Here is a 129,006-nt window from a genome sequence, read left to right as displayed (position 1 = left end):
AAACCAGCCAGTCACTATTATGTGTTATTCATTTTAATTACATTTGTAAGTCCTTGATGATGCTATAAAGTGGTGGGATGTGACTAAGTAACCAATTACTGTAGAAAAATTCCCCAAAAAACAACTTTTTTTGGGCAAATATAATTAGTACAAACAAATCTGTTATCTGGGTCAAATAACAAATCCCCCCCAGCAATGTAATAATATGTAAACTATTACCTACTACTACTAACTAAACTAACTGGCGTAGCTAACTGCTAAGAGTCAACTACTGTCGCTAGGTAAGCTAATTGTCCTAGCCAGCGTTTGCAGTGTTTGTAATGTTAGCCGACTGTAACTGACTATATTGTTTTAGCAGACAAGGCTGATTCAGTTCTAATACTAAAATGTAGCTTAATTGAGCTTTAAAACCACTGGAGTGTATCTATGTTCCCTTAGATTAATAATAACATAAAGACTTTGCTCACCCTAACCCCTAACCCTAAATATATTTCTACTACTACACTGTGTGGTGGGAATGTAGAGTTGTGGGAACATAGAGCCTAATTTTGATTGGAGGAAAATGTAATAGAAATAAGGGAACACATAGATGACCCCAAAACCACAAACAAATGATATGGGGCTCTAATATCTGACATTTTGACACAGGAAAACAGGTGTAATTAACAATAGCGTCATTACATTTAGGTGTGTCTGAAGCTAGCTCTACAGTTAAGCTAGTTTGCACAATAGACCTTTCCATGGGAGACATTTTGCCTTCTTAAACGCAGGTGTAACCAATAACAATCGTCATGAATAGCAATGTATTTCATGTATGTGTCCCAGGACTAGGGCCTTATGTGTTACTGGCACATCTAAATTCAGCAGTCATCATTCAAATGATTTGTTACACCTGTACTTTTACTGAAATGATGAAGTAAAATGGCTGTTGTTGAAAAATGGTCAATTACTGGATAATCTTATGGATAAATGGAATGAAGTCATTCAAATATTTTCTTAACGTCAAATTTATACCTTAGCACTTTATAATACACAGTAAAGCTGTTGTTTTTTTGGTTTGCACTTAATAGCAATTCTTTACTTAATCTAGCGTTTGAAGCACTAATGAGTTATGTGATAGTAAAATCTGATAAAATAGCGGATCAATAATGTTATGAGCAAATGCTTCACAAGCACAGCTGAACTATTTCACTAAAAGGTTTTGACTGAACTCCACCGCCCTCTCGATGCTCCCAGCATGCTTTTCTGCAGCGTACCTGGGGTCTGTTAGCTTGCCTTGGGGGACTGTGTTGGATCATTTGTTAGAGCTTGACAGAGTAAAAGAAGACGCATGCAGCACAGAACAAGCAGCTCTGGCTGGAGGTGAGTGCTATATGACTCTTGAGACTTGAGCTATGTTGTAACCTCTTCACCAAACTCCCTTAGTGGTCAAAGGTCAAACAGGACAGCTGCACGCCCTATCCTTTATTAATCAGTGTCTGACAGAGACTTAATGGATTTACTGGCAAAAAAACAGAACTGATTACACAATTAAACACCACCACTGTGTCCCATTAAAATACCTCTAAGACAGTCCAGTGCCATAAATTGTGGTACAGATATTCAGAAGAAGAATAATGCCTTTGGGGATGAGTCTGACTTTTCTCCTGTGCCACTGTGAGGCAAACACACATTCATGTATCTGGATTAGTTGGAGTCGTTTGCTGATCCATTGACTTCTCAACTAGCAACAACATTTAATTTCTCCAATACTTTTGTTTAAGACTAATGACACTCCCACCAGCATCAGCTGTACTTTGTATGTAGTTCTAATTAGCAAATGTTTGTACTAATTTGCATTTTAATACATTGATTGTGCTTGGGTCTCTTTTTCCAAATCCTGGGGACAAATATTCTGGTGTGAGTAATGGAGGGGTGTATCTCAGGGACAACAATGAAATAAGCACACTGAAACATTCCCCCCAAAAGGGTGTTGTATATGATAATAGTGATTATAAATAGTTGAACTGATGAATTTTTCCTATCTTCCAGGCATCCTGGTTACAAGTCATGGCTGTGTGGTATGAGCACCAACTTGCAGAAACATGTAACCTGCCTGACATACAGTAGGTGATCCATTAGAGTAAATACCCTGTCACTTTTACTTTTTGTCAAAAATCTATTTGGTGCATTTGAGTGCTTCTGGGACTCCTGAGTCAAGATGCAAACAACTTTTAAAAATGAACTCTGCACTTAAAGTGTTTTCTTTTTCTTGAAATACAAGTTACATTAGGTTCTGTGTTTGAGCCTATTCTGCAGCACATCTTAGGCCTGAACAAATAATAGTGTAGTTGAAGGTTAATACATACTGACTCAGAGTTTGTAGTCCACTCTTTCATAGGCACTGTCAGAAAACTAACATTGTTCTAACATTATGCATTTATTGCATTTTGCAATACCATAACATGACTATACTTTCTTTTTTTTACAGTGACACAATGACTCTGTATTGCAGGTAAACACATTTCCAAGTGGAAGCATCTTAGAACAACCCAGTATAATGTATTTGGGTACGTGTATGAACACATTTGTCTGAACTAGTGCTTTTGATCTCTTATTAGTCCGAACAGAATCTTTCACAAGAGTCTTTGTAGCTTCAGAGCCCAAGAGCTGTGTGGTGAAAATGACTGATCAGTATCTAGGAGACAGTATAGGCTTGAACAGAAAATATGACTGTAGGGATAACGTACATTTACATTAATGACCTTGCAACTGTTTCTTCCACGATGCTACCAATACTTTTTGCTGATGATACTAATCTGATTTTGACTCACAGTCACTTTGATTCTTTAATTAGTGAAGCCAATTCTGGCATTATTAAATTTTCTGAATGGTTCCAGATAAATAAGTTGACATTAAATGTAAAAAAAACTAATTTTATTATATTTACGGGAAAAAATAAAAAATATTGTAAATCCAGCGCTAAGATCACTATTGGGGATAATGATATAATTCAGGTTTCCTCCACCAAATTTTTAGGGGTATTAATTGATGAGAGGTTGTCATGGTCCGAACATATTAAACTTGTTAATAATAAAGTGTTGAAATCCATTGGTATCATCAGAAAAATTCGTGATTTCATATCTCAGAAAGTTTTAAATATACTGTATTATAGCTTAATTCATCCACATCTCAGTTACGGTAATATTGTTTGGGCCAGCACTTATCCTTCTAATTTACAGAAATTATTAATCGCGCAAAAGAAATTTGTTAGATTAGCCACCTTCTCTAATTATTTGTCTCCATCTGCCCCTCTGTTTAAGAATCTTCAGATAATGTCAGTCTACTATATTAATATACTTCAATCATGTGTATTTATTTATAAATATATCCATCTGTCCCACTTGCTGCCCAAATCCTTTCATGAATTCTTTACAGTTAACTCTCAGGTCCATTCTTATAACACAAGACAGACTGATAAACTTCATCCCCCTTTTTGCCGCACTACTCATACTCAGTTTTCTTTTGCTTACAGAGGCTCCATACTTTGGAATTCCCATCTTCATGTTGTTAAATTATCTTCATCCCTCAATACTTTTAAGTTAAGACTGAAAGCTTACCTGTTAAATCAAAGTTCCTAATAGTTTCTTTTCCAGTATATTTGTCATTGGATCATTATCTCTTTACATGCTCATACACTCAGTTAAATACAATTATTTTATATTTATACATACCCATGTTTTTATTTCTGACTTCTTTGAGTGTGTGCTATAAAATGGCACTTGTATTGCTTCCTTTTTTGTTTTTTGTTGTTGCTTTCTCCTATTGTTGTTGTTGATTTATCCTCTGAATGTGTATATTTCTTGGGGAGGTGCTTCTTATAAGCCCATGTAGGGTTTTTTTAACCTCTCCTGCACTTACTATTCTTCTTTCATTTCTGTTTTTTGTAATTGTCGTTTTTTATGGTGCAAATAAAAAAGTAAAAGTAAAGTAAAGTAAGGTAGGAAGACGGACCTTAATGAGATAATGAAAGAAGCTTGGTAGCGCTAATGTGTTCCTTACAATCACAAGTCACTGGAAACGGCAGTAACCGACTTGCATCACAACTCCACCACATCAAATGCCTACAGTAGCACACACACACAGCATGTCATTTTGTAATGTGAATAGACATGCAGAATACCTCCTACAGTGCTTCACTTAGCCAGTCTTGAACCCTGTCCTATGGGCTTCCATTTAGAGGCCAGAGTATTTCAGTGCCGCCCCTGTGGGTGCACACTGCATGCTGTTAGAGGGCAGTTCTCAAAAACTCGGTTCCAGGGTGGGAGGGAGACACCGAGACACATGAAAAGGAGCTCTGTGAATGAGGTTTGACTTCCCCTGCCCACAGAGCAAACCAGGAAATGTGTGAGAGAAGATTTTAGTCAGTGCCGGCTAAGAAGAGCAACCCTCTGATCTATATTGGCAATAAAGTTAGCATTATGAGTGTCTTATAGTTGCATTATAACCGGATTTTGTGTATTAAAAAAATTGCTCATCATAGGTTGCATGTCTATTCATGGCCTTGGTAGGATGGCTCACTACATTCAACTGGATGGTCATTTTAGGGGATTGTGCTTTGTACTTCTGAACTGTATTGCATTACACATAAAGGCATTTCTGTTATTCAGACTCATCTCTATAAACGGGGTGGATGAAAGAATACGACCACCTGAGTTTAACACACCACAAACCACTTCCAAAATGACCATACGGTTGAATCAACACCTCTAGTTTCAACAGAAGCTGAACATTATAACCTTCATAAAATTCAGTTTTATTACAATTGTTTTAGCAGTGTACCTTATAAACTGGCAACTGACTGTACATCTATATACATAATGTAATGTTATATCATGTCCTTACTACTAAATACAACAGCATCACAACTGCTAATCCAGTTAACTGTCACATTATCTTGTCTATGATTTCAATTTACACACATTCCAAGTTTTAATATTTTTTGGCCAATGCTGTTTAACGTTTAATGATTGCAGTGGATTTGATTTTCACCCTGCTCTCTTCACATCAACACACCATCTGGCCACCTCAGCTCATTTTGCCATGACCTTTACTAAATTTCTCTGCTGCACCAGACTATACCAAATCAATTTCCGATTATATTCACAGTGTGGACCTCTGTTTAACTTTCACCTTGCCACCTGTAAGGAGGATGGCCCGAGAGAGAGTCAATGGTATATTTGCTGCAGAATAGGACTGCCGTCTGTTTTTTAACGGCTGCAGCCTCACATCAGCCTCACATACCAAGGTCATGCAACTCTCCTAACTTTACATTTTCGTCCTAAGGGCTCAGTGGAGATCCGCCCCGACCAGGTGGTGCAGACATACAGCTCTACCTTCAGCTTCATGATTGGCTGAAAGCAGAGCTACGCTGTAGGTGATGAATTGTTCCATTTAGGGAGGGAAATTGGTGTAGCACTCAAACTGTCCATGAAGCTATCACACTCTGTGGTTCACAGCAATTTTGCAAACTTTCAAAAGCCCCATCAACTTTACGTGAACTTTATTTTTATGTCATGGGTGAAAATTGCCACGTAAGAAATCTTTTACTGTGACCGACTGAGGTTTATGAGCACAAATTGGAGAGTAATTCTTGAAACAAGATTGAAGGTCAAAAAAGTATTAAATCAAAATGCATTAAAAAAATTTAGATTGATTTTTATCTTTTTTGTAGTTTTTTCTAAGACAAGCTACCTTAGATCTTATGCCAACTATTTGTATTCCAACGTGTGGTAAACAGCATGTATAAACCAATAATTATCAAGTCATATAGGAAAAGCATGCAGCCCTGAAATTATACTTTTATCAGCTGAGGCTTTGAATGCCTCTCAGCTACTATGTGCTCAGATTGCGGCTTCCTTTCTCTCATGTGCTGTAGTATCCAACTGCTTCCCATTAAGGACATGTGTAGCCCAGGCCACACTTCTGTTCAAAATATAGTTTTTCCTCTCAGCATGGTTCAGGCAGATCTGCTCGGTGTAGCTATGTGTTAGAGAAAACACAAAATATGCAAATGTAACTGGCTCTGTATCTGGTTGTGTATGACCACGAAGAGTAATTTCAATGGCACGAATCTCCAAAACAACCATACCCTTTTCCTACAACCCTTCAAACAAGTGAAGCCTTGGCTTTCCACAGATAAGCTCAAATTACCAAAAATCTTGTTGGGTTTCTTATAGAAGACTTTCAGTCTCAAGGTGACTAAATTTACCAATTGATTCAACATTCTAAAGTGTATTTATTCTTATGAAATACTGTGGTAGCCAAAAATAATGTTAGTGAAGTGAGGGAACTTTTTCTTGCTTGTGTGAGACGGAGGACGAGAGTGAGTGTGGAGAAAGAGCTCTTTATACTCTCCTCGTGCAGTGTGTAAACAGTGACAGACAGTGCCGGGTGGTTGGCTGGAGTGTGCCTGTGAAAAGTGCTTGTGTTTCAGTACTATGTCAGGTAAAAGTCATGGCAAGTGAAATAACTATACTCATTAAACATGTCTAACAGGAAGTATTTTAAATCAATATCAGATTTTGAATCAACTCCAATATATTTTGTGGCACAAAGGTCCGTGTCCTTTTTCTAAACATGTCACTGGCCTCCATATCATGTTTGGTGGCTCGACAAAATACTTGCATAATTGCCATCTGGATCCTGTGATTTGCATTTTTTCCTACTTTAGTGAATGACCGAACAGCGTTGAATGGTTGATCGGTTGTTTTACGGGTATCTACTGCTAAATAAATGCTCGTGACATTGAGTCCTCCTCTTGTAATTCAATAACACGAAACACTCCTTATATCACAATTGTTCTTGTCCAGTTGAATATATATTACGTTATCTGACCCATTCATTTATTTAACCTCATATGAGGTCCATCTTGGTGGATTAGATGTCTACATACAGTATTCAGTATATTGAACAGTGGAGCATTGTATGGCTGCTCCGGGGCACTTTATTTTTATTTTGGTGGTCATTCCTGACCCAACCAGTGTGTTGGTAACTTTCCATCGCCAGTCAAAAGTTGGCTTCTTTATAACCATTGGCCAGTGGTTTATTATTATTTATATCATGAGGAATGTCACCTTAACAAAGTAGTAAATCAAACTCAACCCACAATGTTTTTCTAACCTTCTTATTTCAACCCAAACTGTGGTCTTGTGTAACCAAGTTGGTTTGTGCTTTAACCTAACCAAACCTAACCATTGCGGTGTAAGATCAGAATTATTTAGATCGGTTTTATTTAAAAAAAATAACCTTATAACTAATATAATTCTGTTGATTGTGACTGCAGATCAGAAAACACTCATACAGTATGATCTACCATTTTAAAGGGCATGCACCAACACTGGATTTTGCCATTTAATTAGAATCTTACATAGTTTGAAAATTGACTTTCTGATTTACAACAAGAATGAACTGTGCCAGTTATGACATATTCCACCCATCCAATCTTTGAAAAGGCTTCATCATTTGTGGCAAACAAACAAACATAGCAGCCCTTTTGTTCAACTTCTTCCTGGATGGTCCTCCAGTGCCCTTTGTAAGCCCCAAACAGGTCTCAGTTGCATCAGTCAGGCCCAGAATACTGTCAGAGCAAGGCAACCATCGGGAATAAGCTGTCACGTGAGTGTCTCAAACTAATCTCAACTAGCTCTAGGTAGCACAATGCTTCTTGAACAAAGGACAATACAGTTGTAATTGCAAAAAATTGTGTTGATAATAACAAGTCCTAACAACCTACACATCATGATTATCTCTCAAAACAGGGCACCCCCATTACAAGTGACTCAGCTGAAATGAACTGATTCACAACTGAAAATTAAAATAGCGCCGTTGTCGTAGACGCCAATGGTCTATAGCAAAAGCTGTCAATTACTTTAGGAGCTTATAATAAAGAGAGTGAAACTAGATGGGTGGATATAGATGTATACTGTATTGTTGTTGCCATGAGGAAATTTGACTTTCCATCAACAAATACACACAACATGAGAAAACAGAAGAAATTAACAATACACAAAAATACAAAACAGGTAATTCAAAAATAAGCATAGCCATCCATACACATAAATATGTTTGTGTGTGTACCCCAATACAGCCTAATGTACCCTGCACTTATTTTAGACTACTGTATACAAGTCCAGCTGGCACAAAGGGGTTCTTCAGTTTGCATCACTGAGCTCAGTATCATCTGCCTGATGGGAGCAGTTCACACTGAGAGTGCAGATATTGGGAGGCTTTACTTTGCCTGTTGTGTGCACAGTACACTGGTCAAAGAGAGACTGAAGATAGATATGGCCGATGATTTTCACTATTTTAAACACGTGTATAAAGACAGTAATAGCATCATCCGTACTCTGTCCCTCTCTCTTATAATATAAAACACCAAACGCGTCTCAAAGCATTTCATCACAACTGATGTGAAGTCCCGCAATACCAAGCTCATTCTTGAATTGGAATAACTTCCATGTAAAGAGATTTTACTTGGGACCGCCACCAGAGCCCATGAAGCACACTGGAGCCCGATGATGGCTGCCCCTGTTCTCTGAACCATGAGAAGACGGGATGTAACATGAAAAAACATCTTTCCGCCCGGACACCAATTCCTCCCAGAGAGATGGCCCTGCTTTTTGCCACTGGCCATCCAGGAGGATCATCTGATACTGTTTGGCAGGAAACAGGCTGAGTCTGGCTGGCTGGGAAGGATGAGCTGGCTGACAGACAGAGTCTGGTCAGGGTCCATGCCTTCACTGGACTGAGCCCAGAGATACAAGGAGCTAACTGTCTTCTGGACTGACCCCTGTTTCTAAAAGGCCATTAGATGAGGAACCCTGGAATCCCTCTGCCCGCTGCAATCACTCTTTAATAGGGTTGTCCAAAAGTGTGTTTCAGTCAACTTTCCTTATTGGGTCTTGTTTCAGGATATTCATTTCAGAGTTTTGCACAGAATTATTGAAACAGGGGGAAACCACTGGGAACAAGTGGAGCTATTTCATACTGTTGGCAGGTGATTGCATTTGTTCTCAGAGCAGGAAGTGACCCTGCAGACTGATCAGGAAACACTGATATATTGATTTGGCATTTGAGTGAGAAATGCATTCGTAACAAGTTTTATGAAAAGTGCATTCAGGGAGGAACAGTAATTGCACGTTATTAATATCGATGTAATCATTTAGCCTTTCAATTAAATTAGCTGAAAACTGATATTAAGCTTTTTTTCACAAGAAGGAAGTGTTGTGTGTTGTGTGCTAAAAAGTCGTATTCTTTTTCACTTAAGACATTCTTCCAAAATATAGTCCCTGAATTGGTGTTTGGTGGTGAAAAGTTATATTGTGTGTTGGTCCAAAATCTACCATTCAACTTGGTTGAGATCTGGGAAATATATTTATGGAACTCAGTGCAAGTGTACAAGCCTAATTTCCATTCCCACAGTTTGCCAAAATTACAAACACCCTTAAACAACGCATATCGATATTGAGAAGACCAGCAAAGAATAAGCAGTTTCACAGATTGTGTTGCACAATTTGCATATATATATTTCCATAATACAACAGCATCACAACTGCTGTTACTGACCATTACACATGGCTGTGGCTATTTATATCATCACCATGGTATTACACAATACCTGAATCATCACTCAGGTGTTTCCTTTTCATTTCTCACCCAGACCCTGCATCATCAAATGTCTCCTGTCCCTGTCCTTTCTCATTCCGATACAATGTATATATTTATAGCATATAACATATGTATATAACATTAGCATTAGTGTTTGGAAAAGTGACAGATAAATAACTGATACTAATTCCCAACCACATGGATTCTAGCTGATCAGGTTCTGCACAGTGATTTTACCGGTTCTGTTAAATGAATAAATATTTTACTGTCAAGAAGGCGGATGCGCTACTTTGATAACATGCTATTTATAAGTATTGAATTGATCTGAAACAGTGGATGCCTAGTAATCATATAATGATATGTACTTTTGTATTTATATATATATATATATTTACTGACTGTACTCTTCATAACTTCATAAGTGGGTTATAACAGTTCCTTGTTTACTCACTAAATACTGTATTTATGCTGACAATGACAGCAGTTATGTGCTCCAGCTCATGTGATATTAATGGCTGATAAATATACATAATATACTGATAATATCTATAGGTAGCTTATTATAGCAACAATCTGCATGCACAGTTCTGTAATTTCATCATTCCTAGATCGTTACCAATTTTGTCACGGTTTTATTTTTCTTTCCTTTCCTCCGAACACTCGAGAGAGACTTGGGGGCGCATTACAAAGCTAATGGGTGGACCCTAAGGAGAATTTCCAGCCCCGTGATTTGCTAATCGGGGGCTGGCTCCCTTGTCATTTCCCTGTAATCGTGGCTCCGGTTTGTGGAGCTTGCCCAGCCCTCCTGTCCGTGGACGCACCAAGTGTACCGACTGCACTCTGTGCGTTTTGGTTAAAGCCCGACTACCTTCACTGTGAAGGCTGGGCACTGGGAAGGAGGATCGGGGGCCTGAGAGAAGAGGCTGAACTTCTCACTTATGGCTTTTTTGTAGGACATTTTCCATCATCATTTGGGATTGTGGAAGGGACGTCATTTAAATTTACCTGAAGTCGCTCAAAAGTTGTATTCAGTTTTGGACCATGGAGATGCAAAGGTGGTCCACAAGGTGGAAAACGAAAAGGTGGTTTATGGATTCCACTGTAACTGCATTCATCACTTTAACCCTGGTTCTACAGGCTACCAATGTCCGAGCAGGTAAGACTAATGAACTGTATCTGGCCTAAAGGGGACGGGACCGAAAACTCGGTAACTCATGATGGAGATGAGAAGATTTACCTGGGCACATGCGTCGTCGCGTTAGCTTCGTAGTCCGTTGTAACGTACCTGTGTGATTGAGCGCTAATTGGAAGCCACCAACAAACAACAAACACCAAATAAAAGCAGTAAAACGGCGGCGCGCTCATTGAGGGGACGGTTAAACAAGGAGAGGACACTTATAGAGTACAGTAGGGGGGGTTGCTTGAGGTGCACATATTTTGTTGGTCAAAAACACTATTCATTAGCACACAGTTTACCGCAGGGCTACTTTTACGCATGAATGGGAAGCGTCCGCTCACAAGATGAAACACCTTGCCCAATTAAATCCATCCTAAGCCGCTGGTATGTACTTACAGAGATCAGGAACACAGAGCGTCGTCTCTTGCTTTTTAAGATTCACTGCGACTGAAAGGAAGCTCTTTGTTTGGACGGGGGTCCGCTAGGTGGATGTGGACACGGTTAGCAGGGTGGATTTACTCAGCCAGGCGACGCTGGACAGACGCTGGACTTTGATAACACGCTTCTTACAGATGTTGACTTGAACTGAAACAGTGATGCCTCATAATGATCATGCACTATTTAAATTCAGCATGATGGGATATTGACTGTGATAGTGTGGAGTGCTGCGAATCTGTTGGACTGACTCTTTATAAATGAATTCAGGGAATGTAAGATTCGACCATCCAGGATAGGTGGCTGATTGAAGGGTATCAGGGCACACTTTTTCTCCAGAACTAATGATGTTCTGTGGAGAACATGTTCACAATGTGGATCTCCTGTCAGTGCAGCGTGCAGAGCCCCTCTGGGTCTGCAGGTGACAAAGTGGTCAGGCAGGTTCACCCTATCTCCACACTGCCCTGGTCCACACTCAAGCCCAAAAGCTGGCTTGTGACCCCCCTCCCCCCCAATGCCCACTTCTTCCCCACAACTTTGCACTTAGATGTTTTGTCGGATGCAGTACAAGGCTGTGTTGTGTCAGCGGTGGGAATGCTTCCCGTTTAAGTACTGAGCAGTTATTTGATGATGGTCCTTGTTGCACTTCCCTATGATTTCAAAGCCTTCAAAGAGCAGGCCTTCATATGGGCCTAGCCTGCAGCCATAATGGCCACAAGTCACAGGGTTCAGGATTACATAGGCCTCACACCTTGACCTATGGACAACTCTGTGAGGATCTATTGTTGCATGCAGATACAGGTAGAGGCTTGGGATACATTTTTGTTTATCTCCAGAATGACAATTTTCCAGAATGGGAAATCAGCCTTGCTTTTTAATACCTTATTTTGAAATGTTTCATAAACACATGGGTGGTGATGTCTCAAAAGTTTAACCAATAATAAAATAACTTATTTCAGGTAATGTCATTGATTTGATTTATACTGTCCAAATCAATGGATGCTGCTTTTTTATTAATTTACCAATGGGAATTACAACCTGCTAGTTCAGAAGATACTGGAGGGTAATTTTACCTCAGATTGAAAGTCTGATCTTTCCGAACACATCAACTCCTGCCTCTTAAAAAAAGAAAAAGAAAAAAAAAAAGAAATCTCAAGCATTCAGCTGTCGGCTCTGTTTTCCGGGGTCTCAGTCAGATAAAGCCGTTTCTGCAGGGTGCCCTCTTCATCTAGCAGTGTACAGACACGTTTTCTCAGCCCCCGGGGCGCAGGCATGTGCATTCCAGCAGACAAAGCTAGCATTTTCAGAGACCTCTCCCTAATGTGCTCAACCGGGAGCGTCAGCTAATCAGCTCTTTGCTGGACCTTTGTCATGTGTAGCTGTCACATATTTATAGTCATTGCTGGATCATTTGGGGACACACTTTTCTTCCTCCACAGAAAAACCACAGCTTGAAATTGTGCTATAACTGTAACTTCCTACTCAAATTCTGAAATGGGGATAATCACAAGGGACTTTCTATAACATGACCTGTTCTGATTAAGAAAAATACTGTGATGAGATGTGTTAATATTCATGTGGAGGCATACAGTGAAAGGAGTTAATGAGAGGAAAAGCAAGGGAGGGTGGATCCTTTGAAAAACTGGGCAGGTCTCGGTGAAGTTTCTTTGGTATGACACCAGCATAAAGCTGTCTTGTTTTAGCCAGCAGCATGGTGGAAGTTAGAGGAAGGAGAGAGGGGGAGTGGGAGAGAGAGGGAGGGGGGGACATATAGAGAGACATTCTGGCTGAAGATATTATTAGAGTCTCAGGGAGCTACGGGTGAAAAGGTCCTCCTCCATTTATTAGCCAAATTCACCTTTGTGTTAAGACGTGAGGGCTGGAAATGACATGACAGGAGGTGAATTTATCATATTAAATTGCTCAAGTGTTACATACTTTGTGATAAAGGATGAGATGAGACAGACGTTTTTGGCCTCTGTCCTAAGACAGGTGCTATGTTATCTCTTGGAACACGTTGTTAGCATCGGTATACACCTGTGGACAAGATTATATGAAATGAGTTGATTTATGTCCTGTAGCTAATGGGTCCTACTGCTCCGCCTTCCTGTGCTTTCCTCTGCAGTTTGCATGATGATGTTCAGATGAATCCCTGAGCAATAGAGGCCTGGCTGAATTTGGGTTAGCTAGATTTTTCTCTCTTACCTCCAGATTTAAGGAGGTCCATGCCTTCATGCCACCTGAGCTCTGCTGGTAGCTGCATGGTGTGTTTGCTCAGCCCCGATGGCAAACTCACACCAGCTCATCACATGCACTCTTTTAAAACCTGTGCACACTCATTTGGCCACCTTAATGGATTGGCCCGTATTGACGTTTTCTCAGCACCTCTGTGTGAGGGTCGTAGCCTGGCCACATCTGGAACATATGAGTCTTGGAGTTTGAACTGAAAGCAACTCTGCAGGAACTCACAATGAGGTCCTCAGTTCACTCTCCAAAGTAAGTAGCTGGTTCATCCTCAAAAGCTACAAAAGGCCAAGTTGTGCTTAGTAATAGCATTCCTGGGGAGTAACAGTTTGCTGATTTTGCTCTCAACTTCACATGTTATCTGATGTCTTTACATAATTTGCTAATCTTTGTTCCTCTGTCCTCTGAGCTCAGCAAGAGGAGCATCCTCTGTATCAACTCCAACTCACTCCAATTTCATCAATAATTCCACACACATTTCCCTTATATTAGGGATATTACATTTCTGTCTTCAGGTTCAGATTGCTTTTGATACTATATAAGAGGATGATATGTCTGAAATGGCTTGCTTTTATTGTTCTGCCCATTTCCTATTTGTTCCGTTCAGAGTGTTTGCTGTATTGGACTGTTTATAGTTTAGCTTTACGTTACCATGGATTTAAGCAGACCAGCTCTCGTTGCCTTCATCGCGATGTGCATCTGGTCCCCTGCAGGTGTTGTATAAGGTGCTAGAATATAAGGATACCAGATGTAGGCTAGGCCTTTTTTGTGAAAATACCTTTAGCATGATAAACTTAACATATTTATGAAGGCCCGTCCATAGAAATAAAATCCTTGAGAATTTACGAGCAATGCTTGTGCCACCTTCACGCTTTTCTGAACAGAATGAAACAGTCTGTTTATTTGCTTTTTCCTTGCCACTGATGGAATGTTGACCAGAGATTGTTGACATTTTCTTAAGATCCCTCTTGTATCAAGAAGTTACGGAACCTTTCAGAGTTTCTTGCCTACTTGCCAACCACAACAATGGCTTTAGAGCCGTCAGAAAAGGTGCTTGCTGATGCTTTCAGACACCTTGGCATGCTAATTTAGCCCACAAAAACAGCTTAGTCTATTTAACAGTCACCTATTGTGTTGACCGGTTTAGTCGGATATCGCAATGGTCTGAGTGAAGTGAGAGCCTACTTTTATTTTTAAATATTAGTTTTAAGCTTTTGGATGGTGCTTTATTCATAGTGCCCACAAACCATGTGTCCATTGAGCCTCTAAATCTGTCCTACAACAAGTAACACTGTGTTTATGGTCTCATTCTGCATACATTTCTCTATTGGACCTTGCTTAGTAAAACACCTCCCAGGTACAATGGCTATCTAACATCTAACAAAATATATTGCTGCGCTTTGGTTTCTTTCATCATGTTCACCAAGCCAAGACACTCTTATATAAAAAGTGCATCAGATTGAAGAGAATGGAAAACCCTGAGAGCCTTTGGTGATCACTTAGTGACTTGGTGACTTATCAAGGTAAAGAGCAACAGGAAAAGATATCAAGGATACGTTAATCATAGAGAGGGTTTTCATAATACTGTCACTAATGTGTCATAGTGCCATTTTGATGACAGAGGTACTGGAATGCGATTGCTTTTGATTGGGGGATATATCTTACAAAAACGTGTGCTGTGACCTAACTGATGTTTTATCTGCTCCCAGCAGAACCAGTGGACCTGCTTAAAGTATTAGAATTTCAAAATTACCCCGAAGGAGTGACGAAAACATCAGGACTTTGCAAAAACCGAAGAGCATCAATGCCGGACTCAGCTTACAGAGTTGCCAAGCAGGTCCAGATCAGTGCCCCCACCACGCAGTTATTCCCTGGTAAGACCAATTTTTCAATCTCTAATCTCTTTCCAAGACCATGTGTAAACTGGTAAAGACGTTAGTGTGTTTAAAAGGAGTCTTTTGACAGTGGATTTTTCGATTGTTATTATTAAATTAGAGTCAAGGGTGAGCAACACTTTTCTTTTTCAGTCTTCCCAAAACCTTTTTGACAAATAGCTAGAAAAACATGCAAAGGAGGAGTTCTGTATGTGACTCATTTCTGTACACTCATCATTTAGATGCTTAATACTTGTGCCTCACACAACAGCAAAACAGACACACACACACATACAAAGCAATTCATACACTGATGGCAGAGGAGCCGCCTGTACATCAGGATCTATCAAAATGATTGCTTAAGATGAGAACACTGAAGCTGAGACCTTGTTGCTCTGAACTGAATGGGTCATAAATAGATAATTATATAATAGATAGTATATATTTTCAGTTAGGTTGGAAGTTTCCTCTGTCACAATAACTCTAACCCATTCACCTGTCTTTTCCAACACTCCTTTGGCCGTGCAGGAGGTGTTTTTCCTGAGGACTTCTCCATCCTGACCACAGTGCGACCCAAGTCAGGCCTCCAGTCCTTCCTGCTGTCAATTTACAACAAGCAGGGAGTCCAGCAGCTGGGCGTGGAAGTGGGACGCTCACCTGTCTTCCTGTATGAGGATCAGACTGGCAGGCCAGCACCGGAGGACTACCCTCTCTTCCGTTCTCTCAACCTTGCTGACGGAAAGTACGTCAAATATCAAACATCCACTCACTGATTACCACACTCAAACACAGCCACACACTCTCAGACTCGAGGTTAAAGATGATGCAGAAGGAATGGGTGTTGCAGCATGAAGGGTGCGCAGAACAGTTGTTGTAGGTCACTGAGGTGTCTCGATCAATAATGCTTGATGGTGCAAGGGAACATACCAAATGTAATCCAACTGACGAAGTAACCGCAAGATCGATTTGCTAGAAAATGCCTTATCAATGGCCCATCATTGGATATATTATTGTGTGGTTGATCAATACATTGGTTGTCTGTGGAAAAACAAAATCTTAAAATGAGTTATATTACCAAAGCAACCAAAAGGTGAAAAGGTTTTTCTGGTTTTCACTTGTTCTTCTTGATAAAAGCAAGAAAACAACCCAGATCTTCCCATTTTTGCACCACAGGTGCTCATGACCGGATTATCCATCCCATCGGGTGTCCATGGGCACAGAGACAGGTCAGAGACAGGGAGACACTGGATTATTGGGGCACAGCAGGGACTGCTATGGGCAACCTGACCTCATCCATGAACTCACTGCCTCTGTTATTTTAGAGAGGGGGGGCAGGAAGGAGGAAAGGGGCAGTCTTAAACTTGCTTTTTACCCCCTTGGATTACCTCATCCAACCAGAAACAGCGCTCTAACCTTTTAGCATTAAACCTGATTATCTTCTTCCAGGTTCAGAAATCCCAGAACTTTCACCCAGAGCTGTGGTTTAGCTGAAATGAGCCCATGTTCAGAGGCAACGGGGAATACATAAACAAATATTGGGGAAAATGCATCTATGATATAGTATTCTTAAGTTTGTTTTCACTCACCAAGCATGCTCTGTGAGGATAGTTTGTTTTTTGAGCTTTTGAGGGAAGTCATAACTCAGTAACAATATTTGTGTGACCCAAATTGGCTTTAAATGAGTTCTAACAATGGTAGAAGGAAGTTTGTTTTTACAAAAAATCCGCAATTTGCATATCGCAACAAAGAGATGGAGTTAAAACTCCCAGCCAGCTTTGTGTTGGTTATGAAGGGCTGTTTTGTCCCGTGTGTAGTTTTTGTGACCCAGCGTCTAAGGAGCAGTGTTTTCTGTAGAGGATTTTTACCACTTCTAACACACTTAGTGTGAAACACACTTGCTGTGAATGCATTCCAGCCCGAAACCTTGACTAAATCTTCATTGACTACAGCTCAGGCTGTGTACAGTATGAAATCCCCGTCCACGTATTCATTGTTACTAAGAAGCATATGCCAAGCTTGAAGAGAGAGGCACAATGATGATATTGCTTTGGTGAAAAAGAGCATTACCCTTTCTCAAAAGGGAAGGGGAGGTGAAAAGGAGGATTTACAGCGAGCTGTTGCACTGTATACCATTAGATTGATCTTGTTTAAGCTCTTTAAACATGTGTTTCATTAGATTGCATTTCAATTTGCATTTTCAAATATAATGTCACTCTTCAAAAGTTTGAGAATCAGTTTAAACCTATCAAAGTCAACATTTGCTTTTCTGCCATATAAGGTGACAAGTAATCCTTCCTGCTGTACTGCTAAGCCCGGAGAGTGTTGCACGTTTATTTTCCTCTGAGCTCTGTTGCCTTCCCCGGAATGTCTCTCGATGATCTAGCTGGGTTCATGTTAATTGGACATTTTTCCTCTTCTCATGACAAGATTTACCATACAGATGTATTCATATGATATCAAATGTATTATATACATCTGTACTTGTGATAAATGCTTCTCATATCGCCATCTTGAGCTACAGTGGTGCCAGGGCTCATCTTCCACCTCGGAACAATGTTTTGACTGTGTGTCTCCTGCTCTGGCAAGGCAGGCCTTCCTGAATCCTGACACGCACTTTCCACAATGTTCACCATGTCTGTCATGCCGAGTAACCCAGAAGGAGGATTAAGTTTTGAGTTTAATGAGTGTAATCCTGTGTTAAACAGGGCCAGAGTGTGGGGGCAAGAATGTGGTGCACTGCTGCCTGGTATGCAATAGCCCTTAAGTGCAGTGGCAAATGGTCCAGAGGTGAGGGAGGTGTCAGACTCACGTGTGACCTCTGTTAACCCTTTGCATCTATGGGTGTTGTTGAACGAAATGTATCGTACACTTCTGAGGTGTATCAGCATCACAGCATCCTGAGTTTCTCTCTCCTTGAGGTGCATTGTTATATATAAAAGGTGGCTTATGGTCCTAATATGAGTGTTGATAAGATTTCCTTAGAATATAATCAACCGGATGTCATGTTATTGACTAAACACTTGCCCCCCAAATAATAATTTTTTTATATATTTCATCATCCTGCATTTTCAGTAATTATCGTACTCTCATAATTTTCACTTACAAAGTTGACTGACGTGAGAAACTGTAGCTTAAGTAACAGCAATCAGTGACTCTTGTACTATTGACCTCTCCTTGTTATGTCCTTGACCAGGTGGCATCGTGTGGCCATCAGTGTGGAGAAGAAGACGGTCACCATCATTGTAGACTGTAAGAAGAAGATCATCAAGCCTCTCCTCAGGAGTGACGATGGTTCCATCAGCACCGATGGCATTACCGTCTTCGGCACCAGGATCCTGGATGAGGAGGTTTTCCAGGTACAGTTTTCAGTGTGACGGACTGTGCAAACATGTCCGTTATGTTGTGGTTGATTCACTTCTGCTGCATGTTGCCGCCATTATGTTATTTATTACATCCAGAATGATGTAACACCGAACTACCACTAAAAATGGCCTCAAAACAGTAGTGATATTTACTGTACTGTGTGTACTAAAGCGCTTCGCTTAAGGAGGTTGAGGCAACCCTGGGCCTCTTTGATGTAAGGGATGGATGTGGAGATGATACACCTGGTTGTGTTCAATTATTTAGAGTGTATTACATCAATATCATGTATACTGTGTATCTGAAGCCTTTTATCAAGGCACCGTGTGCTGTAGTATACTTTGATAATCGTGCAGAAGAGTTCTAGCAGAAGTTTACAGATTTTCTTGTTTTTTACCTACTGATGATCACATGAGGAACCTGATCAATGTGCTGTTCTACCTACTATTCCTGAGTGCGAGAAGCTCAGGTTATATGTAGTGCTTAATATTGTACAATAGTTTCTGCTGTTTGGGCAGCCTTTTGAAATTATAATCAACAGATTGTAGGCAAACACTAAAGAATCAAAACAATAAGGGGGATTACATTGTATTTCTGGAAGCTAAGACAAATGGAAATGCTAATATTGTGATATGGATGACTGATACTCCTCTTCTGGCCATCTACCCCGTACATGGGGATAAAATGGCTTCTAACCACAAACATAACTGACCTTGTTGAAATTGACAGTGCAGTATTCCATTACCCACTTTTGACAAAAAAACAAAACAACTGCCAAGTGTTAAATACAATAGCAGTTCTGCTGTTAAGATTTGTTTAAATAAATAAAGATATTGGTTTGAATGATGAATTATATATATACTTGGCTCTAGAGAAGAAAGACTGCTGGTTTTTAAGAAATCAGTTGTAAGGTTCTAGGGTGGCATTGATTGATGAGGATAAACAATTTGTTATTGTGATCATTTTCACTGATATAACGATTGCAGTATTCTTTGGAATATTAGAGTGAATCATCATTTTTGCATCAGTATAGTAACTTTCATTGAAAAACATAAAAATGATCACACAAAGATGTTTTGATGAAGTCTGTAGAATATAATGTGTAGGACTGAATGTCTCTGCAACACGACAATATTTAATTTAAAGTGGTAGTTTGACACACATTTCACTTTGACAAATATTGTGCTTCCTGCGTTTTAAAAAATGCTGTAGGCCATATTGCAAAAATATTTTTTGCATGTATAACACTTTTTGGAAACATGGTGCATGCTTTGATCTTTTTAAACAAAATGTAAATGTGGACAACTTCCTGGGATTTGAGTATGCTATCATCTCCATAGTCAGTGATTTGATGCTTGAGTTTACACTTTGAGGCACAGTTCATCCAGAGGTGGGAAGGATGTAAACAGTGACAGACAATGGCTGAACTGTCATGACACTCATGGTCGTCTCTCATGGGATGTAAACATTACTGAAAGGCTGTGTGGGGGGCTGTGTTTGCTCGGGAGAGAGTGCTGGTTTGTTTATGGGCAGTAGGAATGACTATTCATTATTCTGATGCCAGCTGGAATGATTGATGCTTTTACTCTGGTTTTAAAGCAATATTTTGTGGCATACCTTGTCTTCGCCACGGGGACAGAAGGCCATGCATATTCAAAGCCATTTTGTGTCACATTTTTCTTATAATCTCTGTGTTGTTCTTCATCTTACTTTGAATTTTTTCTTGCATTATTTGTTCTGTCGGACCGAAAGTACCTACAGGTTACAGTTTGATAGTAGAAGTAAAAAAAAATGCTGCTGTTCTAAAAAAAATAGGTATTTACATTAAGCCTCTCTCAGTAGTAGACTGATGTCGGTGTTTATTCTTCATTGCAAAATATAAAATCAGTTTACAGTGTGCTGATATCCAGTAGTAGACTGACTGGGATTACTGTGTAATGTTACTCAACAAAGAGCCAGAGACAGTTTTTCTTCATGGTGCAAAGTTTTATAAGATTTGCTTTCACACCTCCTGTCAGTTTTGATTAGATTTATGATTTATGAAAGGGCACTGAAACCAGCATGTGTATGAAACAGTGTGGCCTGTCAGAGGTAGGCCAGTGGAAGGGCTGAAAATAGGAGCCATAAGCCAGTTAACAGGGTCTTCTCTGTGTGGTTTTTGGAACAGGTCGCCTGTCTGTTCTCTGTCCCCGCTCTCCTCAGAGATCCACAGGGCCCGATGCATGCTGGGATATACAAGGGAAGGAAATACCTTGGCCTTCTGCATCCAAGCCAGTGGTTATAATGAGAAAATAAATTAAAAGTATTTTTTGCTGAAAGGTTTTGCACCAGAGCAGATTCTCTTCCTCAACTATTTTTGTACTACTTTTGTAGAAAATTCAAGGAATGTAAGAAATACACAACTAGCGGACAGCAGTGACTTTTTATTTTCGGTTTCTTCCGAAGTTAAGTTATTACCCCCCTTTATGTCTGATGTAGTAGATTTGATGATTAATTCAGTAATAATAAAACACTTGCTCCCTTATTCAAACTTTGCTGACCCACATTTTTCATAAACGTCTATTCATGCCATACCTGCCACAGGTTGGAGGCGACCACGATCGCAAAGGGATCTGGTTTACATGAATGGGAGTCTTTCATTGCCCTGTTAGCCCTTCCTCAGTTCCTCCCCCCCTGTTGTTTCTCCCCCGCTCACCACCCCCTCCTCCCTCCCCACCCTCCCTACCTTGAGGCCTCCCTACCGTGCCAAAGCCATGAGACTGTCTATTCATGCCTCACTGACATAACCTGTCTGAATCGAGCACACTTTTTATGCATACCTGCCTATTCCCTCGATTTTTGAGAAGCAAATACCCATGAGTGCTCAATGGGTCTTACCTTTAGGACTAGATGGGGCTTAGGTGGTCATTGTCTTGATGTCACACCACTTGTATTGATGCATCTTGTCTCAAAATAACATTGGTTTGTGTCGGATATGTTTTTAGCAGGTTTACAATTACTAGGACAGCATTCTGACTGTGTTTTGCTCCCTAATAAGTGTATTTATAACTGCCAATTGATTATAACAAGGAGTAAATAACATAATAACCTAGCTATGTTGTGGACGTCTATCTTTTGATATCTTTTTGAGAGTTGATCCACCAACGGTCTGGTGTGCCTTTTCTTGGTCTCTCAGAGAAACCGTTCTGTCTAGGCTTTGGGGAAGTGACTAATTGGTGTATGGGGTTGTCTAATTACAGTTAGCTATGGTTGGACTAAAGGTATGTTGCCCAAGGCAAAGGTATGTCAAAGGACCAATGCTGATGACTACTTTTGATTTGGCCAGTGATGCCCTGAACTCGCCCTGTAATTACAACATGCGGTTGGATTTTAGTAGAGAAATGACAAAAGAGCGATCTATGACAATACTGACTGCTCAAAACATGGAGGTGGTCTTCATGCAGGTCCTCTGGGGACATAGCAGCATTCCAGATCAAAATTGCAGGAAAATCACGGTGGCTTGCATACTACAACAAAATACGATGCACTAGAACAACTATACATACTACATACTATACACACTACAACTTTTTCTGGCATACTAAATATTATATTGGTATGTACGGGAAACTGGAACCCACAGATTGTTACTATGCACTGTAACCTTTGACCTCCTCTTTTGATCCCATGGTGCCTTGTGGCTAGGATGAGGTCAGGGTGGATAATACTTTATATTATCCACTAATATAAAAAGAAAAGAAAATATAAGGATTTAGAGTTTAGAGTGTCTTTCTTCACCTTTGTTGTATGCTATATTTTATCACATTATCAGTGCATTTATCCTCTGATAGTAAGAATTATCAAGCACTTCAATGATTTTCAAATGTTAATGGTGCATTTAAATACATCGTACGATCCACTCAAAGGTGAACACTGCCAATACATAACAGAACAGAGGACATAACAGGTATGGAGTCGTACATTTCCACAAGTATCACCTATTGATCTTGACCTCACTTCTCTCTTTCAGGCTCTTTTTTTGTCCTCGTTGACCTATGACACCCCACTCATTAACACAGCCTTGTGGGCCTGTTTCTTTGCTGTACTATACGGTGCTTTAGCATATTTGAAGCTCTGGCTTTGCTCCAAGTTGCCAGGGGCTTTTATCTCAGCAGTCCACAATGGAAGACAGGCGCAGAGCCTCAGCATATCTCTCCCCAGGTGTTTCCCAACACAAAACATCTTTTACCATCCCAGCTGCTCCCTCTAAATCCCTGCCTGTCTGTCTGTGGATCCCTCTTGATGTTCCCTTCCTGGGTTGACATCGGTTTCTCACTTTCCTTGTATTGGCTTTGTGAGTTGGTGCTTGTTTGTTGTTTTCAACTACAAAGTGAATGACAATGATTATTAGATTAGTAAATTGCGTTGGCAAGTATAAGATGATAATCTGATCAATTAGGTGTTCTTCAACATTTGTCCTTCTTGTTGAATATTGAGTGTGTCTGTCATGTTGCTGATGTCCTCTAACGAAACACTCCAAAGTGTCCTCGTTGTTCTGATCTGGTCCAGAGGTTGAACACCATGTCTCCACAGCCTATTTGTGTGCAGACGGGTGGCTCTCAGACATGGACTAATTAGAGCTGACTCTAGGCAGGGTTCAAGCATTCACTGTTGGTCTTACGGTGACACATGAGGTAATACATGCCAACTTGACTCAGGGCAAGGCTTGATCTCTCTTTCTCTGTCAAGCCTTCCCAAACACACATACACAGTGACACACACTCAGCAGACACCTTGCCAAACTTGGCACCTAGGTCCACTGCTGTCCCATGCCCACTTGGCTGGTCAGTTATGTATTTGCATGGTCAGTAGTAAAAGTTAGTTTGCAGTGTCTGACACAGGTGATATATTTTTCAGGTCACCTGCTTGCACATATATTCACAGCCTGAAATATGATTTTTTTTTTTTTAAACACCCAAAATGTAAAAGGATAAGATACTACATAAATGGTATCACTGAGAAGGCTGAAACCACTCTTACACCTGTGATGCCGGAGCCATTAATGCATATTCTATAAGCCAGAGTAATGCACGTTTGAGGTATTGGTGGGTGGATTTTGTTACCTTGTGCCAGGCTATGTTTCCAAGCTAACAGCTGCTGGTTGTAGCTTCATATTTGCCACACAGAAATGAGAGTGCTCAATGACAACAATTTATTAGGAAAATCATCCTTTTTAGTCTTTACATGACAAGAACATTTTAGGCAATCCTAAAGTGTGTTAATATTGTGCATTTAAGCAGAAAATGTATTTCAGCTGATGTTTCAGACCACAGAAGTGGGATGATGCTCTGGTTACACTGCACTATCAAGGATTGTGGCCATCAAAAATGTATTACCTCCAGTGTGATAACTAGTTATGAGCAGAAGCACTGCGGTTGGCCCATTAAATCAGAAGGTTGTAATGAGGCATAAAAGAAAGATAAGATCAGATATTTGGCAATCTGATGAATGGGACGATAAACCCTTCAATAGAAAGGGTTGTCTCTTATTATTTAAGTATAGTTTGTATGTTGTGTCGATGCACTGTGTTATACTTTTTATAATTGTCTGGATATATATGCTTTAATTGTTCAAATGCGAGAGAAACCAAGTTGAAGTAGCATTCCACCCACACGGAGGCAATCTCTGCACTGTCAACCTGAAGCTATGCAATGAGACATCCATGGATGGTTATGCAGAGAAAGTTTCCAAGGAAGAGCAACGCTTGTTTTCCCATGGGACAAGCCTTAACACATGAAGGTTTATACGGAGGTGCATGTTAAGTATCCATAGATGTGGTTTAACACGGGGAGAATACTCACACATTCTCTTGACAAGTCGCAGCCTGCTTCATTTCTCTCGTGTGTATTCTGCTCTTCAACATATAGTGTCCCTGCTCACACAAGTGCATCAGTATTTTACCTCTGGGCTCAGGCATCTCTGTCTGGTTGCCTGCCAAACATCCGAACCAAAGACTTGCCCCTTCTTCCACCTCCCAAGAACCCCCTCAGCTGTCTTTGCGATGTGTGTAAAGGCTCAAAAACCCGCCTCCAGGAACTCCAGTTCAAGCAATTACAGACTCCAGAGAAAAATCCAGATGCTTTCACCAATAACGTTTGCTGATATGTCATGCATATCGTGTGCTTTGGCTGAAGCACCGATAACAAAGGGAGACAGCGCTGCGCTGGAATGGTGTGAAGCATTGTGTGATATCCAGTCCAATCATAGAGGACACTGTGGTCAGAGCAACTTTCCCAAACCATGTCTAGGGTTTCACTCTTTCCTGTATGTTATTTAATAGTTTTCAGACAAAGGCATTGCTATTTTTTGCTGATGAGACATTTCTTAATTTTAACACAGTCTCCTTTGACACTCAGTGCACCAGACACGATCAGTAACCATTTGGATTTGCAAGCTAAGCCTTCAATTTAAAAGCTGTTGACACTTTGGAGCTGGATTTATTTGTGTATGAAAGAAAATAACTAAATTGGGATTATTAGATAAGTTTTTGGCAAGGATTTAAAAATGTGTTTGTCAAAGTTAGGAGGTTTGGCAGAATAGTTTTCTATTGAACTTAAACTTGAACATAACTAGTACTGCAACAGTAAATATAACCACAAATGCTGAAGAGTAAACATCTTACTTCTGACTGTAGCAGACATGCAATGCCAGGTGTTGCTTGTGTCTTGATGATACATGTTTATTTGATATCCGAGGTAAACCGTGGCGCTGATGATAATAATAGAGTCTGAACTTAGTTTCCTCCCTGCACCATGTGAGTGTGGACTCTGTGGGGTGTGTCAAGCTGTTTAATCGTACCAGGGGGGATTTACTCTGCCAGACTCTATAAGTGTATGGGACCAGAGATCACATCTGCAATTTAAGATTTACATTTATGCCACTTCTCCTAGTATGTGTGAGTGTGTGAGCAAGATGAGACATGACTGTGTGTGGGCAGACTTGTCTATGCGTTCACCAACTTGTGTGAATAGATGGAATTCAAAATAGTGATATGTAAAATGAACTATATATTTAAACTGTCATGGAGATCATGTGTGAGTGTAATTTGTCCCTGCATACATAACGGTGAAGTAACACATGTTTCTTTTTCTGTTTTCTGCAGGGAGACATCCAGCAATTTCTGATTGTGGCTGATCCCAAAGCTGCATACGACTACTGTGAACATTACAGCCCAGACTGTGACATTCCCCACGGTGATTCTCTGCAGGCCCAGGAGCCAGAGGAAGAGGTCAGCCAACCAGGGAGGGTGGGGGGAGATTCCACATAGAACCAGTCGAGGGCCCTGATTCAGTTGTCTTTTCTAACAGGAGATATTGAAGAGCTTCCCTTTAACATTTCTATTGCTTATTGTTCATATCCATCTACTGATGTACTTGACATGCAAAGAAACCACAGCTGTCAGGTTTTTAACTCGCAAATGATAAGTGTAATATGAATAGGAATTTATTACTTCGATCCCATTATGAACTTTCATCCTAAATGTAATAGAAATCTCAACACAACCTGGACAAATAACAGCATATCACTATTTTCACATATTGATATAATGTATATTGCACCATTGGGACGTGCCCTTGAAGGTTGAATATACACTAAATCAACACTTTATTATTATATGTAATTATTTTACATGGTGATGAACACCCCAATCAGTTAAGTTTCCATCGTAAGCTGTCAAAGATACAATTGAAGGTGTGACCAGATGTTCACCTTGTTTGAAAAAAGAAAGCAGCTGATAGGGCTTCCCATTCTGTTTCTCTGATCTTATTCTGCAATTCCTAAAAGCCTATTAACCACAATTGTTTACTTATAATTCATATTTCTGTGAATAACGTTTGGTAACAAGAACAAGAAGCGGCCAAAGACACTTTGAAATATGTGTATTTTTCATTTTGAATATTAACACACTTAAGACTCCATCAGTCTTAAGTGCAACACGTTAACCCCTCTTTTATATTTGCCCATTAATCATTAAGATGATTATAAGGGGCAGGGTGAAACAATCAAGAACACTGACCAGCTATAACATAACAATGTGGAGCCTGAATAATTCTCTTAATTTGATAATTGGAAATACACACTGCCACATAACATATCCCATATGTTTTATTCAGTTCATGAATAAATATCATGTGTAGTGTATATCATGTTTAGACATCATGTGATAAACCTTAACGGCTAGATAATAGAACTACATAAATCAGACCCTTTAATCACGCTGAGTCAGAAGTTCTGAAGTGTACAATTGACATGCTTGCGGGGAGAAAGGTCCAATACGTTATCCCTGAAACGCAGCTGGTACTTTCGTCTTTGAGGTTTCACTGTTGTTTTCCTGTGTTTTACGAGCTTTTAAACATCCCATCTGCTTACATGTTTGTTGGCTAACATTTTAGTTTCATGCAGAATTACTAGTTTCAACATTTTAACATGTAAACAACACACATTAACATATTAAGACACTTATCCAATTGAGTAACACTTGGCTTTGATTGATCTTAATTTATGTTTTAAAGATACAAAGCATATCATTACACTTTAGCTTTAATTGCTTGAACGTGCAGCATGCCTGGGATGATCTGTACCATATGTATCATCTTCAATAAGCACTAATGCTAACACTAAAACTTCTCTTCATTCCACTCTCTCTCCCCCATCTCTCTCCCTCTCTCTCTCTCTCTCTCTCTCTCTCTCTCTCTCTCTCTCTCTCTCTCTCTCTCTCTCTCTCGCTCTCTGTCTCTCTCTCTCCCAACCTATCTAGTACACTACTGATGATTTAGATTACTCTCAGTTCTATGATTATTCTGAGGGAGCCACAGACATCATCCCAACCGATGAGTATTCTGAACCACAGGTAAATGAAAAAAGGAAAAGAAAAGACAATGTTTCTTGTGATGTCTCTTTTCATTAGTCATCCATCCCATCCCTCAGTTCGTCTTGTGTTGTCTGTGTCTCTCAATGTTATGTTTACCTGCACACCAATACTCCATCAACTAGGAGTAATCAGCTTAATTATATGAATTTGATTAGAATCTTTCAGCCAACAGGTTTGATTTCCTGCATTACATTAAAAGATTTAACAGGTTACACCTACTCTGATTATGACCTGAGTGTGTGCATGTAAACATACTTTTGTCAGTTCGTCTTATATCTGTTTTATGAGGCTGCTGCCTTCTCTCACTGAGAAAATGCCACCTGCTTTGACTGTTTGTTTTTGTTTTTTTGCATTCCAGCATGTCTTTAAAACTATTATATACATATTATTTATAGATATAGATATAGATTGATACTGGCAATGCTTTTTTTTTACATTTTGGAAATTGCAACAAAAGCCCTTTGGCTGTTTTATTACTGCAATAGCTCTAAAGAGTTGCTGAAAGGCAAATCCTGTGTTTTGTTTTTGCATTTGTCTCAGATAGATACTTTTATGTGCCTGAAAATTCTCCTGTGTGTCACATGAAAGGCCCTGTCCTCGATTGTTGTGTAGCATCCTTTCTACCCAACTGTTACATAACCTAAAGGCAACATTAACATGGCCAGAATTCTGATTGCAGCCCTTGTAGTTGATGTACATGGTCAACATTTTAAATACCATCATGCAGGCCAACTACTGTACATGGGCTGACAATGGAACGTACATGGGGTCTGACAGTTGGGTTGGAAAAGACTGTACAACAGTTGCAGATTGTGCCTTTAAATCATTTCCACTTCTAAATGTTCCATGTTTGTCTTGGTGTTCTTTGTCGCCGCCACCTCTTCCAGAGAAAGAAACGTAGTGTCTCCATGAAAAAGAAGAGGACCAGAAAGTCCCTCAGTAAAACTAAGGCCAAGCCCTTAAACTTCTTTGCTGCCAAAAAATCACCTGCTAAAAAGTTTGCAGCTAAGAAGAAGCGACAGATGCCTGGCTACCAGGCCACAGCGCCAGCACGACCCAGAGGCAATTTTAGGGTAAACCTCCAAGTAAAGACGAGACCAAATCTCATCAAGATCTTCCTGCTTTGAAAGGAAAATCTATGATGACAGACTTAGAGCTCCCTAACCTCTTTTGTGTAGAAGTAGCAGAGTCTGTAGCTAGCTTGAACAGATCCCCGAGCAACCTCTGGTTTGAGCCCTTGTGTTAACCTTCGCTTTATATTTCTTTCCTTTTTTCAACATGACTCAGCCAAACAATGTAGGAGATTACAATACAGACTTTGACTACGGAACTGTAGATGGTACTCAGACTCAGTCCCCCTTTGCCACGAGTGGACCCGACGAGGTAATTTTCCTTTTCATTGTCATCTACTTCTAAAAACCAGTGTTAGGTGTTTTGGGAAATGCGAGCCGGGACGATTTTGCCCAAGGAAGTATCTGGTATGAAAAAACAAAGACACAACCACTCTAATGAATCGATGTGTCTTTTGACTTAATACGATTTTGGTGTGTGGCAGAACTGATGGACAGGGGAGGATCATTGTCATGCTTTTTTAAAAGCTACAAACCAGGTGTTCCACTGCATATGCAATGTGGATTCTATGCATCGCATAGAAAGTCACGAGGTTGGCACTCTGGAAGTTATTTGGAGCTTTATGTCACGTCATACATTTTTGGCTAAGGCTGCACATGTTGTTGGTCGAGAGCAAGTGAACATACGCTGCACATGAATCTAATTGTTTACAAATGGGTGGTTTATGGAAGTGATTGTGTTGTAGAAATGAGAAATGAACAACAAATGCCATACTTACCATTATGATTAGAAAAGGATATTTGCTCTGGAAACTTGTGGCCCTTCTAATATAAAACATCTTTAGTGAAGTAACATGTGCACCCTTACTAAAGCCATATGCCAGTATGTCCTCTGATATTTATAGAGAGCTGAGTTGACAAGATGTGCAGCCTTATCCAGGATTAAAAGAAGTTGATCCTCTGCCAATGCAACTTCCAGTAAATTATAGATATATTATATTTTAAACAATATATGCCCTGTCCATCACATGTTAAGCTTGGGTTTGATCACTAGTTCTGCTCATTACCTCTGAAAGAACTATGATCACCGAGGCTGAAATCTCCTCACAGCCAGCTATGAAGAGCTTTGTCTATCGCAGTGTTTGACCAAGTGGATGTGATTCCAAATGCAGTTTTACAAACATCATTTGGCAACATGCAGTACTGCCAATCATATTACATCAATTTTGTTGCTTTCCAAAGCTAAAACTAAACAGTGATCCGTTTGGATTGGATGATGATTGTGGTTACAGTACTTTGCCAAATACAGAGTGTATCAGGATAAACTCACAGGCAAATCATATTCTAGCAAATGTTAATTTCAGCTCTATGTATCTTGATGCACTCTGTATACCTACACAGCTGCTACAATCTGATGATTCATGATTTGTCCATGCAAACTGCTGCTTGTGTCATTACAGACAGATCATTTTCAGCCTCTCTTTACTGTCTGTATCAGCAGTTTGAAGAGAAAGAAAAGAAGGCTAAGATCAAGTCTGTCTTGACATGTATGGTTAACAAACTTTTGATCATCAGAGTTGATAAGTTTTTTATTCAGTCATTACGGTAACACTTTATTTATTCCTTTCTTATACCATGCCTTTATACTGAACTAAAGTCTGTGTCATGAATGTGTGGTTTAACAGAGCATAGTGTATTTGTATCGTATCTCCTTCATCCAAGATAACTCAAGATTGTTACTGTTGATCAAATAGATAAAGTGTTACCGTTGCTACATTACATTTTTCTGCATATCATGCTGAATATATTTATAGTTTAAATTTGCTTTAATAACATCTAAAAGTAGACTTTTTGCCTCACTTGCTTAACTAACATCCTTATTTCCCTGGTTGCTCACCATTCTTCACCTGGGTAACACCTGGAAGGCTGTGGAGGAGGAGGAGGAGGATGTTGTTGGTGCATTTATCACCGAGGCCACTCCCATTGCTCCGGAGCCTATTGTCCCAGAAACGGTGGACAGCTTGGACACTGGTGCAGACCCATATGACTTTAAGGAATATGACCTAAAGGAGTATGACTTGGGCGAGGTTGACAACAGGTTGTATGATTACGGGGCGTATGATGAGTATGGCGGGGCCCAGCCTAAACCCACGGAAACCTTCGATGATGAGGTGGGGCCTGGGGTTGCTGCTGAAACTGACGTTTCGGAGAGCACCGTAAGTACCACACCCTGACCTGGCGACTGACGGGTGTGAGCATGAAGGCGCATGCGTTACAGGGACTCTGTTAGTGTTATGGACTCACTCTTTCTTCCAGTGCACGCCTTCCTAGTCGATTGCTTGGCAATGTGTCATTGACATGTTGAGTGTGGAGTCTTGCTGCTGTCTCACTGGTGTGTCACTTAGTGATCTCATGATTGACAACTAGGATAGGGACAATGCATGTGTTTAGAAATGGTGGAACTGATTACTCTATTTTGTAGATTTTAGTGTAGGCAGAGGCGTTATTCACATTCACACATTTGTTCTTCATTCAACTTCATCTCTCTCCATGCACAGCATTTAGTCAGTGTATGTTGCCCAACGACATACCACCTATACATACCCACCCACACTGAGAAATGATCCCTCCCTCTCCTCCTGTGCCTTTTTAACAATCAGCCTGTCTGATATATCCCTCCCTCTATGCACAGCAATTAGCCCATATCTCATATTCAGCTGTCTGCACAGTGCACACATCAGTCCCTCAACAGTCTCAGCTCTTACATTTTGCCATCTAGTTAGTATAAATATTTAACATTCATCCTTCTTTCCACTTTGTCTTTATTTTTAAATATACCCACTATCAGAACATCATAAAACACACTTTTGTGTCTGTGTACCTGTGTAAGTCAGGGCCTCATTGGCCTTGTATGCCCATATAGTACGGCCCTACCATGCCCAATTCTTCTAACCCTCACCCATCTTCTCCACGTCAAAACACACGTACACACAATGCAGCTGAATTCATTCACTACCACAAATACAGTTGTGTTCAGTTATGTTTTAGTTGTTTGCAGTGTTACACAAAAAAACAGATAAGAAGACGCTTAACTTCACTTACATGTGAAACTCTACATTGTCTTTAAGGACAATGTCTCTTATCGTCTTTCTCACTCTCTCTTTCTATATATGTACATACGTGTATGGATTTGGGGTATGTTGTGAGGTTTGCATGACAGCACAATGGCAAAGGAATGACAGCATTGCTCCATTTCAAGCACATAGAGGTCTCTGACAACTAACGATTTCCTGTTTGGTTCCATAATGTCAACTCACATTGTGTTATTCTTGATTCACTCTCTGTCTGTGAGATAACTACAGTAGTATGTGATATTGACCGATCGTTCAAGCACTAACACATATTCCTTTCACTTGCTGAACGGCCTCATCCTGGCTCACCATTGCTATTCATTCACCTGTGGACGAGAGCTGCCGTGTGAAGAATGTCGCCTCTGTGCTTGCTTTGTAACTACAGGTTGCTGGTGTTGGAGGAGCCTTCGGCCAGAAGGGAGAAAAGGGTGAGCCGGCTGTCATTGAGCCCGTAAGTCATATCATCATAACTTTAGTTCAATATAATCCATTTACTTCATGAGCAGTCAAATATTTATCTCACTTTTATGATCTAAAACCAAGTGAAGTTCTGAACCGCAGTTTTACATTTTTGCATATCTTTTTAAAGCATCGGTCAAACGCCCAAAACATGCAGCAGAATTTAAGGTGTGAAACAATGAGTTTGTTTTTTAAAGGGTATGCTGATTGAAGGACCTCCAGGACCTCACGGCCCATCTGTGAGTATATTGTTAAATATAAACAAGTTTGTGTTTTGAGTACGGTTATAACCCATTGTCAGAATTTAATGAGGTTGCCTGCTAGTGGTGTGCTGACTCAGCTTTGTCTTTTTAGGGTCTTCCAGGTCCCTCGGGGTTGCAAGGACCCCCAGGCCCTTCCGGAGATCCTGGTGACAGGGTGAGTTGTCATTTATGTCCCGAAGCCAGGCACATATGTTTCTATATATGTGTTCTTATGATCAGCTGTCTTAAAATGTAGACACCAAATTACAACTGGAAGATCATTGACTTGGCTATGCCATGCAAGGCCTCTTATGTCGAATTATATTTGCGTAAATTAAATGTAAATGTTCACATAAAAGTTCAAATATTATCCAATGGCAATAATGAATGAACTCTATACTGTTTATATTTATTCTTCACTTAACAACTAAGGTGTCCTGTAATCGTTATAACAAAAACATTAGTATTATGGTGCTATGCTACATGCAATTATATTTTTTTGCTGTATAGAACTCTTTATACCATAACCACATATGTTCCTGATTGGCAGGTGACAAATTGTTCAACTATCATTAGAAATCCACGAGGACATTATACTTCAGAGCAGTAACCTTAGTAATAACATTTATGAACTAACTTTGGCTTTAAACGTTTACAAACAAACTCCTATGTCAATGTTTAACCCAACCAATCTGTGAGAGGCTCCCTTAAGCACAATAAGCATGTAAGAACAGAATGGAGTCGGAGGAGGGAACCTTGATTTGGCTGCCTGAGCTCTACCTCGTCCATTATTTGTTGAAGATTAAATGATGAGGAATGATATTTGACCTGGATTTCCTTTGGCAGGAGGTATCCATATTTTAAGCTTTGCTCTTTAGGCTGTCTGTTCCACAAACATGTAACACACACTCACACACACAAACATGTGCACCAGAATGAATGAAAAAAGGATGTTGGTTTTGGACGGTGGGCAGTAGCGTGGTTTACAGATGGACAGTGTGTGAGTCTATGTGTGCTAGAGGAGGAGGAGGAGGAGCACATGTTAGTCCAGCTAACAAACAACACACCTCCAGCATTTACTTCTCCATCTGTGTGGTGTGTTTGTGTACATGTGAAGGTCTGTGGCTGCGCTTGTGTATCCTTTCATATTGAAACACAACAGCGTATTTAACGTCTCAATTTAACTAAAATTCTCTTTAATAAATCCCACAGGAATTAGGGAATCCAAATCTCCATCACGTTGTCCTTTTCAAATGTTCTTTTTTCTCCTACATGTTGCAGTTCATTTTTTTTGTTCACTTTATAAATCTGGTGGTGTCTCTTCTTCATTGCAGGGTCCTCCTGGTCGTGCTGGTCTGCCTGGTGCTGATGGTTTGGCAGGACCCCCTGGTACCATGCTGATGCTGCCAGTAAGTCTTCACAATAATGACATGTAGTAAATGCAAGCCACCTTTATCCTATGAGTCCATGGGTTTGCTAAAGGTGTTGAATCATGCAGACAAACAGAATTAACTTTTTTTCACGTTTGTTTTCCAGTTCCGCTTTGGTGGGGATGGTGAGAAGGGTCCAGTGGTGTCGGCCCAGGAAGCCCAAGCCCAGGCTATCCTGTCCCAGGCCAGAGTAAGTAGAAAAGCCCCACGGGGAGGCACAATTCTGTGGCCAAACCCCCACCCCCGCCGTACTCCCTACACACAGCTGTAGGGGAAAAGGAGGGGAAGGATGAAGGAGACAGTATTTTGGCGGGGAGGGTAGGGGGTGGGGGGGCATTTTGTTGGCCTTGCTAGCCTTGCAAGGCTAAAAGAAGACATGCCAAGCAGGCTGAAGAGCAACAACGTAAAAAAGGCCACTCCGAACAGATGGACAGACAGGAGAGACTGTTAAAAATACTTTAGGGGCTTTCAAACCTGTGGGTGGGCTAAACCAACAGGTGTAGAACATATCTTTGTGTATATGCTGGAGAGGACATGGGCAGTTAGACAGGAGAAAATATGGATTTTGTATTTAGGAGATCTGCACAATTTCCCACATTAATCACTGAGTTTGCTGTACCAGAGATACAGATAGCAGCATAAAGAAGTAAGAGAATGATGCAAACTGATGGGAATTGAACCGAAGGAATTGTATACATTAAATAAATGTGGTGAAATTATGAAATTATTCCTAATACAATATATGAGTGTATATACTGTGCATAGACATCTAAGTAAAAATGTAATCAATAAATATAAAATTTTATTATGAAGTAATAAAATAAATATATAGCACATAAGAGAAGTATGGCGTTACGTGTGATATTGAAGCAGGACATCGGATGAAAAGTGTGAAGAACAAACATATAAATAATTGATTCTAAATATACAGAATGCAGATTTGTTTCCTCTGAAACAGATATACAGAACATTATTTGAATGGATTTTTCTGAAGTGAAATTTCACCTTATTCCTGCCTGTGTTTGTGCCCTGCAGCTGGCTATGAGGGGACCCTCAGGGCCAATGGGTCTGACAGGACGATCGGGCCCAGTGGTGAGTCTGCACTTTCTGTTTGTTTTCTGTGATTGTTCATAGGAATTTGGAAATGTAACTTTTTTTGATTTACAGGAGTTATTATTCATCCTATTGTATGTGCATATGATAATACAAGTTGTCATATGCACATGTGATATCCATTTTCATCAATACTATGACTCTATTACTATAATTAACTATAACTCCAGGCTTGCTGGGATATGCTTTTCACCAATATTTCAGAAATAGCTTTGGAATTCAACGCTGTTGGCAGTTCTAGTAATTTTCGGACCAGTGTATTGAAATTGACTAAAAACCAGGTTGCTGGTTCAGAAATGTTGTTGCATCAGTGGTTGGTGGCTCAGTGGCCACACTGCCTGACTGTTAGGTGCTACCAGCTGCCAAGATGGTTGTATTATGTTGTTGGTCCTCCCCCTCCTCCTTTCTGTTGGGCTTGTTGATACACGATCCACTATTTATCTGCAGGAAAAAAGCCCTACAAAAGACATAAAGAATTACCCTCTGTTAAATCTGCTCTTCTCAGGCTAAACGCCAAGCATAATGATCTGAACTGATAAAGGAACAGAACAGAACAGTTGATGAGATAACGAATGTGTAGCTTTTATGTGTTATTGATTGATTGCATGTTTTAAACCCAGTTTCAGGCATTCAGGCTATTTCAGGATCATCAGATGTCTGTTTGTAATGACCAAATCAGAACCAATTTCAGAATTTAATACAGGACACCCAGATTAATATTAATGTGCTTGCATCTATTGTTAACGTCATCAGGAAAAGTTTACAGATTGTAATTATGGATTAAGCGTAAATCAAACCTTCACCCTCCAAATTAACAGCAATGGTTGTGCCAGCTGCACATAATCCATTATTATAAGATCAATTTCCTTAGAGAGTCATAGTATTATTTATAAGAATTGAAAGAACCTTCTAGTCCTTTCCAGGTAGTTTCCAGGCATCTGTAGTAACAGGAATGTGTGGATTCTTTTTCTTTAGAAGAACACACAAAAAGAACGTACACATTGAGCTAAATATCGCCATCTGCTGTTTACTTTACACTATTTTTTTACTCCCCTGTCCTGTAGTAAGCTGCATGTGTCACAGTTAGAATGTGAAAAGTATTAATGTTTGGTTATCTGTTGTCTCTTTAGGGTCTACCTGGTACTCTTGGACTAAAAGGTGAATCTGGAGACCATGGACCTCAGGTGTGTATTAAGTGATGATCCTAATAAAGCCGATAAAATATCCCTCACCGAGGACTCAAGAACACCTTTAAAGTTGGTATTCCTTTGTCACTAAGTGGTCCTCATATGTCTGTACAGGGTCCCCGTGGCATCCAAGGGCCTTTGGGACAAACTGGCAAACCTGGCAAGAGGGTGAGTGAACTCAATGACCTGGTCCACTCTGACTGTGCAGTGTGATCACATGTCTGCGTTTGTTGTTGTGTGGTTATTTGGACTTGGCGGTTGCTACTCAAATGCTGAGAGGCTTATTCCAGACCAACAAACAATTGCTTGATATGTGCTTAAAGGCCTGCGCAGCCTCCAATCCTCGGATCAATGGCCAGGCAGTAAAGCTGTCTGAAAATGCCAAAAAGGGAACACTTGCTATGGATCTGGGATGCAGTCAGTGTCACGGTGCAGTCACTCTGCAGGGCCACAAGTCTTCACCCAATTGATTAGTAATGAAAATAAACCAGTCATAATCCTGCTCATCTACTGCTGTTGGACACAGGTTTCTCTCCTCCCTGTTTTCACTTCAAACTGCTCTAATAAACCACTGTTCAGTGGATTGTATTAACGTCACGGCAAATTTGAGTTTTATGGAATGAAGAAATATATTTCAGATGTTTTTTTAATGGTTATTTTAGTCAACCTCCAGTGTTGTACTGGCATCAGCATTCACTTCCACCTCCTGGTTGCTTAATTGATTTCTTTGAACATTTTTGTCAACCAGTGATTTGCATGAATCAGCAAAAAATGTGCACTACTGTGTGCTCTTTAATGCCAACACTATCTGCTGCTTCAGGCACAGTTATTAAAAAAAGATACCACAATAATTCAACAAAACAACTTCTAATGATCTTGAATTTCAAGGGTGTTTGATCATCTTACTGACTGTAAGTATTTTATGTACATGTGTAATTTTTTCACTCGTGTTTTTTAGGGCCGTGCCGGAGCTGATGGGTCCCGTGGCATGCCTGGAGAGTCAGGCTCCAAGGTACCATATGCCATCACACACCTTTTCATGTTATTTCGATTACAAATGAAAAACGGTGTATTCTTTTTTATAAAACTTTGCTGTGAGCAAACTGCAGCCCATGATGACTTTAATGTTTGGTGATGCTGTGTGGTCTGGTGACAAACCTCTGCTATGTGTCGATACAGGGCGACAGAGGCTTTGATGGACTCCCTGGACTACCTGGTGAAAAGGGACACAGGGTAACTACAGCATGCACTCACCCTACAAATACTTAGTTACCGTACTTCAGTAGCATTTTCATGTATCTGTACTTTACTTGAGAATTTATATTCTGACAACTTTCTACTTTTACTCCTTACAATTTAAAACGAATATCTCTACTTTCTCCTCCTTATATTTTCAAAACAGGCTTGTTACTTTATTTTTAATGCATTTGTGGGGGATTATTGTTATTTTGTATTACTATTAATATAACATGAGATTCAGTTAGCCTTGTAAGCCAGTAGAAGTGCCCTTCATAGGGAGACCTTTTACTTTTTACTTTAAACTTTGAGTACATTTCAGAGCCTGTCATTTTTCACTTTTACCTGAGTAACCAAGTTGAATCAGTAGTCCTACACACTACCTCTCACCAGTTCAGTTTGTCTAATATAATTTGTGATTTTCTCAAAAAGTACTGTTTAGTCCTTAATTGGTACAGATTCCACTAAAATTCAACATATGAAAGATTTGCTCATTAAGATGAATAATCACCAGATTTTATCAGGACTCCTCATGAATAATAGAGCAGTATTTAGTCTGAAAAACAACTCCTGTTGATGTTTTTAAGCCTCTGAGCCAAATATTGTAACATCTTTTGAAACAACTTTGACTAAACTGGCATCACTACAAAATCCTTTAGTTATCAGTGATTTGTCTTCTCAGATTACTATTAAGTAATGGGGGAATAACGGAAGAAGAATTTGTCATTTGTTTCATTACACTAATGTACCTGTATTATGAAGATTGAATGGAAAAATGTAATGACAGCTTTGCACTGAGGGCAGATATCTGTAATGTATTCTAAGTTTGTAGAATGAGCCACAATTTACAATTTTCTCTTCTGTCTCAGGGGGAGACAGGGCCAATGGGACCCACAGGTGCCTCTGGAGAGGATGGACAAAGAGTAAGTACTTCCAATTTTACTAAAACCCTGAATGAATTTTCAGGAAACTGCACTCGACTGAGGTGAACCACTAACATTGAGTTACATCAGAGGTGGTCCACCAGCTCAGCCCTCAGGCAGCATCAGCTGGGTGTAGACTTATGAACAGGGAAGGAGGAGGGTTTGTGTTTAACCTTTCCTCCCCCTGAAACTAACTACCCCACTCTCCCTTCAACCTCCACCCCTAGGCCATTACTACACCCAGCCATGTTTGGTTAGGTTGAGATTAAGCCCTGGGTAATATGGGCTTTCCAGAATTTACGAGTATAGGTGGAGATACATATTTAACGTTTTAATACAAGATGCCAGTATTTACCTCAGATTGTATTTGTTCAAATTACAGAGCTGGACACACTGAAGCTCTCCAAGACTCACGCTTATGTCTTTCTCTTCCCTTAGGGCGAGGATGGAGAGATCGGGCCCAGAGGATTACCTGGCGAGAGTGTAAGGCTTGTCTGCTGTTGTTTTTTTCATCCGGCTATCCCAAACATATAGGATTCCAACATGTCCCAACAAGATCCTCTTAAAGCTTGATCTCTGCTGTGTGATCTCTCTCTCTCACAAAAGTATCCACCAGAGGACACGGTTTCCAGACTGAGAGTTAACATCAGTGTTTTGAGCATTGAGTATAAGTAATTGCTTGTCATTCTTCACAGGGTCCTAGAGGTTTGCTGGGTCCTCGTGGTCCTCCAGGACCCCCTGGATCTCCTGTACGTACCATCAGTTTTGCCACCCATGATTTTAGTTTATGTATGTGATGTAAGGTATACATGGGTATTTTCTGACTTGTCCTTGCAGGGTGTTGCTGGAGTCGATGGGCCTTCTGGTGCCAAAGGAAACATGGTATGCACACAACATTCTCTTGCTGAACTCAAATGTTAGTCTAAGAGTGTCTAAGAGGTTCAGGAGGTTGTCTGAGCTGTACGAGAGTGTTTACATAAGTTTGCACTGTCTAAGTTAGGCTTTTAAAATCCCTTTAGGATGCACAAGGTCAGTTCTATGCCTCAGAGGAGCTGAGAAGGAGAGTACTCTCATTAAAGGCAACACAGGATCAAATGATAAATTGTGGTGTTGCTTTTTGTGGATATTACAAGATACGCTCCGTGTAATGACAGGCAGGGTTGGAAATGAAACACAGTAATGAATGAAATGTGGATTTTGGATGAAACATGTTCCCTTACACCCTTGAATACATTTAACAAGATTTTTAACAATGCTTTTTTATTTTTTTTTATTTTGTCATCACATCATCAGCGAACAAAGTACATTGGGGTCACAGCCCCTGTTAGTTAAAAGGCATGATGGAGTTGATGAGGCAGGATAGTGGGAGTAGGTGCACCTCACCTCCTCAAACTATAAATACTTAATCAAATAACGTGTAGAATGCATTGGTCCTCAAACAGCTTGATGATGCTAAGAAGTGTAAGAGTATGCATCGTTGGATTGCATCTTAAAGTTGGTTGTAGCTGATATAGTAATGCTATGTCTCTCCTACTCCCTGCCATTTTTACATTATGTATACATGGCATGTACAATTTTAATCATCATTTATTTTGCCATTTAATTGATAATTTTTATTCAGCGACAGTCTGTTAGTTATCTTACAAATTAAAGTTGTGAGTCCTCTTAGCTTAAGTGAAATATGTTCATGTGCCACAGTGATTAATGCTTTTGATAGGCAGAAGTTTGGAAAGAACCCACCTGGTTGTTCACAATACCAATAAGGTTCATAATTCATGAGGATTACTCTGCTAGTGTTTAGTTTTGACAGCCTCTATCTTTTTTCAGGGACCACAAGGAGAACCAGGCCCACCCGGGCAGCAGGGAATCCCTGGAACACAGGTGAACAAATCAATCACACACCCATGACACCTACGATGACAAAGGCAAAGACAAAGTACAGTGTTGATGCATGCATCATGCTGTCTTGATACAGAGGCTACAGAAACACTTGTGTTAGGCCTCATTACTGTCTACACACACACACACACAGAAAATCCACACTCATTTTTGTCAAATATTTGTCAGGGGTTTATCTTGGGAAGGGGGGTGTTTAGGGATTGGTCCAGTTGAAAGCATCGTATTCATGTTGGTGGAATTCCTGCGGAGCTGCCACACCTGTTGGAGCAAGCTTCAGTGCCTCAAATTACCCCCGCAACACACACACACACACACACACACACACACTCTCTCTCTCTCTCTCTGTCTCACACACACACACACACACACACACACGAGATAGCCTAGCCTATATTAAAGTGTATGCAGTACCACAAGCATGCTACATGTTAATATGCCTACAGACCCCCCTCAGTACACACAGAGAGCCTGATACTTCTATACTTACCCTAAACATAACAATCACAAGTAAATACCTAATCCCATTGCTCCCCAACTCTAACCAAAACCTTATTCTATCTGAACCTGAAAACCAAATCTGAACCCATAAACAAGCCTTTGAAGGGCTGTCTGAAAGTGAGGACTGGACAAAATGTTTTCACTTTTCAAAAACGTCCTCACATTCAAGATCTAAAGCTCAAATTGGTTCTATTTGTTCTCACAAAGAACGCTGTAGAGGTTAACACACACACACACACACACACACACACACACACACACACACTAGCTGCAACAAACTCTTCAGGCTTGTGTGCGTATGTGTGTGTGTGTTTGAGCATGCTTGTTGTTGCTATAGCAACAGACTTTCATTTCTATGTGTCTCTGTCTTATAGGGTCTTCCTGGTCCTCAAGGCCCTATCGGACCACCTGGTGAAAAAGTATGTAAGAATTTGTTGTTGTGTTTCTGTGAAAAAGCAAATACAAAGTTGAAGCACAATAAGGATAAAATACAATACAAGCCTGACTCATGGTTTCAGTGCAGAAGAAAAATCATACTCAATTTGAAGAAATTATTGATAATCCGAAGAAAATGAGTAATATAATTTTAGAAACTGTTGTTTTAAGTTTAGGATGGAAACATTAGTGATATAATGTAGCTTTTTGATGAGTCTAACTTTAGCCTTTTCTCATTTGATATCGACAGTCGAAGTATGTAATTGTACAGTTTAAAGGAATGTAATTAGGTGAAGTCCAGTCAAATCTCACTCATTTGAATCATATCTATTCTAATAAACCACATCTCATTATGTCTTTAACATTACGTTGCCTGCTTTTTAGCTTAAATTAGCCATTAGGAATTAGCCATCTTTTCTCAGGGACAGTCTGCTCTCTACACCTCCAGTTCACAAAGGAAAGATCATAAAATATTTGATGCTTGGCTTTTTGGAACCTGCACATACTGTGAATGAACTCTGAACAGTAGCCTCAGTAATAGGCGATTCTGATACTCTGATATTTGACCTTGTACGTCTTTCTTTTCCCACACAGGGACCTCTGGGCAGGTCGGGGTTGGCTGGATTACCTGGAGCTGATGGGCCTCCTGTGCGTGCTCTTATCACCTTTATACGTACATACAGTATATCAGTATTACACTCACACACACAAACTAAAAGACAGATGTTTGACAGTACATGCAGTACACATGGACAAAGTTTATTTTCAAGTTCAACCCAAGATCCAGATCTAACCTGTGTATGACCCTTTTAAACTAGAGCTGATGACCTGATGATATACAGTATGGGCATGGGATGCAGGTCAGGTAGTATGTGACATTGTTTACATGGCTTATAGAGCTGTAGAGATTTCAGGTTGAATTTAGATCTTGACATGACAAATCCTTCTCTAAAAACTTAACCAGATGCATAATAATGCATATTACTCAGACTTCTTGAAAACGTTAAGGAAACTATTCTGCAATAAATTGAATACAGACTATGGTTTTGATGGGTTTACCCTTTTGGTGTATGACACACCCACACCCACACACACACACACACACACACACACACACACACACACACACACACACACACACACACACACACACACACACACACACACACACACAACTAACACACGCACACACAGAACAGAACCTTCATCTGAAAGACTGCAGAAATGTGCCTCAGAAATCTCTCAAGGCAAAGAAATATAAAAACATGTGACTTTGAGTTTTGTTATTCTAGAACTGTAGTTCATGCCATTCCTCCCGTTCTGCCCTCGCTAGGAGAGGTGTGTAAATTCAAGGAGCAGGCAGCCCTTAGTTGGCCTCAGGCCCCAGAGCCTGGTGATTTACAGCCTTCTGACTCAACCTCACACCTCAGTTGGAAGTGCCAGGTGTTCACAGCTAAAGGTTTCCATATGAGTGTGTGAGTGGAAGTGTCTACCTGCCCCATCACTCTGATACCGCCAGTGGCCACCATTCTTGTGGCTATTTACATTAGCTGAACTTTGTGCTGTAGAAAAAAAAACCCATCAAGTGGACACTGACACGTCTTTCACATAGAAGGAAAAAAAGGGAAAAAAACTAAAAAGAAACACCACTCAGCTTTGGTTTGAAAAGGCATATACAGGTTACTCTGTGTGAGTTTGACACTCATTGATCAGTGAGCCCCAGAGGTAGATACTGATGGTAACACCAACTCACATATACTGCACTTCTATATACAAAATCATACATTGATGCATCATCTAGCTGAATAACATAGATGTGTTCACCCCATCAGTGAGTGTTTAGTTTTAAAACAGCATTGTAACACTTATTAACCACTTTGTGACTGCATATTTTACAGGGTCATCCTGGTAAGGAAGGTCCACCTGGAGAGAAAGGAGCCCTGGTAAGTGTATTTAAGAAAGGGTTACGTACTATATGTATGTTTCCATCAATTAAGTGTCAATTCTGGAAGAAAAATGTTGTTTTGTCAGCTATTGTAATTCAAACAAACCTTTTATAGTGATGGAAAAACCTAGAAATTAAGAATCAGTATTTGTATTGTAGTAGCATTTGAGCCAAGAAATATGTCTGCAGGTGATAATATTAACATCTACGGTTAGTTTTATGAGCATTTACTTTACGTGCATAAATGTTTGAAAATTGGCCAGTTTCTCATACACATATAATAGAGAGCCTCTGTAATGTATAGTACAGTTAATATAAGAAATACATGAGTAAATAAATAATATAGAAAATAAAATGAGTGAGTTAAAAACAATAAAAAACCTTACCTAATTATATCATACATAGTCTTTAAGTTACAGTTATTGGAGTAAATACCAACTGTATGTATAAGTTAATGAAGACATACAGTGGTACATCCTCTCTATGAACACCTAAACTTCCATACCGTAAAGCATTTCCTGTCGTAACCTTGCATGTTCTACTCCCCAGGGTCCCTCAGGTCCACAGGGTCCGATTGGTTATCCTGGCCCTCGTGGAGTCAAGGTATGCTTTCAGTTTGATCATGTGGGCATTTGACTGACAAGTTTGTTGACTACTCCTAACCAGATAGAAATAATTGTATTCTATGGATTCTGGTATGTTTGTAAGAGTTATCAATCTTTCTTTCCTTTCCATTAGGGTGCCGATGGTGTACGCGGTCTTAAGGGGTCAAAGGGAGAGAAGGTATACATCACTTTTCATTTTGCCACTCAGGTGCAACATAATTGCTTTCTGATTTCTGCAGTTTTGTCAATGAAGATTAAGTAAATATTCTGGGAACTATGGGAACGCTTGCTTAAAATATGCTCTTCATAATCCAAAATGTCATTGTGATCCCATTAAGAGCTCTGTCCACTTTTTAGAAGTTCTTTGACAAGTTGGATCAACAGAGTGAAGTTTGGCACAGGATAGGAGTGTTTGTCTAAACTTCACTCACTTTGTGATGAAGGGGAAGACAGCAACATAACATTAGGGAACAGCCTTTAAATATTCATGTCACAGATATTCCACCCTTCCAACTTTGTTTTGGCACTTTTGAGCTGGAGTGGACGGCTGCTGCAGCCTGAACGTACCATGCAGAGGTCAGTCGATAGACATCTCCAGTGGAGACAGGGCCGTTCTTGGAGGGACTCTCAATCAGTTGTTCAATGTAAAGCTGTCAAGCTGGAGGCTTTTGGTTTCAAAGAACACTGCAGGCCATCTCAAACACGTTTGAAGCGTATGGCTGTCTGTGACATCACATAGAATTTAAACCCAGGTGCCTTTTAATATGCATGGCGTATATTTAAGATCAATACAGTTATGCTGCTGTTTAAAAGTCATTTCATGACTGAGGGGTGCTGTTCTCACTATGACGAGTATTCATATCAGTTGTTTAATTTTTTTGAAAATCATTGAATTATTTATACTGTGGCTAGGAATTCAAAAGCAAAACCTTGAGGAGAGGGTTTGTTATGAATAAAGGATGCGCTTTACCTTGTGTGTGTGTGTGTGTGTGTGTGTGTGTGTGTGTGTGTGTGTGTGTGTGTGTGTGTGGGTGTGTGTGTGTGTGAGAGAGAGAGAGAGTGGTCTTCGTGATGCGCGTCGCTGGCAATAGACATGCCCAGTGCTGCATTATGCATCAGATAAGGTTGAAAACATTAGGTGACGGACTAGAAAAGAGAATGTCAAAGGGAAGAGACAGAGGTCTCCAGGCTGAGGTTAATAGTGTCATTTAGCATCCGTTTAATGTTAATGTTTATCTGAAACAATTTGGGCTCAATTAAATCAAATCATCATCAAATCCCAAATGCACAAAATCAGTTGGTGCAGGTGTTGGCCACATAGCATATATAAATAAAGCACAGCTCTACAGCTACACTTGGAGTTCCTTGCATCTGCTGTTCCACTATCTGGCCAGCAGATAGCAGCAACAATCCTGTAGGCCACAGAGTGAACATGAGCAGGCTGAATGTTAAACAGAAAATGTCAGGAGACTTAATAAGTTCCCCGGTGAAATGAAGAAAATAGTCATTTTCAAAGTTGCTTCAAAAATGCTTTAAATACCAAATGAATTAAATAACCAAACAATTGCTGGGAAATGCAGTAACGTCTTTTTGTCCATTTTTAGGGTGAGGATGGTTTCCCAGGTTTCAAGGGAGACATGGGAATCAAAGGAGACCGGGTGAGCAGCATCATCTGTCACACAAATAACTCCAAGTCCATTCAGATCGTTATTCCTGTATATGGCGCATATTGGCGTACATCAGTGATATTCTTTTATATGTGCTATAGGGTGAACTTGGTATGCTTGGCTCCCGTGGAGAGGATGGTCCTGAGGGTCCCAAAGGCCGAGCTGGCCCCAACGGAGAGTCAGGTCCCCTTGGTCCTGCTGGAGAAAAGGTAATAGGGTTCAGTGGCCGATGTTCTCATCTCATGTGTGTTTTTTTTTTCTTTGCTCTCATCCTGCTGAAGTTGTATTGCTGGGCTGATAACTCGTCCTGTTAATGTCTCTCAGGGTAAACTGGGCGTTCCAGGATTGCCAGGTTATCCAGGAAGACAAGGACCTAAGGTAACACCAATCTGCTCTGTTATCAGAACTGGGAAAGGCAGACCAAAACGTACTGGTCGGCTTGATGATTTTATGTAAAATAGATTTACCATAAAAGAATTATTAGGAACTGTTCATAGTGAAAACACGTAGATGTTTAAGATAATGCATTCTACTGCAGGAGCTGTAGAAGGAGATACGTGTTAGCTGCATTCCTGGGAAGCAGCGGGGCTTAAGTGATGATGATCACTTGTCCAATACATGTTTTACACCCTGCTTTGATGAAGCAATCTTTTTAAAGTGAATGTTCTTAAACTTAAACAAGCCTAATTTTATTTTTAAGGATTATTACTGTAGAAATGTTGGTACCACTTTACAGTAAGGCAACAGTTACAAAGGGCTTATAAGTGGTGACTATGGCTTCATTACTGGGTTATACATCATTTAGACCTTTATGGCTCACGTATATGCCTATAGTAAGAAAGAACAGCTTTTGAGTTGCCAGGTTGTAAAAATAAACCTCCTCCAGCGTGACAATTATTTGTCTTTTTAGCTCTTCTTCAGAAAGACTGGGAATAACTTAATGTTCTATTATGAAGCTAGAAACTAACTATCACTACCAATGTTTGTGGTTATCAAAAGGTAAAGGAATATTTCACAACCTGGCAACCCAAAACTTTAAATCACTTATCAACCATTCTTAAAGTCATTCGTTATTAATGTTGTATCCTTAGTTACTCATATCTTATTTCAAAACAGTGTACACTTTTGAATGTTAGTTAGATGTAGAAGTTAGCTTTAGACATAGTGTTTCCCAAACTCCACCTTTTAGCTGTGGTTGTGATAGAAGAATAGCGCCCTCTTCTGCTCTTTGCCACAACGCAATGCAGCAGATTTCCTGCCAAGTCTGGCCTGGTGACACACAGCAATATTTGGTTTGAAGGCTGTCAGTTGACAGTTTTGGCCTAATTTCTGTCTTAGGGGTACAAGATATTGGTAAAGACTAACAACAAACCATTTTGGTTTCTTTCAAAATGTGTCAACAGTCCTTGCTTTGAAATTGTTAACATGAATTTCCAGAACAAGGAATAAACTGTTGGCAATTAAGATGCCCATATAACTAATGACTTTTTAAACAACAGTGTCATATGAGATTAGTTTACAACTCCATTCACCTTTCACATTCTTATTCCTCACATCATCACACCTGCTGCCCACCATCCACTCCATACGTGGATCCCTGCAATATATGTCTGATGAACCTATAAGTACCATTTCCTGTAAGAGTCACACTAGAGCCACACTGTATGTTATTGCAAGGGTTTGTACTTGTACCCATCAGAATGCTGCCCCTTGTGACCCGTAAAATCCACCAGAAGGAATATTTGATTTTGCAAAAGCAAAATATTCTAATTTTTGAAATAGCACTCATGTTGAAGTTTCTGTGTGCTTCAGACTGCCTAAGGGTGTCTGACCATGACCTCCATTACAAAACATGATGAGCTGAATCAATAAGAAAACCAAAGTCTCACAGTAACTCATTCATCATACGTTCTTAGACATAATAAGCAGTGGTGATTTGTGGAAAGTCATTGAATCTTTATTGAGCGTCCCCAATGCAACGTGTGCTGAGGTGCTGCAGAATGGATACACTGTTTTTGAACCTCCTTTATACAGAGTTTGACCAAAGAAGAAACTATGACTTTGTTTGAGGTCTTGGTCTAAGCCTTTGGTTTTAAAGTCCTGCTCTCTTATTATGTGCATGTGTTATTAATAAGTTGGAGTTGGAGGTTGAGAAACGTTTTGCTATCATGATAAACATTGTAGAGATACCAGAGTGGGGAGAGATTGTGAATTTGATATTTTATATAAGGCAGGGCATGATAGGCTCTTTATGTAAAATGTACACTTCACAGGGAGGTTGAGAATTTTACAATTTCAAAATGGTTTGTATTAAATAGTGGTGTTCAGCCCAACTGAAGCAGGGCCATTTCTTTTTAAAGAAAAACAACATTCACAAACCAGGAAGGAACAAATCATCAGGTCATGGAAGCGATCGATTTTCTATCTCAAAACATCTGCTAAATTCATGTACTTTTCTGAAGGGCCATAGTGTTAACCATATGAGTGTAGGCTGGAGATGATATGTAACACTAGTGCAGATTAATTCAGTACGGGATGAGCCGTCATTATCATGCATGTCCTGACCCATCCATCTCTGTTCTTTCCCCTCCATGATATCTCCCTCTCCTATTGACAGGGCTCCAGTGGTTTCCCTGGGTTCCCGGGAGCCAATGGCGAGAAAGGAGCCAGGGTAAGAAAACACTCACTCAATGAGACTATGCCTATTCTCTGTTTGTGTATGAAAATCACCACACCATCATATCCCAGCACAAAAGAAAATTCATTCCAATTATAAAAGGCATCTGTAAGGTGACTGTATAGGCACAAAAAAAATACATAACAGCAGCACAATCAATGTTGGAAGGAGAAGAAAAGACAGGACACCAATTGTGCTTTCATCGAGTCCCTCTCCACATTTCTAGGCTTGACAAAAATAAATGTTACTTTCACACAGTTTTGAGAATTGCTGAGAAAGCGTTTATGGTATAGGTTGCACTTTCAATAGTAAACTATGAGACAAAACATTCCTGGTTGTTGATAATAATAATAATAATATCCATTTTTAAAAAAGGTGTTTGGAAATTTGCTATTTCCTTTGTTGAGTAAAATCATTGAATGGACACGTTGAAGTACATTATGTAAATGTTGCCAAGGCTACAGAATGTGTTAAGTGTGTACTTCAAAAAAACAAACAAACAAAAAACCATTATAAATGATTGTAGAAGTATTGGTGCATTTGTTGGCAGACTGTTTCTCCTGCTTTATTGAACCAGCCATGGGAAATACTATTACTTGCTGAATTATTTGTTCTAAAAGTGCATATTGTAGCTATAAACTCTCAAGATTTTATTTTTAAAAAAGATTTAGACTCATGCAGGTAAAATGTGTCTCAATGCAGTGCAACATCTAGGAAATGTTAGCCAACTCAACTGCTGTTCTCTCTCTTAAAATGAAGGAATCTGAGAAAACAGATTGTTCTGTGGCTGTTTGGTATTGTAGAAGGGATTTGAGCCATTTTGTGTTGCACAGATGTTAGTTTTGTCAGAAGGCGGTTGATGTTGAATGTTGACACACAGGAAGTATGTGTTAGTCCCTAAAATGTTTTGCCTTTGTTATCTATCAGGGCATTGCAGGCAAAGCTGGTCCAAGAGGGCAAAGAGGTCCAACGGTATGTATTTGTTTACCCCATGATTAATAAAACTATAATTAAATAGCATCAAATCACTTTGTAGACAACTGAATTACAATCCTTCTGTAAGTTTTAGGGTTTTACTTCCCATTAGACTGTTTTAATTTGTACATAGCATTGCCAGGCTCTCTATTTGACTCTTTGTATTCTCTGTAGGGTCCCCGTGGGGGTCGAGGAGCCAGAGGTCCAACAGGAAAACCCGGTCCCAAGGTACACCAGCTCTACTAATCCCAACGAAACACAACATGTGGAGAGTGTGAAAACATATCTCAATATTAACTGATTTGTTGTGTGTTGCAGGGCACAGCAGGCAATGATGGCCCTCCAGGCGGTCCTGGCGAGAGAGTAAGTCTGTTTAATTGTTTCATCCACCTACAATATGCTGATGACATTTATACTTGTATACTTCAAGGCCTAGATGTGATTTGTTTCTAATTGTTTAATCTAAGAGTCAGGATTGACCTTGAAACGTTTCACACTAGTCAAACCATCCAGAGTTCCAAGCACAGTGAAGATTTAAATGAAAGAACAGAGTAGGACATTCTTTGTATGCTTGTTTGGTTTCTACAAGGAATTCCTAATTTAAGAAGATACTACTGAAATGTTTTTCTCAAAAGAAAAGAATATCAGAGAGGGGTAACTAAAAATGATTAAGAAGTAAAAGATTAATTCAGAATCAATTAATTAATTCACTTGTCTGTCTTCCATGTCATCATCATGAAGTGATTCTTTACTCTATGAAGCCCAAAAAATACATTAATAACTAACTGGTTAGGACAACTTAGACGACACACATAAGGTTTTGCTGTAATTCCACCTTCTTGTTCCTTACTACATTTAACAGACAACGGCACTGTTATCCACTTTTCTTGCTGATTGGTTCTCAGAGTTGTAATAAAGTGCATTTCTCACTTGAAGTGTTTTAAACTGATGCTCCAACAAAAAAAAAAAAGAAAGAAAATTGCTTGAACTCTCGATTTATTGTCGAGCAATGAGATGGTCGAGCATTCACTAGGTGGCTAACTGAGTGGCAAAGTGGCAAACTCTCTCTGCAGTTACTTCACAATAAGCAATGCCACCGTATTCAATACATTTTGATTCCATTAGATTTCCAGTGTTCTTTGAATGCCATTTCCATTCGCCGTGGAACAAAGAACATTTGAAATACTGATTGGTATCTAGTGAAATCTGAAGAAGTCACGAAACAAGAGGCAATTGCAGCAAAGGGCTCCCTTTGATGAAGACAAGTTAATCAGGAAAAAGAGCCTCTCCTGTAAAATTAATGCAAAACCAAGAATGAGTGCACTTGCAGCTCTTGCTTTCCACATGAACTATAAAGTCAGGTACAATATCTTACTCAGATGCCTAAAATAGTCACATATAATCTTTCTAATCTCACCCTGGAGTGTGGTTCATGAGCATAATTTAGTAAAGTTGAAGCATCCACTTTTTTACTTATATACTTGCAGTGGTGGCTGGTGGAATTTATTTCACGGGGGCCGATCCCCATTTGGTTCTTTTCAATAACAACAACATTTTCAGGAATCGGCTCCATAATAGGCCTACTTGTCATAATGATGACCACTTTATGCTTATTAATCTTCAATTTGCGCCCAATCAAAGCTCTTGTTTTGAACATTTACGATAATATTGCAAGATCAAAATCTCATTCGAACCCTGTTCATTTGCGGGACCAGAAATGAATGAAAATATCTAATTATATTGCAAGATACGTATTGATGCAGTGCAAGCTACATCTTGACCTTTAATAATGGAAGAAGGTAATTTATACATTTAAAAATATATATATAAATTAATAAATTAAATTTCACTGTAAAGTAGCTTTCCAAAATGAAATGTCCATGCATCAGCCTATTTCACTGGAACAAACATTCACACACAACTTATAAATATGATCAAGCCTGTCAGTTACCCACATTCCTCTCTAGATTTGTCCCATTTTTCACTATTGCTCAATATTTCTGTTTCTCAACCAACTTATTAAATATACCAATCAAATAAATGTGATTCACTTGAGGGTGACATACACTGAATACAATATATAATAAAATATTGATTAAACATCCAGTTGGCTCTATCAAAACTCTTGTAATAACCAGATGGTTAGCTGATTAACATACCTCACTTTGTACAGTAAGGGATACAACATGTCCTGATACAGTGTGACAGTGCTCAGTTATCTAATGGCTTCAGCTAAATCCTTCAGTGGAATACCAACTGTCATTTAAAAAAAGATGTCCCTACTGCCTGACTCATACTAAATGAGTACCTTTCCCCCGCAATATCACAGTTTGGCATTTGAAAAGAAGTGACCTTATTTTACTATGCAGTTTATTCATTTGGAATCTATCTTTTTTAATATCAGGGACTGTTCTTTATTTATTTTAAGACCCACCGGAGGGATTTTCGGACCTCTGATCACTTTACGCCCCCCCCCATTGTCCTCCGGTGGTCCATACCATGAATACCGAACGGTCCCGTACACCCCAGAAAAGCTTTTTGAAGCACGTTGCCACTTCAGTTTGTCCACTACAGTGGCCTAATAACTCTCAATATCTTCATACTGCATAGCTTTAGAATTGAGCTGTAATGAAAGGAATGCCTTATTGACGTTTAGATCACATCATCATAATGTCCACCTATATAACCATTTATGCTGAAATAATATGAAATAATTAAACCAAATAATTTTTCGTATTTTTATTTCAAAATCCAATATTTTATCTTCCTGGAAAACTAAATATGACACATGCTTTCATCAAGCTAAGACATCCATGCATCAATCAACCTGAAAAGTTGGCTCAGCACTTTTTCACCAATGAAATCGAATCATGTGACACCAAGGGTGTTGCAATATTGAAAATTACCATAATATTTTTGCAGTGAGACAGCTCGTTATATTTTTCATTAATCTGACTGTTTGTTTGTCTATTGCAGGGGCCTCAAGGACCTCAGGGACCAGTGGGCTTCTCTGGACCAAAGGGACCCCCTGTAAGTATTTGTCCTGCCTGCACACTATGTACACTTAATAACTCAATGTACTGTAAAACCAACAGTAAGGCTGTATGCTCCTGATGTTCAGTGTATACTCTCTTCTTCCTACTGCCTTGGTGGCAAATTAGCCTAGCTGCAAACATTATAAGTAAGAATTGATTCAATTGGAAGAGTTCGGGGTGCGGTTACACATAGCAATATCCCTAATTTTGTGCAGGGATCATTAGTCTAACTGTTACTGAAGCAGAACCCATTTTCTCACTCCCCAGTCTCGGCAGGAGACAAGTGGTAATTTCCACCTATCGATTCAGGTTAGATTCATAGCTGGCTCTTAGCCCTCAGCGACTGATGTTTTTTCCTTTCAAAAGAACCTGTTATTTTTTCATTAGTGTTCCAGTAGTCTAACTACGACTTTGCCAGTCTGAAATTGTGTTTGTACCATATATTGTACCGACAAAGCATTTGCACAATACTGCAATAAATAAAATACCACTGCTTGGAAAAAAAAAAAAATGTACTTGGTTGCCTAGTAAGTGTGTATCTTGATTTCTACCTAAAAGGGACCACCCGGAAAGGACGGTCTGCCTGGACACCCTGGTCAGCGTGGAGAGACGGTGAGTCCTAAAGATGCAATATCCTGTTTGACTCGTCACCTGTGTTGCTCGTGTTAGTATCGGGAATAGAAGACCTCACATTGAGCTGGAAAATCACTATCATATAATTTCTCACACTTGGACCGATTTGGCATATAGTTCCACTTCAATGCCTAACAAGCTTTAAAACATTTCAGAAATCTGGTAATCTGGAATCACCTCTCAGTCTCATCTTGTTTTAATCCCACAACAATGACTTTAGTTGCGTTAATAGCTGCTACTCAGTTTGCACACAGCCTTTAGGTTAAAGTTGCCAAACGGGGCTTTCTTAGCTCCCGTTCTTCAAATTGCCTTTCGATTGAAGGACAGATCTGATCCTCCCAATCAGTGAGCTGCACTTCAATTGAATCCCCCCTCTCTTCCTCCACCAGATCGTATCTCTGTTGCACTTGTAGGCAGGGGATTACAATCAGTGATACAACATCTCAGTGGGATGCCAAATGGGCAGACATGTCTCTAAAAGCAAAACTCTAAAACAAAGCCCTTGTGAACATTGTCTGAATCCGTCTGCTTGTTTCGTCTCTCTATTTACACACACACACACACACACACACACACACACACACACACACACACATGCGCGCTCACTGAATCCTGACTAAGTAAATCCAGATGGCTCAGACTCTTGCCTCAGAGAGATGGGCACCAGAGAGCTGGGGGATCATCCTTTTCTGATGCTTCTCCTTTATGTAGACTTGGAAGGTTGCTGAACATAGATTGGCCAGTTGCTCCTCTGTGTCCTTGTGTGGCATTGCCTGCTCTAAAATAATTGAGCAATAAGACAGTAGCTGAGGTACAAAATCAGCAGACATAAAATGTGTTGCAGCAGCATGGAACGGTGGTTCATATCATTTTTTTCTTCTTCAATATGCAGTCATGAGCTTAATGAGTAATGGCTGTACTGAATCTGTACTGAGGATGTATTGATGCATAGATAGTGTTTCCCATGGGACATACAAATTATCTGACAAACAAAAACAAAGCTGAACTTGATCACGTCATGTTGCAACCCCCACTCTCAGCTTTGATTCCTCTGTACTTGGTATGCATCAGTCCACCTTGGTTTGACAAGGCTCAAAAGGTCAATAAATTCTACTTAATGGTTGACAGGTCATCGTCTCCATCATTAAAGCTTTGCTTTCCGCTCGTCTCTTCCCCATAGTTAACGTCATACAGCACACAGGAGTGCTTCCCTGCATTTGCTGCTATTCATGCTATAATGATGATGAAGTCATCATTAAGGTGTTTTATGGCTGTAGATTTCTACGCTGATGAACATACTCCACGAGTATCCAGCATGTTGGTTCATATAGTTGCCCATTCCCGGCAACCCCTTGAGGAAGGGAAATAAAGATTTGAGTCGTGTCTCTGAATCAGCGCTGATGCTGTAACAGCATGGCCTGAGGGTTTCCGTTGAATAATACATCACCATAAATCACAACACAGTGATCAATAGGCCTGGAGTCATAAGTCAGCCAGGATCGTTCCTCTAACAGCTTGGATTTGAAAACTTTGTTTGGTTGTTGGATAATAAATTGCAATTGAAATGATTTAGAGATGCCTCAGTGAAAATTGTTTATGTATGCAGGTTGATGACAGGGATTCAAATATCAAATTGAGATCAGGGAAAAATTCACAGTCAAAGTGGAAAAGTCACCGACACTGCCATGTGGTTTGTTGTGTTTGCTTTATGCGAGTCATTCCCTGGTGTTTATCGTGTTTACTGTTACATTCATGCCTTTCTATTTCAAAACACGATGTTTACATGACTGGGGAGAATTTAATAACTCAAATATAGATGGCAGATGTGTCGCTATTCAATTATGAAAAATATGCTAATGATACCAGTCATTCTTTATCGTCACACTGCTGCTGTGTTAATTCACTCAACTGCTGGCCACTAAGCATCACACTGGGTTAATATTTAGAGGGATATTGAGTCCTTGGAAGAGGACTCAATCCAAAATTGGATTGTTACTCTCTTGGCAGAAAGAAGTTCATCTGATTTGTGCTGCAGTGTTGGAGTCGATTCTTGAGATGTTGGACTATCTTTTTTGGCTTGTCCTATTTGGTTGTTTGAATCTCTTTAAGCATATCCATAGTGGATACTGCAGTCCAAATCAAACACATACTGTGAATGTAAACTTGTGCAACAACCAAAATGCATGGCATACTTATTTGGCTTTTTTCTTTACAGGCAACAGCAATTGAGCAATTGTTCGAACATATCAATTACTCAAATGTGTATGCATTTGTTGATAAGTATGGAGCAGGAATATTCAAACACGTTGGCAGAATAATACCACCATCAGCTTTGAAGTTGTGGCTAATGTGATAGCTGGCAGATGCATAATTGTACATTCAGCAGACTTAGAGCAATATTATCATCCTTTTGGAGTCAGGTGTCTTGCTACTAAAGAACGCTCAATATTCCCAGGTTTGGCTGTGGATTGGCTCATAAACTCTCATAGAAACTCAAAGGGGTCTTTTGTTGTTAGATGCTCTACTTTATTAACCAGCGGCCTCATTACAGAAAATATATTAACGGTTTGTCCTAGCTTAACATCGTTTTCAAAGATAGGAAGGGAAAAAAATCACATTTTACACACTATTCAACAAACAATTCCTAAACTTATGCCTGCATTCTATCGAAGGATACGCCTGACTAAGTAATTACTTCGTCAAATCTGCAAGATATGTTGCTACCCTTAGCTGTTGTTTTAGAATAATACATAACAAATGGCTTGAGTGTCCTCTGTGAGAGTGCATGGGTGATGTTAAAGACAGAGAGCCACTATGAGTGAAAACATTACTACATCGTCTGGGAAATATAAAGCTTCATCATGTGATTTGAGTAGCCTTTCAAATCATTTTATTCCCATGTTCATATTGTCCCCCATCTTCAATGGCATTGCCATCAACAGTGTGGTTGGCATTTTTGGCAGTTATTTTGAACTAGGACAGGGCCTAATGCCATCATAACTTCCTACCTCGGGTAACCCCTTAGTTAGGATGGTCCTTTAGCTGTTGGTGCTGCAGAAGTTGTGTGCACTCGGTTTGTAAAATCTAACCCTAACTCCACCTGCAAATGAATGTTAATTGTTTCAAACTGAACAATTACATTTCTTATTTGCAAGCCAGAAAGTTAAATTAAGTCCCAAAAGTAGAATCCTAAATTAGTTTAGAGCCACAATGTTGTAGTCAAAATCCTTAGTGGTTTGGCACCATGAATGGCAACTATATAAAATCAACAATTTAATAGTACTCATATCAAAATGAGGTCAGGAGGTCAGGACCTAATCTCAACCAGCTAAGTGGCGCGAAGCAAAGCAGGGGGTTTCATAATTCCGTTCAATGACTCGTCATGTGTCTACTTTGCTGCCTTGGTTGCCTGTCTGAGGTCATGTGACTCTACATCTAGTGGTGAGGGGGATTTAAAAGACTGAAGAGATAGATACTGCATTAATGGATCGATTATACAATATATCAAAACACTGTCCGCTTGTCTACAGTCGTTTACTAGCCAGCATTGTAATGTAATAGGATTCCTCTTTGAAATAGTGAACCTGAAAACTCGTTACCTCTACATCAAGGTAATACCAAGCCAACATCTTAATCCCTATTTATCAGCTGAAAGTTCAAATAGAATCCCTATAGTTTCTTTACTTGGGTTTTAATAGATACGCTGTGTGTTTTCATTGTTATTATAAACTGCATAAATAAGGTTTTGAAATGTTTTTCTTCAGGGTTTCCAAGGTAAAACTGGTCCACCAGGCCCAGGAGGTGTTGTCGGGCCCCAGGTAAGAGAAATTTATTATGTAAAGAAAAGAGTATTATGAAAGAATACATTTTTGATGTCACATCTTGAGGGTATTGCAATTCCCCTCCATAAATGCATATTGTTTGGGAATAGGCAATACAGCAGTAGCTTTGTGATCAGCAAAGAAAATAACAACTGCTATTGTATATAAATGTATGTAGATCTAGTCTCAGTGATATCGTGGACCACCACCCTCAAAGATTTGTATCATTAATAGTATTACAAAAAGAAATCCTCTAGCTAACAAAAAGATAATGGTATGGAATATATTTGAGCCCTGTAAAAATGTGGAAGGTCTATTGTAGATCTTTTCAAGATGTAATTTGATAAATAATTGATCTATTTGGATTTTGGACACCAACTAACTTGTTGGTATTGGTGTAAATTATCAATTAAATAGACCTTTAATCACTGTATTTGCCATATTGTTTTATTGCTTTGTTGAACTAAAACTAATATCCAACTGTTTGATGGCATCTTAGGGGCCTACTGGAGAGACTGGTCCCGTTGGTGAGAGAGGCCACCCTGGACCCCCTGGTCCACCCGGAGAGCAGGGTCTTCCAGGTGCTGCTGGCAAGGAGGGAGCGAAGGTATGTGTCCAATATACTGTACTGAAGTATTCCTGTCAATTCTTCTTCTCATTTGTTTGTCTATAGTAGCATAATAATGCTAGAAGTGCTCCATTGCCCCCCATCTCTTCTTTGGAAGCAGATAGTGTGAACATAGTAATTTGTTCCGAAGACTGGAGTCAGATTTTCACATCAGCTGCATTAGATTTATGTTAGTCCTGTTGAAGAGAGGATGCCAGGGAGGTTGATAGAAAGATCAACAGTATAGGAGGTTGGCCGCATATTGAACTTATGCAGTTGCAATTATGGGACATGATTTGATTTTGCAGATTGAGCCAGTTGCATTCACAAGCAGTTATAGTGCTGGGGGGCGTGCAAAGTTCAATATATTACTGGATTGCTTAAATAAAAGTGGGAGAAAGCAGAAAAAAAATCTATAGCAATAAATTCTCCCTGAAACACCAACGTCGGTCTCACCGTTCCTACTATACGAGTATACGAATGTGACTGCTGAAGATGCAGTAGCTGAGATTTGGGGCTACAATCCCTGCCTGGCCCTCCCTGTCTGGCAATTGAGTGTCCATTAGGAGTGGACAGTAGCCATTTTTTAGAAGTATGGGCTGCTCCAAACCAAACCCCCGACTCCCAGGGCCACTCAGCATCCCTTGCTACCCATTCCCCCTTCAAACATCCGCGTCTTCTGCTTTCATTTTCTTCTTGTTTTCAACCAAGCGGACAGTTTAATCGAGTTTGTCAGCTCCCTCCCAACCCTCCGCTACCCACAACCCCATTTTCCTCCACCACTCCACTCAGGCCTGTGCTTCACTATGCCAGGGACATTTTGTGGAGGTCTTGGCAGCAGAACCCAAATCCTCTTAGACCCCTCAAACCCACTCTTCTGTGCCTCCCTGTTCGCTGATAGCCAGCCTGCAGATACAAAAGTAAAGCAAAGCCAGAAGTAACTCTATTCTGAGTCAAATGTCATTGTTTAAAAGATGTGATTTACAAAATCAATGAGGAAGTTAATTAGTTTGCCCTTTATTTATAGGCACTAACTCTAAAAGTTAGAGCTGAGGGTTAGGGAAGGGGAGAGCTTGGAAACAATTACAGAATCTGACAAAAATGTAAGCTTGCATACGTTTATTGGCCTTCCTTCAGGCAAGCATCTTCTAATAGCAGTCAAAAGACCTCAGTCTACATTGGTTTGGTTTGATTTTGTAACTTGAGTCTTTACGTTTTATTGATCTGTTCCTTTTTATATAGAGAAGAATAAAACTTTAGAAGAAGACAGACATTTTTGTGTGTCATGTTGTTGCTGATTATGTGAAAGCAATACATCGTTGGTTGAGATCTATTATTGACTGTGTTAATGAATCCACAGAAAACATACACACTTCAAGCTACTTGGGGCTAATGGGGCATTAATATGGATGTCAGCTACAAAACAAGTCAACTTCTGTTGCTGTTGCACAAAGCCATTAGTATTTACTAAATATATTTGCTTGTCATATGCTTTTGAATCTATATCCACTTTCTTTAGAGCTCTCTCTTGCTCAGCTTCAAGCTGTTTAGTGTACTTTATGTGTACATGTTGTTCTTAGAATAGAAATGTTTTCTGTTGTTCAGCAGTAAACTTATTTTTTATTTCCTAAATAAGAATCACTCATGGAATAAAGCTAGTACACTAAGTCTAACACAAATGTGTGATTGTGTGTAGGGAGACCCTGGACCACAGGGATCCTCCGGCAAAGATGGTCCCCCTGGCCTTCGAGGCTTCCCTGGAGAAAGAGGTCTACCTGGCGCGACGGTAAGAGCTCAACTCCACCTGCACCTATTCATCAAAGTTTCCCTTTTCATACGTGTGATAGTTGAAAGTGACAGAACATTGCTATATAACGAATGAGCCAGCATCTATCCAGAGCCATTCCCTTCATTAGACACCAGCCCTGGAATTCACTCCTAGCAATCAATCCGATACAGAGGAAATCCAAAGCGACATCTTACAAATGAGCAGGCGTGCCTCTGCATCGCTCCGCCGCCGCTGACACCACTGTTTTAATCGCCGCAATGCATCATGGACCTCTGTTATAGAAGTAGGAAATGTTGGTTAGGGATGCATTTGCAAAATCCTTTCCTGGTGTAACTCAAGGAATTGAATTGTTTTTCATAAATCATATTTTTTTTTGGTGGGGGATGGGGACCAAAGTTAGTTTGTTTTTCTATGTATGCATTATTTACTTAATAAATTATTAAGTGGGAATGTTAGCAATTAGACTGTGTTGGCGAGGACTGGGTATGCTGTGAGGAGAGGAAGTGTTGTGCTGCCTGCCTCCTCAAGGTCAGTCAGACTCTGCAGGCCAGCAGCACTGCTGATTGTTTTCTGCCATTGTAATTTACTCTACCAGCTACCAGCCAGAGCCAACAGAGACTCATTACCCAGACATGTGCTCTTTTGTGGCTCACTAGGGAGCTGTACACACACACACACACACACACACAAACACACACACACACACACGCAGCTCATTTTGGCATTGATAAACATGCAAGACAGATGCATACATTCATACGCATCCCTGCATGTGCAAAACTGAAACTCACAGTATTGGATGTGCCGAATGAGATAGAGAAAAATGCACATACACATTTGTACCCACAACTTAATTAATATTTTTTTAGACACAAATTAGTGCATTATCTATTATGGATGTTGTTTTTTTTTAAACCTGCATTGTATTTTTGATCTGGGATTCAAGCTGGGAATAAAATAAATGCCATGTTATGTTTTTAGCAGTGCTCTGAGGTTAAATGCACTCAAAGCTGATGTGAAAAAAACAGTAAACGAAGGGAGACAGGGTTTAACAGCTTTGTCAAGCGAGACCTCATGTGTTTGTCCTTCTTTCCCTCAGGGCCCTGCAGGTCTGAAGGGAGGAGAGGGGCCCCAAGGTCCACCTGGCCCCGTTGTAAGTAAACTCTTACCTGAGATCAAAATATCTGTCTTTCCACTCTCTATTGTATTTTTTTCCTGACATATCAAATGAAGTGCCTTGCTCAAGGACATCACAACTTCAGCATCAGATAAAGGAGAATCTAGATTTATACAATGACAGCGTGAATTCATTGTGCTGACAGTGTTGAACAACTCTACAACATTTAAGGCAGACGTAAGAGAAAAATCAAACAAAATCAATCAAATGAAATCAGTTGCCACACATGAACACACAAAAGTCCATGTGTTATACACATAAAGCAAAGTCATTAAGCCATCATAGCCATGTTATCAGTGTTTTACTTATTTATTTTGAGTGAAAGCATCACCAACTTTCCTCTCATCCCCCTGCACACAGCGATGTGTTGTAGCAGCGATCATGCACTAGAGAAGCTGGGTATCAAGACTGTTTGCTCCATTGCCTCCTGGCACACAGAAACAAACACACACACACACACACACACACACACACACACACACACAGCCAGGAGAGCATCCATATGGTGAGTCACAGTGTCTAGTCATGCCAGACATGCCTCATCAGTCCCAAAGGTTGCGTCTTTACGCCTGCTGTGTTCATTCTTCTCAAATTGTTCCAGACTCCTTCACAAAACTCAGTAGTAAGGTTAGTGACATGATGGGCAACTATATTTTTATTAAAACAATAACACCACAAAATACCAGCTGCTTAAAAAATTTGACTGTTTAGGAACATTTTTAATCATCTAATAATTAAGTATCATAGACAGATCTCTAGACATTTCACATACATTGTGGAAGTTGCAAATGTAATATTATTGCTTGCGGTATACAGTCATACTCATGGCAAATATAGTGACTTCTTTTTCCCTTGAATAATGTTCTACTCAGGAGATACTTGACTGTCCAATGTTCAGCACCTGTGAATGCACATGTTTAGAATAATCTAGCAGCAATGTGACTCGGCCACAGTAATTACGACCCTGGAACATGAATTAATTTGTAACTTCCGACTCAAGGCCGCAAATGTCGTACAATAAAGTAACCTGCAGTGAGTGCACACACACTTAATTGCCTTTTTGTTGTAGACTGTATGTCTAACCTTTTAAGCTGCATGAATGTATGACATTGTCATTGTTCTAGATGTGGCAGACATCGTGTTGCTTGCCTCTCTCCAGTCTTTACCAACAATTGTTTTTATAGATGTTTTCAGAGATGATAATGAAGAATGTAAAAAATCATAATGATAGCTAGATTTAAGTGTCACTTGCTTCACATTGTAGATTAGAAAACATACTAACCAGTATTGAGTTGTATGGGTTATATTTATTGATTGTGTATTTAGATGTAGACATGTGTACATGTATGGACATACACAAGTTAATTCAGTGCAGCAGTGATGTGTGTTTCATCATCACCAGATTTAGGTGACACATTCCCTGTATCTGAGTTCTGTTACACAGCACCAATCTCTTCCATTCAGAAATCCATTTTCAGCAGCAAGAGTGAGCTACTCAGAGCTTAGAGAGCCACCGACGCCTCAGCTCTCCGGCAGCAGATAATGCTGGCTGCTTTTAAAGAGCAGCACTGCTTTATTAGATGTTAAAAGCCACAGGTTACCGTGTTGCTCCTGCTGTTTTCTCAGTTTTCCTCTTAAAAAGGTTTTCTTTTTGTTGTGGAGGTGTGTAAAGCATGTTGATCTATTAGCAGTGGGACTTGTTGGGGCTTTGTAGATGTCTTAATGGCAATGGTTATTGTTAAGGTTCAGGTTTCTCTCCACAATAGAAAAAACATGTCTTCTGCCTTTTACTCTTCACTCTTCATCCCTCTCTCTCTCTCTCCTCGTCACACTCACAGGGTTCTCCTGGTGAAAGAGGTTCTGCTGGTTCAGCTGGTCCAATAGGCCTGTCTGGTAGACCTGGCCCTCAGGGTCCTCCAGGTCCTGCTGGAGAGAAGGGAGCACCTGTAAGTATTTTTTCTTTATTACAGTGATTACTCGTTTCTTTCTATCTTTTCGTTTGACCTTAATTTTCTACATAAAATGAAAACAAATGTTTTTGCTCTTGTAGGGTGAGAAAGGGCCTCAAGGTCCTGCTGGTCGTGATGGTGTCCAGGGTCCTGTTGGTCTGCCCGGGCCTGCTGGACCTCAGGGTCCACCTGGAGAGGACGGTGACAAGGTCAGTCCACCACACTCTCACACACTATCCCATCCTGTTGGCACAGTTAAAATTCCTTTCCCATGTTTTGGGACTAAACCAGATTGCCGATCAATCTTCATCCCCATGATCACACGAGGCCATCTGCATGGAAAATATGTCTCTCTTTCCCTCACTGTTGCCTATCCATCTTCATAACCAAATATGCCAGCAAACACAATTAGAGGAGATGTAAACGTGTAATACTGTTGCTTGTATCTCCTGCAACCATTATGCCCCTTAAGTTACTATCTGGCAGTCTATTGAGCTGCCAAACATATGTCTCTGCAGAGGTTCACAATGCAGCAAAGAAGATAGTTAAACACATGTCATTCTGTGTGCATCCATACAGTTACAGCATGGCGGCAGAATGGTTGTTTGTGTTCAGCTGAGACTCACTCTCAACAGCTTTTCATAAGCTGTTGAGAGTGAGAGAAGAATGAAGCTCAGCCGAGATGCTTGACTGTTTGTGTGCATTTACCTCTTTCCAGGGAGAGGTTGGAGAGCCTGGTCAGAAAGGAAGCAAAGCCGACAAGGGTGAACAGGTGCGTTATGGGAATTGATGTCCACTCATTCCTTACTTACACATATTTACATCCACTTTTCACAGTATATTAATATGTTTCCTTTATTCTACTTACAGAACCACACACTAGTATGACAATGACAATTATTATTATATTTTCAAATCACAGTTATACATTTGTGTCCATGTTTCCTGTTTGTGTTCAGGGTCCTCCTGGCCCAGCTGGTCTCCAAGGTCCCATTGGTGCCCCAGGTCCTGCTGTGAGTACAACTGTCCTAAAAACTATAGAAACAGATGAACCATGTGGGAATGTGTGACAAAAGTAACCATGATTTTGTGAATGTATTCAATGTCACCTTTAATAATTGTCCTAGTATCATTGCATCTATATGCAGACATTAATACATTGTTCAAATGTGTTTTCTCTCAGGGAGCTGATGGGGAGCCTGGTCCCAGAGGTCAGCAGGGTATGTTTGGACAGAAGGGAGATGAAGGTTCCAGAGGTTTCCCTGGTCCCCCTGGTCCCATCGGTCTGCAGGTTAGTACCATTCACACATGTGCTTGTACAGTAATCCTGTCATGTAAACAGCTGACTAGGATCACTTTTTCAATATTTTACATGGCAAGTGAGATAACAAGCATTGTAGATATTTTTATGCATTTGTTTGTCTTTCGTAGTAGTGCTACAGTTCCATATATATTTGTAAATGTTTATGTTACATAGAGGCTTTCAGTCAATGAACTTTGTGTAAAGAATGAATTTACCGAAGCATTTAAAAGAAATGTCAGGTAAGCATTATTTTGCACAGTGAGGTCACGCTGTTTGTCCATTTGATTCTGATTCTAGAAAGAGTGTCAGTAACATTAAAGAAAACAATTAGATAATGGCAGTTAATAGTGCATACTGCCCTAACCATTTCATAGATTTTGTCTGTACTTCATATTTTTATGACACATTTAGTCCAGCACATATCATTGGTATATGATATGCATCCCAATTATTTTCTATAAAAAGGCACATAAAAGGTCCCTGTGACTCAGACCATCCTCCACTCCCTTCTGTGGCTGTTTCACTCATTAGGTCTTTTTCTTCTCTTCGCTGTTACACTGGATGAGGAGAAACTCATCATTGTGATAAAAAAAAACACAGTCCTCTATGAACCACAGCCCTGGTATCATAAAAACATTATTAAAAAGAGCCATTTCCTGTTTAGAGAGGTTGGCTCCTCAGGTGAGAAATAACATGAAATAGGACACACAGAATCCTGAATTCAGGGCATCACTTTCTATTAAATTGTATACGCTTTATACTGTAGGTCATATTCTGTTTGGTGCTGTTGACAGGCTATGACATGCATTTGGCTATGGATGACATGTGGCATGTGTCAGAGGATGTAGCAGTATGTTTTGGACTCTTAAGTAACATTTCTTAAACGTGATTTTCTAATAATAATAATAATACATTTCATTTGTATAGTGCTTTTAAAAGTTCTCAAATACACTTTACATATAGAAAAAAAAAATACAACAGAGTGAAAACATACAGTAATAAACACAGGTTAAAATCATATGAGCTTTTATACTTGTATACTTATACAAGAGGTCTGCAATAGTGAATTGAACTATATTTTCTCACTCATTCTGCCCATAGTAGCGGTGTCTAGTGATGACACACTATAGAACCATGGCAGACACACCAACTCACACACCCACACACTGACCCCTGCAGTGTACTCTTAATTGGATTTGTGGTGTGTATTGTGTGGTGACTGACCTCTGACCTGCAATGATTACACCTCTCACCTTCTCGCTGGCAACCTTCATCCTCTATCACCACTTCACAAATAGGCGTTATCATATGTGCTACATGTGCTTTTATTATGCAACATTTAATTTTATTCATAGGTGTGTAATAAAGTAGACTCTAACCACCCAAGGACTTGATGTAAGCCAGACTGAATATATTAGGGTAATATAATTGTAAGAGAGCTGGATAAGCTTGATACAAAAAAATGTAGACATAAACCAACATTCACTTTAACTAGGCTTAATGATGTTTTGTATCACCAGGATAATAATCTAATGATAGAGGACCTTCCCCTCCATAATAGCCTCGTATTTGTTAGTAATTCTCTTTTTTATTAGTAATCAACTCCTTAAGCGAAAAACGTTAAGAGTTTACTGCAGAGTTTGGGGTCACTGTCTTGAAATTACATAGACTACTGCTCATCATTCCAAGGTACTATCCTATCTCTGCAGGACTGTATTCAATGGACTTTTAATTGGGAGTAATTCACTCTCCAACACCATTCCGTTAATTGTGTGGACTGACCTGCTCCGAAAGTCAGTTTCTCATCTAGCACATTTACCATGCTGCATAATTAGTAGCACAGCTAATGATCTCAGACTGGAGGAGACCTTTACACAGATGAGATTTCTCAGCATGGCAGGAATCAGCATGCAGCTGCACGCACTTTTTAGCACCCATCGGAAATACTTGGAAACAGGGGCATGAACACATACAAGCGATGCACACAAAAACAGTCAGCAAACAGTCCCCTTGATGTGTTAGCACACATAGAGGAAATAATTGTCCGATCTCCAGCCTTCCAACCTTACACCTTATGGTGATGACAAACTGCCTCTGAATGAAAACCAGACACACAGAGAGAAGGTGAAGCAGGGTACAGCAATCTAATCGCAGCAATTACCGGGAGAAAAGTCAGGGATCAAACGGACATATGAGGTCTTGACCACGCTTCTCATTTACAATGCATGAGCGAGCTGGATCTATGCACCTTAGAGTTCAGATGAAGCTGTCACTGACTACAAAAGGGAAAGCAAACAGGAGACGAGTCCTGTCTTACATGTTATGGGACCTGAGGACAGAGTCATAGAATAAAATCAGCCTGACGATTTATTTATAAGGAAGCTTGAACACCTGTTGTGTCGGCCCACCTTTGAGTCCTTGACTACCAAATCGTATTTTAGAGGTTCTAGCTAATATGAGGCTTTTTAATGGGTGGGCCTGTCATGTCTTGTTCCTCATTGAAAAAGCTCTTTGAAGTATTTGGTGTACTGGCTATGGATGAAAATTGAAATGACTCCTTTGGTCATCACTAAATTGCACAGTTTCTGATTCTGTTAGTTCTCTATCCAGTTTGTCTTCACAAGTTTTTTTTAAGGTTTCGGGTTCATCTGGTAGAAGACTTGCTCTTGACCTTGCTCAGCATATTCATTGAATATTTCATTAAACAGAGACTAAGACTAGACTGCAGGTAAAACACGGATTCAAGTGATTCATTTATGCATGTTTTGGCCCAGAGATATATTTAATATTTCAGTGCTTCACTACAATGTATTCTAGCAGTCAAATCAAATTTAATAATTAAAACAGGAACAGTTGTTGTGAATGCATTCATCAGCACAGACAAATTGCAATCATTAAGAACACCACTGCATCTCATGTGCCTTCAACATAGTTATTTTCTGATGATAAAATTGTTTATTATTTATGTGTTGTCCTCAGGGTCTTCCTGGACCTCCTGGTGAGAAGGGAGAGAACGGTGATGTTGGCCCCATGGTAAGAGACACGTCTGGTTCTTGTTAGCACTCCGTAACAGTTTAATGCACTTTAGCAACACTGTGTTTCTTTTCTGCAGGGCCCTCCTGGTCCTCCTGGTCCCAGAGGTCCTCAGGGTCCTAGTGGAGCTGATGTACGTATGTCTAACAATATGTTTACACAAAGATAAATAACCTAAATGGACCTGGTCCATGTAAGACTGTGACATAAATTACCTAAATCTTTAGTGACCTTAGCTCACCAATTGTACATTGAAATGTATATCATCAAGTGATCTTTCCCAAAGTGATGGATGATGACTATTTATTTCCCACTGCAGGGTCCACAAGGCCCTCCAGGTGGTGTGGGACCCATGGGATCCGTGGGTGAGAAGGTAAGAGTCACAACTTGGCACCCCGGGGTGTTCTATGTGTTAAATTGCCTAAATTTTCTTTTATTTTCTTTTAATTCTCCTATTTTTTCACTTTATTGTATGACATGTTATGATGTGAAGCACTTTGAGTCTGCCTTATGTATGAAATGTGCCTTGCCTACTGTGATGTTGGACTGAAATGCTGCTGGCCCACCCCTTCCAGGCCACGACCGGCCGTCCAGCTGCCCCCTTTGTTACCACCTGCAGTCGATTCATTTCATATGCCCGGGCTTTTTGTCTGAATTAGTGCCTTGACACTATTAATGTCTATTTTACAATGCTTCCAACAAGATTCGTCCATTTTACTGCCATTTGGCAGACGGCTGCACTATAAATGCTTAACGCTGTACCCCGGTATTTAATTGACTCCAGAGTATGAAAAATGAAGGGCTACAAACTCTGTAAGGGGGCAGTTGGAATGCAGCAGTACTCTAATACTTTGTTACATGTCTTGCGTTTGTTGATAACATCATTATGAGTTAGTTTTAAGAACTTGGTAGTGAATTCTTTTTTTCAATGCTGCATCTGAATTTGCAAACTCTCCATGTGTGAGGGTGAAAGTTTATCTATCCAGACACTGACATTTGTCTAACCACAGGGTGAACAAGGTGAGGCCGGAAACCCAGGGCCACCCGGAGAGGCTGGAACTGGGGTAAGCAAGCTCGGATTTTGTTTTTCTAGTTTGTCAAACTGAGCGTGTGTTGCAAGAATTCCTTCATTGTGTATCAGCCACTATGTTTGTGTTTTTGCTCCACAAAGTAGGGATCAGTAACACATTTCTAGGATCTATCACCAGGAAAACAGTTGCTTCATGGATAGCTTTGGGCAAATATTGAGAAAATATTCACCAAATCAAATTTAACAGGAAGCTTGTATTCATGCCATTGAAAGTAAATTCTCCTCACATTGAGGCTGGTGGTTCATCTCAGCATGGCTCTTCTGCTTTGCACCCCATGTCCACATGGCCTGCCAAATTGGCGACATTGAAGACATAATTACCGAGAGGATAGACCACGGTGCTTCTGTTTAAAGAGCAATCATTGAAGCCACCAGCAAGTTCGCATAAAAACACCAGACACCCACTTTCCTCCATAAAGCTTTTAGCTGTGATTTGCCCTGTTTTGATGACTACACGGTGCAGAAGTGAAGGACTTTAAACATTTTGTAAGACCTCATCAACACCATGCATTTAGATTGTTCCAATTATATTTAAGTGTAATACTGAAAGTCAAATTTCATTTTAAAAGGTTCAGAGAGGTTTCATGTTAATTTACCATATCAATATCCTTGCCACAGTTGTTGCCAGACAGAGATTTACGACAATTTGAGTAGCTTTTTTAACTTTTACCAAACACCCATCATTGATGACTCTATTAGCTTTGCCGCCTCATTCATCATTTCCGAGGTACAACAGCAGATTGAAAAGATGGCCCATCTCCAGTGGGAGTGGCAGCGGAGCGTGATTACAAGCATTCATAATGTCCCCCGCTAGTTCCCATCACACCGCCGGTGTCATTGACATTTCCAAAGTCAGTGTGCAGCTTAAGGCCCCATCATAAGCACATCCTAACACGATTATTTTAGTTGTTCTTTTGTCTTTTTTACAAGTGTTACATTTAGTGTCGATGGCATTGGGACAATATTAATGTAATAAAAACTAGTTACTACAATGTAGCATGGACATTATTATGCATACTTTCATTTAACTTATATTTAGCTTCCATTTTGTAGGACACCATGTATTCAACACCATTGTTGTTGATATATTTCGATTTCATTGTCATCCATTATCCATTAGAAAATGCCACGGATAAACAGACACATGAGACATGCACTGCATTTAGCCACATAAATAATAAATATACAATTTGTGATAAACCACCATTAAGATGTGGATGATATAAAACCATAAAATAAGCTTGAGTGTTTGTGTAGCAGAAGCTTTAAATACAATGCTCAAACACTGATTAAAATGTGGCTTTATCCAGATGTTTAATGTGACTTTTAAGCTATACTGTAGAAAAACGACAGCATGTTTTTGGCATCTAGTTTCCACTGAGTGAAAGAGAGAAAGCAGACGGCCTGAATGCGGAGCAGTAAATGAGGACATAAGGGACAATCTCTTATTCAAGTCATCTGACATTTTGCCACCAAATCCCATTTCATAGAATCTGCTGAATTCCTTTATGCCACAAAACATCATATAAAACACGACTGTGGGGGACAGTAACATCATATCTGAGAGCTCATGCTGACAAACATGTAGTCTCCATTCAGTTCAACGTAGACTCTCATTGCTGCCACCTGTGATATTGTACTGATGTAAGGAATGCCCTCCCCCCCCCAACATTACAGGGACCCAAAGGTGAGAGAGGAGAGAAAGGAGAAGCTGGCCCACCTGGAGCTGCAGGACCTGCGGGTGCCAAAGGACCCCCTGGAGATGACGGTCCAAAGGGTAACCCTGTAAGTCCCTCAAAAAATGTCTGAATGTTTTCCGGCACACAGTCAGGCTCCGACTCAAATGTTATGTGAAATGATGTTGCTTTTAAAGAAATGTCCCCGACTAGCCTTGAGGCAGGCTATTTTATATATATTTATATTCAAGAACTTAAAAGCCTTTTTATTGTGGGGGATTATATTTTATGACTGCATATCAGTGGAATGCAGTCAGGTATTTTCTCATGGATTTGCAACATCATCATTTAGTTCATCAAATTGCTTTCAACAGTTGTTACCAGGTACACCAGGACTGCATCACTGTCTAAATGACTAAGCATGTCCTTAATACCTGTATCATGTTTCTGATGCATCTCATTACTTTCTCTTAAAGGGTCCTGTTGGATTCCCTGGAGACCCTGGTCCTCCTGGAGAACCAGGTGTTGCTGTAAGTATGAAAGCTTTATTGAAATCTATATTTACTCCATAAAGGCACATATGCAGTGAATCATTTAGGATTCCATACTGTCAATCATCCATAAATTAAACTGTATGATATCATAGATATGCTGAGACATTATATAACCACACATTTCTCTTTTACAGGGCACCGATGGAGAATCCGGAGAGAAGGGAGACGACGGTGAGGCCGGTCAAGCGGTAAGTTGTTGTCATTTCACAGTATTATAAATTCCTGAATGAGTATATCATGTACTATGTATTATACGGTTTACCTGAGGGACCCTTCAAAAGTACATAATATCACGTAATTATCTTACCAATCAGCTACTTTGTCACTGTGTTTGAATGAGTATGAATATATCTTGATTGCACTTACTTTTTATTATCGTAGTTCAGCACAATTTTGCTTGTAGTAAAATCTGTAATTATATTTGGTCAGTAAATAATTTACACTGCCGCATTTTAATTCACTGTATTCACTCCTTGCTCTTGGGTGTAGAGTAAATTAACTTATCTGCTTTGCAGATTCATTTAATATGATTATAGAGATATTACAAATGTGATAGCCCTGTGTAAAGCACAACGAATCACAACTCTTATTAATTCATGAATGTTAATGAGCATTAATCATTGCCAAGATTGTACACAGAAACATTTTATCTACTTCATGAATGTTGCATGTTTGAATTTTGAAGTCAGTTTGTATGTTTATGATTGAATGCTGCAAAGCTACAGTTTAAAATATGCTTTGGTATGATTAACTTTATAAAATGGCTCAGTATTATTTTAAAACAGAGTTCCTCTTGTTATTCATATTACATGCAACTGTGTACTCAACCTAGAAAATAGCTCCATAACTAGCTTCTCAGAACTGCCAAATATGTACCAATGCAAATCCTTAAAAAAATGGTTTGATTGCTTGCAATTACCTCAGATAAGTGGATGAGAGTGGATGAGAGTGCGTCAGGAAGCACAGTATGTATCATTTCTGGCAGTGCAGTGACTCTTTCAACTTTGCCTTAACTCTTCTGATCTATCCTGGGGTTGAATGCTCCCGAAATGTCAATTTGATTTCCGCGGTAATATTCTTGGCAGACAAAACGAGGGATTTAGTGAAGCATGCTGCCTTCTCATGAAAATCCATACCAGTACTGACATGTTTTATAATCTATGATAACGTCCTGCATCTCTTGTCTCCTTGCATGTTTTTAGGGACCACCAGGTCCATCAGGAGAAGCTGGCCCACCTGGACCACCTGGCAAGAGAGTAAGTCTATGGCCATTAAGATAAACATTGTATTTGTGCATCCCGAAATAGACCACTCTGGTGGTCCTCAGTGCATTTTACCATTGCAAGAGTGTGATGTTTTGATACAAAGTCTCTGCTGACCAAAGCTTTTGTGAGCGTTGAAACCACAACTCAATAAGCCCATGTGGTATGTATTAGCTCCAGTTTAAAATAGATGAAGAGTGTCCATCTGTTGGCATTGTATTCTGGCTCTATAGCAACAGACCGGTATCCTGCCTCGCTTCACAACAACTCCTCCTCCTCAACAGCTCAATCTTGGCAGTAAAGCAGGAGAGATTCATTTTCATTAAAAGTATAGTGGGGAAAACAAAGTGGGAGATTTAAGGGGTCAAGTCGTTGCGCTGTCTGTGAAGAAATCCCTCTCAAACCCTATTGAGAAATGAATCGGAGGATGTGAAAATCATGAATATTTTTTTTTTTTCTTAGCAAGAAATTGAAACGGCTTACCAAAAAATAGTTGGAAAAAGGAGCCGCGGGCTCCAAACTCATTGACAGCAGTGCGAAGAAAGAAAGGGAGATATAGCAAGTCTGACACATTATTGATCCGTGGCTGCTTGACTGACAGTCAGAGCAAAACAAAGGCATAACATGGACGTGGTAAAGTTGTTAAGATAAGGTTATGAGAGGGTTAGCTTTGGGAGGGCCCACCAAAAAGAATGCAAAATAAAAGCTTTAATAAAATATGTTAAGGTTATACATTCTAGAGACAAAGATTTAACCACATTAAATGTCCATTCTCACTCTATTCAGTATCCTAAAGTATGAGGTTAAGATAACTGAGTGAAATATCAAATCCAATAAGCTGCTCTTTGAATGCACACATCTTAGGTGGAACATTAACATATTTCCAATATGATGTTAAACTCAAAGTCCATATAAAAAAATAAAAAAATCTCCCGAATTTGAAAGAAAAGTCACACTCTAAAGTGACTGGCTGCATTCCAAAGAAAGACATGTCATGCATTTTTAAACCAGGGTTGATTGCTTTTTTAATGTGCCCAATGAAATTTACATTCAAACTATTTAGCATGGTATCAGCATATGCTGCACCTAAATGGCCTAGGGATTATGGTAAGGAAAAAAGGCTATACTTTAATCTCTGAGAGAAAAGGGACCTAAAATGATCCCTGCTGCTCCCACAACAGTTTAATCCTTTGAATACATAATTCCACAGCAATAGTTAGGATCTGTTGGCTATTTTTGTGTCTTCTCAGCATTTTGCTTGTGGAAAATTGCAGCGATCCCTAAATCTCTCTTGCACATCCTCTGATTCTGAGTAAATCCATTTAGCATAGCAAGTAATTTACTCCAATCTGACTCGCTAATGCCTTAATACTGAAATATATTCAAAGTTGCTTCTTGAAAAAAGAAATATGCAATTTTTATGCTTTTATCTTTTCTCAGTAACTAGTAGCAATTTAATGCAATAAAGAACAATAATAAAATGTGTCCCATACACCTGATGCTGCAGAGGCAACACAAGCTGGACAGAAGAAGAACACACCTACACATCGGGTCTAGCTGCTGCATGTCATGCTATAATTGAAATGGCTCTTTGTGCTGATCAAGGGCCTGCATCTTCCCCACCAGTAAGAGGTACACATCAGCAGAAGATAAAAGCTCCACGCGAGGAGACCCGCTCACATCATAGCCTCTCAGTCAATAGCACTCAGGCTTCTGTCGGCATAGACGAGAGTGGAATTTGGATGGAGAGTGGTTTTGAAGAGGGACGACTGGAGGTGGAGTTGAAAGAAATCGTTGTGGGCCTGAGAGCTCCTGACCAGTCACGAAGGATGACTTGCTGAATCTTGGCATGACTGAAGAGGGCTGTGCGTGTTTTCTGTATATAGCTGCAAGCATGATTGTATGCTTTTGTGGGCAGGCAGTTCCAAGTCATTAAAATACATCTTGACATAACTGAAGTAGTGCAGATTCAATGACGTTGGATGATTGAAGACAGCATCCGCCAAGTATTCATCAGGCAGGACAATTGTTCAATATGAAATGTAATAAAAGTTTACTGAAATGTCAAGAGGCTGCGGAGGTCACCTGACAAAATCTGTAGTGGTGATGCTTAGTGATGTCAGCCTCAAACTGCAACGAACACCCCCTTGTTTGTACAGTGTTGAGGTACAGTTAGTGTCGATGCTGTGAAACACTAAAGCAGTGTCCTGTCATTCTCCTCAGGGACCTCCGGGGATTGCTGGTGCAGAGGGCAGGCAAGGAGAGAAGGGCGCTAAGGTAACAAAATCAACTCCCACAGTAGAGTCATCTCAGCAAGTCCACACACACACACACACACACACACACACGCCCTTCACCGTGCACACATTGTTCCCCCTCTTGAATTAAAAGCACAAAAATGCAGGAGGTAATTTAATTTCCACCCTAGATTAGATGGAAATTTATGGATGCAGTCTATTTGAGTAAAACTAAGATTCACTTGTTCTTGCATTGTGCTGTGGCTTAATAATCTCTAGACCAACAAAAGCATCCAGCCCTCAGGTATTCAGTTATCATGCTTTTCTCTTTTTAGAGACCAAATTAAGTTTCTCTGAATTTGCACATGTTTTACACCAATCTCCTGCTTCCATCAGTGTCTAAATCTATACATGTGATCTGTTACTTTGTGCATGAACAGAATCAATTACCACCAGCACGCTGAATATGAATCAAATTTACTACAAAACATACCTCTCTTCTCAGCTAATCTGGTTACATAAGTATGAATGTAGAGCTTACTTTACCAGTACACTATACTTCTATACTATGTCCATATACTAAAGCTTTATTTTACATATTTGCATTTGCCATATGGGCCTTGAACGTGGGCTTGAAAATCTGCAAGCTGAATCTTGAAATTACAAAAGACTAAATTTCACCTGTTGTACAAAATAGCTGTAATAAATCTGTAATTATCTGTAAATACATTCAAGCTCCAACATTGATATCTTATTTCCATGAGCTCTTTCTTATCATATTGATGTATTTCACTTTACAGCACAGTCAGTTTTTTAAAGCTCCCTTTGTTTATTTGATGTTTTGTTCCTAAGTTCAAGGTAGTAGTGTCTCACACAATTTCCATAAACTGGATATGTATTTAATGCTCAAATATCAGTTAAATATCAGCATATTTGATCCAAAAATATTCAAATATGTGGGCTGTATTAGACTTTCAGCCATGTACAGTAAGCTTAAATTCCTAAATTGTGATGTTTTTTTTCATACTATTTTTCATACATTTGTATACAGGGCGAGGCAGGTTCTGAGGGTCCATCAGGTAAAACCGGACCAGTCGGACCCCAGGGACCTTCAGGAAAACCCGGTCCAGAGGGTCTGCGTGGAATCCCTGGCCCTGTCGTAAGTCTGAGTTAACAGTGATGCTTCTCTGTGATATGCATGCATCTCCACTCTCAAACACACACACGCACACACACACACACACACACACAAAGGAACTGCTAAGGCATGATGATAGACTTCATGGAATAATCAATACACCCATTTGGCTTACACTTTAGTTTCGCTTGTTTATTCCAACACACTTTTTTCCTCTGTTTGGGCCATTAATCATCGTGCTGAGCACAGCAAATCAATGGCAGGCCAGAGAAAATACAGCAGGCTATAATGCTTTCTGCAATTGAATGGCTTTTTACAGGGTGAACAAGGACTGCCCGGCTCCCCAGGACAAGATGGCCCACCTGGACCCATGGTTAGTATGCATAATACCTCACTCGCTTTCTCACTATTTATCTATCGAGCTGGAGGTGGAGTAGTTCAGTCAGGTTGAACATAAAAGCTGGACTTTTTCTAGAAGTTCTATCTGTAATAAATTGATTGTTTCTCTCTATATCATGTTTTGTTCATTTTCATGTTTCTGTGTCCTTGGATTTTTGCTCTTTTTCCTCACCCTGTCCAGCCTCTTTTTTGTCTTTTCTCTGTGAAATTGATTTTTAACTTCTGCTATTGTTTTTTAGGGTCCTCCTGGTCTTCCTGGTCTGAAAGGTGACCCTGGGTCTAAAGGTGAAAAGGTGAGTGTAGCCCCTTTTCTTGAGTCTGAATAAGGTGGAAGATAAACATGAAAACAGTGAAAGGAAACTAAGGACAGTGATCAGACTTCAGTCAAGGCTGCCCACCACTTGCACAGAGTTTCCACGACTTTGAAATTGATCAAAAGCAAGACACCTTTAGAGTACCAAAGCAGTGCTGATAATAGCAGTTATGTTAACATTTGGAAAACAAAATTAGTTTTTGCCATAGCTGCTGCAAGGGACAGGGTTGACTATGCAGCTAAATGTGATGTATAACTCTTATCTGTCTAATCTCGCTCTTTTCTCCACTGCCACTGTCAGATGTGCTGGTGAAATATAACTGCAAAGGATATTCAGACAGCACACATTACTCCATCTAAATTGCCTCCCTCACACCGACATGATGGCTTGAGAGAGAGCGGTTTAAAAGCACACAATAGAGGCACCGTGTTGTGCGTTTTAAATGCTGTCACATCATTGGTCCTGGTTAGAGCTGGCCTATTTCAAAGTCATCATCTTTGTGTTGTGAATTGTTTGTGGGTATTTTGTGTGTCTGTTGCAGGAGAGACATTTCAATTATGTATTAATGCCGGAGGATTGTTCTTTGTAACGACACTTTAGCCTTCACAGCCTCCCATGTGCGTTTCAGTTTTGTGGAAAAAAGCCGTTGGAATTTCAGACAGTTTAGTGGGTGGCAGCAGCTTTAAAGTGCACAAAGGGACATCGCCGTTATCTTTTAACTGTTTTTTGTGTGTGCACATTTGTTTTCTTCCTACAGGGTCATCCAGGTTTGATTGGGCTGATCGGACCACCCGGTGAGCAAGGAGAGAAAGGAGACCGAGGTTTGCCCGGACCCCAAGGTTCACCCGGTGGCAAGGGCGACGGTGTAAGTAATTTATCCACTCCATTCCCACCTTGATCCTTGGCCCATTTGCCCTCCACCTCCTGCCCCTCCTCTGTGACCACAGGTTTGTCTTGCCACGGTCACTTGCTATTGACTAAAACCCAGTGAAAAAGGCATTATATCTCATATCCACAATGAGCAAGCATTCTATTGTCCAAGATTTTTAGCAGATTTATTACTTGTTCATATTGCTTAAAGGGTGTAAAAAAATCTGTATGAAAAGCCTTTTGGGGGAATCGTTTTTTACCACTTCCTTCCATTATAATACATGTTTGTGTATCTGATGCCTACTGTAATTATACATTGTAGAAAATTATTTCAGTGTTTTCTATATTGTAGTTTATTTTTTCTAAATACAGCATTAAGATTAAGATTTTTTTCTTAACCACTGAGCCCTCCACTTATCCAGGAAGCAGTACTTTTTGCTTTAGCAGAAGTTTTAAGTTTAGTCTCTAAAGGACTGATGACAGTCTTCATCCATTTTTAAGTAATCATTGCAGAGTGACTGAATGTGCTATTTTGTCCTGCTGTGGCTCTTGGACAGCACTGGTTTAGTGATTTAAGATGATGGGTTAGATTAAGTATCTGGAGATTAAGCCTAATGAAATTGTAATATTCCCTTTTTTCTCAGAGCACAAGGGCTTCAAAAAGGTTTTCACTCAGTTTACCATTTCTATTTTAGCTACTGAAAATAGTCCCCACATTGTTTTTCTTTATTTCCTGTCAAAATTGAGCAATAGGGCAATGAATTGCTGGGTTCAAAGAAATGGCATCTGACAAGGGCAGTGTTTGGACTTTTCTTGATGGCTAAAATAAAGAATTATTTTCATATTTGAAAAAAAAATCCATCTGAAAGCTCATTATGCATTTGTTCAACTCATAAACTATGCTATTAACTTCCATATCCCAGGTCCTGTGCTGTCAAATTCTACCTTTTATTATTTCAGTCATTATTCAAGCCTCTCAATTATACCTTTGTTTCCAATATTTATTTAATAACTATCTGACTTCTGCTTTCATCTCATTTTATTGTAGGGTATCAGTGGCTCTTCTGGTCCTCTCGGCCCCCCAGGTCCCCCTGGTCTGCCTGTAAGTCTTTTACTCATTCAGTCATTCATTTCGATTCTGCACTGATGATAGAATGACTTTGCATCAAATGGTTGTGCTTGTGTCCCATCTCATGCAGGGTCCTCAAGGTCCCAAAGGATCCAAGGGTTCAAGTGTGAGTACTATCTGTGTTTTAAAGGTTAATTGTCACTGTGTACGTCTTAGATTTATCTTGGATAATACGTTTCCATTCATGTTCCTCCCAGGGTCCTGCTGGTACAAAAGGAGACACTGGTTCAATTGGTCCTCCTGGTCCTCCTGTGAGTATTTAAGATTACTAGTGTGGCCTCCCAATACTGTTGGATTTTGCCTGATTGCACAACATCTAAGGTCAGTTGTATGAAATCTGAAGTTTTTTCCTACCATACCCTACAGGGCCCACCAGGTGAAGTCATCCAGCCCCTCCCCATTCAGTCCCCCAAGAAGACCAAGCGTTCCAGTGACATGCAGTCAGACGCAGCCGCGGCAATCATGGACTATGGCGAGGGCATGGAGGACATCTTTGGCTCACTCAACAATCTCAAACAGGACATTGAGCGCATGAAATACCCCATGGGCACACAAAACAACCCTGCAAGGACATGCAAAGACCTGCAGCTCTGCCACCCAGAGTTCCCTGATGGTAAGCTGAAAGCAAGCAGTCGTGTTTGACATAAAAATAGACATGCTTACAAAGATTTTTACATAAAAACATCCCCCTCGTGTAAATCACAAAGTCAGGCTGTTGCAAAGAAGAGCGTCATAGCCCTCTCTAAGTAACTGAGACAGTTTTTCTGACAAACATGGGAAAATATATACTTAAAAAAAAAAAAAAAAAAACAGCTGCCCAGAGAATATTAAACTCATCAGTGGGAGACTTTTTCAAGTTTTTCCTTTGATATATTTTGGTTTGTCTATTTTGGTAAACATATGTTTGCAGTTTAATGTAGTAGTTTTACATCTCTGGGCCCTGAGTCTCCTCCAGCCTTCCTATGATCAGCATGTAAATTGGAGTAATGATACAAAACTGTTGAGGAAAATCTTTTGTCAAAATTGTAGTAAATTACTTTAAAGTAGTATCTTGCTCTCTTCATTTTATAAAAAGAGCTTTTAGGCATTTCCTGTGGACATTGTTTGAGTGTGCTTGGTTTTCCGTAGGTGAATACTGGATTGATCCAAACCAAGGCTGCTCCGGGGATTCCTTCAAAGTCTACTGTAACTTCACAGCCGGGGGGGAAACCTGCATCCATCCAGATAAAAAGTCTAATGGAGTAAGTGACTTTGGATTCCTAATCATCATTTCTCATCATATATTACGCCACCATGTTGAACCAACACATCAACAGCACCGCATGGGGCTGAAGTTGTCAAAGAAAGCCATTAGATTTGCCTCAGGCCTAAGCTTGTACAGATTTTATATACACTTTTGTGCAGACAACACAAAAACCACCAAAAGGCAAATACTGTAGAATGATTTGAGTCTATGAAGTTTGTGAAAACGATATCTCGAAGATATTAATATAACATGCAGGTTTATCTTCTGCTCCCAGACGAAAAACTTCAATGCTACCCTTGAGGCTTTGCTTTATACAACAAACTTTGTTTTAATGTTAACAGCATAATTCATAACAAAATATAATGCCCATGATATGTCCAGTATTAATATGTCTTGTTGGGTTTGTTTTCTACAGGTCAGAATATCTTCCTGGCCCAAAGAAGTCCCTGGGGCATGGTTCAGTGAGTTTAAGCGTGGTAAAATAGTAAGTCTTCTTTCATCCACCTCCTTCTCACACACACACACACACACACACACACACACCTGAAACTCCTTCACTCAGTGCTAAACTAAAAGGATTACTCCATCTCTCTTACGTACCTGTGCAGGGACACTGCAAAATGGCAAGCAGCTGGTTATAGACTCAAATAGCAGCACCATCCATGAAATTGTGAGGCAGTGACCCAAAGTTGCTCCCCATAAAGAAATCCCAAACTGCCTAATGTTGAGAGCGGGTCCACCCTTTAGGCAAATCCAGAGCAGAGGAAATTCAAAGTGCAAGGGATGTGCTTTCATCATGAACAAGATTGGCTTTTAGTTAAAATAACCTACATCCTTTTTGGACCAGAGCCTCATTTCACATTATTGTCATTACAAGTCATTACAATTCTTAGACTGTTCGATACAAAGAAGAGAGCATCAATAAAAGATTAAAGAGGCTTCAAGCAGCAGAATGCATGAGTATCTTAGCATTCCAGTAGTCCTCTCCCTCTCTCTCTGCCCTTGAACAGTTAAAAATGGTCTCAGTAAACATCCGTTACTTTTTGTTGTAGTCAGACTTGTTGATGTATATCCAAGAAGAAAACACTTTAAAACACTGTGACTGTGACGAAATGTAACGCAGTACAGAACATCTCCTGGCAGCTCTTTAATGCACACATTCAGACAGAGTTTGTGCTCCAGTCGGGTCACATGTGTTCTGTTCATGTTGCTATAGATACAAGCTTTGATGAAAGAAGCCAAAAGGCTCATTTATTGAACTGAGATCAACACTATTGTCTCGACTTATGAAGCGTATGAAGTGTGAAGGTCAGTAAAAGCAGTAGTGTAGGATGCGCATGGAAATGACAATGGTGTGTGGATGTTGTAAATGCATAGACGTATCACAAGCCATAAGTCCCAGCAGACCACAGAGTCCTAAACTGGAGCTTCACCAACCAAACCAAGAGAGAAAGACTGTGGCCTCCTTCAATCAAGCAGGCTTATGAAGCCGGCTAGGCAGGTACTGCCAACCACCTGATTAGACGGGCTGGTTCAAACAGCCAGGCCTGAAAATAGGAAATACCAACAGGAAGAGAGACAACAGATCTCCTTCCCCAGAGCAGACAGACAAGACAGGGAGGGCAGGGGGTCATCAAACTGTTACATGTGCTATTAAACTACCATAGACAAGTACCAAGTACTGGTATTTAATTACTACATACAAAATAATATAATGATGCATATTGCTCGCTGTGTTTTCTGCACATCTTTCCAAACCAAATATCTTAAAGGTGCTATTGACAACATTGATAACATCCAGCTACTAGATGTTACACTTGCACTCCCCCCCTTCCATTGCATTCATGTCACAACGCAGCTGTTGCTCGAAGCGCATGCGCCCTCAATGGGTTGCCAGTTCTTAGCACTTGGGCCTGCTTACCGCCATTTTTCCACTCTAACTGGCAACCCCGTGACTACGCAGAGATACCACGTGATACCAAGGTCGTTATTCTATTGGCTCACAAGCCTTGCTAGAAGCCACAGCCACACGTCACACATTTACACATTTTTTCACGAGAAGTAATACTTTGATTATGCACCTTTCTAAAAGCTCTGTGGAGCTATCTATTTAAATACATATGTATCAATGTGACCCACAGTGCTATACTCATGTTTTCTATACAGCAATTTAACCCAATGAGGAAAACTCCAGATTATTAGATGGCGTTACCCATTTTAGGATGCAACTATTTTAAGACTAACTGATGCCTAAGTAAAAGTTAATGTTACCATGTAAGCCACTCCCAACTCTTCGTATTTATGAAACCATACATAGTACAAATTCAAATTGTGAGATCAGCTGCCTCTTCTCTTAGAAAGACAATTATTGTAATTGCTTTCAGCGTTTCAGCAATAAACAACAGACTTAATCTTATTTACAAAATATATTAAAAACTCTCCCCGAACCCAAAACACTTCAGAATTACACTAATTCAGTCATTAACATAAACTCTACCAGGCAGTTAAGTATCTTCATCTAGCTTTATGTTTCAGTAATGAGGCCAAATGTTCATGGAGATACAAAGCTGGCTATTGAAGATCTAGCATACATCATACATAAATCAATCATTTATTAAGAAATTGTGCAGTGCCTGTTCAAAACATGCCTGTTGAAAATGGGCCGAATGCTTTGTCTGTGGTCTGAGCAATACACCTGCCATGACACCATGACACCATTCCATTGCACACCCAAGTTGCTGCTCACATTGCGAAACACCAGGGACTGACTTTACTGTTAGGCAACCTAGAAAGGCCTCAAACAGCAGCTATAGATTAATTATTTTTAGATGTGAAAACTTAATCATTTTACACTGAAAAAAACAAAAGACCAATTAAACAAGAGGCAACTCTGTACTAATTACTGTGCACTTCTGCTTCAGAGGAAAACTCTGAAGTACTATATTATCTTGACAGAGGAATGTTTATCATTATGTTTACTCATAAAATATAACAACTAAAATATGATGCATTAATAATGGAAAACACCACCTTAAAGAGACATTAAGTAAATTTAAGTACAGTGTGCTGATAATGCCTCTTTTACACGTCACTTTAAGTAAACATTTGAGAACAGGACTTGTACTGAGGTATCAATAGTTTTACTTCAGAACCAAAGTTTTGTGTACTGTTAATTAAAGCTGTATCATTTTAGACGTTTTTTTCCTGGGAAACGTAACCATTATATTCCCACTTTGTAATCAGTTATTTATTAAAATAACGCCTGTTTGGAAATTTGCTGCGATGGTTTTTGGAGATGTTTTCTTGTATTTTCTTTTTTTTTTTATTATTGATAAATCCAAATGTTAAGTGAAAATATAAACTCACATTTCCTTTGATGTCTTTCTCTCTCTTTCCCCACCAACAGTTCTCCTATGCTGACGCAGATGGAAACTCAATTAACATGGTACAGATGACGTTCCTCAAACTACTGACAGCCTCTGCCAGGCAAAACTTCACCTACAGCTGCCACCAGTCCGTGGCGTGGCACGACGCCGCCAGCGACAGCTACGACAAGGGGCTGCGCTTCCTGGGCGCCAACGATGAGGAGATGTCCTATGACAATAACCCTTACATCAAGGCCCTCTCAGACGGATGTGCGGTAAGTCCATAGAAAGGGTTTGTCTAAATGAGCAGGGAGTCGATGAGGTCAATCAAAATAACTGTTTTATGTGATTAATGCAACAGCAAATCATATAAATATGCACGTTTTGCTCCACTCAAATTTGTCTTTCAAGTTTGATTTCATTTAAATGTATGCTATGTAGTCTTACTGTCAGTCACAGTTTGTAAACACAGCATTTAAACCTCCTCACAAACTTTCAGGGAGGTGCCGAAAGCGTGCTTTATGATGGTGGTTTGTCTGTGAGGTCTTTGAGCCTCAACGTGACAAAGTGGTGGTGTTCGACCTGGGAATGAGAACGGGCTTCATACCTGCTTATTTGCTGGGGATTACACCCCTTCTAAATGCTCCTTGCTGATCCAGAACACAGGGAATAAAGGCAGAGGGCAGAGCCTCTGCAGATACAGACACCTCCACACAGTTTTAGTGGGTCTGATGATGGAGAGGGGTTATTGTATCAGCCTATACACTGTTTTTTACAAAATTGTTTCATAGCTGGTTCTATTTCTATATAAAAGAAAAGGCTTTTTTTCCAGTAAAAAACAAGAATGATTTCTGAGACATTTACTTCTGCTGTGTTTCAAATAGAAGTTGAAGAACTCTCAAGGTTTCAGTGGTTGGAATAAGTTACTCGCCATTTTGACAGCTGCTGAACAGAACCATTATTCTCGAAATAAAATAACATTTGCAGTGAATCAAGGAAGTGTGGGAAGCTATGATCGTAGCTGATGACTGCTATTGTATGTAAAAGCCAAGCTCCTCTCAGATACACATGAGCTAAGTTTTCCCAGTAACCGTGATCTAATGATCAGAGTGAGCACAGGTAGAAAACGTGATAAAATATGTGCATTTGCATGTCTAATAGGTTTCTCTGTGCTTGTGTCTCTTGTTGCAGACGAGGAAGGGCTACGGAAAGACTGTGATGGAGATTAATACTCCCAAAATCGATCAGGTTCCAATCATCGATGTCATGTTGACTGACTTCGGGGACCCCAACCAGAAGTTCGGGTTTGAAGTTGGGCCCGTCTGCTTCCTTGGCTAAATAAAAACAGAAAAAGAAATTTTTAAAAAAGGACTTGATGGGGCCAGCAAAGAAAGTCAAGTTGAGACGTTTTGGGTACCACCAAACCCCATTTCTAGCCCCCCACCCTTTTCTATGCCACATGCAAGTTTTGAATAAGAGATGGTGTAGCAAACATCTTCCATGTATGTACGTGTAACCCAGGAAAATACTTGTTGCCCTTGTAGGGCTCGAACCACATGACTTAACCACGTTATGGAGCAAAGGTGAAGGACATTTGAACGCGTGGCAGACGAGGGTGAATCAGAGGTAACCAAGAGGGGGTCACGTGACATAAGGGGACACAGACCTCCTCTGTGGATTCTCAAGGTGCTGTATGAAAATGACTACAATGGTGCTTGTTCAAAACACACAAAAATATAAAAAAGGTGCTAAGAAAGAAGGTGTATTTTGATAATTATAAAAACTGTAATTATTATTTTGTACAATACTGTTATTTCTGAATCCACTTTCAAAACTTGCATGTGTATCAGTTTCTGCTTCCGGCTCTTTAATTTCAATGTTGGTTCAAAGATATACAGTGTAAGTTAAAGACATCATTCTATCAAATAAATTTATAATGATATTTTTTTTTGTTCACCACATACTGTGTATTTGTCATAAAGCAAATAAAGTGAGCATTCAAACAATTCTCTATTGCTAAATTAGATTGTATTCCCTTTGTATATATTGACAGTCCAAAGCTTGAGGTTATTTGCTGTTTTGCCCCTGTGACCGTAGGTGAAACAACTGGAAGTATCACACCAGCACGTATACGGCAACATCTCCCACTAATGTTGTGATCCTGTGCTAGTAGGAAGCAATCATGGCATTCATTTTTCCTTTATTTAATTCTATTTGTTGTTTTTTCTGTTTTGTTTTCTGACAGGCTTTTAATTTTGGTTGTATACCTCAAACTTTCTTGATAACCTGTAAGATGCAAGGATGTTATGCCCTGTATATACCTTGGTTAAGCAATTAAGTTTATATATTTGGGTGGGGATTTTTTTTTTTAAGAGAGAAATACGTTAACTGTTAGACATCCACTGTTCAAATCCTTCTGTGAATGCAATGCGAAGCCCTTTAGGTGACCCATTTTTGTAACTAAAATGAGAAAATGTTTTAATGTCCTTTTTATAGTTCATTTAAATATTAAAAACTGGATTCTAAACAACAGTGAACTGAATGTCTCAATGGTTTGTGTAAGATGACCTTGGAGTAGATCTACCTACTGTATATGTCAAATGCTTTAAATCAAGGATATGTTAATTCAACTAAGACTCTGGGCTGGTGCAATTCCATCTCTCTTGAAACCAATAAAGTACCATCTTACAATCATTTCACTCCGAGTACATGAATGGAAACGTGAATGTCTCCTTTTGTTTGGGAACAATGAAAGAAGACCCGCTTATTTAGATGTGCCTATATTTGCTGCTTATTTCCATGTACTTCTGAAGGAAGGATTAACTCTGGATTTTATATATATTTCATTATGTATCTGAGGGTAATACGTGTTTTCTTCATACAGATAGTGGGAGATATCAAGGCTTATTATACACAGAGGAGGTAAAGCAGGGAGGGGCTTTTAGCAGAGTAATCTTGGCATATGTGTGACAAATGTGAATTATTTCCTCCTTTTATACCAAATCTGAATTTCCATTTGGCCAAAAACCTAATCATCTTGGAATCACATGTAAGTGTTTTGATTGTGTCTTCGAAGAAGGACTGCGTGCTTCGTCTCAGTGAGAGTATGGCTTGGTGGGGAAGGAGATGTCTGCAGAATAGCACAGGAAGGGAGCCTTGTCCTCACATTCAATGCACATTGTGATGTCATACACATGTAATGCCACTCACGTCAGAACAGTGAATATGTACCTGGACTGTCTATTTTTAATCTCTACCCCTTTATCCTAAAGCTGATTGAATGCAAATGTCCAGTGGTTCCAATTCTGATTATATTACAACTGCACGGGTTGTTACAGCCAGATCACTGCAATCCAGCAACCCGTCTTCTCTCCAATGAGGCAGGGGGCTAATTAGTATTCAGCCCTCCTGAGTCTCCTTGAAACAAATGTAAGCGCTGGGCTGTGTCACTTCAAAGGATTGACCACCACTAAACCTTTTATTTTCTCCTCCAAGAGTGCAAAAGAAATCCACATAATAACAACTGACAAGTCTGTGCTGAGCAAAAGAAATGGACTTTGTATTTTCTTTTTATCTTTTTTTCTTTGGAGTGGGGGTCTTTGTAGAGAAACAACCAAAGAGAATACTCATAAAGAACCATACACACACATGGAAAACAATCAAGAAATCCTCCTCTTGTATTCAGAAGAGAATTCAGCTCATGTAACTTTACCCCCTGCTTTTGAGTAAATACTGTGCTTGTCTTGGGAGATTACAGTACCTGCATCCTTAATAGGTCTTTTTACCTATTCAGGACATAGAATTTATTTAAATGAAGCAATCAAACTTCTTTGAGTTGTTGTGGAAGATCATAATAATATTCTCCTACATTATCATATAAATAAGTGTTAGCTTGCTGGAAGTGATGTGCTTTTTTTGTTTAACCATCTGGATTGTTCAGAATAAATAAAAGGAAGGAGAAGCCATGACTGAACAGACAAAGAGTGCAGCCTCAAGAAACACCACAACGGTAGCCTTTTAGCAACAAATGCAGGACATGCTTTATGAAAGACGTCATGTAGAAAACACAGACCTCCTGTAGGTTAGTCAAAACTAGTCAAAAACCCTTTAATATTCAGCCTACCAGGCTCTTTTATATTGACTGTAACCAGTGTTTGTTTTAGATGAACATCAAGGGCATCACTCCCAGTTGCCCCAACATAGATCTAAGAAAAAGAAAAACAACTGTGGCTCTCCAAATTCCACCATCGTCTGGATCAGAGGATGTGAAAAGATTATGCACACCGGGGGGACCACACAAGGCCATGGCAGTCACACCGGGCTTTAAGAGCAGCTGAGATACTCGGGCCAGAGAGCAGCAGTCCTCCATTTGGACCCAGCAAGGCACAATCACCCTCGCCTTCCATCACCCTGAGACACGTGTGAGGCCTTTTTACAGAAAGTGTCTCAGGTCAAAGTTGATTTTTCAACATGTCGGTCAAATGGGGATGAAAACCAGTTTGAACACATTTTATTTACTTACAGCTTCACATAAGAACATTGAAGAAAAGGCACAGCAGTAAATATATTGAAAAGATACAACTGAAAATATCACATCCTAAGAATAAAAGAAACACAAGCAGTCTAAGACCAGTCTAGCTGCTTGTTGAGACTGATTAATAAGTGGTGATTTGAGCACAATGCTAATGGGAACATGCTAATAACAATGACAGTGCAACATTTCTGATGTTCATTTGGGCCAACTCATGGTTTTACCATCTGAATCATGTTAGTTTGGCACACATAAAGTAAGCCTGATGTCAATGTCAATACTTGCAGGTTGGTCAAAAACATATTTTGGACAAATTAGAATTCTGACCTGATGATGGCGCTAGATGAGTGATAAGACAACATAAATAAATAACAACCTGTTGTGGTGTCAGAGGAAAAGATAGGGCAACGACATCACTTGGAATCATCCTCTTGGGGTCACAAATGACTATTAAATGTCATGACTGACAGCTTATAGAGCCATGCTGCTAGCAATACGATTAACTATTGAGAGAAACAAAGAATATATTCCATCCTATGGAGATTAGTATGCAGGCAGTCCTGATTAAATCACCTTTCTACCATATCATACCATCTACTCAACAATACATATACATACCATCGACTCAAACAATATTTTTTCCATGATGTTACTGTTTCAGTATTCTAATGTCACATTTTCAAGAAGTAATTCAGTGACAAAGAGAAAAAAAACTTAAATGTCAGCAGCAAATACATAACAGCCTGGAGGACTTTCATGTTGACCATTACTGGAATACTGAGTCACACCAAGCAGCAGCATATTGGAAAAATAATTAAATGTTTTGTATTACTCAATTCATAATTTAGTTTTCAAGTAGAACAAGAATGATGCTCTTTATAATGTTCCGACAGTAAATGCAATTTAGTTAAAAGGGGTTTAATTGAATGTATTTCTGATTGTTAGAGTCAGAACAGTCACAATCTGATTGGTCAACTGCAACAGTGGCTCTGGTTCCAATCAGGTAAACCAGCTGAGTGGAGGCTTTCCAGCTGTATTTCTCAGGTGGAGATCAGCTCTGTTAAATTGTAATATTGCTAACCAGAGCTTAAATACCTTGAAAGAATGATTTGAATGAGACAACACCGGTCTTTTTCCAACATAGGAGTTTAACTATTCTATTTGACCCCAACTCGTTTCCCCACCCTCAAAATACTAATAATGTATATAATCCACACAAAAGCACTGATGTACAGTAAGCCTCAACCTGTACCAAATTGATGAGATCCCTTTTCACATTTGCTGCAGGATGTATGCAGCATTTCTACATGACAGATTGGTTATCACCACCACATGTACACTTCATTTTTACTATTCCTGTAAGACTATCCGACCCAAAGCAGTGCATTAAACATGCAGGCAGAGTGCTCGGTCAGCACCGATAGGGATTGAGTGGCAATCATTTTAAAGCACGATCCTGGCTCTCAGCTCACGCAGTTCTCATAAAAGGAGACTGGGGAATCTTCTCAGCACACTTTACTTCTTGAATCCAACCTCTCTGTTACCATCAAATCCATTCGGAGCAAACGATGTAGATGGAACGTGCTCCGAGTTGGTTTCTGATTAAGTTAATTAGCAATCCCAGCTGCCTGATGTGACTGTATCCTACAGATACTACAGCTGAGATGAAGAGACGGATCAACTATTGTAGGGAGCCAGAAAGCTGAGTTTACTTTCATAACAGTTGACAAGTACATATGTATATGTCAGTGTCACATATCTGCTTGGGGATCGTACAGGATTTCTGCTGTCGGCCTCTGTTAAGCCCAGAGTTGAGAGGTGGAGGAGCAAGGCTCTAACCAGGAAAGTGAGAAGCAGATCTCAATCATTTAATTTAGACACATTTCTCTCAAAAAATACAAATATTCCAACTCCTGTCAAGAGAAAACAGAAATATGAGGTAGAAGTTAAAAACAGCATTATAGTCACCTTAACATTCCCATGAGATTCTTGAGGCATCATCAGTAAAATGATGGATAAAAGCCTGTCGAACATCAAGATACTTGATTTGTTATGATTTAACAATTTTGCAAAAACAATTTCCTCTCTCTACACCTGAGCTTTTTTTTTTAAATGGAAAAATAATCTTTGACTTAAAATACCATCAAGCTCCAGCTGAACAGAAATAACCTTTCATCCATGAGGAAGTGAAGAGAAGAACTTCACTGTAAATCAAAAAGAAAATGTCCTGACATCTGGTATGATACAACATCAGTAAAAACATAAAACTCTGAACTCTGAAGTTTGTAGAATTGGAAAATATACAATTATATGACGTGTGCTGCCTTCTGTTATCTTCTTTATTTTGTTTACTTACTTACTTACTGTTTTAAACTATATCAATATGTCAATAATAAAAATGTGTCATTAGCAGTGTGTGTTCATGTATCGAAGCTCGAAATATCCATCATTTCAGCAGTTTGTTACCCTACACAAGTGTGTACTGTATTGGTTTTGTGTCGGCACTGGTTATTTCAAGTAAACACTGCATGACTCACAGAATGTCACAACGCCTTCATCTCACGAATCACAAATGAAAAGAGACAGATTTTGTCTTCACACTGCTGTTAATTACTCCTCTCTCCAACTATCACTCACATTCACCGTTGTCTTGGGAAGACACGATAACAAACAAAGCGACAAGGGAGAGAAAATGTTTTATTTCTCTGTAGGGTCCTTTCCATAATGTTGTCAGACACTTATAACAACAATCTTTCAGCTGCAAAAACAAGCATTGATGGACGTACATTGATAGTGTAGAGTTGCCCCGAGCGATTACATTGTCGCATTAAAAAAAAAAGAATATTTATTTTTTACAGCTGCCAGCTGCAGTGTTGTCTACAATATAGCCTCAAATTGTCACTTCAATACAAAAACATGTGAAATATAATCCATTTAATAAAATGACCAAAGTTACCCATTAAATGTGAGTATGTAACCCTAGATGTCTTTGCAGGCATTCTATTTTTAGGCAGTTTGGTATCATTTGTTTTTTTATTTTGATAATTTCCGATCTGATTGGCTTATTAATTCACTGTGTGCTTCTTTCATGTTGGGCACCCTGCTTCTTCTTAAGGAGACTGTAGGGACAGAAGTGCAGCCATTAAAGGGACAGTTGGACTACTCCTTTCAGAGGAAAGCCACAGGCATACTTATCATTTCACTTATGCAATAATTGATTGTTGTCATGTGTCCTGCAGTACATCAGTAGTGATGTATCCCTGTCCCTGTAGAGGTAATCATTTGATCGATAGTGAGGCATGTAAGAGTTTTCTGACTATTGTTTCAGTCAGAGTGGACTCCAGGTATCAGCACTTTCAGGACGTCCTTGTAGAAGAACCTGCCATTAATGATTCAGTGGACAAAATGACACTCCTGTGCTACCACTGAACCGATGCCTGGTGTACACGGTCTTGATCCGTGTTTGCCTTTCAAAATCCTCAAGTGGACTTATTGGCCATATTTAAAAAGGGGAGATAAAGAAGTGGAGGGAGTGATCAGAGAGGCACACCAAGTGATTGTGAACAAGCCCTGAGGCACATGCCAAGGTTCCCCTCATTAGAAAACCTGAGAGACTGTCAACAGCAGATCCACTGGGACCCATAACAAAGCTCACCCCATGAAATGCTTCAAAGACTGGCTCTCATTTGAATAAGTTCAGATGAGCCCTGCGTGCTGCACTCTCCCATCCTGTGCAAGACGTATTGTATCCATGCATGGCAATGAATCCCAAACAGGACAACAGGCTCTCTGACCTCCCTACCAATAAATTCTGGTGCATCTCCAGGGAGGTAGCGAGCCGGTGAGCCCCCTAAATAGCAGGTATGGGACAAGCGTGAAGATTGTGTTTACCAGCCAAGGACAAGGAAGGCAAATCTCACAGACACAATACACAATACATCTTGGCAGCACCTGTTAAAACATTTAACAGGTAGACTTAAAAAAAATTGAAATAGTATACGAGCATCTCTACAAAAATGAAACCAGAGGAATAGGGAGCAACAGAAGGAAAGGGTCTCTTTGTTCATAATAATAATTAATTAATAATATTGGAATCAAGCTTACACAAGTCAAATGAAAGTCTTTTTCAGAATAATAATTTAATAATACCACTACTTTGTTTATACTGGCACCTGCTCTGTGTGGGTTTATTATGGGAGAAAATATATTGAGTTAAGGTTGTTATGGACTTTGAAGCAGATGTGTCTCTGTGAGTGGCTGCATAATTGATTCTGTGAATTATTAATTCTATGAAAGTTCTGGTGCTATTAGTTGGTTGGGCAATTACCGCTGTACAATATGTGTGTATAATGTGTGCATGCGTAATAGTGCTTTCATTGCTTTTTTGCTTCAGTGTTAGACAGGATAAATTGAATTATTAAACTCCATGAGCAGAGGAACTCGGTTCTGATGGCTTTGGTACAAACAGTCCGACATTAAAACTCCACCGTTTTCCAGCTTTAGGTACTCATTCACTTATTCACGCACTGTTTAAAACACTATACAACATTCCCATACTATAATACTGACATTATGTGTTGCAGAATTATTTTATTAAAAAATCCTAAAATGTGAGGACATGTTAACCTAATCTACCTTTTCTCTTTGGTGGGTGAGAATGTTGTGTTATACTCATATAATGCACAATAAGTGTTATGTCACCCACCTGTTTTCATGAGCATTTCTGAGTTTGCACATAAGAAACTTGAGTTTTCATGGCAGAATTTCAGACCTTTTATTTGCGTCGCTGAGGTGCAAACGTTGGTGTCTTCATATTTACATAACTGCAGTGAATGGAAACGCAAATTAATTAGTCTTTTCTTTTGCTGATTTTCAGAGAAAGTCAGTTACATTTCACTTTACATCTGGATGGAAACCAATTATCCCGACCAAAACTTAAATAGGTGTGAATATGAAAGAAATGGAAATCCTTTATCATTTTCGGTCTTAAGTGGCCATTTGTAGTTTGTGTAACTTCTATTCCCAAACGATTCAGAGGGAAAATATTTTTTTACAGTTTTATTTTCTAGTAACTTAAAACGTTAAACTATGATAAACCATTACAATTTGTGCTTTGATGCAAGTATTAACAATCTAATAGTAATATCGTCATCTGTGGGACTTTTATTTGTAATGGAATATTGATATAGTGTAGCATTGGTACATTTACTTAAAGCTATGGTCTACATTCTGAAAATCAGTTGAGCCTCTGAGACAGATTTGAAAAGACATCCCGCCCCCCCCAAACCAAACCCCTCCCCTCAGTGTTCCATGATTCAACGAGGCGGGATGACGAGGAGCAGGGGAGACGAGGGGATTGGATGAAGGGTACAAGCCAATGGGAGCCTTCCGGAGCAATGGATCCCATTGGTCAATTTCTATGCAGGCCTACAGCTATAGACTGAATGGAGTTTTTTTGTTATTCCAAATCGTAGACCATCTTTAGGTAAAGGATCTGAACACCACTGTACTGAATACCTGACAGGAAAAGAGGAAAGCCAAGTAAATCTAAGAGGAATATATCCCATCCACTGTTTCCTCCTAAAATGCTGCTCTGTTGTCACAGTCATGAGAAATGTGTTCCCTCCGAGACAAGTTAGAACGAATGTTCTATACAAGGTCACACCTATCGACCTGCCGCTGATGGATTTGATATTAAGCCCACATCTCCTCTATATCCTTACTCACATCACAGCTATTTGAAGTCCTGTCACACTCAGACAAGGAAACTATTCTACCTGTGAGATTGGCATTTTCATTGGGAAAGAAACTGGACGTCAGCAAAGTGCTGTGGTCATATTAGAGCACTCACATTATGTGCAGAACCTCTTTATTTTTCAACTCCGTGATGATTAGTCTTTCTGGTTCCCGTCACTTTTATATTCTTTTTGAAATTGTTTATCTGTGACCTTTAAATATAACAAACTCAATGCTACGCCATTGTATTGCAGCTTCACTCTGCAGCTTCAGAGATAGCCCACATTTATCTGACTTCCAAGAGTCTACATTAATATTAATTCATCTAAACAGAACAGTCAGTGCTGGCATCACGCATAGTTAGAGGCAATTGTTGTGCACTTCTATTGACCAGGCACTGGAATGCTTATGTGAGCTTAATCCCTTTTTTGAGCTGAAAATTGATGATGTCACACATCAGTGGACTAATCCTTTGAGTTGAAACAGCCCTCCAAGGCAGCACAGTGTGGTCGGGTCTATCCCATGTTGCCCTAATGCACTGTATATGTGGCCTGATATAGTCAACCGTCCGCTGAGGTCCACTATGAGTTACTGTACTGTAAACAGTTCCTCAGAGTCGTAGAGGTTTTTCTTATTTGAAATGCTAACAATGCAATTAAATGGCATGGTTACCCAAGTGATTATGCTCATTCAGCCTCACTCCCTCACATAAAAAATCATTTATCCAGGACATACAGCACAATAGGCTACTTATGACAAGAAAAATGGACTTAAGAGGACATTAATGTTCTGGAATTAGGATACATATTTGTCTCTGCCTTTAAATGTAGAAGTTCTTTTCATTTTCAGCCCATGTTGAATAAATACAGCTATAAAAGAAGGGCAGAGCACTCTGACTGTAACTGATTATTATTTTTTTTGACAATAAATTCCAGTAAAAGAAGACAGGAGCTAGGAATATTTCTGCTTTCAAATGTGAAAAATTAGGGAAGCAATCCCATAGAGACTGCAAATGAAACTGCTCTGGGATGGTAAACGGAAAGCTTCAACTGCAGAAGTAAATTGACTGCTGTTAAGCACTTGATATAATGAAGAGATGCCGGGTATGACATGCTCTATCCTCCAGAATCAAGTTTGCATTTAATGCGTTAAAGCCACCAGGTCAAAGGTCACAGGACGCAAATAACATAAAAAGAAAACAGGTTAAAAGTGAAAAAAGTATTTATTTAAACACAAATTAAACCATGAACCCAAATTAACAAAAGATCTGAGGGCTATTGCACAAAAGCAGAATTTAGATATCCAGGACAAATGACTAAGCTGAGTTCAACATATCCAAGTGAGAGCAGTCTGGCTTAATCGGTTGCACAAAGGCCAAACCAGGATGAACAGCAGCGACTTAGTCAAGCCAGGTGCAACTAATCCTGGAGAGTGTGCACACAAGCTTTTGATGAAGGCGTATGAGGAGGTCAAGCTCCTCCATAAAAAGAAGTAGGACTGTGGCTTTATGAACCAGACGATGTTATATTGTTACTGTAGCGTTAGAATCGGGTGCTCAGATACTATATGAAACAACGTTGACAGGTACGGTGGCTGGAGAGGAACAATACAGGATGAACTTGCACTTCACAACAGCGCTCCCAGTGGTTTATCAGTAAATTACACCCAGAATCACAGAGGGAACGAGGGGGGCTCGCAGTCTGGTTATCGGACCCGACGGTCTTAAACTGATGTGCGGTGGAAACTGCTGCAGAACAATATGAACAGCTCTGTGAACACAATTATAACTGCAACGATGACAATATGTCAAACTTAATAAAATGTATGAATATAGGCTATATGAATGTAAAATAATGGTCACAGTGATTTAATAATGATAGCAGGCTACTCTACTGGATGGTAATATGTAATGAGCAGTGGAATAACTGGTTTTCCGAAAAAGTCAGTGAGATACAGGATCAGATTGATATATCCTGGCTGTTAGCCTGGTCTGGAGCAGGCTAGCTTCACACGATAAATCTCCATGGTAACTCATGCCATAACATATGTGACATGCTTTCATGCAACCGGAGAATGGATAACTTCAGCCGGGATGACTGGGAAATCCCAGCTTAATCCCCATCTCAGTTTTGCACAAAAGCCAGATGGACTGGCTCAAATAAGCTTTAGACTGCCTAATACAGGAAACTAAACTACCAAACAAAACCGAGAACCAAATGTCTGCCAGTCTCATCTGTTCCAAACACTAACAAAGTGAAAAATCAAAGGGGATATACAAGCTACACACAAAACCCCAACAACAACCACAGACTGCTGCCATCAGGGTGGAAGAAAGCACAAAGAGTGTTCACTGTGGCCCTTTTAAACATTGGGAGGCTCGTCAGACCAAACGAGCTGCAGTTTGGGCCAGCCAGGAACCCACCGGAGCAATCAAGGCTCTGACTGGCAACTCAGGAGCACCATTGGAGGAGCCGGGCATAAGGGCACAATGGAAAAATCAAATCAGTCTTCAAAAAAATGTAGCCGCTGCTCAACGTCATGCCAAAGCAGAAACTGCTCGCACATGAGCATTCATGCAATTCGAGCAAAAGATGAGGACCTACTAGATCAGGGGTACTCAAATACAAATCCTCAAGGGCCACAAAGATGTTTTTCAATGACTCAAAGGTCCATTTATTGAGGTCGGTCAGGCCACATGTGATATACTGTATTTAGTGCATTTCTTTTTGTTGTTCTTACCTCTGAATTTTGAGGATATGTTTCTTCAAAATTTGTATGCTTTGACTCATAATGCCGTTTCAAATTGGAAATCTTCATCACAGATAGTCTCCTGGCATATTAAGCACATGGGTCTTGTGCTGGTTGGAGGAAGTATGAATGCAAACTTTTCAGTCCATTCTTCTTTAAATTGGCGATTTTCACTGTCCACCTTTCTTTAGGCAGAGAACTTGGAACACGCCATTTTCATGTAATCTTTTTTCCCGTCTATGCTATCTATCTATGCTCCTACTGGCAAAGTGGCAATATGCGAACCGCTTCAAAAACGAAAGTGAAAAATGCTCGCAGCGCGACCCAATAACAGGTTGTCAGATCGTTGGCATGGAGACAAGTCCCGATACACGTGTTGACCCAACCAAAACACATACTGAAGAAAAATAGTTCTGGGGCCACAAATAGGTGGCCGGCAGGCCGGATATGGCCCAGGGGCCGCCTATTGAGTACCGCTGTACTAGATGATCAAAAAAATGTGCCAATGATCTAGATCATGATTCTTTGACATGTTTATACATCAAGAGGAACACTTCTCGCTCCAACCAAAACTAACGCAGGAGTTACAGAAATTGCAGGAATGAGCTCCACTGGATTCATGGGGGAGTCAGCTGATAAGGAACTTCGCCTATACCACTAAGTACAACCTAATTCACAATAATGCATCTCATCTTGACTTTTTGGTTGAGATCCTTCTATTACTTGCAAAGACATTGCAATGTTTATCACAATGAACCCTACACTCAACGTCTGGATCTAGGCTGGGTCGTATCTGTCTTGCCTTGGTGTCACAAGCATCAACTTGATGATGATGTTTTGGAATGTTGCATGAGAGTCCATGTGTTTAAGAATTTTCCCCTCACCAGTTGTGACCATTTATGGCCAAGAGAGGATGGCCACAGAGATCAATGATTACTTCAGGACCAGAGGTGTGTATTTTCACTTGGATTTATTTATTAAGTCACTCTCCAGATCTGGTGGCCAACTTTTTCCCTTTCCTCAATTCTGAAGATATATCAGGGGATTGTTGAGGAAGGAGCAGCTCACATCACAACATAGTCAGCCAATCATCATTTCTGGCAAACACCATGTCTGATCAAACACTTGACAGAAGGAGCTTTAAGGGCTGCAGGTCTATCAGCAGCTGTATCTACAATGGTGTGATATGTGATATGTGATGTGTAAATGGAGGACACAGATCCCCCAGTGACATTAGATGTGGTGGGCCATGGTGTGTCACCTCTCAGGTATGTGTGGAGGCCTTACAAACAGTAAGCGTTGGACAACCATCTTTACATGTAAGCATGTGCGCAATTCACACAGTGTTAATTTTGGCAGCTATTTTAGTCACATTTTACCCTTCATAGGGCTAGTCAATTACATCTCAAAATAAGTCTAGTTTTAATGGTTAAAAAGTCATTACATTTAGTCATTACGTTAAGTCAAAATGTTTGTTCCCAGTGATTTTTTGATTTAATGAAATATCTTCATTTTCAGTCATTGGATTTTATTGAACATTTTAATCAATCTAGTCCAGCCAAACCAATAATTGTAATTTTTCCAAACTTATTAAACATACGATTCGATCGTTTCATTATCAAATGACAAAGGAAGGTTGAATTATGAAAAATGTGGCTTTGCAGTTACTCTGTATGACTTTGTTGATTAGTGATGTGTGGGTCGGTTGTACCCATCCAGTCCGTTATGGCAGTCAATCCTCGCAACCCAACATGCAAAATTTGCATCATTCAATCACCCGAACCCAACCTGCAAACTGCAAACATTATGCATCATAGCACAATTGTCAGGAGCTGAGGACTGAGACACACTGGGAGCTGCAACGTGTCCTGAAAGAGGAAGTGATAAAAAGAGGGAAAGAGAAGTTGGAATGTGAGGAAAATAAAGAGAGATTTTTAATATTTTCATCTTTTGTTAACAATGTTGCATCTGATATCATCACTGTTAGTGTTACGTCGATAATGATGTTGTCTCCGTCTTGTCATCTTTATCGTCTTTGTCATGGAATAAAAAGGTAGTTGAGAAACATCACAGCCTTTGTTAACCAAATAAATATTGCATACACACACGGATTGACTCGATTGATTTTATAGGAGCCTGCAGAGAACTTCAGAAAGACTCCAGAGGTTGCAACAACACAGTCCCTCTCATTGGATCCTTGATGCAATGTTTCTCAAGCTCGGCCCCCTCCCTTTGCTACGAGACATGACTGACTGATGCCCACAGGAACCTTTCAGTTACAATGGAAAGGTCAGCACGGTTGATGTGAAAATTGTAAAAAGTTGGCTACCTAAACTAAGCCAAAGTGTCTGGGAGAGTCATCCTGCTCCTAAAGGACTCGACAGTGACTTGACAGTTTAGCTTTAGGTTTGAAGTCACTAAAGACGACAGTTTGTTGTACTGACATCTGAGCAAATGGTCTATATTTGGATTGACAGGCAAAGCTTATCAACACATATAGCATTAAAATAACTTTTATATGACACTGTGTGTGCAGCATTTGAATTGATATATCCCTACTCTTTTGTCCCGACTTTTACAGTTAATCCTCGTAATCTGTCAAATTCAACACATGGATCTGTTCCTTGGAGCTTGATTAGGAGCTTGTAGCTGAGTTTACATTCATGGAGACAACACTGGACAAGGACAGATGAGTTCAGAACGAGACTTCTCCTAGAGAGACACATTAACAAGCAGACCGGATCAAGGTAAATGTAAATAATGTATTTGTTTTTCTCCCTCGGGTTCTTTACATGAGGTTGTCAGACATTTTAAATAAAGATCTAAGTCTGTCAGTGACTAAAACAATTACTTTTAGTGTTCGTAAATTAACTGTGAGGGGTTTCTCGCAGCACAAAATGAAATACTGAACAGCAATTTATTGAGATTTTTATCTTTTCATCCTAAAAGGTGAACACGTCGTATCTTTTGCTTGATCCAGTCTGTTTGTTACTTTGTGTCAGTGTAAAATGACAGAAATTTAAGATAACACGAAGCAACGCTTTCCAACACAAACAACACCGACACTCCCCTCCAATTCTCTCTAATGTTTCCATCGTGTGTCTCCTGGCAACAAGTCACATCACACAATAGACAGAAAGCTAAAAGGTAAGATAGAAGTTTTATTTCTCTGAAGCGTTCTTCCATTATAGTGTCCGACACTTAAATTACCAATCTGAGTTTGTCAGTGGCAAAAACAAGCACTTTTAGTGGACGTACATTGATAGTGAGGAGTTGCCCTGAGAGATTACATAGCAGCCACATGTTCTCCCTCAACATGGACCATTTTCAATAGTTTTCCCCATTAGTCACCTAGATACAAAAACATGGGAAGATAGGGTCCAGGTTGAAAATACCGAAGTTAAACAATACAACAGAGTCAGAATACATATTCAGCAAATCAGCCTTGTATTCAAATGAGATGAGAGTTTTGATTAACCCGAAGAGTAGACGTTAATAACGGATTGATATTCAACTTGTTGACCGAATTATTCCTGGCAGTTATGACCTTAATCACCATATGAAGATGAAAGCGCTTAATAAATACACAAGTATCATTATCAGCCTTAAAGAAAATAGCTTGAGTCATAATGAAACTCTCTAGCCTTGAATAACCTCAGGCTTCTCGATTTGATCAGCATGTGATAATCAATATAAGCCAGGAGTGATTTGGGAATGAAATGTGTGTGCTGTTAGCTTCTTTCTATCTACTTGTCCTTCAGTTAATGATTTTCTCTGGTCTCCCAGATGGACTTTCAACAATCCACGCAGAAAACGCCTGAACTCGTTGTATCCAACTTTTGATTAAAACTTAGATTGGGAGAGCAGGAGGTTTAGTACAAACTAGCATTTTTGTGGGTGGGACATGGTTATCCTTCTCACTGCGATTACGGTTTGCATATGAGGTGAGAATTCTATGCTCAACATTATTGTGACGATATATGGGGCCAATATTAGAATATTAACTGCTGCTTGTGAGTCAGTTATTCAGTCACAAGTGAGTCTCATTGGAGGCTAAACGCAGCCTCAATATAAAACTGTTTGTACTTTAAATGTGAACTTTTGCTGAACCTGATAATGCACGAGCAGTATGACTCAGCTGTGGTTAAGCATGGGCGAGCTGACATTTCCTCAAGTCTTCTCAGTCATGCAAGAAGTGAAAGTTGGGCGACACGCCTCCGCAGCACCGAGTTTTCATGGCAAACAGGAGCAAAACAATATGATGTTGAGAAGAGAGGGGGATATGTCAGAAAGGAGTTAAGCTTGAAGAAAGACAGCTATCTTCCATCGGTTGCAAGCATTCAGTCTAGTATGACTCATGCAGCATCACTGTTGAACCTGAATCAATGGGGAAATCATTCATCATCATCATCATCAGTAGTCTGTGTATTCATCTGTACGGCACCATAATAAGCCAAGTGGTTGACATGAAGATTGGAAAGCAGAGTCTGTGCTAATCATATATCTACACACATATTGTGTAATGTTTTAGTGTTTGTCAGCAATATTCCTTGTTCTTTTCCCTCCTTGAAAGCTGCAGTGCACAGAGTCTCCAGGAGTCACACCCCATCACCATGCCCCCTTTCATATTGCCCGGGTCAGCCCAGGTTGGCAGGTTGTGTGCATTATGCAAATGAACTGATGAATGAGGTTAAACCCACAGACCAGTGGGAGAAGACTCCGCTTGGGTTCTTTTAATTTGAATTTTAAGACATAAAGGCAACACTTGACTCCCTAGCAACCATTTATTAGCAAACAAACAGTGAATACAAGAGACATTGTAGCTGTAAGCAGATATAAGGACATTTTAGTGTTTTAACTTTTCCCATGATAATGATGATGATTACACCTGTGTTTTTCTATATTGTCATTCATTTGTTTATAGCAACTTCACTTATGTGCCACAGAGGCATAGTTGTTGAATGAACACTTTTATCTGCTAAACACTACATGTGTTTTCATGTTCGTCTATGTTACTATATATTGTATTATGTTTGGCCATGCAGCAAGATCCAAAAGGACTGAAAGTGTTCCACCTTGAATGACAAAACTGCAATTCATTAACTGAGTGATAATGATTAAAGCATTTACTCTAATTCAATTGCACATTACCACAATTATGTGCATACTTAGTGCATCTTACATCTTTTCACATGCACAGTTCCTCTTGTGTCATAGCAATTTATGAGCACTCCATTAAACTACAGATCTTTATTTCCAGGGAATCCATAGGGAGAATCCTGCATATCCTCCCAGACATACACATAAATCCATTACAGCAGATTAAAGGAGAAAGGCTTGTTGGTTTTCAGTTAATTGCTCTAACCCTTTGGCAAAATTAGCATAATCTTGTAAGTGCCAGATGCAAAGACAGGATGCATTACGCTCCCAATTCAGACACAACGTGGTCAGTACTTTCAAATATGATAACGAATGTGACTAATAAGCAAAGGAATATTTCATTGCAGAGGATAATAAAGATATCTATATTTGGCTCTAACAAAGAAAGAGTCGTACTCCAGAGGCTGCACTCAAATTCCAGCATTCACGACGCAATTATATAAGAGAGAATTGGTGCACTGTATGCTGTAATTAGCTGTGCACATTGCGATCAGTGTGTTGTGTTTGAAAGGTCTTGAGCTGCAGTCGAAGAAGAAATACCATGTCAAGTAGATTATTTTATATCCTCATTGATTCTTAATGATAACAATACTCTTCCATCATCTGTAACCGCTTATCTTGTTAAAGGGGCTTGAGCATTGGGCTGACATTGGGCGAATGCAGGGTACGCCCTGGACAGGACGCCAGCCTATCACAGGGCTGACAGAGACAGGCGCCGATACACATTATGTACCCAGAACACCACACGCTATGGAAATGATACTGTATATATAAAATAGTGATTAATATATAAAATAATGTTTATATAGTTTATGGGAAGTTCATTATTCAAAAAGTACTAAATACGGATTGAGAGCCTGAGTGTTTGGGTGAGTAACCATGCTTGTGTGATGTGTCCCTGTCCTTCCTGTTGGCTTTGTTACACCATGTGCCAGCAAGGGCTTGGAAATTATGCTGTATATGAACAAGCAGGTATGCTGATGACAGACGTTATGAAATGTCTACACAGGTTTCACAGCAAGTGTTGACAGAGACAGTACCCCTGAACTGCCTTAAGAAGCCATGTCAATTATATCTTTATTATTCAGTGTTGTTAATGATGCTGGGAGATATGGTGTTTGATTTACATGCTGCAGGGCCAATGATTCAAGTCGGCCATTGTACTGTTGTAAATCACATTTTTGTGTGCACTCAGTCTTATGATTGTATGAGTCCGGAAACACCTTCAACCTGAGTGAAAACATGTAGGTGCAGGTAAACAGGCCCTTCAAGGCCTTTTACTGAATACTGTGATCATAGTGTGCATGTACACCCTTGCATAATAGAATACAAAAGATGCAGAGCCCATATATACGGTGGCCATGAAGGGCAAACAGCGACAAAAACACGACAAAAAGAAAAACAGAACTTTAACACAAGCACAATGCCAAAAAGAAAAACAAAATGACAAAAAGAAAAACATAACAAAAACACGACAAAAAGAAAAACAGAACTTTAACACAAGCACAATGCCAAAAAGAAAAACAAAATGACAAAAAGAAAAACATAACAAAAACACGACAAAAAGAAAAACACAATGACTTTAACACAAGCACAATGCCAAAAATAAGACATTAACAAAAACATGCTATTAACAAAAGCACAACGACATAAACAACAACACGACAAAAAGAAAAACACAACGACAAAAAGAAACCGTTTCCAGTAGAAATGAATGTGGTTGTGTTTTGCTTTTAGAGGTTGTGTTTTTGTTAATGTCGTGTTTTTGTCGTCATGTTTCTCTTTTTGTGGTTGTGTTTTTCTTTTTGTCATTGTTGTTTGCCCTTCAGGGCCACCGTACATAAAGCTTTCTTTTTTTCTACAGTTGTCTTCTTTTTAACTTGGCATTCTACTTTTTTTAAATTGCATTTATTTATTTTTACTGAGTGGTGTATTTAGGCTCTTTTTTATTTTTTATCTTTACTGTGTGCATGTTTGACAGAGCGTTGCAACAATAATTCAATTTTGGCTGAACTGCGTGTACAAACGGCAAATAAAGTCTTGAACCTTGAATCTTTGATAAAGAGATCGGTACTACAACACACACATGGTCAGAGTGTCCACAGGGTAACATTAATTAACTGCATTTAAGTGAATGACAGCCTTGATAGAGGTCCTCTCCAAGTGCTTTTTAGACCCACCAGCTACCCAAGAATGACAAACGACTCCTCACATCGAATGTGCTGTTTCTTCCCCTCACTTTTGTCTCCACCACCAAATATTGCTTGATGTTGCTGAGCAACTAATGCAAGGAAGGAGCAAGGGGAGAATGAAAAGGGAATAACACAGCAGAGGGAATGACAGAGGAAGGAAGATACGCCAAAAGCACATAAGATGAGCAAAAGGGCAGGGATCCAATTCTGGAACATAGAGAACAGAGGAAAGAGGAAGCAGTAATGTGAATTGTTGTAATACAAATTGCACATGAAGGTCTTTCTGGGAGCTGTGGAGAGAGGGGCTCAAGAAATTGGAGGTCAAGACTTTTTTTATGATCAATGCATTTCTTATTACCAGGACATATCACATACTGTAGTATAGACATATCTTATATGGATGTGGTCGTTATGTTTTAGTTCAATGCCATTTTTAGGGAACATTCTCTCTCTGTGTATGTGTGTGTGTGTGTGTGTGTGTGTGTGTGTGTGTGTGTGTGTGTGTGTGTGTGTGTGTGTGTGTGTTTTCTGCAGAGATGATTATTCATTATTGTATTGATACATTTGTGTTTGTGCTTTATATTGTTGTCTTATGACCCAAGTGCCTTTATGATGTGTGTGCATGACTGCTAATGTAAAATGGAAGTCTGTGCACCAGTTTTATTATTTTGTCTTATTCTGTATTTTCTGTGTTGGTGTAGCGGTGTTTGAAGAGCACAGGACGCAAGAGTTTCATCTGGGCTTTGCCTTTTGTTTCGTGATTATATTCTGTAGCATATAACTTTAGAATGTTACCCAGGAAAATTGATTCTTGTCCTTTTTTATGTTGCGAAATGCCCCTTTAAAAGCATTCATTTAACAGGGGTATAGTCCCTATTGGAATATCACTATGCTTCATATCAGAGTAGAGCTGCACATGGGCCATTTAAGAGCAGCCCTCAAATTAAACCACCTCACAGTACAAGTACTCCCCAGGTGCTCCTTCGGTTGCCTCAAATAGCCCTCTGGTTTGCAGAAGTGCTGCTCCGGTGGAACCTTTTGCCAAAGGCTTAAAGCACATGAGACTCGTATTATCTGAAGGGGGCATCCTGAAAGTGCTCTCAATACATGCTTCATTTTTTGCCATGTCTATGTGAAAGATAAATTATGGAGTTGTATATTGTTCAGCGATATGGCTTTGTCATCGAGGATTCATCACAAGGATTTTGTCTCCATGTGGTTTGTCAGGTTGCCCGAGCGGTCGAGACCCCCAGAATGAGGAGACCAGTGAGATGATGTTCCGTAAACTTCCTTTACTTTATGTTCAACACAACAAGTTTCACGCACATCTTCACTCAACATGATCTTCCCCCAAATGACCCACTTAAATACCCCCCAGCACCTCCTTTCCCTAATTGGCATGTTACCTTTCCTTCACCCCCTAAACATACAATAAATACACAAATATTTACTTAAACATCCCAACCCAATATCAACCCAATCTATATAAACACAATCAATATCAACCCAGAAAATCACATAGATATATAATCCTAATAATTTACCTATATTTACATTCACCTTTAAAACCCACCAATCAAACTCCCCTCTACTCTCCTCTTGGTTCATCCGGCTCCACCAAGTGGAACTAATAAAAGATGTGTGCACCCTCGGGGGAATCCTTTGTCGGGACACACCCTGGGAGGAAGAGAAGCTTTAGGTAAGTTTTATGCTTCACACAATCCCACACTCTGTTCGCCTAACGGATTATGTCCTCCCACCTACTGCAACCGTGTCCCGCTAATCGCTGGCTTTCTCTCCTCCCAGGTGAATCTTGGTGACCAAGAAACACAGCTAATCCTGCAAACATTATGTCAATAAACGATTTACCATTAGATGTGTGTGCGCGTCTCATTCCAACTGTATATCTACCTCTACACACCCGTCTGACGGCAGTCCGTCGTCACATGGTTGATGGTCAAGTTTTCTGTGGATTTTGTTCTATGCTTCCTGTTATGGTGGCGAGCTGTATCTTAATAATGCTTGGAAAGGAAGTGACTCAATTGTGACTGGGCTTTAGTGGAATATAGGAGGTATTGTTCCTCCTCCTTCCCTGGCTTTGTTGAGGATTTGTCACGGATGCTTATTGCTCAAGCTCACAGATGTTTTGTCTTTGTGTGTGTTCCTTGAGATTTGCCAGAAGAACAGTATGAAAACGAGAAATTACAAAGTGAATAACACCCTGAAAAAAGCAGTTTAGCCGCTACACGTAACCCCACTCTGTTGACACGTTTATCACAGCATTTATCCACATTTTATTAAAGTATTTTTTTAAATTTTTGCCAGAAGAATGTCTTGGACCTTTTTTCTATATTGTTTTGTGTTTCTTCTTCTGGCACCTTTTCAGTTTTTTTGTAAAGTCCCAGTCGGCAACATTTTTTTGATCATTTTCCCTGAAGCTGACACTATTCTCCGATAGAACAACATAAATCATCCGGTTTTAGAAAAAAAGCGCGCCTCTACGTGCACTTAGAGCCTGTTGTTTGTTTTGCAAAGATCCGTGCCCAGATCATCCTGTCCAATCAGCATGCAGGGCTGTGTTCGTGCACACACAGAGCCCCTCCCCCCTCGGGTCATTCCACTATCACAGGGGGGAGGCGGAGTGAAGTAGCAACAAGCTTCCAATTCCTCGATTATAAAACAGAACGAGGAGGTCCAAAACAACCAAGGAAAAGAAAACACCGGTGGAAAAGAAGGAAAAAAAGAGAGTTTGTCAACATCAGACCTGCGTTTCAAAGGTGGGATTTCAAAGGGCACGAAGTCGAGGGGAAGGAGCTCGGTGATCGTGGGGGAGGAGCGTGAGAGTTGTAAACATTCAAAATCTGACAGAGTGCCAGACTTGCCGACTGGGACTTTAAATGTGACTTTCTCGACTTAGGTTTCCTTTCTTCTGTAATTGGTTATTACGGTTTTAATTGGTACTGCTATTGATTGAATTGCTTTTGATGTTTTTTTGGTTTTGCAGAGGATGCTGCAGTATAACAAACAAATATTTTACATGTAGCTTTTTATATTATAATGCATCACCACTAACAGTGTTTCATAATTTGGGCATAATAAATCTGAGTGGGTATGAAATATTGCAAAAAAAGTTTTCATTCTTTGCTTGAAAAATGTATGTCGATTAAGTCATATATGACAAATTAATTCTAAACAGGTTTGGTCACATTTAATACATTATGACATACATGAAGCATGTGGCTTCAATGTCCATATGGAAGCTAGCAGCAGATTCCAGCAAGTCTCCTCATTGCTCCACACAGATCTGATGCAACCTTCATAACATTATTACATGAAACAAAAATCTGTCATATTTACATTCAGTTTTCTACACTGTTTATTTTTTTTACCATTTGAGGCTTGACTGGTGCCCTTTTTATCACATCATCTTCTTCTGCTTCCTTTACATCACCCATAGGTAAAGCTCAGTTTGTGGCTTCCGCTGTCACCATGTTGGCAGACAACACAGTCTAACTCTAAATATTGGCAAAGAGGTGGGACGTTGGTGTCGCTGAGGGGGGGGCGCGCTGAGGCAGCGGTGCAGACAGCTAGCAGCTAGCAACCTGAGAAGGCACCCACTTGCCCTAAATTATACCAGACTTTAAGCCTCTTTATAATTAAAATGGATGAGATGTAATGTCTGCCGCTGTAAAGGGCTATAGAGACCACTAACCAGGCAGTAAACATGGGGGTCTATTGGGATTGATAAGCTTTTGGAGCCGGCCTCAAGTGGAGATTTGATGTACTGCTGTGTGTGTGTGTGTGTGTGTGTGTGTGTGTGTGTGTGTGTGTGTGTGTGTGTGTGTGTGTGTGTGTGTGTGTGTGTGTGTGTGTGTGTGTGTGTGTGTGAAATCTGCAATGAAAGATGCCTACTTTGCACTCAGTGGGGAGTTGGGCAGCGTCACATGAGCCTATGATGATTCTGGAGTTTTTAATAACAAATGTAAAGTAGAATTTTTTATAGAAAAACATCTAGTTTTTTTATGAAGCATTATGTTATGTCTCTGCCGTGTGATGTCAGATCACACTGCTTAAGTGGTTTTGCAAGCATGCTTTGGAGTGTCTTCTATGTCAAGGTGAGGTTAATCTCAACTTCAAAAAGCTAAATGCGCAAGAAATCCATTAATAACACAGTGAGCAGAAGTGTTTCCTCATCGGTCGTGTTCGCAGTCTGCTTCACAGATACGGGCTATCTCAGGGGATATGTTCTTTAAAGAGTCAAACATGTCATTAACATAAGTGTCGGAGTGTGAACATGTGTGTGTGTGTGTGTGTGAAGCAAAGGTTATGGACTGCTGCTCATGGTTCCACTCAGCTTTGTATGTTCATGCCAGTTATGAACTCAGATGATCAGTTACAATAAGGGGTTCACCTTCATGCTCATGCTACATGGGGTTCTACAATTTGGACCGAAGCCATGAGAAGACAAACATTGTGGCTTGGTAAATCTTGTTTACGAAGACTCTGACTTACCACCTCATGACACATTCATACTCCCCAAAACTGCTCTTTAGATGCCCTCTGGGTAAATGAGTGCAGATGCCACAACACACATACACAGACACCTTTAACCACCACCTCACATCTGAGATTCTAGATAATATACAGACACGCGCAAACCTTTCATCATGTGTGCAGGATCTGGAGTGTGTATTTACGTCCCTCTAAATTATGAATACATTACACATCTCAATTCTGTCATATTTTTTATTTATATATACAAGACGGAGGGAGAAAGAGTGAGAGTCTGAAAGCCTCCATCTAATCTCTGCTCAGGTCAATTAGCAAAACATCGAACAAAAGCCAGTAATGGGTGTTGAATAATGCCAAGACATACTGTATATACTATACAGTATATACAGTATGTGTGCGCGTAGGCCTACTGAATATTAACAGCATTATACCTGAAAAACAGCAGAACATGCTGTTCACAAACATGATCTTCCAAAAGAATATAGAAATAATAATTTTCTCCTCCAGTTGAAGGTCTGTTTGATTTTAATCTCTCCAATTTATGTCTGAAGTCCATCACACATTATATTCGTGTGAATAGGCAAGACTCCTGGATTGTGTTTTCCCATTTTCCCTAATCTACTTTGTACATGAGATTTAAATTCCTTTTATTGTTTTACCCAAAAACATGAGGCCACACGGATGAAAGCTCATTTCCCTTTTAGTGTCAAAGTTTCTCCTCCAAAGAAAAGGCTCATTGATAAGCAGTACTTAAATTGATGTGTTGAAAAGCAGTTTCCTTCCATACTTTAACTGACATACGAATTTGAGGGCACACTGTGTCGCAGAATTCCAGATTAAAGAGCAGAATGCTTAAAACATACCACAAAAAACTGTATGCTGAATAAGACAATGTTGAAAATAATCTTTAATTAAAGTGTTTAAAAATAATGTTTCCCCCCCACCTACTGTATGGGTTGAGTGCAGTTTCCCCATGGAGACGGTTTCCCTTGGTTATAAAGGTTCCAAGTCTCTCACACTCAGTCAGTACAGAACGCTTCAATTCAAGTTAAGTCTCCCAAGAAAAGCCATGGTATTTCTACAGAACCATTGGTCCTCCAAACCACCTCAAGTAGAGGAAAGAAGACTGATCTTTTACTACTGAAAACCTTTTACCATTCTTATTAATATATTTAAATTCAGAGATGGTAACAGTTCTGTTGCTCAATTTGATATAAAGTTGCATCTTCTTACTCCATGCCGGCAGTCTGTGCTCTGACATGTGTTATCAGAGAGGATCCTAGCTCACTAGAACACATGGATGATCCCTTCCGCTAGTGCAGAGATCTTCAACAGGGGGTCTGGGACCCAAAAATGTAAATATGTCCAAAAATTCACCTTAACATGAATACAACCTATATTATGTTGAATATTATGTTGAGAAATTGTGATGTAGAATTAAAATATGAATCTGTCAACATTATTAAATTATTATTTTAGCATTGTATACATACATCCTTAGAAAGTAATATTATACATGGCACTATAGGCTGGACTACACATTATTATTGGCCCCGTTTAATAAGCAACACAATTTTATATGATATGTAAAAGGGGGTCCCTCCACCGGGTCTCTATAAGCCTTGGGGGTCCTTCGCCTGAAAACGTTGAAGACCTCCTACTTTAATTTCGTCATCAATATTCTCACAAGGATCTATCAGACGGAAAAGGAAGTGCATATAAATACTGAGCTTTGAAAGACGTGTAGCTGAATATAAGGAGCTACACACCAGTGAGAACTGCATTGCTGCAGAGAGATGTATGGAGAGATTCTCCTCCATTACACAGAGCGAAGTGTCACACAGCTGATGACCATTATCACCTGACAGCAGCACTGCATATCATGGCACTGTACCACTGCTTTTCGAGAGGCACGCATCTTCACACCATGCGCTGGAATCTCATCTGAACCCACTGCTGCTCCACTGATGAGCAGTTTCATGAATATCTCAGGCATGAGATATTCATGAAACTATAGAGTATGATGCATGGAGAAACCACCCATCGGTCCTGAGATAAAAACCTCTCAGCTCTGATCTGAATGAGAGTCGTAGCGAGCCATGCTCCCCCGATTTGAGGAATGTGAGGAACCATGAGTCATGAGTTTTTTGCTATGCCTCTTTTTTTTTCCAGATGACTTTAAATTGAGTATATTGTAGAAGCATAAAGTAGTAAAACACAAGATAGAGCAAGTTCATGACCATGAAGCGCCTTCTCTGAATCTCTGCAGCTCAATGCCTTTTGCAACAGGATTATTGGAAGATATTTTGGAATGTCCTGAAGGCCACATCTTATGAAGGCACTAATGGCAGAGAATTTGTGCAAAAATAAACTATTTGTTCATGAATATACATTCAAAAGGGACCAATAGTCTCTGTTTTGACAGAAATGAGACCAATGTTAGTTCTTTACAATACAATGCTGAGAGAGAATAAGCACACACACACACACACACACACACACACACACACACACACACACACACACACACACACACACACACACACACAGCAATGTTTGGCAGAATCTAGTGATTATAGAGATGTGGGCAATACAATAAATAAGCCTTGCCCCCTTATTAGACAAGTGGAGAAATTGTGAAGGTGAATATGAAGGTCATTAAAATTCCGATGCACTTGTCATGGTATAGGAGAGATTGTTAGACAGATAGAAAGACAGACCCACAAGCCCATCAAGTGATGTCACAGGCTCGCTGCGCCTCCCCTGCAGTCTGCTGGAACTGAGATATTTGAATATTTTCCCTTCGCTCAAAACTTTTTTCCTCGGCGCTGCCTTCAGTCGGAGCAGCGGCGGGTGTGATGCCGGTGAACGTGTGGTCCCTGTGCCGCCGTCGGAGCGCTCTCTCTGGGGTTCGAAGACAGTAGAGATAGTAGGTGAACAAGAGGACAGGAGCTCTATGTTAAAGGACTGCACCTTGGAGAAAGTGGCTGCCCGGAGCCCGTAACCATGCGGGTCCTGTTGAGCGTGCTGTACCCCATCCTCTCCCTCACCATCTTCGGATTATATCCCTCTATGGTGAGTTTTTTCTTTTTTATTATATATTGTGTTCTAATCGCTCGCGTGTTTGTGTTTCATCGGAGCGTCGTTGCTCACGGTTAACGGCTTTATTTTACTCCGGTGGGAGGGTATAAGCCACAGCCTGTACTCTATAGTTTCCCTTCAGGAGGCAAACCCTCGCCCCGATACGTGCCGGCTGGCTGTCGTGCCAAACTTAACTCAAAAGTCCTACATTTTAATGTTGGCTTTGTAAAGCTTCAGTTATAGAAACCTCGTTCCACACGATTTAAGGAGCTGCACATATCAACAGCATGCGCTACACTTCGGTGTGGCTCCAATACGCACCTATCCGCGCGCATTTCCATAATACTCATAATCATCATTTAAAATAGGAAAAGGCTCATCAGTATGCCTGCAGCGCTCCCCAAAAAGGGTGGGATGAAACAAGTAATATCAATCAATTGGAAAACTTGTGACTTTTTGTGAAAATGCAGTGCCAGTTAGTGGATGGTGTGTATGGTGAGTTTACCAATAGCCCGTTTATTCGGGGAGGTATTTTCGTACTGTTTTTATTGGAAATGTGTTTTTATGATCAGCAGCACATTTTCAATACATTTGTTCTCTAATACAATGGGAAAGTATTGTATCAGTCATCTTATATAGATCATTGCATTCATTGTACGTATGCCCAAATCGGATTCGTGGAGAAACACAATCCCTTTGTGACTAATCACCTTTCATTGTGCACCCATTTTCACCACTTGTGGCTCCTCTTTTGTTTCTAAGATAAATGGGCTAAGATGCAGGTGCATTCACAGAGACAATCATTTCAGCATATTGTTTTTAACACGCCGCAATGCTTAACACATACATATGCCTCAAGTTGTGTTGTATATAACTAAAAGCACAGCAGGATAATGGTTATGCCCCAGTGGCATCACCTCTTCGCCCCCCTGTTTCTCTTCTGTCTTAATATAAAACGATGCTCCTGTTTCCGTCAGATGTTTGTTTATCTTTGTGCAAAGCTCGTAAAACGAATGGCATGGGCTGAACTCGGGCAAAGATGGAATAACCGTGACTTAAGGACAACTCTGCTCAAAGTCCCTTATGATTAATGGATCAATCATTATGTTTCTGGTGCTGAGGGTGTGGAGCTGTCCACAAGCTGGTGCTGAAACTTCACCACACAAGCTCTCTGGCTATGCAGCAACCCGCAGCAGAGGGGAAAACGTTATCCATCATTTCATATGCAGTTGACTAAACCTTTTTAAGTACAGCACGATGATAGATACTACATACACATTCCTAGTGCAGAAACGATGAGGTGATTAATAATCTGTCAGTTTATCGTCATCAAGTAGAAATAACAAGTGTCAGCTCCTCCGATATGGGGACTTGCTGCTTTTTTCTGTTTCATATGATTTACAATGCCTTTGATTTCATACAGAAAAATCTATTTGATGCCTTAAATGCAATTAAGACAATTAAGAGAGCTCTGGATATCGACTCTTTATCATTTGATTTATTTTACAACTATATTTCTGCAGTTTTACCTCCAGTTACCTCTGATTACTATCATTCAGTTCCGTTTCTATCTTTCATCAGATTTGATTAAATCAATGAATACACCTCCTCAGTTGAGATATTGCTAGAGACAGACTTGCATTCAAATTGCTATCACGACCATTTCTGCTTCAGTATTAAAGATCTGGAAAGTATTACACTGAGCTGGAAATTATTAAACTGTCTCTCACAGGCTGGCAGATGTTGTACATAAGGCTTTATTCATTATAGAATGGGGAGGCAGTCTCTAGTTCTTGACATTTAAGGTTTTTTTTCCTCCCCGGTTCAGTTTAGCACGTTTAAAATAACCGGTTAAAACCCAGATCTATTCTGGATTAACCGGCTAAAGCTGATGGTATGGATGTTTTTTGGTCGTGGTGTGGCATGATCTTGGCAGATATTACCTCTGCATTGTTCACAGTGGATCCCAGGGGAGCCTTTGGGAGAAAATGAAATATTTGCATAGTTAAGCTTTCCCTTATGGTGTGTGCCAGCCGGGTAATCACACAGTGACTGCTAACGGTATTGTGTTACTCTCATCATGATCAAAATGATGACTGGAATTTGTGTTTTATGATTGCACATTATATCCTGCACCTGGGGAACATATTGATTCTCTGTGTGTGTGTGTGTGTGTGTGTGTGTGTGTGTGTGTGTGTGTGTGTGTGTGTGTGTGTGTGTGTGTGTGAGTGAGAGAGACTCACTTCATGATGTCAGACTAGTGCCAGAATTCAATTGAGATTTTATGTAAGTTATATTGAATGCATTTGTATGATCTCGTAATGCTAGTCTTAAATAGGCTTGATTCTTTTGCAGTACATCCAGTATCATAGTACTTGTAATATCTATTCTCATTGCAGCCTCATTTGAAAGTCACTTATTAGCAGTCGTGAATTTATATTTGCAGTTGACTGTGTTTTTTTTTAAAGATGAAATGAAGCAGCAGATAGAAGGACTTAATGTATTGCAAGAAAACCAAGCTATTTGCAGGCCATGGCTTATGTATGCCTGCCTATAGTAGAAGTGCCAAGTTGTTCCTTGGGATATGGAGTAACAGCTGGTTAATAGGTGCCTAGCAAACCTTAATTCTGCCGAATATTTTTACACCAACAACAATTGATGCGCCTGGCTGCGTTGATCAAAATGACAGCAACTGTGAGTAATGTTTATGTTTAGGAGCAGTTTCTCTTGGGAATTTCCTTACAACACGAGTGGGATAGAGCTTTGTGTAAGTAGGTAGCAGGCAAGCTCACACACCCACCCACACTCACACACACATAGTCTAATCCACTGGTGATATACATGCCAGTTTTGCACATTTACCATGTTAAACTTTTCTACCTTAGCTTATGCTGAAAGGTTCCAGGTTTTAATTACAAGTGATCAAAATATGACCTGAAATGTGATCACAGCTGCAGAGGTTGGGGGTCGTCTCATCGATAAGACGTCCTGTTGATCGTTAATCATGTCTAACATAGAAAAGCATGCTTCGAAGTGATTCTGGATTGTCAAGCCGAAGGTGTCGTCTGCCAGGTGCTGATGCTGTTTCTGCTTGTTTGAGATCCTTGTGGAGGATACTCTCGGGCACGGTAGGAGAATTTGTGTGACACACATGCCATATTAAAAGATAAGAGATGCTTTGGGCACACACCTACACATGCACACAACCATATCATATTTCACATCACCTTTTCCACCGGGAGCCAAATTAAAGATGACACCCTCTAAATATATTTATGTCGACACAAACAAAAAGAACATCCAGCCTCAAGACTGCCCGCAAAGTCATGAGTTGTGACGTCGCGTGTTCCATGTTAGAAGCAGGGGGAGGGTAGTCAGGTCCGATGGACTGGAAATAAAGAAAGTCGGCTGGAAGATGGATGTGAATTGTTCAGCAGCAGCAGGGTAAATATTCGGCACTTTCGGCTCGAACTTGATGGTGGATTGTTTGAGTCTGTGTGAGGTTGTAATGAGTTTCCTGTCACTTTCTTTAATATTTGCTTGAGGACGTGTCAGTTCTTAGGTATGTGAGGCAGGGACATCGTGTGCATTCAATTGAGCTCATGTTTGTCAGGCAAGTGAATTCATCCTGTTGATTAGTACTAAGTTGTCTAAGTACAGACAGTGACAAGTAAGCACCAGTTACCACTGAACAATTTCCTATTCTTGCATGCCTTGAACTGTTTTGACCTTTTTTAGTATATACTATTCTATCTAAAGGGAGATGTTAATATGTATAAGTAGAATGGCTCTCTTTTTCCATCTATAATGATTATGAGTGTTTAAAGTGACTTTCCGTGTTTTGAGCTCTTTTTTACTCCTCTGGGTGAATGCGTCGCAGATAATAATAATCTAAACCATAATTACAGGAGTTGAGACATGAAACTACCAGGGGCATAGTTACGACCCTCTCCCTCTGTTGCCCTTATGATTACTGTAATTACAGCCCAAGCGGAGCGCAAATCTCATGCATATCGCCGGATGAGTGCTGAAAGGCTTGACTTGAGAGGAATGGAAGACATTTGTGGTCTCAATAAATTTATACTGTACTCAATCAACCAGAGACGATTATGGCCTATGCATGTTCATTTCTCACCAGCAAGGATAAAATGTAACATTACTTATTAAGTAGCTTTAAACAGAGAGGCAGACTGATGCTGAAGTACCAGAGCAGAGTCTAGTTTGATTTTGATATACTGTAGCTTCCCTAAAACTTACAGAATACCATAAGACAGCTGGCAATGTGTCTATTTTGTATGTTTGTGAATTTAAAGCCCAGAATTCATGATTTTGGTCATCACACTCTTGGATGTTTTTAAGTGAATGGAAGTGATCATGTTTGGGCTGTAGAGGACAACGGGATAGACTGACGAACACAAGAGCAACAACTCTACTGCACCGACTCCATCTGGCTTCTGGTGTGAAGAAGCTGTTAAAAAAGTTAGCTTCCGTAATCAAAGGTCAACTTTACAGCTAGGTAATCTTAGTAGCTGTTTGCATGGGTAGCGACCATGGCGAAGCTGTGATAGCGACCTGTCAATCACAAGGCAATCCCTAAAGCATAGCCTGCTTTATGGTTATGTGAGTCTAAACGGGACCATAATCTCTTGTTTACAATGTTGACTGAGATAATAAATCAAGTGACGATGGCCATTTTCTCTTGGACTTCTTTTCACAACCAGAGGAGTTGCCCCCTGATGGCCAGTAGAGAGAATGCAAGGTCAAGCCACTACCGCATTGGCTTCACTTATCAGAATCAGAGGTTGCCGTCTGCCACAGCCCAACGCACACTGCTGCAACATATTGGGAAATCCAAAGCTTGACAGACCTGCTGTGCTCAAGCTATGATTGCATCATCACTTGTCGGGGGACTGGTTTGTTGAATGTACCATCAATTGTAGATTTCCAGTGCAGCTGGAGGACAATACCAGTTTAAAATGCTAAGTGTCTTCAAAATCAAAGAATCGTGTTTGTGTCTCACACGTTCAGCACACATCCAGTGCAGCAGTGGCCTCAGACCACAAGAAACTAGTAAGCCAGCAATCTGATGTGGATTTACACCATGTCCATATATCCTGCTTACATTAAAAGCAATGAGTTAAGGCACATCCTCTCTAAGTTGCTGAAAGGCATTCTAAGAAACAAAAAAAAAATCACTGACTAATGTAAAAGTATCAGATGTAAGTGTAAGGAAAGTACTAACAGCAAATAAATTGCGATATAACTTCAAAGAAGGTCCTGGAATGGACTGAATCAAAGAGTTTAAATCACCCCAGTAGATCTTATAATTACAATTATTGCCTATTGCCCCGTTAATAGCAAAACCAGTGTGGACATATACATCCTTAAGTGCTGCATATTTTCAGCAGACTCTTCTGCTTCTGCATCAGGATGGAGGCTGAAGTGGAGAGTCTTTTGGCGCAGCTTCAACATCCTAACTTACTGACACCACTGCAGCGCATAATTAGAAGAAGAAAATTCAAAGGTCTGAAGAAATAATCAGGTGAATTTTTTTTTTAAAACAGCCTGCAGATTTTGTGACATTAATATGGCAAGAATGTCCTTCTCCAAGATTCAAGTTTCTTGTGCAATACTAATGAGCATACGCGTACTTTACAAACACTTACCCTGAGAAGCTGCCGAGACGTGTGTGTTGATGACACAGATTTGATTTGGGCTTCAATTAAAGAAGGCTTCTTATCCCGGCGGACTGCTCCACTAGATTTACCAACATAATAAGAAAAATTCCAATTACAGGGACTCCTCGGGTAAGACATATCCCAAAAGAGTAATGCTTAAGATGAGGGTCTTTAAAATTTCATCAAATTCACCAGTCTTATCTTACCAATCCTACATTTTAATGTTGTCTACGTTGATTTATTCAACTACTACCCATCAGAGTTTGAGTCATTCTCAACCTGACTTTATTTCAGCATATAGAGAAATGACTTAATGTAAGAGCAGTGTCACAGCTGCTTAGTATGCTGCTTGTGTTTGCATGAAGCATTCAGTGTGGCCTGGATATGTCCACTGGCTTTACTACACCGATAATGTTTGATGACCGTTTCATTATCATCCTCCGCGGTGCTGATGACTGACATGTCGTCTTGTTCAGCTAGAAGACTCGCTGAAGCACACCCTAGAGAAGAAGCAAGGCGGTATGAGCGAGATAATGCTGTAGCTCATTCACGGACAGTCTCGGGCAGAATGTGCAGAGCTCCTGCAGAATTATCTATTCTATCTTCTCTTCACTGGGGTCAAAATGGGCAAGAAGGTGGAACGCCTGTAGGAAATTAATCTCCCTGCAGGCCTTTCATCACAGTCACATTTGAGAGAAAAGATGGCATTTTCTTTTGCCATGCCTTTTTTCCCTCCCTCATTCTCTCTGTAGCATGCATCATCTCGTTGTCAGTATCTTACTGGAACCTGTTTGGCCTCAGGATTATAGGATTGCTGTTGCTGCTGTGTTTAGGGGCGTTGCCATTTGTCATAGCTGCCTTAGATGTCTGCATCAGTCTGGTTACAGAGCTGGCTGCACATTCGAGTTCATTTTCCCCTGCCATTAGGAGTAAAATGTTAACTCATTTAAGCAGTGATGATCATCAGTTACAGTACTGACATGCGCATTCCACTTCACTTGCCTCCAATACCCCGGTGGCTTTTTGTTTGGACAGGTTGATAGATGACTGGAGAGATAGCATCTGTTTAGGTCTCTGTCTTGTGGCAGGCAGGACGGCAGCCTTACTGTGATATGGGATTTATCTCAATCCCCATCAGTGGCACCTGGATTTGTCTCTAAATGTATGAACAGGGCTTTCTTTGAGTATTAATGTCATACAAAGCTAATTGTAACATGCTTAGTTCAAAAACAGGTTGATGCAAAGCAACGAAGATAGGTGACAAATGCAATGAAAATTACTCAATTGATAATCTGATGTTGTGCAATGTAACACACACAGATATCCAGAAGTGACAAAGTGGCAGTGTGACTAATAAGAGATATTTCTAGTCTTTCGCCTTCTTCTTCCATCTTTCTGTTTTGTCTGAGAACTGTGGGGAGAAAGGTGCCACTAGAGGATTAGCCAGCTGAGATTAAGCTTCCACTTCCATATGTTATACTTCACTGACAAAACAATAATAGTGGCTACTGAGAATTGGATTATTTGTGTCCATTTGTTGCCTCTCTGCAGCAGGTGATGGTGTTGAGGGAGTCGGATACCTCTCACACCGTTTATCTTGGCAGTATTTATAACAGATTGATTTCTGGCACTGCCACCGACAATCTTTTAATTTTTCAGCGCTGACTTCACACCTGTGGTATCCCTCTGGGGAGCTCCTCACATTGCTAGACTCATACAGTAGAGCAAATGGAATCAGCCATCATGAGACTGCTGGCAAAAATAAATTAGATCAAGAGACCAAGGCTGTATTCAACAGGGTGGGGATCCTTTTATGGCGCAAACATCCAGCTTCAATATATGGGATTGCTGTGAGTCTTGGCAGTACTTAGCACTAAACTCATTTATAACATAATTTATAACAAATGTATCTAAAATTGGTAAACACTTTGATTGAGAAAAAATTCATTGAGATAAAGAGTGTGAGATGAAAGGACAAGAGGAAAGCGATCAAACAAAGATCTTAGCAATAATGTGCATGAAAAAGTAAAGGAGGAAGCAACGTAACCTGATGTTCTTCCTCTCTCACCAATGTTTGCAAAACTCATTCAAAACACACTCACACTCATGGGTGAGAGCAAAGGAAGTGATTTCAATCTTCTAAATCTTCCCGACATCACTCCCACCCTCAATGTTAACCATATTAACCAGATTTTCCTATCAATTCCCGCTCACTCACTCATCAACCAATCAATGTCTTTACCTCAATCACACAAGAGGTTGATGAGGACAAAGACAACGTTAGGTGTGAAGTAGTCAAAGTAAAATTCATGTTGATGACAGAATAACAAACAGAAAACAAGATTCAATTAGGTGTGACATATGGCAGGATACCTGTCTGCTGTGAAGAGCATGAATGATATCTTTCACTGGGAGGAATTCATTAAAATAAATGTTTACGCTTTGTAGGTGCTGTTGACTTTGCATGTTTCTACCGAGTGATCCAAGGTTTTTACAAACAAGTCCATATTTGTACAGCATTCATGCTGAAAGAAAAGAGATGAAACATACAAACTGTGGTGTGAATTTAATGTGAATATAATTGTGAATTATATCCCTTTTTTGACAGTTTGGATCCGATACTTAATGACAATCTTTGAAAGTTGTCCGTTTAATCTGAGACATAAATACATTTTCTTTTTACAAATAACAGTCCTTTGTTTCTGGGAATACTACAATAAAATGTAATTCACATAATCCCCATTTTATTGTGTTGCTCATCACAGCTACATTTTTACCGATTGAAAAGAGAGCTGCAGGGTAATTTTGGGCAGACTCATTTAAAAGACAATGACGCAAGCAGGGTTGCCTTGGTTACCCAGTGCTTTGGATGGAGTCACAGGGGGAAGACCGGCACGAACGGATGGTCTTGAGGGAGTCATCAGCAGAGAAATATGTTTTTATTAATGGAACCGTGCACAATCCTTTCATTCACACTGCAATAGAAACTTAAGTATAATTAATTAAAAATGTAAAGTAGGATTTGCACATAAGCACGTTAGTTTCTGTGGTTACTTCGCAACAGTCTGGAGCTGGTACAAAAAAAATCTGAATCAAAACAGAACAATTGAATCTGCCATGCATCATTGTGTTTGGATAGTGTGCCAAATCCCTCCAGTCAGAGGCAGTAGACGGACGATACCTGCTGCCTTCTGATGGGTGTAGAGAGAGTTGCCAGAGGCCACTAGCTGTTTGTATGAATCACTCATTAATTGTTTTTCTGTCTGTGCGGCATTAATCTTATTTCTATATGGTATTGGATACGTGTAGAATGTCATGTGAGACTGTGTGCAGACAACAAAATAGAGCTCTAAGAATCTATTCCCTTGTGAGCAGATCTGCGGCCTTAGCATTAGCATTCTATCACCAGCATGCTAACATGCTCACAATGACAATGGTATCATGTTGATATTTAACAGGTATAATGTCTAACACATTCATCAACTTAGTTTAGCATGTTCGCATGTTTTCAATTGCTTATTGGCAAGTACAGTTGAGGCTGAAGGGAATACTATTAGTTTTGCTGGTACTTGAACATAAACCAGAGTACTTGACATATTAAAGTTTCATGGGATGATGACACTTAACGGAAGTTTACAAAGAGAAATTATATAACGCATTCTCACTCCCAACTCGTCAAATGCTGATGCTTGTCAGTGCCCATTGGCATCAATATCAACGCACTAGAAACTCCTCTAGCATTAGCTTTCAACATGTTGGCATAGCATATCAGTATCCACTTGTTACATGTAGTGTCCTTGCAAAATAAACTTCTGTCTTCACAGGAAGTTAGGTTCCGCCAACAAAACCACTTGACTGACGAACGACTCACATGACTAGCGACTGATAAATGACGTGATGAACTGTCAATGGTTAGTGTGGCTTTTAGTTTTGCATGGGACACAATCACCAGTCTTTTGGATAGAAGTTCTGCGTTTGTTTGATCCATCCATTTCCCCATCACCCACCCTAAACCGACTCCCATGGACTTCAACCCTCCCACTAGTAGCGTGGGAGGGTTTATCCTGTATTCAGGTTCTGGAGCCAATCTCAGCTGACACTGAGCGAAGGCAAGGTACACCCTGTACAGGTCTATCGCCAGTCTATCACAGGGCCGACATTTAGAGACAGACAACCATTCACAATCACATTCACACCTACGGACATTTTGGAGTCACCAATGAACCTATTCCCATCCTGCATGTCTTTGGACTGTGGGAGGAAGCAGGAGAACCCGGAGAGAACCCACGCTTACACAGGGAGAACATGCAAACTCCACACAGAAGGAACCTGAACCGGGGGGGGGGGGAAGCCTAGTAGGCTGAGGGGGGCTTCCGTGCGGCATTGACCAAATGTTGGTATTTGCCAAGATGGGAGTGAGAACAGGTTATCACAATTCATCCTGAGAGGGACATAAATGTCTGGAGAAAATGTCATTGCAATATTTGTTGATACATTTGGTTTAAAACCATAAATGTCAAATGCATGGTGATGCAAGAGAAAAAGTCAGGGGGTCCCCAAAGTCATTAAGATATATCATCTGGGAACCATGACCTTCACCAAAAACAATTGTAGCAATCCATCAAGAAAATGTAGAGGAGCAACCTGCGGGTGCCATTACATGACAAGATCAGTCATCACCAAAATCATTGGGGTTAATCATCTGGGTACCATGAATATTGATACAAAGGCTGTTGATATTTGATTCTCATCCAAAGTGGTGAAAGGACAGATAGACGGGCAGACAGAATGACAAACATGGAATTACACTGCTAGTGGCTCAAAAAGCTTTCTCCCAATGTGACTACAAGTACAACTAAACTGTCAGCCTTGGAGCAAAATAAGGCTTTGTCCAGCACTAACAATGAATTAGTCCTGCAATAAACGCAGTCATATAGCATAATAATAATAATGCATTCAATTTAATATTTCACAACATTTATTTTAAATACCTCCATTCCTGATGTGGAAATAACTTGGTGAGTCCCAGTTGTCCTATCTGTGCAGCCATATCCAGTGTATCCATTGTCATACAGAATGATGCATTATGTCCTGTTGCATCTTGTCTTGTCTGTTGTTTCTATTGTGTGTCTGTGCCTCAAATTCAATTGAGGGTGTTGTATGTATGCTACTTTGTTTTGATATTTTCTATGTTATCTGCCTCGGGACAATACATGAAAACTAGCCATTGTGCTAACTCTAGCGTATTTACATTGTATATTCATACTGATGCCCATACATATGCACTGTCTCTATTACATAAACAAATACAACAAAAGTATCATGCCACCTTGGAGGAGGCAATTCAATGTTATGTAATCCTTGTTGCAGACTCTTACCATGGGAAACATCAAGGATAATCTTAATTTATCCTTGAGACATTCTGAGCCTCCTCACATTTTGCATGCCAAAAATGAAGGACTCTGAAGCCTTTTAAAACACCAAACCATGACCATGGACAATGCATGAATCATACACTCTTTCATGTCTAATGGATTTTACCTCAACAATTAATTTCCTGTCATCTGGTTATTCCTCATTGGCCAGATGACAGAAACAGTCATAATATACTGTACTGTAAACGCCATTCTTGGCTTCATGGCACGATTAGAAGTGAGACTGACCTTATGTGCAGCAATAAAAGTAATAAAGTCAGGATCATTCTTTATTAGTGGCTATTGAACTGTCTTAATCATTGAGTTGTATTACATTATTAGAATAATAGAGGCCTGTCAAACCATTCAAAATTAGATAACCCTGTTGGATTTTGGACGGATGCCATAACATAAACAATTGATAATTTCATGTCATCCTAAAGAAAATGGTAATATACATTTTAATCAATTCAAAGTTTAAAAGTGATCTAAGTGTGTATTTTTTATAAAGATCCTTAATATTAAAAATAAATTAAATCAACAGAGAAAAACTTGTTGAGAGAGAAAGAGATCTGAGTAAATCAAACTAACTCATAGAAAGCAATTTCAGAGGCAATATAAGAAATGCACGTCAAATCTGTCTTGGGTTGATACGATTTTATATTTGCAGGAGGTTCAGCCACAGAAGATGGTAAGCCTTGTGGCCAAGTGCCAAGCAAAAATGTACAAAGAATGTATTCACCAACAAATAAACTGTAAACACTGCAGCGCTACATTCACAGCTATTATGTTATTGCTAACTTCGTTAACATTACATCACACACAAGTGATGTATATTTTAGATACTGATGGTTAATTTAATCAACAGATCTGTAATACTGAGTTTCTACACAGAATCACATAAAATCACAGCTGAAAACATTGTGTGTACCAGAGCTCAAAAGTGTATTGGAAGCTAGTCATTCAGCATTAAAAAGCAATAAAAAAACATTAAAGACCAAAGAAATCTTTGAAGACTAAGACGAGGCAGACCTACCTAACTCTTGAGTGACATAATAAATCTGGTATTTGTTTCCTAATGCATCTGTGCCGATTGGGCTAGTGGCTTCAGCACAACCGCATTCCTTTTTATGATTAAATATGGTATATTCTCCAGTTTTGGCTGACGAGTGGCACTAAATATCTGTGTCTGTTGGCAACTTCACCAGAAAAATATTGATGACTTCTGCATAACATCCTTCAAAAGGCCAGTGGAAAACCTGTCCAACAAAGACTGGGAGATCAAGACAAGAACTACAGAGGAAACATGAATGTGTCTAAGCAACTGGTTGTGTGTTTGTGTGTGCAGCACATCCTGTACGTAACCGTGTGTGTGTGTGTGAGTGTGATGCCTGTGCACAGAGCAAGAACTCTGCTGGGCGGCTGGGGAGAGCTTTGAGCTGCTGGATGCTGTTTTGTGAGGATGATTAATGACTAGACTTTGGCACGCGGCTCTGTGAAACCATTGTAGCCTTGGAGTCTGATCTTCCTCTATCTAACGTAGTGAGAGAACATATTGAAAAATTAGTCTTCGCCTCATCACCAACACGGTTTCATCAGTAAAATACAATCTTATTAAACTGCACCAGATAAAACATGTTGTTCCTCCTGTGTTGCCTTTTTATCATCCTCTCTGTTTTCCTTCCTTTTGTCCTCAGCACACGTTGTTGCCCTCCCTGTTTTAACCCTCACCTCATCGCATCATCTTATGCTTGCTGTCTTCCTACTTCTCTGTAGTGATATACGTACCCACATACCTATGCTCCTACCTCTATGTCTTTCCCTCTAATTGACAGTCAAGTCCTCTTTGTTGTTCTTCGTCAGCATTGTCCTGTTTTCCGTTTTTTCCAGCTACTGTTTTCCGATATAACCACCTCTTCAACTATTCTGTTTGTTCATTAAACCCCCCTTCTGCCAGATTTATCGCCTTTTCTTCAGAAATGTAAATGGATGACGAGGTTTACCATCAGAGTTCTTGGTGACAAAGTACATAAATATTTATATGAATGAAAAACCTCCAGGCTTGTTTGTCTGTTTTTGCTTGATTGAAGTGTCAGCTAAATCTTCCTATTCTTCCTAGAGAGTGCATGGCCACAGGTCCTATGAATAATTGAGAAAAAGTACTTGAAGTTATTCAAAGTGTTTTCAAGGCTTTAGTTTTCAAAGTTCTACAACACAGATTTTTAAGTGCACTCTATTATGGAAATGGAGAGCACTTGATTCTGAATGGAAACAAGGTTTTAGCAGGAAAATAATTAAAGTGTCAATAGCATTCAATTAAAAAAAAAAACTTGATTGATGACGCATGTTGTAATTCTGGAAAATAATGCCCTCCATATAGGATGATTGTCCCTCTGCTACATTTTCTGTCATACGGTTCTAGAGCTACGCTGCAACACAAGAACAATGCTCTCTTTATTTTCATGTCTTTGTCAAGGACCTTCAGGATTCTGACTTTTGAGGGACAAACAGCTTCACCCTAAGTCTTTTATCAGATTTCAGAGTTTATAGGATTCTCATTTTGATCGAGTCAACAGTAAAAAGTCTGACTGAGTCTGACTTTTTAACCAGCTTAGACCTGGATGCATGAGTTATTTCATATCTATTACAACATGGATTTTTGTGGTATATGAGCTAAACCTTAAATCATAACCTGTTAATAAGGTCCTTGCTAACATACACTTGCAGATCCTTAGCCAGAAGATCAGACAAAATATCCCTTCAACACTAAGTGCAATAGCTTTCACCTGTTATAAATCTGCCAGCTAAAGAGTGGAGGCACTCTATAAAGTATGTCCATGATCCAGATATGAGAGAAGGCTTGACTCCAACACATTCTCCCTAAAACAATCTTAGTTCCTTTAAGTTACGTTTCCCTTCAACATTTTGTTAAATTGATTTGTATGTGGTGGGTTTATTTGTCAGCAATCCACATGCCAAAATGTATGTTTGTTTCATTAAAGTAATACCTGATCTATTATTCTGGGGATGGGAATAATTAGTGTATTTATTCATAGTGAAAAGTAGGATATTTATCAGTGTTCAGCTTAAAAACACCCATCATCAAAAACAAAGCATCAGCAACAGCTGCTTCAGAATATCTATCATCGATGTATTTACTGTGTATTACATTGTGGGAACATTATGGTTAACACTAATACTTAGTGGACCCAAAAATCATCCTTGGGGTACACCTTTGTCTGGGCTTAGAAACCATCATCAACTTTTACACACTGAACCTATCAGACACCCAATTTATGAACCAGCTGTTATTATAATTAAAGCTGAATTTGTTCTCTATTATTGTTTATTTTAAGGTGTATAGCTGCACACCACTCTAGACTCTTGTTTTTGTGGATGCGTGTAGCACCATATCTTTGCTGCATCGCTCATAATTACTTGCGGTTACCCGCTTTCCCAAGATATCCAGTGTAACATAAATATGAACTCGGTGTTTGTGCATTACATAATCTACATGGTTGATCTAACCTCAATGCTTATGTGTCTGTGCTTGCAGACTATCGGCCCGAAGGAGGGCTGGCAGGTTTACAGCTCAGCCCAGGATGCTGATGGGCGCTGCATCTGCACAGTTGTGGCACCAGAACAGAGCCTTTGTTCCAGAGATGCCAAGAGCAGACAGCTCCGCCAGCTACTAGAGAAGGTAAGCACATGTAAAAGGAGATATTTACCACACACACACACACACACACACACACACACTTGTTAATGTTGAGGAATTATTAAGGAATAAATCTACAAATGTTATTGTGCTTTTGTGGAGTCTAATACTCGTCCTAATACACAGTTGTATCCTGTGCATTTAACACAGGTGTGTGGCCTTTTCATGTTTGTCCTTTTTCAAAATTAGACTGTCAGGCACACACACCAGGGTAGAACCCATCAAAGTTCCTTTTAGTGTGGTGCAATGAAGAGAGGAGTAAAGGGGAGGCATCCTTAATTCACTTGCTGTTGTAAACTATACTATATTGTAGTATATATAGTGATAAATGTCCTAATCGTAAATGGTTACCCTGTTTGGGGTGATTATTTGTCATTGTTTTATTGTAGGTCCAGAACATGTCTCAGTCGATTGAGGTGCTGAACCTACGAACTCAGAGGGATTTCCAATATGTCATGAAGATGGAAAACCAGATGAAGGGCCTGAGGACCAAGTTCAGGCAGATTGAGGATGACAGGAAATCCATCATTGCCAGAAACTTCCAGGTATTCTTCAGCCTCGTTTAATCAGTGCCTGGTTTCATCAACGGTACAACGGATCCTTTCTATTTCGTCTTTCTATATTAAGCCGAAATGTTGTTATGCAACATTTATTTAAAAAATACCATTACATGCTATTACTGTTATATATATATATATATATAAAATGCTATTACTTTTTTCTGAGGGGATTTTTCTTATGGCTCAATGGTAAATATAAGACTACAGCAGCTGGTTAGCTTAGCACAGCATAAAGACTTGAAACTACTGACAAGGAAGTCATTGCTCCCGGCCAAGAAATAGAATGGCACGTCACACATTTTTTGCAAAGTCTGTAATGACCTGACTTCAGACCAGCATTTACAACTGCAGCACACTGCACAGTTTACTCTATAAATATGATATTATAATTAGCTGTTAATGCTTTAAGGGCTATTCACGTGTCTAAAAACAGGACCAGCTAGTTTCACATAGCTCCACAGTGGAACGAGCTGACCATCTGCCGCTTAGCACATCACTAACGCGTAAAACAATAAATAAAAGTAGAAAGAATGCACAAAGAAGATGAATGTATCCTAATGTATCCACAACACCTCTGGTTGGGAAGTCTCCTCATCCTTCAGAACAGAACCAGTAATCTTTATTTGGGGCCAGTTGTTGGTAAGGGAGTAGGGATATCGCTAGTGTGGCAAGTTGAAAGACATTGAGTGAGTTGGAGAAATAACTGTGTGAAACAACTGCTAGCAGGGTAAATCCACCAAAACCTCCCAGAAATCTGATTATCATATGGAAGTTGTTAAATAGTGGAATGACCTGGTAAATACATGGATGGGTAAACACATGGATGAATGAATGGTTCATTTATTTGTGGTTGCTGCAGTTCCATTAGGTGCTTGATAAAGCACAAGGTCAGACTTTTCCTCGTGATGAATACTATCATCACTCGGGACAACAAGGAACACACGTGTAATTCCTCATCAGTTACCAGTGGTGCAGTCTCTGAGGAAGGGCCTGCTCCTGCCTGCTGTACAGGTTGTTCTCTCAAACAAACTGTGGTTTTGTTTGTCCCTGACCACCGCACCTGTACCACATTGTACCACCTCTCTCCGTTTTCTCTTTCCATTACTGCTGCTGTCACGTCTGTAGGAGCTTACGGACAAGATGGACGAGCTGAAGCCGTTGATCCCTGTTCTGGAGCAGTACAAGATGGATGCCGCACTCATTTCCCAGTTCAAGGAGGAGATCAGGAACCTCTCAGCAGTGCTGACAAGTATCCAGGAGGAGCTGGGGGCCTTTGACTATGACGAGCTCTATCAGCGAGTCCTGCGACTGGACAGCAGGCTCCGCAGCTGTATGGGCAAACTGAGTAAGTTTTGAATACTGCATGTGTGAGTAGTGTGCAGTGTTCTCTATTGTCTCATGTGTATTAGAGGTGAATAAATAGTCCTAGCACAACAAGTAGCATTTCAATAAGTATTTGCATGATTTCATAAATTGTAACACTGTCATAACAAGGCAGTTGTCCTCACTAGTAGCTGCTGCTGAAGAATAGAAGCAGGCAAAATGCAGCTTTGAAAAAAAAAACCTCTTGGTTCCGAAGTATAAAACCACAAACAACAATGACCTGTGTTCATTAAACTGCACCTACAGCAGGTATTCTTTTAGGAGCCCACTTTCAGTTGCTGTAATATTTGTGTTTGTTGTGCTGCCATAACATTCCTCACAAAAACATGTTCCTTTCAGATAATTGTTTTAAAAGCATTGTGTTTAAACCTTAATGTCATGCCAGTGAAGAAGAGACACAATTTGTTTTTGTTATTGTGGACTGTTTGGTTTGTTGACAGGCTTTGGCTCTTCGAACAATGGAATGTTCCAATATGTTCGCAATTTTCACAATGCTTGTGAAACTAACATGTAGCGCCTTACAACGGGCAGAAAAAGGGCTTTGTTGACTTAATAATAACTACAACCACAACTTTCACTAATTCTACAGGGAAATCTTCAGGCTCTTCATCTGGCATTTTATTAAATGTCTTTCTCCAACAAATATTTTCTGTACCGTGGCTAAATAAGACCATATAATAAGAAACTTAATTAAGAAAAATATTATTTTATTAAAAAAAACAAGCCTGTCTGGGTTGCCTGATACTACAAACAGCAGTTGCACCATTATGCTTCAAGTTCAATAAAGCAGCTCGCTGCTAGTGCTATCTTAGTATGCACGGAGGGCACACTCTCTGGTGGCACAGGCATGAAATTGGCTTGAGAAATCTAGTTAGAGACAAAAACCACCACAGCACATCTTATCGCTGCATTTCTTTATTAACAGCGTGTGGGAAATTAATGAAAATCACTGGACCTGTTACAATAAAGACATCTGGAACCCGGTTCGGGGCATGGATGACTGATCCTCTAGCATCAACCAGACACAACAGGGTGAGTTATGAAAGCAGGAAAATACTTTCCAGGGGCGTGTGGCTGGTGTGTACAGTATCTATCTGTGATGTGATTTTAGAGTAGATAGAATATCACAATAGCAGCTGTAGATGGGACTGACTGTTAGGGAGTGGGTTTTGATTTGAGCTCATCTATAGAGATGTTTCTGAATTGCTCGTTTGTTTTAACTACATTTCTGCATCTTTTTTTTTAATAAAATCACACAAATTATTCAAAGGCGATCATTCAAAAGCGAGGTTAGAAATATATTTGACATGTGTCAGGCTATGTCAAAGGTCAGCTGTGTCTCACTACCCGTTCTCTTCATCCTCTCTGATGTAGGTCTGGTATATGGACAGTTATACTAACAGCAAGATTGTGCGTGAGTACAAGACATCGGATGATTTTGTCGCAGGGGTGGTTTCCCGAACCTACAGCCTCCCATTTAAATGGGAGGGAACCAATCACATTGTTTACAACGGATCACTTTACTACAACAAGTACCAGAGCAACATTATTGTCAAGTACAGCTTCGAGACAGGCAGCGTGCTGGCCCAGCGTGCGTTGGAGTTCGCCGGCTTCCACAACATGTACCCATACACATGGGGGGGATACTCTGACATCGATGTCATGGCTGACGAACTGGGAATGTGGGCTGTGTACGCGACCAATCAAAATGCCGGAAATGTCGTCATCTCCCAGATCGACCCCGACACCCTGCATGTGCTGAAGACTTGGAACACCGAATACTCCAAAAGGAATGCCGGGGAATCATTCATGATCTGTGGGACGCTCTATATCACCAACTCTCACCTGTCGGGAGCAAAGGTTTACTACGCTTACTCTACGAAAACTTCAAGTTATGAATACATAGACATTCCTTTCCACAACCAGTACTTTCATATCTCCATGCTTGACTACAACGCCAGAGAGAGAGCACTGTACGCCTGGAATAACGGACACCAGGTAATATTCAATGTCACCCTCTTTCATGTCATAAAAACTGATGATGACTCTTAAACATGATACTTTTCCAACCAAAACTAAAGCACCATCATTTGTGATACAAGGACCTCCTAATTAACCATGTTTTATTTAGTTGACTATGGTATCTTTACTGGCCACTACTCTATCTTTTCTAATTTGTGGCTCTGGATTCTTGGCTGAATTGAGCATGGACACCGCCATGGCTTGATACCTTACTGGAAAACGTGTTATCCACTTTTTTTACACTTTTCCATTGCTGCTGATCAGGCTAGAATGCCTTATTTGCTGTATTGGGTCTGCCAGCCGAAGACTCTCAAAAGCTGTTGCATGAATGTCCACATTTTGTCTGCAGTGATTTACAATGATAAAGTTGTGTTTTAGTTGCAAATCTGTTTTGCTTACAGTGTTTGCATTTCTGTCTATTTAAAAGTCTATTTAAACCTTGAAGGCAAACCTCTCCTGCATATTTGCTACCACGTTAAGCTAGCTGATTATAAAATATAGTA

At 39.9% G+C, this 129,006-nt stretch overlaps 2 protein-coding genes across 5 annotated transcripts in view; both read left to right on the top strand.

Moving 5' to 3' along the window:
• The first annotated feature begins 10,420 nt into the window (after positions 1–10,420).
• Positions 10,421–84,467, top strand: col11a1a (collagen, type XI, alpha 1a). 4 transcript variants are annotated; one of them, XM_084033289.1, is made up of 67 exons: positions 10,421–10,804; positions 15,217–15,378; positions 15,907–16,120; positions 18,572–18,734; positions 25,880–26,005; positions 27,536–27,628; positions 28,937–29,032; positions 30,645–30,935; positions 32,236–32,301; positions 32,507–32,548; positions 32,664–32,726; positions 33,886–33,960; positions 34,088–34,171; positions 35,017–35,073; positions 36,225–36,278; positions 36,396–36,449; positions 37,240–37,293; positions 37,461–37,514; positions 38,387–38,440; positions 38,879–38,923; positions 39,136–39,189; positions 39,278–39,322; positions 40,268–40,321; positions 41,212–41,256; positions 41,867–41,920; positions 43,171–43,215; positions 43,767–43,820; positions 43,956–44,000; positions 45,427–45,480; positions 45,591–45,698; positions 45,814–45,867; positions 48,107–48,160; positions 49,094–49,138; positions 49,316–49,369; positions 49,460–49,504; positions 52,118–52,171; positions 52,735–52,788; positions 56,574–56,627; positions 57,130–57,237; positions 58,934–59,023; positions 60,126–60,179; positions 62,042–62,149; positions 62,254–62,361; positions 62,871–62,924; positions 63,112–63,165; positions 63,336–63,443; positions 66,435–66,488; positions 66,568–66,621; positions 66,808–66,861; positions 67,499–67,552; positions 69,256–69,363; positions 69,731–69,784; positions 69,943–69,996; positions 71,011–71,064; positions 73,294–73,347; positions 74,359–74,466; positions 74,765–74,818; positions 75,084–75,137; positions 75,916–76,023; positions 77,077–77,130; positions 77,228–77,263; positions 77,355–77,408; positions 77,524–77,770; positions 78,286–78,398; positions 78,819–78,887; positions 81,810–82,043; positions 82,960–84,467. In XM_084033289.1, exons 1-67 carry the CDS (start codon positions 10,690–10,692, stop codon positions 83,104–83,106), a joined length of 5,436 nt encoding a protein of 1,811 aa, XP_083889415.1. In that variant the 5' UTR covers positions 10,421–10,689; the 3' UTR covers positions 83,107–84,467. The 4 variants fall into 4 exon arrangements, with proteins under 4 accessions (XP_083889415.1, XP_083889414.1, XP_083889417.1 ...); XM_084033288.1 differs by having other exon boundaries at positions 10,422–10,804; positions 15,214–15,378; XM_084033291.1 differs by lacking the exon at positions 30,645–30,935 and having other exon boundaries at positions 10,422–10,804; positions 15,214–15,378.
• A 24,933-nt stretch (positions 84,468–109,400) lies between these two features.
• The window catches only part of olfm3a (olfactomedin 3a), a 19,728-nt gene continuing 122 nt past the window's right edge, over positions 109,401–129,006 (top strand). The window contains exons 1-6 of the mRNA XM_084034348.1: positions 109,401–109,722; positions 124,377–124,520; positions 124,928–125,083; positions 126,224–126,443; positions 127,407–127,513; positions 127,856–129,006. The exon at positions 127,856–129,006 is cut by the window's right edge and continues 122 nt beyond it. Of these exons, the coding sequence (XP_083890474.1) occupies positions 109,654–109,722; positions 124,377–124,520; positions 124,928–125,083; positions 126,224–126,443; positions 127,407–127,513; positions 127,856–128,533 (1,374 nt within the window). The 5' untranslated portion in view covers positions 109,401–109,653 and the 3' untranslated portion in view covers positions 128,534–129,006. The remainder of the gene's footprint in view (positions 109,723–124,376; positions 124,521–124,927; positions 125,084–126,223; positions 126,444–127,406; positions 127,514–127,855) is intronic.

This window comes from Eutrigla gurnardus (assembly GCF_963514095.1).
Source record: "Eutrigla gurnardus genome assembly, chromosome: 18".
In the NCBI taxonomy this organism is placed as follows: domain Eukaryota; kingdom Metazoa; phylum Chordata; class Actinopteri; order Perciformes; family Triglidae; genus Eutrigla; species Eutrigla gurnardus.
Note: the sequence above shows the minus strand (reverse complement) of the source record. Positions and strands in the feature narration are given on the sequence as shown.

Excerpts from the sequence above, each read along its gene's own strand:
- col11a1a (XM_084033288.1), top strand. The coding sequence starts at position 10,690 with ATGGAGATGCAAAGGTGGTCCACAAGGTGGAAAACGAAAAGGTGGTTT. Across the intron at positions 45,481-45,590 it reads TGGGAATCAAAGGAGACCGG|GGTGAACTTGGTATGCTTGG; the intron begins GTGAGCAGCATC and ends TATGTGCTATAG. Across the intron at positions 69,785-69,942 it reads CTGGAGAACCAGGTGTTGCT|GGCACCGATGGAGAATCCGG; the intron begins GTAAGTATGAAA and ends TCTCTTTTACAG.